This window comes from Ranitomeya imitator, chromosome 1 (assembly GCF_032444005.1).
Source record: "Ranitomeya imitator isolate aRanImi1 chromosome 1, aRanImi1.pri, whole genome shotgun sequence".
NCBI classification, from domain to species: Eukaryota; Metazoa; Chordata; class Amphibia; order Anura; family Dendrobatidae; genus Ranitomeya; species Ranitomeya imitator.
The window spans coordinates 32,964,528-33,108,706 of record NC_091282.1 but is presented as its reverse complement, the minus strand read 5'-3'; the positions used below and the strand labels follow the sequence as shown (position 1 = coordinate 33,108,706).

Here is a 144,179-nt window from a genome sequence, read left to right as displayed (position 1 = left end):
GCTAGCTAGCTCTTAGGCTGTGACGAGGCGCCTAGGGAGCGTCAGGAGCGCTCCAAGGCTATTTCTAGTGTGTGTGATAGGATTAGGGATTGCGGTCAGCAGACCTCCCACATCCCAGAGCTTGTCCTGTGTGAGTTTTAACTATCAGGTCATTCCGGGTGCTCCTAACCACCAGGTCATAGCAATGAGGGTGTGTACTGTCTATAGAGAGGCTATGTGAGGTTGTGTACTGTCTATAGAGAGGCTATGTGAGGGTGTGTACTGTAAATAGAGAAGCTATGTGAGGGTGTGTACTGACTAGAGAAGCTATGTGAGGGTGTGTATTGTCTATAGAGAGGCTATGTGAGGATATGTACTGTCTTTAGAGAGGCTATGTGAGGTTGTGTACTGTCTATAGAGAGGCTATGTGAGGGTGTGTACTGTCTATAGAGAGGCTATCTGAGGTTGTGTACTGTCTATAGAAGGGCTATGTGAGGTTGTGTACTGTCTATAGAGAGGCTATGTGAGGTGTACTGTCTATAGAGAGGCTATGTGAGGGTGTGTGCTGTCTATAGAGAGGCTATGTCAGGGTGTGTACTGTCTATAGAGAGGCTATGTGAGGGTATGTACTGTCTATAGTGAGGCTATGTGAGGGTGTGTACTGTCTATAGAGAGGCTATGTGAGGGTGTGTACTGTCTATAGAGAGGCTATGTGAGGGTGTGTACTGTCTATAGAGAGGCTATGTGAGGGTGTATACTGTCTATAGTGAGGCTATGTGAGAGTGTGTACTGTCTATAGTGAGGCTATGTGAGGGTGTGTACTGTCTATAGTGAGGCTATGTGAGGGTGTATACTGTCTATAGAGAGGCTATGTGAGGGTGTGTACTGTCTATAGAGAGGCTATGTGAGGGTGTATACTGTCTATAGAGAGGCTATGTGAGGGTGTGTACTGTCTATAGAATGGCTATGTGAGGGTGTGTACTGTCTATAGTGAGGCTATGTGAGGGTGTACACTGTCTATAGAGAGGCTATGTGAGGGTGTGTACTGTCTATAGAGAGGCTATGTGAGGGTGTATACTGTCTATAGAGAGGCTATGTGAGAGTGTGTACTGTCTATAGTGAGGCTATGTGAGGGTGTGTACTGTCTATAGTGAGGCTATGTGAGGGTGTATACTGTCTATAGAGAGGCTATGTGAGGGTGTGTACTGTCTATAGAGAGGCTATGTGAGGGTGTATACTGTCTATAGAGAGGCTATGTGAGGGTGTGTACTGTCTATAGAGTGGCTATGTGAGGGTGTGTACTGTCTATAGAGAGGCTATGTGAGGGTGTGTACTGTCTATAGAGAGGCTATGTGAGGGTGTGTACTGCCTATAGAGAGGCTATCTGAGGTTGTGTACTGTCTATAGAAGGGCTATGTGAGGGTGTGTACTGTCTATAGAGAGGCTATGTGAGGGTGTGTACTGTCTATAGAGAGGCTATGTGAGGGTGTATACTGTCTACAGAGAGGCTATGTGAGGGTGTGTACTGTCTATAGAGTGGCTATGTGAGGGTGGGTACTGTCTATAGAGAGGCTATGTGAGGGTGTGTACTGTCTATAGAGAGGCTATGTGAGGGTATGTACTGTCTATAGTGAGGCTATGTGAGGGTGTGTACTGTCTATAGAGAGGCTATGTGAGGGTGTGTACTGTCTATAGAGAGGCTATGTCAGGGTGTGTACTGTCTATAGAGAGGCTATGTGAGGGTATGTACTGTCTATAGTGAGGCTATGTGAGGGTGTGTACTGTCTATAGAGAGGCTATGTGAGGGTGTGTACTGTCTATAGAGAGGCTATGTGAGGGTGTATACTGTCTATAGAGAGGCTGTGTGAGGGTGTGTACTGCCTATAGAGAGGCTATCTGAGGTTGTGTACTGTCTATAGAAGGGCTATGTGAGGGTGTGTACTGTCTATATTGAGGCTACGTGAGGGTGTGTACTGTCTATAGAGAGGCTATGTGAGGGTATGTACTGTCTATAGTGAGGCTATGTGAGGGTGTGTACTGTCTATAGAGAGGCTATGTGAGGGTGTGTACTGTCTATAGAGAGGCTATGTCAGGGTGTGTACTGTCTATAGAGAGGCTATGTGAGGGTATGTACTCTCTATAGTGAGGCTATGTGAGGGTGTGTACTGTCTATAGAGAGGCTATGTGAGGGTGTGTACTGTCTATAGAGAGGCTATGTGAGGGTGTGTACTGTCTATAGAGAGGCTTTGTGAGGGTGTATACTGTCTATAGTGAGGCTATGTGAGAGTGTGTACTGTCTATAGTGAGGCTATGTGAGGGTATGTACTGTCTATAGTGAGGCTATGTGAGGGTGTATACTGTCTATAGAGAGGCTATGTGAGGGTGTGTACTGTCTATAGAGAGGCTATGTGAGGGTGTATACTGTCTATAGAGAGGCTATGTGAGGGTGTGTACTGTCTATAGAGTGGCTATGTGAGGGTGTGTACTGTCTATAGTGAGGCTATGTGAGGGTGTATACTGTCTATAGAGAGGCTATGTGAGGGTGTGTACTGTCTATAGAGAGGCCATGTGAGGTTGTATACTGTCTATAGAGAGGCTATGTGAGAGTGTGTACTGTCTATAGTGAGGCTATGTGAGGGTGTGTACTGTCTATAGTGAGGCTATGTGAGGGTGTATACTGTCTATAGAGAGGCTATGTGAGGGTGTGTACTGTCTATAGAGAGGCTATGTGAGGGTGTGTACTGTCTATAGAGAGGCTATGTAAGGTTGTGTACTGTCTATAGAGAGGCTATGTGAGGGTGTATACTGTCTATAGAGAGGCTATGTGAGGGTGTATACTGTCTATAGAGTGGCTATGTGAGGGTGTGTACTGTCTATAGAGAGGCTATGTGAGGGTGTGTACTGTCTATAGAGAGACTATGTGAGGTTGTGTACTGTCTATAGAAGGGCTATGTGAGGGTGTGTACTGTCTATAGTGAGGCTATGTGAGGGTGTGTACTGTCTATAGAGAGGCTATGTGAGGGTGTATACTGTCTATAGAGTGGCTATGTGAGGGTGTGTACTGTCTATAGAGAGGCTATGTGAGGGTGTGTACTGCCTATAGAGAGGCTATCTGAGGTTGTGTACTGTCTATAGAAGGGCTATGTGAGGGTGTGTACTGCCTCTAGTGAGGCTATGTGAGGGTGTGTACTGTCTATAGAGAGGCTATGTGAGGATGTGTACTGTCTATAGAGAGGCTATGTGAGGGTGTGTACTGTCTATAGAGAGGCTATGTGAGGGTGTGTACTGTCTATAGTGAGGCTATGTGAGGGTGTATACTGTCTATAGAGAGGCTATATGAGGGTGTGTACTGTCTATAGAGAGGCTATGTGAGGTTGTGTACTGTCTATAGAGAGGCTATGTGAGGGTGTGTACTGTCTATAGAGAGGCTATGTGAGGGTGTGTACTGCCTATTGAGAGGCTATGTGAGGTTGTGTACTGTCTATAGAGAGGCTATGTGAGGGTGTATACTGTAAATAGAGAAGCTATGTGAGGGTGTGTACTGTCTATAGAGAGGCTATGTGAGGGTGTGTACTGTAAATAGAGAAGCTATGTGAGGGTTTGTACTGTCTATAGAGATGCTATGTGAGGGTGTGTACTGTAAATAGAGAGGCTATGTGAGGGTGTGTACTGTCTATAGAGAGGGTATGTGAGAGTGTGTACTGTCTATAGAGAGGCTATGTGAGGGTGTGTACTGTCTATAGTGAGGCTATGTGAGGGTGTGTACTGTCTATAGAGAGGCTATGTGAGGGTGTGTACTGTCTATAGAGAGGCTATGTCAGGGTGTGTACTGTCTATAGAGAGGCTATGTGAGGGTGTGTACTGTCTATAGTGAGGCTATGTGAGGGTGTGTACTGTCTATAGAGAGGCTATGTGAGGGTGTGTACTGTCTATAGAGAGGCTATGTGAGGGTGTATACTGTCTATAGAGAGGCTGTGTGAGGGTGTGTACTGCCTATAGAGAGGCTATCTGAGGTTGTGTACTGTCTATAGAAGGGCTATGTGAGGGTGTGTACTGTCTATATTGAGGCTACGTGAGGGTGTGTACTGTCTATAGAGAGGCTATGTGAGGGTATGTACTGTCTATAGTGAGGCTATGTGAGGGTGTGTACTGTCTATTGAGAGGCTATGTGAGGGTGTGTACTGTCTATAGAGAGGCTATGTCAGGGTGTGTACTGTCTATAGAGAGGCTATGTGAGGGTATGTACTCTCTATAGTGAGGCTATGTGAGGGTGTGTACTGTCTATAGAGAGGCTATGTGAGGGTGTGTACTGTCTATAGAGAGGCTATGTGAGGGTGTGTACTGTCTATAGAGAGGCTTTGTGAGGGTGTATACTGTCTATAGTGAGGCTATGTGAGAGTGTGTACTGTCTATAGTGAGGCTATGTGAGGGTGTGTACTGTCTATAGTGAGGCTATGTGAGGGTGTATACTGTCTATAGAGAGGCTATGTGAGGGTGTGTACTGTCTATAGAGAGGCTATGTGAGGGTGTATACTGTCTATAGAGAGGCTATGTGAGGGTGTGTACTGTCTATAGAGTGGCTATGTGAGGGTGTGTACTGTCTATAGTGAGGCTATGTGAGGGTGTATACTGTCTATAGAGAGGCTATGTGAGGGTGTGTACTGTCTATAGAGAGGCTATGTGAGGGTGTATACTGTCTATAGAGAGGCTATGTGAGAGTGTGTACTGTCTATAGTGAGGCTATGTGAGGGTGTGTACTGTCTATAGTGAGGCTATGTGAGGGTGTATACTGTCTATAGAGAGGCTATGTGAGGGTGTGTACTGTCTATAGAGAGGCTATGTGAGGGTGTGTACTGTCTATAGAGAGGCTATGTAAGGTTGTGTACTGTCTATAGAGAGGCTATGTGAGGGTGTATACTGTCTATAGAGAGGCTATGTGAGGGTGTATACTGTCTATAGAGTGGCTATGTGAGGGTGTGTACTGTCTATAGAGAGGTTATGTGAGGGTGTGTACTGCATATAGAGAGGCTATGTGAGGGTGTGTACTGTAAATAGAGAAGCTATGTGAGGGTGTGTACTGTCTATAGAGAGGCTATGTGAGGGTGTGTACTGTAAATAGAGAAGCTATGTGAGGGTGTGTACTGTCTATAGAGATGCTATGTGAGGGCGTGTACTGTCTATAGAGAGGCTATGTGAGGGTGTGTACTGTCTATAGAGAGGCTATCTGAGGTTGTGTACTGTCTATAGAAGGGCTATGTAAGGTTGTGTACTGTCTTTAGAGAGGCTATGTGAGGGTGTGTACTGTCTATAGAGAGGCTATGTGAGGGTGTGTACTGTCTATAGAGAGGCTATATGAGGGTGTGTACTGTCTATAGAGAGGCTATGTGAGGGTGTGTACTGTTTATAGAGAGGATATGTGAGGGTGTGTACTGTCTATAGAGAGGCTATGTGAGGGTGTGTACTGTCTATAGAGAAGCTATGTGAGGGTGTGTACTGTATATAGAGAGGCTATGTGAAGGTGTGTACTGTATATAAAGAGGCTATGTGAGGGTGTGTACTGTCTATAGAGAGGCTATGTGAGGGTGTGTACTGTCTATTGAGGCTATGTGAGGTTGTGTACTGTCTATAGAGAGGCTATGTGAGGTTGTGTACTGTCTATAGAGAGGCTATGTGAGGTTGTGTACTGTCTATAGAGAGGCTATGTGAGGTTGTGTACTGTCTATAGAGAGGCTATGTGAGGGTGTGTACTGTCTATAGAGATGCTATGTGAGGGTGTGTACTGTCTCTAGAGAGGCTATGTGAGGATATGTACTGTATATGGAAAGGCTATGTGAGGGTGTGTACTGTATATAGAGAGGCTATGTGAGGGTGTGTACGGTCTATAGAGAGGCTATGTGAGGGTGTGTACAGTCGATAGAGAGGCTATGTGACAGTGTGTACTGTCTATAGAGAGGCTATGTGAGGATATGTACTGTCTATAGAGAGGCTATGTGAGGGTGTGTACTGTCTAGAGAAGCTGTGTGAGGATATGTACTGTCTATAGAGAAGATATGTGAGGTTGTGTACTGTCTATAGAGAGGCTATGTGAGGATATGTACTGTCTATAGAGAGGCTATGTGAGGGTGTGTACTGTCTATAGAGAGGCTATGTGAGGGTGTGTACTGTCTATAGAGAGGCTATGTGAGGTTGTGTACTGTCTATAGAGAGGCTATGTGAGGGTGTGTACTGTCTATAGAGAGGCTATGTGAGGGTGTATACTGTCTATAGAAAGGCTATGTGAGGGTGTGTACTGTATATAGAGAGGCTATGTGAGGGTGTATACTGTCTATAGAGAGGCTATGTGAGGGTGTGTACTGTCTATAGAGAGGCTATGTGAGGTTGTGTACTGTCCATAGAGAGGCTATGTGAGGCTGTGTACTGTAAATAAAGAAGCTATGTGAGGGTGTGTACTGTCTATAGAGAGGCTATGTGAGGGTGTGTACTGTCTATAGAGAGGCTATGTGAGGGTGTGTACTGTCTATAGAGAGGCTATCTGAGGTTGTGTACTGTATAGAGAGGCTATGTGAGGGTGTGTACTGTATATAGAGAGGCTATGTGAGGGTGTAAACTGTCTATAGAGAGGCTATGTGAGGGTGTGGACTGTAAATAGAGAAGCTATGTAAGGGTGTGTACTGTCTACAGAGAGGCTATGTGAGGGTGTGTACTGTCTATAGAGAGGCTATGTGAGGGTGTGTACTGTCTATAGAGAGGCTATGTGAGGTTGTGTACTGTCTATAGAGAGGCTACGTGAGGGTGTGTACTGTCTATAGAGAGGCTATGTGAGGGTGTGTACTGTCTATAGAGAGGCTATGTGAGGGTGTGTACTGTCTATAGAGAGGCAATGTGAAGGTGTGTACGGTCTATAGAGAGGCTATGTGAGAGTGTGTACTGTCTATAGAGAGGCTATGTGAGGGTGTGTACGGTCTATAGAGAGGCTATGTGAGAGTGTGTACTATCTATAGAGAGGCTATGTGAGGGTGTGTACTGTCTATAGAGAGGCTATGTGAGGGTGTGTACTGTCTATAGAGAGGCTATGTGAGAGTGTGTACTGTCTATAGAGAGGCTATGTGAGGGTGTGTACTGTCTATAGAGAGGCTATGTGAGGTTGTGTACTGTCTATAGAGAGGCTACGTGAGGGTGTGTACTGTCTATAGAGATGCTATGTGAGGGTGTGTACTGTCTCTAGAGAGGCTATGTGAGGATATGTACTGTATATGGAAAGGCTATGTGAGGGTGTGTACTGTATATAGAGAGGCTATGTGAGGGTGTGTACGGTCTATAGAGAGGCTATGTGAGGGTGTGTACGGTCGATAGAGAGGCTATGTGACAGTGTGTACTGTCTATAGAGAGGCTATGTGAGGATATGTACTGTCTATAGAGAGGCTATGTGAGGGTGTGTACTGTCTAGAGAAGCTATGTGAGGATATGTACTGTCTATAGAGAAGATATGTGAGGTTGTGTACTGTCTATAGAGAGGCTATGTGAGGATATGTACTGTCTATAGAGAGGCTATGTGAGGGTGTGTACTGTCTATAGAGAGGCTATGTGAGGGTGTGTACTGTCTATAGAGAGGCTATGTGAGGTTGTGTACTGTCTATAGAGAGGCTATGTAAGGGTGTGTACTGTCTACAGAGAGGCTATGTGAGGGTGTGGACTGTAAATAGAGAAGCTATGTAAGGGTGTGTACTGTCTACAGAGAGGCTATGTGAGGGTGTGTACTGTCTATAGAGAGGCTATGTGAGGGTGTGTACTGTCTATAGAGAGGCTATGTGAGGTTGTGTACTGTCTATAGAGAGGCTACGTGAGGGTGTGTACTGTCTATAGAGAGGCTATGTGAGGGTGTGTACTGTCTATAGAGATGCTATGTGAGGGTGTGTACTGTCTCTAGAGAGGCTATGTGAGGATATGTACTGTATATGGAAAGGCTATGTGAGGGTGTGTACTGTATATAGAGAGGCTATGTGAGGGTGTGTACGGTCTATAGAGAGGCTATGTGAGGGTGTGTACGGTCGATAGAGAGGCTATGTGACAGTGTGTACTGTCTATAGAGAGGCTATGTGAGGATATGTACTGTCTATAGAGAGGCTATGTGAGGGTGTGTACTGTCTAGAGAAGCTGTGTGAGGATATGTACTGTCTATAGAGAAGATATGTGAGGTTGTGTACTGTCTATAGAGAGGCTATGTGAGGATATGTACTGTCTATAGAGAGGCTATGTGAGGGTGTGTACTGTCTATAGAGAGGCTATGTGAGGGTGTGTACTGTCTATAGAGAGGCTATGTGAGGTTGTGTACTGTCTATAGAGAGGCTATGTGAGGGTGTGTACTGTCTATAGAGAGGCTATGTGAGGGTGTATACTGTCTATAGAAAGGCTATGTGAGGGTGTGTACTGTATAAAGAGAGGCTATGTGAGGGTGTATACTGTCTATAGAGAGGCTATGTGAGGGTGTGTACTGTCTATAGAGAGGCTATGTGAGGTTGTGTACTGTCCATAGAGAGGCTATGTGAGGCTGTGTACTGTAAATAAAGAAGCTATGTGAGGGTGTGTACTGTCTATAGAGAGGCTATGTGAGGGTGTGTACTGTCTATAGAGAGGCTATGTGAGGGTGTGTACTGTCTATAGAGAGGCTATCTGAGGTTGTGTACTGTATAGAGAGACTATGTGAGGGTGTGTACTGTATATAGAGAGGCTATGTGAGGGTGTAAACTGTCTATAGAGAGGCTATGTGAGGGTGTGGACTGTAAATAGAGAAGCTATGTAAGGGTGTGTACTGTCTACAGAGAGGCTATGTGAGGGTGTGTACTGTCTATAGAGAGGCTATGTGAGGGTGTGTACTGTCTATAGAGAGGCTATGTGAGGTTGTGTACTGTCTATAGAGAGGCTACGTGAGGGTGTGTACTGTCTATAGAGAGGCTATGTGAGGGTGTGTACTGTCTATAGAGAGGCTATGTGAGGGTGTGTACTGTCTATAGAGAGGCAATGTGAAGGTGTGTACGGTCTATAGAGAGGCTATGTGAGAGTGTGTACTGTCTATAGAGAGGCTATGTGAGGGTGTGTACGGTCTATAGAGAGGCTATGTGAGAGTGTGTACTATCTATAGAGAGGCTATGTGAGGGTGTGTACTGTCTATAGAGAGGCTATGTGAGGGTGTGTACTGTCTATAGAGAGGCTATGTGAGAGTGTGTACTGTCTATAGAGAGGCTATGTGAGGGTGTGTACTGTCTATAGAGAGGCTATGTGAGGGTGTGTACTGCCTATAGAGAGGCTACGTGAGGGTGTGTACTGTCTATATAGAGGCTACGTGAGGGTGTGTACTTTCTATAGAGAGGTTATGTGAAGGTGTGTACGGTCTATAGAGAGGCTATGTGAGAGTGTGTACTGTCTATAGAGAGGCTATGTGAGGGTGTCTACTGTAAATAGAGAAGCTATGTGAGGGTGTGTACTGTCTATAGAGAGGCTATGTGAGGGTGTGTACTGTAAATAGAGAAGCTATGTGAGGGTGTGTACTGTCTATAGAGATGCTATGTGAGGGTGTGTACTGTAAATAGAGAGGCTATGTGAGGGTGTGTACTGTCTATAGAGAGGGTATGTGAGAGTGTGTACTGTCTATAGAGAGGCTATGTGAGGGTGTGTACTGTCTATAGAGAGGCTATGTGAGGGTGTGTACTGTCTATAGAGAGGCTATGTGAGATTGTATACTGTCTATAGAGAGGCTATGTGAGGTGTGCTGTCTATAGAGAGGCTATGTGAGGGTGTGTACTGTCTATAGTGAGGCTATGTGAGGGTGTGTACTGTCTATAGAGAGGCTATGTGAGGGTGTGTACTGTCTATAGAGAGGCTATGTGAGGTTGTGTACTGTCTATAGAGAGGCTATGTGAGGGTGTGTACTGTCTATAGAGAGGCTATGTGAGGGTGTGTACTGTCTATAGAGAGGCTATGTGAGATTGTATACTGTCTATAGAGAGGCTATTTGAGGTGTGCTGTCTATAGAGAGGCTATGTGAGGGTGTGTACTGTCTATAGTGAGGCTATGTGAGGGTGTGTACTGTCTATAGAGAGGCTATGGGAGGGTGTGTACTGTCTATAGAGAGGCTATGTGAGGGTGTGTACTGTCTATAGAGAGGCTATGTGAGGGTGTGTACTGTAAATAGAGAAGCTATGTGAGGGTGTGTACTGTCTATAGAGATGCTATGTGAGGGTGTGTACTGTAAATAGAGAGGCTATGTGAGGGTGTGTACTGTCTATAGAGAGGGTATGTGAGAGTGTGTACTGTCTATAGAGAGGCTATGTGACGGTGTGTACTGTCTATAGAGATGCTATGTGAGGGCGTGTACTGTCTATAGAGAGGCTATGTGAGGGTGTGTACTGTCTATAGAGAGGCTATCTGAGGTTGTGTACTGTCTATAGAAGGGCTATGTGAGGTTGTGTACTGTCTTTAGAGAGGCTATGTGAGGGTGTGTACTGTCTATAGAGAGGCTATGTGAGGGTGTGTACTGTCTATAGAGAGGCTATATGAGGGTGTGTACTGTCTATAGAGAGGCTATGTGAGGGTGTGTACTGTTTATAGAGAGGATATGTGAGGGTGTGTACTGTCTATAGAGAGGCTATGTGAGGGTGTGTACTGTCTATAGAGAAGCTATGTGAGGGTGTGTACTGTATATAGAGAGGCTATGTGAAGGTGTGTACTGTATATAAAGAGGCTATGTGAGGGTGTGTACTGTCTATAGAGAGGCTATGTGAGGGTGTGTACTGTCTATTGAGGCTATGTGAGGTTCTGTACTGTCTATAGAGAGGCTATGTGAGGTTGTGTACTGTCTATAGAGAGGCTATGTGAGGTTGTGTACTGTCTATAGAGAGGCTATGTGAGGTTGTGTACTGTCTATAGAGAGGCTATGTGAGGGTGTGTACTGTCTATAGAGATGCTATGTGAGGGTGTGTACTGTCTCTAGAGAGGCTATGTGAGGATATGTACTGTATATAGAGAGGCTATGTGAGGGTGTGTACTGTATATAGAGAGGCTATGTGAGGGTGTGTACTGTCTATAGAGAGGCTATGTGAGGGTGTGTACGGTCGATAGAGAGGCTATGTGACAGTGTGTACTGTCTATAGAGAGGCTATGTGAGGACATGTACTGTCTATAGAGAGGCTATGTGAGGGTGTGTACTGTCTAGAGAAGCTATGTGAGGATATGTACTGTCTATAGAGAAGATATGTGAGGTTGTGTACTGTCTATAGAGAGGCTATGTGAGGATATGTACTGTCTATAGAGAGGCTATGTGAGGGTGTGTACTGTCTATAGAGAGGCTATGTGAGGGTGTGTACTGTCTATAGAGAGGCTATGTGAGGTTGTGTACTGTCTATAGAGAGGCTATGTGAGGGTGTGTACTGTCTATAGAGAGGCTATGTGAGGGTGTATACTGTCTATAGAAAGGCTATGTGAGGGTGTGTACTGTATATAGAGAGGCTATGTGAGGGTGTGTACTGTCTATAGAGAGGCTATGTGAGGGTGTGTACTGTCTATAGAGAGGCTATGTGAGGTTGTGTACTGTCCATAGAGAGGCTATGTGAGGCTGTGTACTGTAAATAAAGAAGCTATGTGAGGGTGTGTACTGTCTATAGAGAGGCTATGTGAGGGTGTGTACTGTCTATAGAGAGGCTATGTGAGGGTGTGTACTGTCTATAGAGAGGCTATCTGAGGTTGTGTACTGTATAGAGAGGCTATGTGAGGGTGTGTACTGTATATAGAGAGGCTATGTGAGGGTGTAAACTGTCTATAGAGAGGCTATGTGAGGGTGTGGACTGTAAATAGAGAAGCTATGTAAGGGTGTGTACTGTCTACAGAGAGGCTATGTGAGGGTGTGTACTGTCTATAGAGAGGCTATGTGAGGGTGTGTACTGTCTATAGAGAGGCTATGTGAGGTTGTGTACTGTCTATAGAGAGGCTACGTGAGGGTGTGTACTGTCTATAGAGAGGCTATGTGAGGGTGTGTACTGTCTATAGAGAGGCTATGTGAGGGTGTGTACTGTCTATAGAGAGGCAATGTGAAGGTGTGTACGGTCTATAGAGAGGCTATGTGAGAGTGTGTACTGTCTATAGAGAGGCTATGTGAGGGTGTGTACGGTCTATAGAGAGGCTATGTGAGAGTGTGTACTATCTATAGAGAGGCTATGTGAGGGTGTGTACTGTCTATAGAGAGGCTATGTGAGGGTGTGTACTGTCTATAGTGAGGCTATGTGAGAGTGTGTACTGTCTATAGAGAGGCTATGTGAGGGTGTGTACTGCCTATAGAGAGGCTACGTGAGGGTGTGTACTCTCTATATAGAGGCTACGTGAGGGTGTGTACTTTCTATAGAGAGGTTATGTGAAGGTGTGTACGGTCTATAGAGAGGCTATATGAGAGTGTGTACTGTCTATAGAGAGGCTATGTGAGGGTGTCTACTGTAAATAGAGAAGCTATGTGAGGGTGTGTACTGTCTATAGAGAGGCTATGTGAGGGTGTGTACTGTAAATAGAGAAGCTATGTGAGGGTGTGTACTGTCTATAGAGATGCTATGTGAGGGTGTGTACTGTAAATAGAGAGGCTATGTGAGGGTGTGTACTGTCTATAGAGAGGGTATGTGAGAGTGTGTACTGTCTATAGAGAGGCTATGTGAGGGTGTGTACTGTCTATAGAGATGCTATGTGAGGGTGTGTACTGTAAATAGAGAGGCTATGTGAGGGTGTGTACGGTCTATAGAGAGGCTATGTGAGGGTGTGTACTGTCTATAGAGAGGCTATGTGAGGGTGTGTACTGTCTATAGAGAGGCTATGTGAGATTGTATACTGTCTATAGAGAGGCTATGTGAGGTGTGCTGTCTATAGAGAGGCTATGTGAGGGTGTGTACTGTCTATAGTGAGGCTATGTGAGGGTGTGTACTGTCTATAGAGAGGCTATGTGAGGGTGTGTACTGTCTATAGAGAGGCTATGTGAGGTTGTGTACTGTCTATAGAGAGGCTATGTGAGGGTGTGTACTGTCTATAGAGAGGCTATGTGAGGGTGTGTACTGTCTATAGAGAGACTATGTGAGGGTGTGTACTGTCTATAGAGAGGCTATGTGAGGGTGTGTACTGTAAATAGAGAAGCTATGTGAGGGTGTGTACTGACTATAGTGAAGCTATGTGAGGGTTTGTACTGACTATAGAGAAGCTAAGTGAGGGTGTTTACTGACTATAGAGAAGCTATGTGAGGGTGTGTACTGTCTATAGAGAGGCTATGTGAGGTTGTGTACTGTCTATAGAGAGGCTATGTGAGGGTGTGTACTGACTATAGAGAAGCTATGTGAGGGTGTGTAATGTCTGAAGAGAGGTAATGTGATGATATGTACTGTCTATAGAGAGGCTATGTGAGAGTGTGTACTGTCTATAGAGAGGCTATGTGAGAGTGTGTACTGTCTATAGAGAGGCTCTGTGAGGGTGTGCACTGTCTATAGAGAGGCTATGTGAGGGTGTGTACTGTCTATAGAGAGGGTATGTGAGAGTGTGTACTGTCTATAGAGAGGCTATGTGAGGGTGTGTACTGTCTATAGAGAGGCTATGTGAGGGTGTGTATTGTCTATAGTGAGGCTATGTGAGGGTGTCTACTGTCTATAGAGAGGCTATGTGAGGGTGTGTACTGCCTATAGAAAGGCTATGTGAGGGTGTGTACTGTCTATAGAGAGGCTATGTAAGGGTGTGTACTGTCTATAGAGAGGCTATGTGAGGGTGTGTACTGTCTATAGAGAGGGTATGTGAGGGTGTGTACTGTCTATAGAGAGGCTATGTGAGGGTGTGTACTGTCTTTAGAGAGGCTATGTGAGGGTGTGTACTGTCTATAGAGAGGCTATGTGAGGGTGTAAACGGTCTATAGAGAGGCTATGTGAGGGTGTGGACTGTAAATAGAGAAGCTATGTGAGGGTGTGTACTGTCTACAGAGAGGCTATGTGAGGTTGTGTACTGTCTATAGAGAGGCTATGTGAGGTTGTGTACTGTCTATAGAGAGGCTATGTGAGGTTGTGTACTGTCTATAGCAGGGCTATGTGAGGTTGTGTACTGTCTTTAGAGAGGCTATGTGAGGGTGTGTACTGTCTATAGAGAGGCTATGTGAGGTTGTGTACTGTCTATAGAGAGGCTATGTGAGGTTGTGTACTGTCTATATAGAAGCTATGTGAGGTTGTGTACTGTCTATAGAGAGGCTATGTGAGGGTGTAAACTGTCTATAGAGAGGCTATGTGAGGGTGTGGACTGTAAATAGAGAAGCTATGTGAGGGTGTGTACTGTCTACAGAGAGGCTATGTGAGGGTGTGTACTGTCTATAGAGAGGCTATGTGAGGTTGTGTACTGTCTATAGAGAGGCTATGTGAGGGTGTGGACTGTAAATAGAGAAGCTATGTGAGGGTGTGTAATGTCTTTAGAGAGGCTATGTGAGGGTGTGTACTGTCTATAGAGAGGCTATGTGAGGTTGTGTACTGTCTATAGAGAGGCTATGTGAGGGTGTGTACTGTCTATAGAGAGGTTATCTGAGGTTGTGTACTGTCTATAGAAGGGCTATGTGAGGTTGTGTACTGTCTTTAGAGAGGCTATGTGAGGGTGTGTACTGTCTATAGATAGGCTATGTGAGGGTGTGTACTGTCTATAGAGAGGCTATGTGAGGGTGTGTAATGTCTATAGAGAGGCTATGTGAGGGTGTGTACTGTTTATAGAGAGGCTATGTGAGGGTGTGTACTTTCTATAGAGAGGCTATGTGAGGGTGTGTACTGTCTATAGAGAAGCTATGTGCGGGTGTGTACTGTATATAGAGAGGCTATGTGAGGGTGTGTACTGTATATAGAGAGGCTATGTGAGGGTGTGTACTGTATATAGAGAGGCTATGTGAGGGTGTGTACTGTCTATAGAGAGGCTATGTGAGGGTGTGTACTGTCTATAGAGGCTATGTGAGGTTGTGTACTGTCTATAGAGAGGCTATGTGAGGTTGTGTACTGTCTATAGAGAGGCTATGTGAGGTTGTGTACTGTCTATATAGAGGCTATGTGAGGTTGTGTACTGTCTATAGAGAGGCTATGTGAGGGTGTGTACTGTCTATAGAGAGGCTACGTGAGGGTGTGTACTGTCTATAGAGAGGCTATGTGAGGATATGTACTGTCTATAGAGAGGCTGTGTGAGGGTGTGTACTGTCTATAGAGAGGCTATGTAAGGGTGTGTACTGTCTATAGAGAGGCTATGTGAGGGTGTGTACTGTCTATAGAGAGGCTATGTGAGGGTGTGTACTGTCAATAGAAAGGCTATGTGAGGGTGTGTACTGTATATAGAGAGGCTATGTGAGGGTGTGTACTGTCTATAGAGAGGCTATGTGAGGGTGTGTACTGTCTATAGGTAGGCTATGTGAGGTTGTGTACTGTCTATAGAGAGGCTATGTGAGGCTGTGTACTGTAAATAGAGAAGCTATGTGAGGGTGTGTATTGTCTGTAGAGAGGCTATGTGAGGGTGTGTACTGTCTATAGAGAGGCTATGTGAGGGTGTGTACTGTCTATAGAGAGGCTATCTGAGGTTGTGTACTGTATGGAGAGGCTATGTGAGGGTGTGTACTGTATATAGAGAGGCTATGTGAGGGTGTGTACTGTCTATAGAGAGGCTATGTGAGGGTGTGTACTGTCTATAGAGAGGCTATGTGAGGGTGTATACTGTCTATAGAGAGGCTATGTGAAGGTGTGTACGGTCTATAGAGAGGCTATGTGAGAGTGTGTACTGTCTATAGACAGGCTATGTGAGGGTGTGTACGGTCTATAGAGAGGCTATGTGAGAGTGTGTACTGTCTATAGAGAGGCTATGTGATGGTGTGTACTGTCTATAGAGAGGCTACGTGAGGGTGTGTACTGTCTATAGAGAGGCTATGTGAGGGTGTGGACTGTAAATAGAGAAGCTATGTGAGGGTGTTTACTGTCTACAGAGAGGCTACGTGAGGGTGTGTACTGTCTATAGAGAGGCTATGTGAGGGTGTGTACTGTCTATAGAGAGGCTATGTGAGGGTGTGTACTGTCTATAGAGAGGCTATGTGAGGGTGTGTACTGTCTATAGAGAGGCTATGTGAGGTTGTGTACTGTCTATAGAAGGGCTATGTGAGGTTGTGTACTGTCTTTAGAGAGGCTATGTGAGGGTGTGTACTGTCTATAGAGAGGCCATGTGAGGGTGTGTACTGTCTATAGAGAGGCTATGTGAGGTTGTGCACTGTCTATAGAGAGGCTATGTGAGGGTGTGTACTGTCTATAGAGAGGCTATCTGAGGTTGTGTACTGTCTATAGAAGGGCTATGTGAGGTTGTGTACTGTCTTTAGAGAGGCTATGTGAGGGTGTGTATTGTCTATAGAGAGGCTATGTGAGGGTGTGTACTGTCTATAGAGAGGCTATGTGAGGGTGTGTACTGTTTATAGAGAGGCTATGTGAGTGTGTGTACTGTCTATAGAGAGGCTATGTGAGGGTGTGTACTGTCTATAGAGAAGCTATGTGAGGGTGTGTACTGTATATAGAGAGGCTTTGTGAGGGTGTGTACTGTATATAGAGAGGCTATGTGAGGGTGTGTACTGTCTATAGAGAGGCTATGTGAGGGTGTGTACTGTCTATAGAGGCTATGTGAGGTTGTGTACTGTCTATAGAGAGGCTATGTTAGGTTGTGTACTATCTATAGAGAGGCTATGTGAGGTTGTGTACTGTCTATAGAGAGGCTATGTGAGGTTGTGTACTGTCTATAGAGAGGCTATGTGAGGGTGTAAACTGTCTATAGAGAGGCTATGTGAGGGTGTGGACTGTAAATAGAGAAGCTATGTGAGGGTGTGTACTGTCTACAGAGAGGCTATGTGAGGGTGTGTACTGTCTTTAGAGAGGCTATGTGAGGGTGTGTACTGTCTATAGAGAGGCTATGTGAGGGTGTGTACTGTCTATAGAGAGGCTATATGAGGTTGGGTACTGTCTATAGAGAGGCTATGTGAGGTTGTGTACTGTCTATAGAAGGGCCATGTGAGGTTGTGTACTGTCTTTAGAGAGGCTATGTGAGGGTGTGTACTGTCTATAGAGAGGCTATGTGAGGGTGTGTACTGTCTATAGAGAGGCTATGTGAGGTTGGGTACTGTTTATAGAGAGGCTATGTGAGGGTGTGTACTGTCTATAGAGAGGCTGTCTGAGGTTGTGTACTGTCTATAGAAGGGCTATGTGAGGTTGTGTACTGTCTTTAGAGAGGCTATGTGAGGGTGTGTACTGTCTATAGAGAGGCTATGTGAGGGTGTGTACTGTCTATAGAGAGGCTATGTGAGGGTGTGTACTGTTTATAGAGAGGCTATGTGAGGGTGTGTACTGTCTATAGAGAGGCTATGTGATGGTGTGTACTGTCTATAGAGAAGCTGTGTGCGGGTGTGTACTGTATATAAAGAGGCTATGTGAGGGTGTGTATTGTATATAGAGAGGCTATGTGAGGGTGTGTACTGTCTATAGAGAGGCTATGTGAGGGTGTGTACTGTCTATAGAGGCTATGTGAGGTTGTGTACTGTCTATAGAGAGGCTATGTGAGGTTGTGTACTGTCTATAGAGAGGCTACGTGAGGTTGTGTACTGTCTATATAGAGGCTACGTGAGGGTGTGTACTGTCTATAGAGAGGCTACGTGAGGGTGTGTACTGTCTTTAGAGAGGCTATGTGAGGGTGTGTACTGTCTACAGAGAGGCTACGTGAGGGTGTGTTCTGTCTATAGAGAGGCTATGTGAGGGTGTGTACTGTCTATAGAGAGGCTATGTGAGGGTGTGTACTGTCTTTAGAGAGGCTATATGAGGGTGTGTACTGTCTATAGAGAGGCTACGTGAGGGTGTGTACTGTCTATAGAGAGGCTATGTGAGGGTGTGTACTGTCTATAGAGAGGCTATGTGAGGGTGTGTACTGTCTTTAGAGAGGCTATGTGAGGGTGTGTACTGTCTATAGAGAGGCTATGTGAGGGTGTGGACTGTAAATAGAGAAGCTATGTGAGGGTGTGTACTGTCTACAGAGAGGCTATGTGAGGGTGTGTACTGTCTATAGAGAGGCTATATGAGGTTGTGTACTGTCTATAGAGAGGCTATGTGAGGTTGTGTACTGTCTATAGAAGGGCTATGTGAGGTTGTGTACTGTCTTTAGAGAGGCTATGTGAGGGTGTGTACTGTCTATAGAGAGGCTATGTGAGGGTGTGTACTGTCTATAGAGAGGCTATGTGAGGTTGTGTACTGTCTATAGAGAGGCTATGTGAGGGTGTGTACTGTCTATAGAGAGGCTATCTAAGGTTGTGTACTGTCTATAGAAGGGCTATGTGAGGTTGTGTACTGTCTTTAGAGAGGCTATGTGAGGGTGTGTACTGTCTATAGAGAGGCTATGTGAGGGTGTGTACTGTCTATAGAGAGGCTATGTGAGGGTGTGTACTGTTTATAGAGAGGCTATGTGAGGGTGTGTACTGTTTATAGAGAGGCTATGTGAGGGTGTGTACTGTCTATAGAGAGGCTATGTGAGGGTGTGTACTGTCTATAGAGAAGCTATGTGAGGGTGTGTACTGTATATAGAGAGGCTATGTGAGGGTGTGTACTGTCTATAGAGAGGCTATGTGAGGGTGTGTACTGTCTATAGAGAGGCTATGTGAGGGTGTAAACTGTCTATACAGAGGCTATGTGAGGGTGTGGACTGTAAATAGAGAAGCTATGTGAGGGTGTGTACTGTCTACAGAGAGGCTATGTGAGGGTGTGTAATGTCTATAGAGAGGCTATGTGAGGTTGTGTACTGTCTATAGAGAGGCTATGTGAGGTTGTGTACTGTCTATAGAAGGGCTATGTGAGGTTGTGTACTGTCTATATAGAGGCTATGTGAGGGTGTGTACGGTCTATAGAGAGGCTATGTGAGGGTGTGTAATGTCTATAGAGAGGCTATGTGAGGTTGTGTACTGTCTATAGAGAGGCTATGTGAGGGTGTGGACTGTCTATAGAGAGGCTATGTGAGGTTGTGTACTGTCTATATAGAGGCTATGTGAGGTTGTGTACTGTCTATATAGAGGCTATGTGAGGTTGTGTACTGTCTATAGAGAGGCTATGTGAGGGTGTAAACTGTCTATAGAGAGGCTATGTGAGGGTGTGGACTGTAAATAGAGAAGCTATGTGAGGGTGTGTACTGTCTACAGAGAGGCTATGTGAGGGTGTGTAATGTCTATAGAGAGGCTATGTGAGGTTGTGTACTGTCTATAGAGAGGCTATGTGAGGTTGTGTACTGTCTATAGAAGGGCTATGTGAGGTTGTGTACTGTCTTTAGAGAGGCTATGTGAGGGTGTGTACTGTCTATAGAGAGGCTATGTGAGGGTGTGTACTGTCTATAGAGAGGCTATGTGAGGTTGTGTACTGTCTATAGAGAGGCTATGTGAGGGTGTGTACTGTCTATAGAGAGGCTATCTGAGGTTGCCTACTGTGTATAGAAGGGCTATGTGAGGTTGTGTACTGTCTTTAGAGAGGCTATGTGAGGGTGTGTACTGTCTATAGAGAGGCTATGTGAGGGTGTGTACTGTCTATAGAGAGGCTATGTGAGGGTGTGTACTGTTTATAGAGAGGCTATGTGAGGGTGTGTACTGTCTATAGAGAGGCTATGTGAGGGTGTGTACTGTCTATAGAGAAGCTATGTGCGGGTGTGTACTGTATATAGAGAGGCTATGTGAGGGTGTGTACTGTATATAGAGAGGCTATGTGAGGGTGTGTACTGTCTATAGAGGCTATGTGAGGTTGTGTACTGTCTATAGAGAGGCTATGTGAGGTTGTGTACTGTCTATAGAGAGGCTATGTGAGGTTGTGTACTGTCTATATAGAGGCTATGTGAGGTTGTGTACTGTCTATAGAGAGGCTATGTGAGGTTGTGTACTGTCTATAGAGAGGCTATGTGAGGTTGTGTACTGTCTATATAGAGGTTATGTGAGGTTGTGTACTGTCTATAGAGAGGCTATGTGAGGGTGTGTACTGTCTATAGAGAGGCTACGTGAGGGTGTGTACTCTCTATAGAGAGGCTATGTGAGGATATGTACTGTCTATAGAGAGGCTGTGTGAGGGTGTGTACTGTCTATAGAGAGGCTATGTGAGGGTGTGTACTGTCTATAGAGAGGCTATCTGAGGTTGTGTACTGTATAGAGAGGCTATGTGAGGGTGTGTACAGTATATAGAGAGGCTAGGCGAGGGTGTGTACTGTCTATAGAGAGGCTATGTGAGGGCGTGTACTGTCTATAGAGAGTCTATGTGAGGGTGTGTACTGTCTATAGAGAGGCTATGTGAGGGTGTGTATGGTCTATAGAGAGGCTATGTGAGAGTGTGTACTGTCTATAGAGAGGCTATGTGAGGGTGTGTACGGTCTATACAGAGGCTTTGTGAGAGTGTGTACTGTCTATAGAGAGGCTATGTGAGGGTGTGTACTGTCTATAGAGAGGCTATGTGAGAGTGTGTACTGTCTATAGAGAGGCTATGTGAGGGTGTTTACTGTCTATAGAGAGGCAATGTGAAGGTGTGTACTGTCTATAGAGAGGCTACGTGAGGGTGTGTACTGTCTATAGAGAGGCTACGTGAGGGTGTGTACTGTCTATAGAGAGGCTATGTGAGTGTGTGTACTGTCTATAGAGAGGCTATGTGAGGGTGTATACTGTCTATAGAGAGGCTATGTGAAGGTGTGTACGGTCTATAGAGAGGCTATGTGAGAGTGTGTACTGTCTATAGACAGGCTATGTGAGGGTGTGTACGGTCTATAGAGAGGCTATGTGAGAGTGTGTACTGTCTATAGAGAGGCTATGTGATGGTGTGTACTGTCTATAGAGAGGCTACGTGAGGGTGTGTACTGTCTATAGAGAGGCTATGTGAGGGTGTGGACTGTAAATAGAGAAGCTATGTGAGGGTGTGTACTGTCTACAGAGAGGCTACGTGAGGGTGTGTACTGTATATAGAGAGGCTATGCGAGGGTGTGTACTGTCTATAGAGAGGCTATGTGAGGGTGTGTACTGTCTATAGAGAGGCTATGTGAGGGTGTGTACTGTCTATAGAGAGGCTATGTGAGGGTGTGTACAGTCTATAGAGAGGCTATGTGAGAGTGTGTACTGTCTATAGAGAGGCTATGTGAAGGTGTGTACGGTCTATAGAGAGGCTATGTGAGAGTGTGTACTGTCTATAGAGAGGCTATGTGAGGGTGTGTACTGTCTATAGAGAGGCTATGTGAGGGTGTGTACTGTCGATAGAGAGGCTATGTGAAGGTGTGTACTGTCTATAGAGAGGCTACGTGAGGGTGTGTACTGTCTATAGAGAGGCTACGTGAGGGTGTGTACTGTCTATAGAGAGGCTATCTGAGGTTGCCTACTGTGTATAGAAGGGCTATGTGAGGTTGTGTACTGTCTTTAGAGAGGCTATGTGAGGGTGTGTACTGTCTATAGAGAGGCTATGTGAGGGTGTGTACTGTCTATAGAGAGGCTATGTGAGGGTGTGTACTGTCTATAGAGAGGCTATGTGAGGGTGTGTACTGTTTATAGAGAGGCTATGTGAGGGTGTGTACTGTCTATAGAGAGGCTATGTGAGGGTGTGTACTGTCTATAGAGAAGCTATGTGCGGGTGTGTACTGTATGTAGAGAGGCTATGTGAGGGTGTGTACTGTATATAGAGAGGCTATGTGAGGGTGTGTACTGTCTATAGAGGCTATGTGAGGTTGTGTACTGTCTATAGAGAGGCTATGTGAGGTTGTGTACTGTCTATAGAGAGGCTATGTGAGGTTGTGTACTGTCTATAGAGAGGCTATGTGAGGTTGTGTACTGTCTATAGAGAGGCTATGTGAGGTTGTGTACTGTCTATAGAGAGGCTATGTGAGGTTGTGTACTGTCTATATAGAGGCTATGTGAGGTTGTGTACTGTCTATAGAGAGGCTATGTGAGGGTGTGTACTGTCTATAGAGAGGCTACGTGAGGGTGTGTACTCTCTATAGAGAGGCTATGTGAGGATATGTACTGTCTATAGAGAGGCTGTGTGAGGGTGTGTACTGTCTATAGAGAGGCTATGTGAGGGTGTGTACTGTCTATAGAGAGGCTATCTGAGGTTGTGTACTGTATAGAGAGGCTATGTGAGGGTGTGTACAGTATATAGAGAGGCTAGGCGAGGGTGTGTACTGTCTATAGAGAGGCTATGTGAGGGCGTGTACTGTCTATAGAGAGTCTATGTGAGGGTGTGTACTGTCTATAGAGAGGCTATGTGAGGGTGTGTACGGTCTATAGAGAGGCTATGTGAGAGTGTGTACTGTCTATAGAGAGGCTATGTGAGGGTGTGTACGGTCTATACAGAGGCTATGTGAGAGTGTGTACTGTCTATAGAGAGGCTATGTGAGGGTGTGTACTGTCTATAGAGAGGCTATGTGAGAGTGTGTACTGTCTATAGAGAGGCTATGTGAGGGTGTTTACTGTCTATAGAGAGGCAATGTGAAGGTGTGTACTGTCTATAGAGAGGCTACGTGAGGGTGTGTACTGTCTATAGAGAGGCTACGTGAGGGTGTGTACTGTCTATAGAGAGGCTATGTGAGTGTGTGTACTGTCTATAGAGAGGCTATGTGAGGGTGTATACTGTCTATAGAGAGGCTATGTGAAGGTGTGTACGGTCTATAGAGAGGCTATGTGAGAGTGTGTACTGTCTATAGAGAGGCTATGTGAGGGTGTGTACGGTCTATAGAGAGACTATGTGAGAGTGTGTACTGTCTATAGAGAGGCTATGTGATGGTGTGTACTGTCTATAGAGAGGCTACGTGAGGGTGTGTACTGTCTATAGAGAGGCTATGTGAGGGTGTGGACTGTAAATAGAGAAGCTATGTGAGGGTGTGTACTGTCTACAGAGAGGCTACGTGAGGGTGTGTACTGTCTATAGAGAGGCTATGTGAGGGTGTGTACTGTCTATAGAGAGGCTATGTGAGGGTGTGTACTGTCTATAGAGAGGCTATGTGAGGGTGTGTACTGTCTATAGAAGCTATGTGAGGGTGTGTACTGTCTATAGAGAGGCTATGTGAGGGTGTGTACTGTCTATAGAGAGGCTATGTGAGGGTGTGTACTGTCTATAGAGAGGCTATGTGAGGGTGTGTACTGTCTATAGAGAGGATATGTGAGGGTGTGTACTATCTATACAGAGGCTATGTGAGGGTGTGTACTGTCTATAGAGAGGCTATGTAAGGGTGTGTACTGTCTATAGAGAGGCTATGTGAGGGTGTGTACTGTCTATAGAGAGGGTATGTGAGGGTGTGTACTGTCTATAGAGAGGCTATGTGAGGGTGTGTACTGTCTATAGAGAGGCTATGTGAGGGTGTAAACTGTCTATAGAGAGGCTATGTGAGGGTGTGGACTGTAAATAGAGAGGCTATATAAGGGTGTGTACTGTCTATAGAGAGGCTATGTGAGGGTGTGTACTGTCCATAGAGAGGCTATGTGAGGGTGTGTACTGTCTATAGAGAGGCTATGTGAGGGTGTGTACTGTCTATAGTGAGGCTATGTGAAGGTGTGTACGGTTTATAGAGAGGCTATGTGAGAGTGTGTACTGTCTATAGAGAGGCTATGTGAGGGTGTGTACGGTCTATAGAAAGGCTATGTGAGAGTGTGTACTGTCTATAGAGAGGCTATGTGAGGGTGTGTACTGTCTATAGAGAGGCTATGTGAGGGTGTGTACTGTCTTTAGAGAGGCTATGTGAGGGTGTGTACTGTCTATAGATAAGCTACGTGAGGGTGTGTAATGTCTATAGAGAGGCTATGTGAGGGTGTGGACTGTCTATAGAGAGGCTATGTGAGGGTGTGTACTGTATATAGAGAGGCTATGCGAGGGTGTGTACTGTCTATAGAGAGGCTATGTGAGGGTGTGTACTGTCTATAGAGAGGCTATGTGAGGGTGTGTACTGTCTATAGAGAGGCTATGTGAGGGTGTGTACGGTCTATAGAGAGGCTATGTGAGAGTGTGTACTGTCTATAGAGAGGCTATGTGAAGGTGTGTACGGTCTATAGAGAGGCTATGTGAGAGTGTGTACTGTCTATAGAGAGGCTATGTGAGGGTGTGTACTGTCTATAGAGAGGCTATGTGAGGGTGTGTACTGTCGATAGAGAGGCTATGTGAAGGTGTGTACTGTCTATAGAGAGGCTACGTGAGGGTGTGTACTGTCTATAGAGAGGCTACGTGAGGGTGTGTACTGTCTATAGAGAGGCTATGTGAGGGTGTGTACTGTCTATAGAGAGGCTATGTGAGGGTGTATACTGTTTATAGAGAGGCTATGTGAAGGTGTGTACGGTCTATAGAGAGGCTATGTGAGAGTGTGTACTGTCTATAGAGAGGCTATGTGAGGGTGTGTGTTGTGAGTTCTGTTTTTGGGCTCCCTCTGGTGGTTACTGATGGTACTGGGTGACTTGTCTTTCCTGGGTTTCTGGGTTCCACCTGTTCCATCAGCATATGGGAGTTTCCTATTTAACCTGGCTTTGCTGGCATTTCCTCGCCGGTTATCAATGTATCCAGTGTGTCTTGTTACCTCTGCTCCCTGCTCCTAGAACCTTCTGGTCAAGCTAAGTTTGGATTTTCCTGTTTTGGTGTTTTGCTTTATTTGGTTTTTAGTCCAGCCTGCAGATATGTGATTCTTGCTGCTGGTTGCTTTAGTGGGCTGAAATTGCTCCTCATGTACCATGAGTTGGCACATGAGTTCAAGTAATTTCAGGATGGTTTTTTGAAGGGTTTTTCGCTGACCGCGCACTTCACTTTTGTATCCTCTGCTATCTAGCTTTAGCGGGCCTCATTTTGCTGAAACTGTTTTCATACTGCGTATGTGCTTTCCTCTCATTTCACCGTCATTATATGTGGGGGGCTGCTATTTCTGTGGGGGATTTCTCTGGAGGCAAGAGAGGTCTGTGTTTCTTCTAATAGGGGAAGTTAGATCTTCGGCTGGAGCGAGACGTCTAGGATCATCGTAGGCACGTTCCCCGGCTACTTTTATTTGTGTGTTAGGTTCAGGGTCGCGGTCAGCTCAGGTTCCATCGCCCTAGAGCTTGTTTGTATCTGTGCTTGTCCTTTAGTGATCCCCTGCCATTGGGATCATGACAGTATAACCGGCCCACAAAGTGTTAATTGTATTGGCTGAAGTAGGAGGATAAGTAGTCTGAGGAAGTTTTTTTTTTTTTTTTTTTCTTTCTCTTTCCCTCAGAGTTTGCTGCCTAGCCTTATTGCAGCCTGGCTACTTCCTCCTCCTCTTAATCTTTGAATGGCTCTGATCCCAGCTGTTTATCATGGACGTCCAGAGTTTGGCTTCCAGCCTGAATAATCTTGCCACTAAGGTTCAAAATATACAGGATTTTGTTGTACATGCTCCTATGTCTGAACCTAGAATTCCTGTCCCAGAGTTTTTTTCTGGAGATAGATCTCGTTTTCTGAATTTTAGGAACAATTGCAAGTTGTTTCTTTCTTTGAAATCTCGCTCCTCTGGAGACCCTGCTCAGCAAGTCAAGATAATTATATCTTTCCTGCGGGGTGACCCTCAGGATTGGGCATTTGCATTGGCACCAGGGGACCCTGCGTTGCTTAATGCGGATGCGTTTTTTCTGGCATTGGGTTTGCTCTATGAGGAACCTAACCAAGAGATTCAGGCTGAAAAAGCTTTGTTGGCCCTCTCTCAGGGGCAAGATGAAGCAGAAATTTATTGTCAAAAATTTCGGAAGTGGTCGGTACTTACTCAGTGGAATGAGTGCGCTCTGGCTGCAAAGTTTAGAGATGGCCTTTCTGAGGCCATTAAAGATGTTATGGTGGGGTTCCCTGCGCCTGCTGGTCTGAATGAGTCTATGACTATGGCTGTTCAGATTGATCGGCGTTTACGGGAGCGCAAACCTGTGCATCATTTGGCGGTGTCGTCTGAACCGTCACCTGAGATAATGCAATGTGATAGAATTCAGTCCAGAAGTGAACGGCAAAAGTATAGGCGGAAAAAAGGGTTGTGCTTTTATTGTGGTGATTCAGCTCATGTTATATCAGCATGCTCTAAACGCACAAAAAAGGTTGATAAGTCTGTTGCCATTAGTACTTTACAGTCTAAGTTCATTCTGTCTGTGACTCTGATTTGTTCATTATCATCCATTTCCGTCGATGCCTATGTGGATTCAGGCGCTGCCCTGAGTCTTATGGATTGGTCATTTGCCAATCGCTGTGGGTTTAGTCTGGAGCCTCTGGAAGTCTCTATTCCTTTGAAGGGAATTGACTCTACACCTTTGGCTATGAATAAACCTCAGTACTGGACACAAGTGACCATGCGTATGACTCCCGTTCATCAGGAGGTGATTCGCTTCCTGGTACTGTATAATTTGCATGATGTTCTAGTACTTGGTCTGCCATGGTTACAAACTCATAATCCAGTCCTTGACTGGAAATCAATGTCTGTGTTAAGCTGGGGTTGTCAGGGGGTTCATGATGATGCACCTCCGATTTCTATCGCTTCATCTACTCCTTCTGAGATTCCTGTGTTTTTGTCTGACTATCGGGATGTTTTTGAGGAGCCTAAGCTCAGTTCGCTTCCTCCTCACAGGGATTGCGATTGTGCTATAAATTTAATTCCAGGCAGTAAATTTCCTAAAGGTCGTTTGTTCAATCTGTCAGTGCCAGAGCATACTGCTATGCGGGATTATGTTAAGGAGTCCTTGGAAAAGGGACATATCCGTCCATCTTTGTCCCCTTTGGGAGCAGGTTTTTTTTTCGTGGCCAAAAAAGATGGTTCCTTGAGGCCTTGTATAGATTATCGTCTTTTGAATAAGATTACCGTAAAATATCAGTATCCTTTGCCATTGTTGACTGATTTGTATGCTTCCGAGATTGGAGCAGGGGCGGTTTTGTCACAGAGAAGCTCCGATGGCTCAGTGATGAAGCCATGCGCGTTTTTTTCTAGAAAGTTTTCGCCGGCTGAGCGGAATTATGATGTTGGTAATCGGGAACTTTTGGCCATGAAGTGGGCATTTGAGGAGTGGCGTCATTGGCTAGAGGGTGCTAGACATCGTGTGGTGGTCTTGACTGATCACAAAAATTTGATTTACCTTGAGTCTGCCAGGCGTCTGAATCCTAGACAGGCTCGTTGGTCACTGTTTTTCTCTCGTTTCAATTTTGTGGTTTCATACCTGCCAGGTTCAAAGAATGTGAAGGCGGATGCTCTTTCTAGGAGTTTTGTGCCTGACTCCCTTGGAAATTCTGAGCCCTCTGGTATCCTTAGGGATGGGGTGATTTTGTCTGCTGTCTCCCCAGACTTGCGACGTGCTTTGCAGGAGTTTCAGGCGGCTAAACCTGATCGTTGTCCGCCTGAGAGACTGTTTGTTCCGGATAATTGGACCAGTAGAGTCATCTCCGAGGTCCATTCTTCTGCGTTGGCAGGTCATCCTGGAATATTTGGTACTAGAGACTTGGTGGCCAGGTCTTTTTGGTGGCCTTCCTTGTCGAGGGATGTGCGTTCTTTTGTGCAGTCTTGTGAGGTTTGTGCTCGGGCTAAGCCTTGCTGTTCTCGGGCCAGTGGATTGTTGTCACCTTTGCCTATCCCGAAGAGGCCTTGGACGCACATTTCCATGGACTTTATTTCGGATCTCCCTGTCTCTCAAAAAATGTCCGTCATCTGGGTTGTGTGTGATCGCTTTTCTAAAATGGTTCATCTGGTACCCTTGCCTAAGTTGCCTTCCTCCTCTGAGTTGGTCCCTCTGTTTTTTTCAGAATGTGGTTCGTTTGCATGGGATTCCTGAGAACATCGTTTCTGACAGGGGATCCCAGTTTGTGTCTAGATTTTGGCGGACGTTCTGTGCTAAGATGGGCATTGATTTGTCCTTTTCGTCTGCATTCCATCCTCAGACGAATGGCCAGACTGAACGAACTAATCAGACCTTGGAAACTTATTTAAGGTGTTTTGTTTCTGCTGATCAGGATGACTGGGTTACCTTTTTGCCGCTGGCCGAGTTTGCCCTTAATAATCGGGCTAGTTCTGCTACCTTGGTTTCTCCTTTCTTTTGTAATTCGTCGTTTCATCCTCGTTTTTCCTCTGGTCAGGTGGAACCTTCTGATTGTCCTGGAGTGGACATGGTGGTGGATAGGTTGCATCGGATTTGGAGTCATGTGGTGGACAATTTGAAGTTGTCCCAGGAGAAGGCTCAGCAGTTTGCTAATCGCCGTCGCCGCGTGGGTCCTCGACTTCTTGTTGGTGACTTGGTGTGGTTGTCTTCTCGTTTTGTTCCTATGAAGGTCTCTTCTCCTAAGTTCAAGCCTCGGTTCATCGGTCCCTATAGGATCTTGGAAATTCTTAACCCTGTGTCGTTTCGTTTGGATCTCCCGGCATCGTTTGCTATTCATAATGTGTTTCATCGGTCGTTGTTGCGGAAGTATGAGGTACCTGTTGTTCCTTCTCTTGAGCCTCCTGCTCCAGTGCTGGTGGAGGGAGAATTGGAGTATGTTGTGGAGAAGATCTTGGATTCTCGTGTTTCCAGACGGAAACTCCAGTATTTGGTCAAGTGGAAGGGTTATGGTCAGGAGGATAATTCTTGGGTGGTTGCCTCGGATGTTCATGCTGATGATTTGGTTCGCGCTTTTCATAGGGCTCATCCTGGTCGCCCTGGTGGTTCTCGTGAGGGTTCGGTGACCCCTCCTCAAGGGGGGGGTACTGTTGTGAGTTCTGTTTTTGGGCTCCCTCTGGTGGTTACTGATGGTACTGGGTGACTTGTCTTTCCTGGGTTTCTGGGTTCCACCTGTTCCATCAGCATATGGGAGTTTCCTATTTAACCTGGCTTTGCTGGCATTTCCTCGCCGGTTATCAATGTATCCAGTGTGTCTTGTTACCTCTGCTCCCTGCTCCTAGAACCTTCTGGTCAAGCTAAGTTTGGATTTTCCTGTTTTGGTGTTTTGCTTTATTTGGTTTTTAGTCCAGCCTGCAGATATGTGATTCTTGCTGCTGGTTGCTCTAGTGGGCTGAAATTGCTCCTCATGTACCATGAGTTGGCACATGAGTTCAAGTAATTTCAGGATGGTTTTTTGAAGGGTTTTTCGCTGACCGCGCACTTCACTTTTGTATCCTCTGCTATCTAGCTTTAGCGGGCCTCATTTTGCTGAAACTGTTTTCATACTGCGTATGTGCTTTCCTCTCATTTCACCGTCATTATATGTGGGGGGCTGCTATTTCTGTGGGGGATTTCTCTGGAGGCAAGAGAGGTCTGTGTTTCTTCTAATAGGGGAAGTTAGATCTTCGGCTGGAGCGAGACGTCTAGGATCATCGTAGGCACGTTCCCCGGCTACTTTTATTTGTGTGTTAGGTTCAGGGTCGCGGTCAGCTCAGGTTTCATCGCCCTAGAGCTTGTTTGTATCTGTGCTTGTCCTTTAGTGATCCCCTGCCATTGGGATCATGACAGGTGTGTACGGTCTATAGAGAGGCTATGTGAGAGTGTGTACTGTCTATAGAGAGGCTATGTGAGGGTGTGTACTGTCTGTAGAGAGGCTACGTGAGGGTGTGTACTGTCTATAGAGAGGCTATGTGAGGGTGTGTACTGTTGTGAATTCTGTGGCTGAGTTCACTTCTGTGGTCACAAGTGGTATTGCAGTCTCTGGGCTTCCTCCCTCAGGTGTTTTGGTGAGCTCGTTGGCTGCCTTGCTATTTAGCTCCACCTGAGTCTGTCTTCCTTGCTCCTTGTCAATGTTCCAGTGTTGGATCTGAGCTACTGCATCTTTCCTTGGGCCTGCTGCTCTGCTAGATAAGTGCTTCTAGTTTGTTTTCTGTTTTTTCTGTCCAGCTTGCTATTAACTTTTGCTGGAAGCTCTGAGAAGCAAAGGGGTGCACCGCCGTGCTGTTAGTTCGGCACGGTGGGTCTTTTTGCCCCTTTGCGTGGTTTTCGTTTTAGGGTTTTTTTGTAGACTGCATAGTTCTCTTTGCTATCCTCGCTCTGTCTAGAATATCGGGCCTCACTTTGCTGAATCTATTTCATTCCTACGTTTGTCTTTTCATCTTGCTAACAGTCATTATATGTGGGGGGCTGCCTATTCCTTTGGGGTATTTCTCTGAGGTAAGTCAGGCTTGTATTTCTATCTTCAGGCTAGTCAGCTCCTCAGGCAGTGCCGAGTTGCATAGGTAGTTGATAGGCGCAATCCACTGCTGCTTATAGTTGTGTGAGGATAGATCAGGTACTGCAGTCTACAGAGATTCCACGTCTCAGAGCTCGTCCTATTGTTTTTGGTTATTGCCAGATCTCTGTATGTGCGCTGATTACTGCACGCTGTGTTGCCTGATTGCCAGCCATAACAGTACAAGGAGCCACACCAATGATTCCCAATAGAGGGAAAAAAGAAATCCTGACATCATTTTTTTTTCTTAGCTCTGTCTTCAGTCTTTTTTTTCCCCTAGACATTAGAGTGCTTCAGGACACAGCTGTGGACATGGATATTCAGGCTCTGTGCTCCTCAATGGATAATCTCGTTGTAAATGTACAAAAGATTCAAGATACTATTGATCAGAAATCGATGCTAGAACCAAGAATTCCGATTCCTGATTTGTTTTTTGGTGACAGAACTAAGTTCCTGAGCTTCAGAAATAATTGTAAGCTATTTTTGGCCTTGAAACCTCATTCTTCTGGTAATCCTATTCAACAGGTTTTGATTATTATTTCTTTTTTGCGCGGCGACCCACAGGACTGGGCGTTTTCTCTTGCACCAGGAGATTCTGCATTGAGTAATGTTGATGCATTTTTCCAGGCGCTGGGATTGCTTTACGATGAGCCTAATTCAGTGGATCAAGCTGAGAAAAATCTGCTGGCTTTATGCCAGGGTCAGGATGATGTAGAAGTATATTGTCAGAAATTTAGGAAATGGTCAGTACTCACTCTGTGGAATGAATCTGCACTAGCGGCTTTGTTCAGAAAGGGTCTCTCTGAAGCTCTTAAGGATGTAATGGTGGGATTTCCTATGCCTGCTGGTTTGAATGAGTCTATGTCCTTGGCCATTCAGATCGGTCGTCGCTTGCGCGAGCGTAAATCTGTGCACCATCTGGCGGTATTGTCTGAGAGTAAGCCTGAGCCTATGCAGTGCGACAGGACTATGACTAAAGTAGAACGGCACGAACACAGACGTCTGAACAGACTGTGTTTCTATTGTGGTGATTCTACTCATGCTATTTCTAATTGTCCTAAACGCACTAGGCGGTTCGATAGCTCTGCCGTTATTGGTACTGTACAGTCCAAATTCCTTTTGTCCATTACCTTAATGTGCTCTTTGTCATCATATTCTGTCATGGCGTTTGTGGATTCAGGCGCTGCCCTGAATCTGATGGATTTGGATTATGCTAAACGTTGTGGATTTTTCTTGGAGCCTTTGCGGTGTCCTATTCCGTTGAGAGGAATTGATGCTACACCTTTGGCCAAGAATAAGCCTCAGTACTGGGCCCAGCTGACCATGTGCATGGCTCCTGCACATCAGGAAGTTATTCGCTTTTTGGTACTGCATAATTTGCATGATGTGGTCGTGTTGGGGTTGCCATGGCTACAAACCCATAATCCAGTATTGGATTGGAACTCTATGTCGGTAACCAGCTGGGGTTGTCAGGGAGTACATGGTGATGTTCCATTTTTGTCTATTTCGTCATCCATTCCTTCTGACATCCCAGAGTTCTTGTCGGACTTTCAGGATGTATTTGAAGAGTCCAAGTCTGATGCCCTACCTCCGCATAGGAATTGTGATTGTGCTATCGATTTGATTCCTGGTAGTAAATTCCCTAAGGGTCGTTTATTTAATTTGTCCGTACCTGAACACACCGCTATGCGCAGTTATGTGAAGGAGTCCCTGGAGAAGGGACATATTCGCCCATCGTCGTCACCATTGGGAGCAGGGTTCTTTTTTGTAGCCAAGAAGGATGGTTCGCTAAGACCGTGTATTGATTACCGCCTTCTTAATAAGATCACTGTTAAGTTTCAGTATCCCTTGCCATTGATTTCTGACTTGTTTGCTCGGATTAAGGGGGCTAGTTGGTTTACTAAGATTGATCTTCGTGGTGCGTATAATCTGGTGAGAATCAGGCAGGGAGATGAATGGAAAACGGCATTTAATACGCCCGAGGGTCATTTTGAGTATCTGGTGATGCCGTTCGGACTTGCCAATGCTCCATCTGTTTTTCAGTCTTTTATGCATGACATTTTCCGTGAGTATCTGGATAAATTCTTGATTGTTTACTTGGATGACATTTTGATCTTCTCAGATGATTGGGAGTCTCATGTGAAGCAAGTCAGAATGGTTTTCCAGGTACTGCGTGCTAATTCCTTGTTCGTGAAGGGATCAAAGTGTCTCTTCGGTGTGCAGAAAGTTTCATTTTTGGGGTTCATCTTTTCCCCTTCTACTATCGAGATGGATCCGGTTAAGGTTCAGGCCATCCAGGATTGGACTCAGCCGACATCTCTAAAAAGTCTGCAGAAATTCCTGGGCTTTGCTAATTTTTATCGTCGCTTCATCTGTAATTTTTCTAGCATTGCCAGACCATTGACCGATTTGACCAAGAAGGGTGCTGATTTGGTTAATTGGTCTTCTGCTGCCGTGGAAGCTTTTCAGGAGTTGAAGCGTCGTTTTTGCTGTGCCCCTGTGTTGTGTCAACCTGATGTTTCTCTTCCGTTCCAGGTCGAGGTTGATGCTTCTGAGATTGGTGCAGGGGCGGTTTTGTCACAGAGAGGTTCTGGTTGCTCAGTGTTCAAACCATGTGCTTTCTTTTCCAGGAAATTTTCTGCTGCTGAGCGTAATTATGATGTGGGCAACCGAGAGTTGCTGGCCATGAAGTGGGCATTCGAGGAGTGGCGTCATTGGCTTGAGGGTGCTAAGCATCGCGTGGTGGTTTTGACTGATCATAAGAACCTTACTTATCTTGAGTCTGCCAAGCGCTTGAATCCTAGACAGGCCCGTTGGTCGTTATTTTTTGCTCGTTTTGATTTTGTGATTTCATACCTTCCGGGCTCTAAAAATGTGAAGGCGGATGCTCTGTCTAGGAGTTTTGTGCCCGACTCTCCGGGGTTATCTGAGCCGGCGAGTATCCTCAAGGAAGGAGTCATTGTGTCTGCCATCTCCCCTGATTTGCGGAGAGTGTTGCAGAAATTTCAGGCTAATAAACCTGATCGTTGTCCGGCCGAGAAACTGTTCGTCCCTGATAGGTGGACTAGTAAAGTTATCTCTGAACTTCATTGTTCGGTGCTGGCCGGTCATCCAGGAATCTTTGGTACCAGGGAGTTGGTTGCTAGATCCTTCTGGTGGCCATCTCTGTCACGGGATGTGCGTGCTTTTGTGCAGTCCTGTGGAATTTGTGCTAGGGCTAAGCCCTGCTGTTCACGTGCCAGTGGGTTGCTTTTGCCCTTGCCGGTCCCGAAGAGGCCTTGGACACATATTTCGATGGATTTCATTTCTGACCTTCCCGTTTCTCAAAAAATGTCGGTCATTTGGGTGGTCTGTGATCGCTTTTCTAAAATGGTCCATCTGGTGCCCTTGGTTAAATTGCCTTCCTCCTCTGATTTGGTGCCTTTGTTCTTCCAGCATGTGGTTCGTTTACATGGCATTCCTGAGAATATTGTTTCTGACAGAGGTTCCCAGTTTGTCTCGAGGTTCTGGCGAGCCTTTTGTGGTAGGATGGGCATTGACCTATCTTTTTCCTCGGCCTTCCATCCTCAGACTAATGGCCAGACCGAACGAACCAATCAGACCTTGGAAACATATCTGAGATGTTTTGTTTCCGCTGACCAGGATGATTGGGTGTCATTTTTGCCGTTGGCTGAGTTCGCCCTTAATAATCGGGCCAGCTCGGCTACCTTGGTCTCTCCATTTTTCTGCAATTCTGGGTTCCATCCTCGTTTCTCTTCAGGACAGGTTGAGTCTTCGGACTGTCCTGGTGTGGATTATGTGGTGGACATTTTGCAGCAGATCTGGACTCAGGTAGTGGACAATTTGACCTTGTCCCAGGAGAAGGCTCAGCTTTTCGCTAATCGCAGACGCCGTGTGGGACCCCGACTTCGTGTTGGGGATCTGGTTTGGTTATCTTCTCGTCATATACCTATGAAGGTTTCCTCTCCTAAATTTAAACCTCGTTTTATTGGTCCGTATAGGATTTCTGAGATTCTCAATCCGGTGTCTTTTCGTCTGACCCTCCCAGACTCCTTTTCCATACATAATGTATTCCATAGGTCGTTGTTGAGGAGATACGTGGCACCTATGGTTCCATCTGTGGAGCCTCCTGCCCCTGTTTTGGTGGAGGGGGAATTGGAGTATATTGTGGAGAAGATTTTGGATTCTCGTGTCTCTAGACGGAAACTCCAGTATCTGGTCAAATGGAAGGGTTATGCTCAGGAAGATAATTCCTGGGTTTTTGCCTCTGATGTCCATGCCCCAGATCTTGTTCGTGCCTTTCATGTGGCTCATCCTGGTCGGCCTGGGGGTTCTGGTGAGGGTTCGGTGACCCCTCCTCAAGGGGGGGGTACTGTTGTGAATTCTGTGGCTGAGTTCACTTCTGTGGTCACAAGTGGTATTGCAGTCTCTGGGCTTCCTCCCTCAGGTGTTTTGGTGAGCTCGTTGGCTGCCTTGCTATTTAGCTCCACCTGAGTCTGTCTTCCTTGCTCCTTGTCAATGTTCCAGTGTTGGATCTGAGCTACTGCATCTTTCCTTGGGCCTGCTGCTCTGCTAGATAAGTGCTTCTAGTTTGTTTTCTGTTTTTTCTGTCCAGCTTGCTATTAACTTTTGCTGGAAGCTCTGAGAAGCAAAGGGGTGCACCGCCGTGCTGTTAGTTCGGCACGGTGGGTCTTTTTGCCCCTTTGCGTGGTTTTCGTTTTAGGGTTTTTTGTAGACTGCATAGTTCTCTTTGCTATCCTCGCTCTGTCTAGAATATCGGGCCTCACTTTGCTGAATCTATTTCATTCCTACGTTTGTCTTTTCATCTTGCTAACAGTCATTATATGTGGGGGGCTGCCTATTCCTTTGGGGTATTTCTCTGAGGTAAGTCAGGCTTGTATTTCTATCTTCAGGCTAGTCAGCTCCTCAGGCAGTGCCGAGTTGCATAGGTAGTTGATAGGCGCAATCCACTGCTGCTTATAGTTGTGTGAGGATAGATCAGGTACTGCAGTCTACAGAGATTCCACGTCTCAGAGCTCGTCCTATTGTTTTTGGTTATTGCCAGATCTCTGTATGTGCGCTGATTACTGCACGCTGTGTTGCCTGATTGCCAGCCATAACAGTGTACTGTCTATAGAGAGGCTATGTGAGGGTGTGTACTGTCTATAGAGAGGCTATGTGAGGGTGTGTACTGTCTATAGAGAGGGTATGTGAGTGTGTATACTATCTATAGAGAGGCTATGTGAGGGTGTGTACTGTCTATAGAGAGGCTATGTGAGGATATGTACTGTCTATAGAGAGGCTATGTGAGGGTGTGTACTGTCTATAGAGAGGCTATCTGAGGTTATGTACTGTCTATAGAGAGGCTATGTGAGGGTGTGTACTGTCTATAGAGAGGCTATGTGAGGATATGTACTGTCTATAGAGAGGCTATGTGAGGGTGTGTACTGTCTATAGAGAGGCTATGTGAGGGTGTGTGCTGTCTATAGAGAGGCTATGTGAGGTTGTGTAATGTCTATAGAGAGGCTATGTGAGGGTGTGTACTGTCTATAGAGAGGCTATGTGAGATTGTGTACTGTCTATAGAGAGGCTATGTAAGGGTGTGTACTGTCTATAGAGAGGCTATGTGAGGGTGTGTACTGTCTATAGAGAGGGTATGTGAGGGTATGTACTGTCTATAGAGAGGCTATGTGAGGGTGTGTACTGTCTATAGAGAGGCTATGTGAGGGTGTGTACTGTCTATAGAGAGGGTATGTGAGGGTGTGTACTGTCTATAGAGAGGGTATGTGAGGGTGTGTACTGTCTATAGAGAGGCTATGTGAGGGTGTGTACTGTCTTTAGAGAGGCTATGTGAGGGTGTGTACTGTCTATAGAGAGGCTATGTGAGGGTGTAAACTGTCTATAGAGAGGCTATGTGAGGGTGTGGACTGTAAATAGAGAGGCTATGTGAGAGTGTGTACTGTCTATAGAGAGGCTATGTGAGGGTGTGTACTGTCTATAGAGAGGCTATGTGAGGGTGTGTACGGTCTATAGAGAGGCTATGTGAGAGTGTGTACTGTCTATAGAGAGGCTATGTGAGGGTGTGTACTGTCTATAGAGAGGCTACGTGAGGGTGTGTACTGTCTATAGAGAGGCTATGTGAGGGTGTGGACTGTAAATAGAGAAGCTATGTGAGGGTGTGTACTGTCTACAAAGAGGCTACGTGAGGGTGTGTACTGTCTATAGAGAGGCTATGTGAGGGTGTGTACTGTCTATAGAGAGGCTATGTGAGGGTGTGTACTGTCTATAGAGAGGCTATGTGAGGGTGTGTACTGTCTATAGAGAAGCTATGTGAGGGTGTGTACTGTCTATAGAGAGGGTATGTGAGGGTGTGTACTGTCTATCGAGAGGCTACGTGAGGGTGTGTACTGTCTATAAAGAGGCTATGTGAGGGTGTGTACTGTCTATAGAGAGGCTATGTGAGGGTGTGTACTGTCTATAGTGAGGCTATGTGAGGGTGTCTACTCTCTATAGAGAGGCTATGTGAGGGTGTGTACTGTCTATAGAAAGGCTATGTGAGGGTGTGTACTGTCTATAGTGAGGCTATCTAAGGGTGTGTACTGTCTATAGAGAGGCTATGTGAGGGTGTGTACTGTCTATAGAGAGGCTATATGAGGTTGTGTACTGTCTATAGAGAGGCAATGTGAGGGTGTGTACTGTCTATAGAGAGGCTATGTGAGATTGTGTACTGTCTATAGAGAGGCTATGTGAGGATATGTACTGTCTATAGAGAGGGTATGTGAGTGTGTGTACTATCTATAGAGAGGCTATGTGAGGATATGTACTGTCTATAGAGAGGCTATGTGAGGGTGTGTACTGTCTATAGAGAGGCTATGTGAGGATATGTACTGTCTATAGAGAGGCTATGTGAGGGTGTGTACTGTCTATAGAGAGGGTATGTGAGTGTGTGTACTATCTATAGAGAGGCTATGTGAGGGTGTGTACTGTCTATAGAGAGGCTATGTGAGGGTGTGTACTGTCTATAGAGAGGCTATCTGAGGTTGTGTACTGTCTATAGAAGGGCTATGTGAGGGTGTGTACTGTCTATAGATAGGCTATGTGAGGGTGTGTACTGTCTATAGAGAGGCTATGTGAGGTTGTGTACTGTCTATAGAGAGGCTATGTGAGGGTGTGTACTGTCTATAGAGAGGCTATGTGAGATTGTGTACTGTCTATAGAGAGGCTATGTGAGGGTGTGTACTGTCTATAGAGAGGCTATGTGAGGGTGTGTACTGTCTATAGAGAGGCTATGTGAGGATATGTACTGTCTATGGAGAGGCTATGTGAGGGTGTGTACTGTCTATAGAGAGGCTATGTGAGGGTGTGTACTGTCTATAGAGAGGCTATGTAAGGGTGTGTACTGTCTATAGAGAGGCTATGTGAGGGTGTGTACTGTCTATAGAGAGGCTATGTGAGGGTGTGTACTGTCTATAGAGAGGCTATGTGAGGGTGTGTTCTGTCTATAGAGAGGCTATGTGAGGGTGTGTACTATCTATAGAGAGGCTATGTGAGGGTGTGTACTGTCTATAGAGAGGCTATGTGAGGGTGTGTACTGTCTATAGAGAGGCTATGTGAGGATGTGTACTGTCTATGGAGAGGCTATGTGAGGGTGTGTACTGTCTATAGAGAGGCTATGTGAGGGTGTGTACTGTCTATAGAGAGGCTATGTGAGGGTGTGTACTGTCTATAGAGAGGCTATGTGAGGGTGTGTACTGTCTATAGAGAGGGTATGTGAGGGTATGTACTGTCTATAGAGAGGCTATGTGAGGGTGTGTACTGTCTATAGAGAGGCTATGTGAGGGTGTGTACTGTCTATAGAGAGGGTATGTGAGGGTGTGTACTGTCTATAGAGAGGGTATGTGAGGGTGTGTACTGTCTATAGAGAGGCTATGTGAGGGTGTGTACTGTCTTTAGAGAGGCTATGTGAGGGTGTGTACTGTCTATAGAGAGGCTATGTGAGGGTATAAACTGTCTATAGAGAGGCTATGTGAGGGTGTGGACTGTAAATAGAGAGGCTATGTGAGGGTGTGTACTGTCTATAGAGAGGCTATGTGAGGGTGTGTACTGTCTATAGAGAGGCTATGTGAGGGTGTGTACGGTCTATAGAGAGGCTATGTGAGAGTGTGTACTGTCTATAGAGAGGCTATGTGAGGGTGTGTACTGTCTATAGAGAGGCTACGTGAGGGTGTGTACTGTCTATAGAGAGGCTATGTGAGGGTGTGGACTGTAAATAGAGAAGCTATGTGAGGGTGTGTACTGTCTACAAAGAGGCTACGTGAGGGTGTGTACTGTCTATAGAGAGGCTATGTGAGGGTGTGTACTGTCTATAGAGAGGCTATGTGAGGGTGTGTACTGTCTATAGAGAGGCTATGTGAGGGTGTGTACTGTCTATAGAGAAGCTATGTGAGGGTGTGTACTGTCTATAGAGAGGGTATGTGAGGGTGTGTACTGTCTATCGAGAGGCTACGTGAGGGTGTGTACTGTCTATAAAGAGGCTATGTGAGGGTGTGTACTGTCTATAGAGAGGCTATGTGAGGGTGTGTACTGTCTATAGTGAGGCTATGTGAGGGTGTCTACTCTCTATAGAGAGGCTATGTGAGGGTGTGTACTGTCTATAGAAAGGCTATGTGAGGGTGTGTACTGTCTATAGTGAGGCTATCTAAGGGTGTGTACTGTCTATAGAGAGGCTATGTGAGGGTGTGTACTGTCTATAGAGAGGCTATATGAGGTTGTGTACTGTCTATAGAGAGGCAATGTGAGGGTGTGTACTGTCTATAGAGAGGCTATGTGAGATTGTGTACTGTCTATAGAGACGCTATGTGAGGGTGTGTACTGTCTATAGAGAGGCTATCTGAGGTTGTGTACTGTCTATAGAAGGGCTATGTGAGGGTGTGTACTGTCTATAGATAGGCTATGTGAGGGTGTGTACTGTCTATAGAGAGGCTATGTGAGGGTGTGTACTGTCTATAGAGAGGCTATGTGAGGGTGTGTACTGTCTATAGAGAGGCTATGTGAGGGTGTGTACTGTCTATAGAGAGGCTATGTGAGGATATGTACTGTCTATAGAGAGGGTATGTGAGTGTGTGTACTATCTATAGAGAGGCTATGTGAGGGTGTGTACTGTCTATAGAGAGGCTATGTGAGGATGTGTACTGTCTATAGAGAGGGTATGTGAGTGTGTGTACTATCTATAGAGAGGCTATGTGAGGGTGTGTACTGTCTATAGAGAGGCTATGTGAGGGTGTGTACTGTCTATAGAGAGGCTATGTGAGGATATGTACTGTCTATAGAGAGGCTATGTGAGGGTGTGTACTGTCTATAGAGAGGGTATGTGAGTGTGTGTACTATCTATAGAGAGGCTATGTGAGGGTGTGTACTGTCTATAGAGAGGCTATGTGAGGATATGTACTGTCTATAGAGAGGCTATGTGAGGGTGTGTACTGTCTATAGAGAGGCTATGTGAGGGTGTGTACTGTTGTGAATTCTGTGGCTGAATTCACTCCTGTGGTCACAAGTGGTATTGCAGCCTCTGGGCTTCCTCCCTCAGGTGTTTTGGTGAGCTCGTTGGCTGCCTTGCTATTTAACTCCACCTGAGTCTGTCTTCCTTGCTCCTTGTCAGGCTGCCGTCACACTAGCAGTATTTGGTCAGTATTTTACATCAGTATTTGTAAGCCAAAACCAGGAGTGGAACAAATAGAGGAAAAGTATAATAGAAACATATTCACCACTTCTGTATTTATCAACCACTCCTGGTTTTGGCTTACAAATACTGATGTAAAATACTGACCAAATACTGCTAGTGTGACGGCAGCCTCAATGTTCCAGTGTTGGATCTGAGCTACTGCATCTTTCCTGTGGCCTGCTGCTCTGCTAGATAAGTGTTACTTTGTTTTTGTTTCCGTTTTTTCTGTCCAGCTGTGCTATTCTCTTTTGCTGGAAGCTCTGAGACGCAAAGGGTGCACCGCCGTGCCGTTAGTTCGGCACGTTGGGTCTTTTTGCCCCCCTTTGCGTGGTTCTGCTTTAGGGTTTTTTGTAGACTGCATAGTTCTCTTTGCTATCCTCGCTCTGTCTAGAATATCGGGCCTCACTTTGCTGAATCTATTTCATTCCTACGTTTTGTCTTTTCATCTTGCTAACAGTCATTATATGTGGGGGGCTGCCTATTCCTTTGGGGTATTTCTCTGAGGCAAGTCAGGCTTGTATTTCTATCTTCAGGCTAGTCAGCTCCTCAGGCAGTGCCGAGTTGCATAGGTAGTGATAGGCGCAATCCACTGCTGCTTTTAGTTGTGTGAGGATAGGTTCAGGTATTGCAGTCTGCAGAGATTCCACGTCTCAGAGCTTGTTCTATTGTTTTTGGGTTATTGCCATATCACTGTATGTGCGCTGATTACTGCACACTGTGTTGCCTGATAGCACAGCATAACAGTACAAGGAGCCCAACCAATGATTCTCAATAGAGGGAAAAAGAAGTCCTGACATCATTTTTTTTTTCCTCAGCTCTGTTGTTGTGAATTCTGTGGCTGAGTTCACTTCTGTGGTCACAAGTGGTATTGCAGTCTCTGGGCTTCCTCCCTCAGGTGTTTTGGTGAGCTCGTTGGCTGCCTTGCTATTTAGCTCCACCTGAGTCTGTCTTCCTTGCTCCTTGTCAATGTTCCAGTGTTGGATCTGAGCTACTGCATCTTTCCTTGGGCCTGCTGCTCTGCTAGATAAGTGCTTCTAGTTTGTTTTCTGTTTTTTCTGTCCAGCTTGTTATTATCTTTTGCTGGAAGCTCTGAGAAGCAAAGGGGTGCACCGCCGTGCTGTTAGTTCGGCACGGTGGGTCTTTTTGCCCCTTTGCGTGGTTTTCGTTTTAGGGTTTTTTGTAGACTGCATAGTTCTCTTTGCTATCCTCGCTCTGTCTAGAATATCGGGCCTCACTTTGCTGAATCTATTTCATTCCTACGTTTGTCTTTTCATCTTGCTAACAGTCATTATATGTGGGGGCTGCCTATTCCTTTGGGGTATTTCTCTGAGGTAAGTCAGGCTTGTATTTCTATCTTCAGGCTAGTCAGCTCCTCAGGCAGTGCCGAGTTGCATAGGTAGTTGATAGGCGCAATCCACTGCTGCTTCCAGTTGTGTGAGGATAGATCAGGTACTGCAGTCTACAGAGATTCCACGTCTCAGAGCTCGTCCTATTGTTTTGGGTTATTGCCAGATCTCTGTATGTGCGCTGATTACTGCACGCTGTGTTGCCTGATTGCCAGCCATAACAGTACAAGGAGCCACTCAAGCCAATCAATGATTTCCAATAGAGGGAAAAAAGAAATCCTGACATCATTTTTTTTTCTTAGCTCTGTCTTCAGTCTTTTTTTTCCCCTAGACATTAGAGTGCTTCAGGACACAGCTGTGGACATGGATATTCAGGCTCTGTGCTCCTCAATGGATAATCTCGTTGTAAATGTACAAAAGATTCAAGATACTATTGATCAGAAATCGATGCTAGAACCAAGAATTCCGATTCCTGATTTGTTTTTTGGTGACAGAACTAAGTTCCTGAGCTTCAGAAATAATTGTAAGCTATTTTTGGCCTTGAAACCTCATTCTTCTGGTAATCCTATTCAACAGGTTTTGATTATTATTTCTTTTTTGCGCGGCGACCCACAGGACTAGGCGTTTTCTCTTGCACCAGGAGATTCTGCATTGAGTAATGTTGATGCATTTTTCCAGGCGCTGGGATTGCTTTACGATGAGCCTAATTCAGTGGATCAAGCTGAGAAAAATCTGCTGGCTTTATGCCAGGGTCAGGATGATGTAGAAGTATATTGTCAGAAATTTAGAAAATGGTCAGTACTCACTCTGTGGAATGAATCTGCACTAGCGGCTTTGTTCAGAAAGGGTCTCTCTGAAGCTCTTAAGGATGTAATGGTGGGATTTCCTATGCCTGCTGGTTTGAATGAGTCTATGTCCTTGGCCATTCAGATCGGTCGTCGCTTGCGCGAGCGTAAATCTGTGCACCATCTGGCGGTATTGTCTGAGAGTAAGCCTGAGCCTATGCAGTGCGACAGGACTATGACTAAAGTAGAACGGCACGAACACAGACGTCTGAACAGACTGTGTTTCTATTGTGGTGATTCTACTCATGCTATTTCTAATTGTCCTAAACGCACTAGGCGGTTCGATAGCTCTGCCGTTATTGGTACTGTACAGTCCAAATTCCTTTTGTCCATTACCTTAATGTGCTCTTTGTCATCATATTCTGTCATGGCGTTTGTGGATTCAGGCGCTGCCCTGAATCTGATGGATTTGGATTATGCTAAACGTTGTGGTTTTTTCTTGGAGCCTTTGCGGTGTCCTATTCCGTTGAGAGGAATTGATGCTACACCTCTGGCCAAGAATAAGCCTCAGTACTGGGCCCAGCTGACCATGTGCATGGCTCCTGCACATCAGGAAGTTATTCGCTTTTTGGTACTGCATAATTTGCATGATGTGGTCGTGTTGGGGTTGCCATGGCTACAAACCCATAATCCAGTATTGGATTGGAACTCTATGTCGGTAACCAGCTGGGGTTGTCAGGGAGTACATGGTGATGTTCCATTTTTGTCTATTTCGTCATCCATTCCTTCTGACATCCCAGAGTTCTTGTCGGACTTTCAGGATGTATTTGAAGAGTCCAAGTCTGATGCCCTTCCTCCGCATAGGAATTGTGATTGTGTTATCGATTTGATTCCTGGTAGTAAATTCCCTAAGGGTCGTTTATTTAATTTGTCCGTACCTGAACACACCGCTATGCGCAGTTATGTGAAGGAGTCCCTGGAGAAGGGACATATTCGCCCATCGTCGTCACCATTGGGAGCAGGGTTCTTTTTTGTAGCCAAGAAGGATGGTTCGCTAAGACCGTGTATTGATTACCGCCTTCTTAATAAGATCACTGTTAAGTTTCAGTATCCCTTGCCATTGATTTCTGACTTGTTTGCTCGGATTAAGGGGGCTAGTTGGTTTACTAAGATTGATCTTCGTGGTGCGTATAATCTGGTGAGAATCAGGCAGGGAGATGAATGGAAAACGGCATTTAATACGCCCGAGGGTCATTTTGAGTATCTGGTGATGCCGTTCGGACTTGCCAATGCTCCATCTGTTTTTCAGTCTTTTATGCATGACATTTTCCGTGAGTATCTGGATAAATTCTTGATTGTTTACTTGGATGACATTTTGATCTTCTCAGATGATTGGGAGTCTCATGTGAAGCAAGTCAGAATGGTTTTCCAGGTACTGCGTGCTAATTCCTTGTTCGTGAAGGGATCAAAGTGTCTCTTCGGTGTGCAGAAAGTTTCATTTTTGGGGTTCATCTTTTCCCCTTCTACTATCGAGATGGATCCGGTTAAGGTTCAGGCCATCCAGGATTGGACTCAGCCGACATCTCTAAAAAGTTTGCAGAAATTCCTGGGCTTTGCTAATTTTTATCGTCGCTTCATCTGTAATTTTTCTAGCATTGCCAGACCATTGACCGATTTGACCAAGAAGGGTGCTGATTTGGTTAATTGGTCTTCTGCTGCCGTGGAAGCTTTTCAGGAGTTGAAGCGTCGTTTTTGCTGTGCCCCTGTGTTGTGTCAACCTGATGTTTCTCTTCCGTTCCAGGTCGAGGTTGATGCTTCTGAGATTGGTGCAGGGGCGGTTTTGTCACAGAGAGGTTCTGGTTGCTCAGTGTTCAAACCATGTGCTTTCTTTTCCAGGAAATTTTCTGCTGCTGAGCGTAATTATGATGTGGGCAACCGAGAGTTGCTGGCCATGAAGTGGGCATTCGAGGAGTGGCGTCATTGGCTTGAGGGTGCTAAGCATCGCGTGGTGGTTTTGACTGATCATAAGAACCTTACTTATCTTGAGTCTGCCAAGCGCTTGAATCCTAGACAGGCCCGTTGGTCGTTATTTTTTGCTCGTTTTGATTTTGTGATTTCATACCTTCCGGGCTCTAAAAATGTGAAGGCGGATGCTCTGTCTAGGAGTTTTGTGCCCGACTCTCCGGGGTTATCTGAGCCGGCGAGTATCCTCAAGGAAGGAGTCATTGTGTCTGCCATCTCCCCTGATTTGCGGAGAGTGTTGCAGAAATTTCAGGCTAATAAACCTGATCGTTGTCCGGCCGAGAAACTGTTCGTCCCTGATAGGTGGACTAGTAAAGTTATCTCTGAACTTCATTGTTCGGTGCTGGCTGGTCATCCTGGAATCTTTGGTACCAGAGAGTTAGTGGCTAGATCCTTCTGGTGGCCATCTCTGTCACGGGATGTGCGTGCTTTTGTGCAGTCCTGTGGAATTTGTGCTAGGGCTAAGCCCTGCTGTTCACGTGCCAGTGGGTTGCTTTTGCCCTTGCCGGTCCCGAAGAGGCCTTGGACACATATTTCGATGGATTTCATTTCTGACCTTCCCGTTTCTCAAAAGATGTCTGTCATTTGGGTGGTCTGTGATCGCTTTTCTAAAATGGTCCATCTGGTGCCCTTGGTTAAATTGCCTTCCTCCTCTGATTTGGTGCCTTTGTTCTTCCAGCATGTGGTTCGTTTACATGGCATTCCTGAGAATATTGTTTCTGACAGAGGTTCCCAGTTTGTCTCGAGGTTCTGGCGAGCCTTTTGTGGTAGGATGGGCATTGACCTATCTTTTTCCTCGGCCTTCCATCCTCAGACTAATGGCCAGACCGAACGAACCAATCAGACCTTGGAAACATATCTGAGATGTTTTGTTTCCGCTGACCAGGATGATTGGGTGTCATTTTTGCCGTTGGCTGAGTTCGCCCTTAATAATCGGGCCAGCTCGGCTACCTTGGTCTCTCCATTTTTCTGCAATTCTGGGTTCCATCCTCGTTTCTCTTCAGGACAGGTTGAGTCTTCGGACTGTCCTGGTGTGGATTATGTGGTGGACAGGTTGCAGCAGATCTGGACTCAGGTAGTGGACAATTTGACCTTGTCCCAGGAGAAGGCTCAGCTTTTCGCTAATCGCAGACGCCGTGTGGGACCCCGACTTCGTGTTGGGGATCTGGTTTGGTTATCTTCTCGTCATATACCTATGAAGGTTTCCTCTCCTAAATTTAAACCTCGTTTTATTGGTCCGTATAGGATTTCTGAGATTCTCAATCCGGTGTCTTTTCGTCTGACCCTCCCAGACTCCTTTTCCATACATAATGTATTCCATAGGTCGTTGTTGAGGAGATACGTGGCACCTATGGTTCCATCTGTGGAGCCTCCTGCCCCTGTTTTGGTGGAGGGGGAATTGGAGTATATTGTGGAGAAGATTTTGGATTCTCGTGTCTCTAGACGGAAACTCCAGTATCTGGTCAAATGGAAGGGTTATGCTCAGGAAGATAATTCCTGGGTTTTTGCCTCTGATGTCCATGCCCCAGATCTTGTTCGTGCCTTTCATGTGGCGCATCCTGGTCGGCCTGGGGGTTCTGGTGAGGGTTCGGTGACCCCTCCTCAAGGGGGGGGTACTGTTGTGAATTCTGTGGCTGAGTTCACTTCTGTGGTCACAAGTGGTATTGCAGTCTCTGGGCTTCCTCCCTCAGGTGTTTTGGTGAGCTCGTTGGCTGCCTTGCTATTTAGCTCCACCTGAGTCTGTCTTCCTTGCTCCTTGTCAATGTTCCAGTGTTGGATCTGAGCTACTGCATCTTTCCTTGGGCCTGCTGCTCTGCTAGATAAGTGCTTCTAGTTTGTTTTCTGTTTTTTCTGTCCAGCTTGTTATTATCTTTTGCTGGAAGCTCTGAGAAGCAAAGGGGTGCACCGCCGTGCTGTTAGTTCGGCACGGTGGGTCTTTTTGCCCCTTTGCGTGGTTTTCGTTTTAGGGTTTTTTGTAGACTGCATAGTTCTCTTTGCTATCCTCGCTCTGTCTAGAATATCGGGCCTCACTTTGCTGAATCTATTTCATTCCTACGTTTGTCTTTTCATCTTGCTAACAGTCATTATATGTGGGGGCTGCCTATTCCTTTGGGGTATTTCTCTGAGGTAAGTCAGGCTTGTATTTCTATCTTCAGGCTAGTCAGCTCCTCAGGCAGTGCCGAGTTGCATAGGTAGTTGATAGGCGCAATCCACTGCTGCTTCCAGTTGTGTGAGGATAGATCAGGTACTGCAGTCTACAGAGATTCCACGTCTCAGAGCTCGTCCTATTGTTTTGGGTTATTGCCAGATCTCTGTATGTGCGCTGATTACTGCACGCTGTGTTGCCTGATTGCCAGCCATAACACTCTGTCTTCAGTTTTTTTTTCCCCTAGACATTAGAGTGCTTCAGGACACAGCTGTGGACATGGATATTCAGGCTCTGTGCTCCTCAATGGATAATCTCGTTATAAATGTACAAAAGATTCAAGATACAATTGATCAGAAATCTATGCTAGAACCAAGAATTCCTATTCCTGATTTGTTTTTTGGTGACAGAACTAAGTTCCTGAGCTTCAAAAATAATTGTAAGCTATTTCTGGCCTTGAAACCTCATTCTTCTGGTAATCCTATTCAACAGGTTTTGATTATTATTTCTTTTTTGCGCGGCGACCCACAGGACTGGGCGTTTTCTCTTGCGCCAGGAGACCCTGCATTGAGTAATGTTGATGCGTTTTTCCAGGCGCTTGGATTGCTTTACGATGAGCCTAATTCAGTGGATCAGGCTGAGAAAAATTTGCTGGCTTTATGCCAGGGTCAGGATGATGTAGAAGTATATTGTCAGAAATTTAGGAAGTGGTCAATACTCACTCTGTGGAATGAATCTGCACTGGCGGCTTGGTTCAGAAAGGGTCTCTCTGAAGCTCTTAAGGATGTCATGGTGGGATTTCCTATGCCTGCTGGTTTGAATGAGTCTATGTCCTTGGCCATTCAGATCGGTCGTCGCTTGCGCGAGCGTAAATCTGTGCACCATCTGGCGGTATTGTCTGAGAGTAAACCTGAGCCTATGCAGTGCGACAGGACTATGACTAAAGTTGAACGGCAAGAACACAGACGTCTGAACAGGCTGTGTTTCTACTGTGGTGATTCCACTCATGCTATTTCTAATTGTCCTAAGCGCACTAGGCGGTTCGATAGCTCTGCCGTCATTGGTACTGTACAGTCCAAATTCCTTCTGTCCATTACCTTGATATGCTCTTTGTCATCGTATTCTGTCATGGCGTTTGTGGATTCAGGCGCTGCCCTGAATCTGATGGATTTGGATTATGCTAAACGTTGTGGGTTTTTCTTGGAGCCTTTGCGGTGTCCTATTCCATTGAGAGGAATTGATGCTACACCTTTGGCCAAGAATAAGCCTCAGTACTGGGCCCAGCTGACCATGTGCATGGCTCCTGCACATCAGGAAGTTATTCGCTTTCTGGTACTGCATAATCTGCATGATGTGGTCGTGTTGGGGTTGCCATGGCTACAAACCCATAATCCAGTATTAGATTGGAACTCTATGTCGGTAACCAGCTGGGGTTGTCAGGGAGTACATGGTGATGTTCCATTTTTGTCTATTTCGTCATCCATTCCTTCTGACATCCCAGAGTTCTTGTCTGACTTTCAGGATGTATTTGAAGAGCCCAAGTCTGATGCCCTACCTCCGCATAGGAATTGTGATTGTGCTATCAATTTGATTCCTGGTAGTAAATTCCCTAAAGGTCGTATATTTAATTTGTCCGTGCCTGAACACACCGCTATGCGCAGTTATGTGAAAGAATCCCTGGAGAAGGGACATATTCGCCCATCGTCATCACCATTGGGAGCAGGGTTCTTTTTTGTAGCCAAAAAGGATGGTTCGCTAAGACCGTGTATTGATTACCGCCTTCTTAATAAGATCACTGTTAAATTTCAGTATCCCTTGCCATTGATATCTGACTTGTTTGCTCGGATTAAGGGGGCTAGTTGGTTCACTAAGATTGATCTTCGTGGTGCGTATAATCTGGTGAGAATCAGGCAGGGAGATGAATGGAAAACGGCATTTAATACGCCCGAGGGTCATTTTGAGTATCTAGTGATGCCGTTCGGACTTGCCAATGCTCCATCTGTTTTTCAGTCTTTTATGCATGACATCTTCCGTGAGTATCTGGATAAATTCCTGATTGTTTACTTGGATGACATTTTGATCTTCTCGGATGATTGGGAGTCTCATGTGAAGCAAGTCAGAATGGTTTTCCAGGTACTGCGTGCTAATTCCTTGTTCGTGAAGGGATCAAAGTGTCTCTTCGGTGTGCAGAAAGTTTCATTTTTGGGGTTCATCTTTTCCCCTTCTACTATCGAGATGGATCCGGTTAAGGTCCAGGCCATCCAGGATTGGACTCAGCCGACATCTCTGAAAAGTCTGCAGAAATTCCTGGGCTTTGCTAATTTTTATCATCGCTTCATCTGTAATTTTTCTAGCATTGCCAGACCATTGACCAATTTGACCAAGAAGGGTGCTGATTTGGTTAATTGGTCTTCTGCTGCCGTGGAAGCTTTTCAGGAGTTGAAGCGTCGTTTTTGCTGTGCCCCTGTGTTGTGTCAACCAGATGTTTCTCTTCCGTTCCAGGTCGAGGTTGATGCTTCTGAGATTGGAGCAGGGGCGGTTTTGTCACAGAGAGGTTCTGGTTGCTCAGTGTTGAAACCATGTGCTTTCTTTTCCAGGAAATTTTCTGCTGCTGAGCGTAATTATGATGTGGGCAACCGAGAGTTGCTGGCCATGAAGTGGGCATTCGAGGAGTGGCGTCATTGGCTTGAGGGAGCTAAGCATCGCGTGGTGGTATTGACTGATCATAAGAATCTTACTTATCTAGAGTCTGCCAAGCGCTTGAATCCTAGACAGGCCCGTTGGTCGTTATTTTTTGCTCGTTTTGATTTTGTGATTTCGTACCTTCCGGGCTCTAAAAATGTGAAGGCGGATGCTCTGTCTAGGAGTTTTGTGCCCGACTCTCCGGGGTTATCTGAGCCGGCGAGTATCCTCAAGGAAGGAGTCATTGTGTCTGCCATCTCTCCTGATTTGCGGAGAGTGTTGCAGAAATTTCAGGCTAATAAACCTGATCGTTGTCCGGCCGAGAAACTGTTCGTCCCTGATAGGTGGACTAGTAAAGTTATCTCTGAACTTCATTGTTCGGTGCTGGCTGGTCATCCAGGAATCTTTGGTACCAGAGAGTTAGTGGCTAGATCCTTCTGGTGGCCATCTCTGTCACGGAATGTGCGTGCTTTTGTGCAGTCCTGTGGGATTTGTGCTAGGGCTAAGCCCTGCTGTTCACGTGCCAGTGGGTTGCTTTTGCCCTTGCCGGTCCCGAAGAGGCCTTGGACACATATTTCGATGGATTTCATTTCTGACCTTCCCGTTTCTCAAAGGATGTCGGTCATTTGGGTGGTCTGTGATCGCTTTTCTAAAATGGTCCATCTGGTGCCCTTGGTTAAATTGCCTTCCTCCTCTGATTTGGTGCCTTTGTTCTTCCAGCATGTGGTTCGTTTGCATGGCATTCCTGAGAATATTGTTTCTGACAGAGGTTCCCAGTTTGTCTCGAGGTTCTGGCGAGCCTTTTGTGGTAGGATGGGCATTGACCTATCTTTTTCCTCGGCCTTCCATCCTCAGACTAATGGCCAGACCGAACGAACCAATCAGACCTTGGAAACATATCTGAGATGTTTTGTTTCTGCTGACCAGGATGATTGGGTGTCCTTTTTGCCGTTGGCTGAGTTCGCCCTTAATAATCGGGCCAGCTCGGCTACCTTGGTCTCTCCATTTTTCTGCAATTCTGGGTTCCATCCTCGTTTCTCTTCAGGACAGGTTGAGTCTTCGGACTGTCCTGGTGTGGATTCTGTGGTGGACAGGTTGCAGCAGATCTGGACTCAGGTAGTGGACAATTTGACCTTGTCCCAGGAGAAGGCTCAGCTTTTCGCTAATCGTAGACGCCGTGTGGGTCCCCGACTTCGTGTTGGGGATCTGGTTTGGTTATCTTCTCGTCATATTCCTATGAAGGTTTCCTCTCCTAAATTTAAACTTCGTTTTATTGGTCCGTATAGGATTTCTGAGATTCTCAATCCGGTGTCTTTTCGTCTGACCCTCCCAGACTCCTTTTCCATACATAATGTATTCCATAGGTCGTTGTTGAGAAGATACGTGGCACCTATGGTTCCATCTGTGGAGCCTCCTGCCCCTGTTTTGGTGGAGGGGGAATTGGAGTATATTGTGGAGAAAATTTTGGATTCTCGTGTCTCTAGACGGAAACTCCAGTATCTGGTCAAATGGAAGGGTTATACTCAGGAGGATAATTCCTGGGTTTTTGCCTCTGATGTCCATGCCCCAGATCTTGTTCGTGCCTTTCATGTGGCTCATCCTGGTCGGCCTGGGGGTTCTGGTGAGGGTTCAGTGACCTCTCCTCAAGGGGGGGGTACTGTTGTGAATTCTGTGGCTGAATTCACTCCTGTGGTCACAAATGGTATTGCAGCCTCTGGGCTTCCTCCCTCAGGTGTTTTGGTGAGCTCGTTGGCTGCCTTGCTATTTAACTCCACCTGAGTCTGTCTTCCTTGCTCCTTGTCAATGTTCCAGTGTTGGATCTGAGCTACTGCATCTTTCCTGTGGCCTGCTGCTCTGCTAGATAAGTGTTACTTTGTTTTTGTTTCCGTTTTTTCTGTCCAGCTGTGCTATTCTCTTTTGCTGGAAGCTCTGAGACGCAAAGGGTGCACCGCCGTGCCGTTAGTTCGGCACGGTGGGTCTTTTTGCCCCCCTTTGCGTGGTTCTGCTTTAGGGTTTTTTGTAGACTGCATAGTTCTCTTTGCTATCCTCGCTCTGTCTAGAATATCGGGCCTCACTTTGCTGAATCTATTTCATTCCTACGTTTTGTCTTTTCATCTTGCTAACAGTCATTATATGTGGGGGGCTGCCTATTCCTTTGGGGTATTTCTCTGAGGCAAGTCAGGCTTGTATTTCTATCTTCAGGCTAGTCAGCTCCTCAGGCAGTGCCGAGTTGCATAGGTAGTGTTAGGCGCAATCCACTGCTGCTTTTAGTTGTGTGAGGATAGGTTCAGGTATTGCAGTCTGCAGAGATTCCACGTCTCAGAGCTTGTTCTATTGTTTTTGGGTTATTGCCATATCACTGTATGTGCGCTGATTACTGCACACTGTGTTGCCTGATAGCACAGCATAACAGTGTACTGTCTATAGAGAAGCTACGTGAGGGTGTGTTCTGTCTATAGAGAGGCTATGTGAGGGTGTGGACTGTCTATAGAGAGGCTATGTGAGGGTGTGTACTGTCTATAGAGAGGCTACGTGAGGGTGTGTACTGTCTATAGAGAGGCTATGTGAGGGTGTGTACTGTCTATAGTGAGGCTATGTGAGGGTGTCTACTCTCTATAGAGAGGCTATGTGAGGGTGTGTACTGTCTATAGAAAGGCTATGTGAGGGTGTGTACTGTCTATAGAGAGGCTATGTGAGGGTGTGTACTGTCTATAGAGAGGCTATGTGAGGGTGTGTACTGTCTATAGAGAGGCTATGTGAGGTTGTGTACTGTCTATAGAAGGGCTATGTGAGGTTGTGTACTGTCTTTAGAGAGGCTATGTGACGGTGTGTACTGTCTATAGAGAGGCTATGTGAGGGTGTGTACTGTCTATAGAGAGGCTATGTGAGGTTGTGTACTGTCTATAGAGAGGCTATGTGAGGGTGTGTACTGTCTATAGAGAGGCAATCTGAGGTTGTGTACAGTCTATAGAAGGGCTATGTGAGGTTGTGTACTGTCTTTAGAGAGGCTATGTGAGGGTGTGTACTGTCTATAGAGAGGCTATGTGAGGGTGTGTACTGTTTATAGAGAGGCTATGTGAGGGTGTGTACTGTCTATAGAGAGGCTATGTGAGGGTGTGTACTGTTTATAGAGAGGCTATGTGAGGGTGTGTACTGTCTATAGAGAGGCTATGTGAGGGTGTGTACTGTCTATAGAGAGGCTATGTGAGGGTGTGTACTGTAAATAGAGAAGCTATGTGAGGTGTACTGTCTATAGAGAGGCTATGAGAGGATATGTACTGTCTATAGAGAGGCTATGTGAGGGTGTGTACTGTCTATAGAGATGCTATGTGAGGGTGTGTACTGTCTATAGAGAGGCTATGTGAGGGTGTGTACTGTCTATAGAGAGGCTATGTGAAGGTGTGTACGGTCTATAGAGAGGCTATGTGAGGGTGTGTACTGTCTTTAGAGAGGCTACGTGAGGGTGTGTACTGTCTATAGAGAGGCTATGTGAGGGTGTGGACTGTAAATAGAGAAGCTATGTGAGGGTGTGTACTGTCTACAGAGAGGCTACGTGAGGGTGTGTACTGTCTATAGAGAGGCTATGTGAGGGTGTGGATTGTAAATAGAGAAGCTATGTGAGGGTGTGTACTGTCTACAGAGAGGCTACGTGAGGGTGTGTACTGTCTATAGAGAGGCTATGTGAGGGTGTGTACTGTCTATAGAGAGGCTATGTGAGGGTGTGTACTGTCTATAGAGAGGCTATGTGAGAGTGTGTACTCTCTATAGAGAGGCTATGTGAGGGTGTGTACTGTCTATTGTGAGGCTATGTGAGGGTGTCTACTCTCTATAGAGAGGCTATGTGAGGGTGTGTACTGTCTATAGAAAGGCTATGTGAGGGTGTGTACTGTCTATAGTGAGGCTATGTGAGGGTGTGTACTGTCTATAGAGAGGCTATGTGAGGGTGTAAACTGTCTATAGAGAGGCTATGTGAGGGTGTGGACTGTAAATAGAGAGGCTATGTGAGGGTGTGTACTGTCTATAGAGAGGCTATGTGAGGGTGTGTACTGTCTACAGAGAGGCTATGTGAGGGTGTGTACTGTCTTTAGAGAGGCTATGTGAGGGTGTGTACTGTCTATAGAGAGGCTATGTGAGGGTGTGTACTGTCTATAGAGAGGCTATGTGAGGGTGTGTACTGTCTATAGAAAGGCTATGTGAGGGTGTGTACTGTCTATAGAGAGGCTATGTGAGGGTGTGTACTGTCTATAGAGAGGCTATGTGAGGTTGTCTACTGTCTATAGAAGGGCTATGTGAGGTTGTGTACTGTCTTTAGAGAGGCTATGTGAGGGTGTGTACTGTCTATAGAAAGGCTATGTGAGGTTGTGTACTGTCTATAGAGAGGCTATGTGAGGGTGTGTACTGTCTATAGAGAGGCTATGTGAGGTTGTGTACTGTCTATAGTGAGGCTATGTGAGGGTGTGTACTGTCTATAGAGAGGCTATGTGAGGGTGTAAACTGTCTATAGAGAGGCTATGTGAGGGTGTGGACTGTAAATAGAGAGGCTATGTGAGGGTGTGTACTGTCTATAGAGAGGCTATGTGAGGGTGTGTACTGTCTATAGAGAGGCTATGTGAGGGTGTGTACTGTCTATAGAGAGGCTATGTAAGGGTGTGTACTGTCTATAGTGAGGCTATGTGAGGGTGTCTACTGTCAATAGAGAGGCTATGTGAGGGTATGTACTGTCTATAGAAAGGCTATGTGAGGGTGTGTACTGTCTATAGAGAGGCTATGTGAGGGTGTGTACTGTTTATAGAGAGGCTATGTGAGGGTGTGTACTGTTTATAGAGAGGCTATGTGAGGGTGTGTACTGTCTATAGAGAGGCTATGTGAGGGTGTGTACTGTAAATAGAGAAGCTATGTGAGGGTGTGTACTGACTATAGAGAAGCTATGTGAGGGTGTGTACTGTCTATAGAGAGGCTATGTGAGGATATGTACTGTCTATAGAGAGGCTATGTGAGGTTGTGTACTGTCTATAGAGATGCTATGTGAGGGTGTGTACTGTCTATAGAGAGGCTATGTGAGAGTGTGTACTGTCTATAGAGAGGCTATGTGAGGGTGTGTACGGTCTATAGAGAGGCTATGTGAGAGTGTGTACTGTCTATAGAGAGGCTATGTGAGGGTGTGTACTGTCTATAGAGAGGCTATGTGAGGGTGTGTACTGTCTTTAGAGAGGCTATGTGAGGGTCTGTACTGTCTATAGAGAGGCTATGTGAGGGTGTGTACTGTCTACAGAGAGGCTACGTGAGGGTGTGTACTGTCTATAGAGAGGCTATGTGAGGGTGTGTACTGTCTATAGAGATGCTATGTGAGGGTGTGTACTGTCTATAGAGAGGCTATGTGAGGGTGTGTACTGTCTATAGAGAGGCTATGTGAGAGTGTGTACTGTCTATAGAGAGGCTATGTGAGGGTGTGTACTGTCTATAGAGAGGCTATGTGAGGGTGTGTACTGTCTATAGTGAGGCTATGTGTGGGTGTGTACGGTCTATAGAGAGGCTACGTGAGGGTGTGTACTGTCTATAGAGAGGCTATGTGAGGGTGTGCCGAGTTGCATAGGTAGTGTTAGGCGCAATCCACTGCTGCTTTTAGTTGTGTGAGGATAGGTTCAGGTATTGCAGTCTGCAGAGTTTCCACGTCTCAGAGCTTGTTCTATTGTTTTTGGGTTATTGCCATATCACTGTATGTGCGCTGATTACTGCACACTGTGTTGCCTGATAGCACAGCATAACAGTGTACTGTCTATAGAGAGGCTATGTGAGGGTGTGTACGGTCTATAGAGAGGCTATGTGAGAGTGTGTACTGTCTATAGAGAGGCTATGTGAGGGTGTGTACTGTCTTTAGAGAGGCTATGTGAGGGTGTGTACTGTCTATAGAGAAGCTACGTGAGGGTGTGTACGGTCTATAGAGAGGCTACGTGAGGGTGTGTACTGTCTATAGAGAGGCTATGTGAGGGTGTGTACTGTCTATAGAGAGGCTATGTGAGGGTGTGTACTGTCTATAGAGAGGCTATGTGAGAGTGTGTACTGTCTATAGAGAGGCTATGTGAGGGTGTATACTGTCTATAGAGAGGCTATGTGAGGGTGTGTACTGTCTATAGTGAGGCTATGTGAGGGTGTCTACTCTCTATAGAGAGGCTATGTGAGGGTGTGTACTGTCTATAGAAGGGCTATGTGAGGTTGTGTACTGTCTTTAGAGAGGCTATGTGAGGGTGTGTACTGTCTATAGAGAGGCTATGTGAGGGTGTGTACTGTTTATAGAGAGGCTATGTGAGGGTGTGTACTGTCTATAGAGAGGCTATGTGAGGGTGTGTACTGTCTATAGAGAGGCTATGTGAGGGTGTGTACTGTAAATAGAGAAGCTATGTGAGGGTGTGTACTGACTATAGAGAAGCTATGTGAGGGTGTGTACTGTCTATAGAGAGGCTATGTGAGGATATGTACTGTCTATAGAGAGGCTATGTGAGGGTGTGTACTGTCTATAGAGAGGCTATGTGAGGTTGTGTACTGTCTATAGAGAGGCTATGTGAGGGTGTGTACTGTCTATAGAGAGGCTATCTGAGGTTGTGTACAGTCTATAGAAGGGCTATGTGAGGTTGTGTACTGTCTTAAGAGAGGCTATGTGAGGGTGTGTACTGTCTATAGAGAGGCTATGTGAGGGTGTGTACTGTCTATAGAGAGGCTATGTGAGGGTGTGTACTGTCTATAGAGAGGCTATGTGAGGGTGTGTACTGTTTATAGAGAGGCTATGTGAGGGTGTGTACTGTTTATAGAGAGGCTATGTGAGGGTGTGTACTGTCTATAGAGAGGCTATGTGAGGGTGTGTACTGTCTATAGAGAGGCTATGTGAGGGTGTGTACTGTCTATAGAGAGGCTATGTGAGGGTGTGTACTGTTTATAGAGAGGCTATGTGAGGGTGTGTACTGTCTATAGAGAGGCTATGTGAGGGTGTGTACTGTCTATAGAGAGGCTATGTGAGGGTGTGTACTGTCTATAGAGAGGCTATGTAAGGGTGTGTACTGTCTATAGTGAGGCTATGTGAGGGTGTCTACTGTCAATAGAGAGGCTATGTGAGGGTATGTACTGTCTATAGAAAGGCTATGTGAGGGTGTGTACTGTCTATAGAGAGGCTATGTGAGGGTGTGTACTGTTTATAGAGAGGCTATGTGAGGGTGTGTACTGTCTATAGAGAGGCTATGTGAGGGTGTGTACTGTCTATAGAGAGGCTATGTGAGGGTGTGTACTGTCTATAGAGAGGCTATGTGAGGTTGTGTACTGTCTATAGAGAGGCTATGTGAGGGTGTGTACGGTCTATAGAGAGGCTATGTGAGAGTGTGTACTGTCTATAGAGAGGCGATGTGAGGGTGTGTACGGTCTATAGAGAGGCTATGTGAGAGTGTGTACGGTCTATAGAGAGGCTATATGAGAGTGTGTACTGTCTATAGAGAGGCGATGTGAGGGTGTGTACGGTCTATAGAGAGGCTATGTGAGAGTGTGTACTGTCTATAGAGAGGCTATGTGAGGGTGTGTACTGTCTATAGAGAGGCTATGTGAGGGTGTGTACTGTCTATAGAGAGGCTATGTGAGGGTGTGTACTGTCTATAGAGAGGCTATGTGAGGGTGTGTACTGTCTATAGAGAGGCTATGTGAGGGTGTGTACTGTCTATAGAGAGGCTATGTGAGAGTGTGTACTGTCTATAGAGAGGCTATGTGAGGGTGTGTACTGTTTATAGAGAGGCTATGTGAGGGTGTGTACTGTCTATAGAGAGGCTATGTGAGGGTGTGTACTGTCTATAGAGAGGCTATGTGAGGGTGTGTACTGTTTATAGAGAAGCTATGTGAGGGTGTGTACTGTTTATAGAGAGGCTATGTGAGGGTGTGTACTGTCTATAGAGAGGCTATGTGAGGGTGTGTACTGTAAATAGAGAAGCTATGTGAGGGTGTGTACTGACTATAGAGAAGCTATGTGAGGGTGTGTACTGTCTATAGAGAGGCTATGTGAGGATATGTACTGCCTATAGAGAGGCTATGTGAGGTTGTGTACTGTCTATAGAGATGCTATGTGAGGGTGTGTACTGTCTATAGAGAGGCTATGTGAGAGTGTGTACTGTCTATAGAGAGGCTATGTGAGGGTGTGTACGGTCTATAGAGAGGCTATGTGAGAGTGTGTACTGTCTATAGAGAGGCTACGTGAGGGTGTGTACTGTCTACAGAGAGGCTACGTGAGGGTGTGTACTGTCTATAGAGAGGCTACGTGAGGGTGTGTACTGTCTACAGAGAGGCTATGTGAGGGTGTGGACTGTAAATAGAGAAGCTATGTGAGGGTGTGTACTGTCTACAGAGAGGCTACGTGAGGGTGTGTACTGTCTATAGAGATGCTATGTGAGGGTGTGTACTGTCTATAGAGAGGCTATGTGAGGGTGTGTACTGTCTATAGAGAGGCTATGTGAGAGTGTGTACTGTCTATAGAGAGGCTATGTGAGGGTGTGTACTGTCTATAGAGAGGCTATGTGAGGGTGTGTACTGTCTATAGTGAGGCTATGTGAGGGTGTGTACGGTCTATAGAGAGGCTACGTGAGGGTGTGTACTGTCTATAGAGGGGCTATGTGAGGGTGTGCCGAGTTGCATAGGTAGTGTTAGGCGCAATCCACTGCTGCTTTTAGTTGTGTGAGGATAGGTTCAGGTATTGCAGTCTGCAGAGTTTCCACGTCTCAGAGCTTGTTCTATTGTTTTTGGGTTATTGCCATATCACTGTATGTGCGCTGATTACTGCACACTGTGTTGCCTGATAGCACAGCATAACAGTGTACTGTCTATAGAGAGGCTATGTGAGGGTGTGTACGGTCTATAGAGAGGCTATGTGAGAGTGTGTACTGTCTATAGAGCGGCTATGTGAGGGTGTGTACTGTCTTTAGAGAGGCTATGTGAGGGTGTGTACTGTCTATAGAGAAGCTACGTGAGGGTGTGTACGGTCTATAGAGAGGCTACGTGAGGGTGTGTACTGTCTATAGAGAGGCTATGTGAGGGTGTGTACTGTCTATAGAGAGGCTATGTGAGGGTGTGTACTGTCTATAGAGAGGCTATGTGAGAGTGTGTACTGTCTATAGAGAGGCTATGTGAGGGTGTGTACTGTCTATAGAAGGGCTATGTGAGGTTGTGTACTGTCTTTAGAGAGGCTATGTGAGGGTGTGTACTGTCTATAGAGAGGCTATGTGAGGGTGTGTACTGTTTATAGAGAGGCTATGTGAGGGTGTGTACTGTCTATAGAGAGGCTATGTGAGGGTGTGTACTGTCTATAGAGAGGCTATGTGAGGGTGTGTACTGTAAATAGAGAAGCTATGTGAGGGTGTGTACTGACTATAGAGAAGCTATGTGAGGGTGTGTACTGTCTATAGAGAGGCTATGTGAGGATATGTACTGTCTATAGAGAGGCTATGTGAGGGTGTGTACTGTCTATAGAGAGGCTATGTGAGGTTGTGTACTGTCTATAGAGAGGCTATGTGAGGGTGTGTACTGTCTATAGAGAGGCTATCTGAGGTTGTGTACAGTCTATAGAAGGGCTATGTGAGGGTGTGTACTGTCTATAGAGAGGCTATGTGAGGGTGTGTACTGTCTATAGAGAGGCTATGTGAGGGTGTGTACTGTCTATAGAGAGGCTATGTGAGGGTGTGTACTGTTTATAGAGAGGTTATGTGAGGGTGTGTACTGTCTATAGAGAGGCTATGTGAGGGTGTGTACTGTCTATAGAGAGGCTATGTGAGGGTGTGTACTGTTTATAGAGAGGCTATGTGAGGGTGTGTACTGTCTATAGAGAGGCTATGTGAGGGTGTGTACTGTCTATAGAGAGGCTATGTGAGGGTGTGTACTGTAAATAGAGAAGCTATGTGAGGGTGTGTACTGACTATAGAGAAGCTATGTGAGGGTGTGTACTGTCTATAGAGAGGCTATGTGAGGATATGTACTGTCTATAGAGAGGCTATGTGAGGGTGTGTACTGTCTATAGAGAGGCTATGTGAGGTTGTGTACTGTCTATTGTGAGGCTATGTGAGGGTGTCTACTCTCTATAGAGAGGCTATGTGAGGGTGTGTACTGTCTATAGTGAGGCTATGTGAGGGTGTGTACTGTCTATAGAGAGGCTATGTGAGGGTGTGTACTGTCTATAAAGAGGCTATGTGAGAGTGTGTACTGTCTATAGAGAGGCTATGTGAGGGTGTGCACTGTCTATAGAGAGGCTATGTGAGGGTGTGTACTGTCTATAGAGAGGGTATGTGAGAGTGTGTACTGTCTATAGAGAGGCTATGTGAGGGTGTGTACTGTCTATAGTGAGGCTATGTGAGGGTGTGTACTGTCTATAGAGAGGCTATGTGAGGGTGTGTACTGTCTATAGAGAGGCTATGTGAGGGTGTGTACTGTCTATAGAGAGGCTATGTGAGGGTGTGTACTGTTTATAGAGAGGCTATGTGAGGGTGTGGACTGTAAATAGAGAAGCTATGTGAGGGTGTGTACTGTCTACAGAGAGGCTATGTGAGGGTGTGTACTGTCTATAGAGAGGCTATGTGATGTTGTGTACTGTCTATAGAGAGGCTATGTGAGGTTGTGTACTGTCTATAGAAGGGCTATGTGAGGTTGTGTACTGTCTATAGAGAGGCTATGTGAGGGTGTGTACTGTCTATAGAGAGGCTATCTGAGGTTGTGTACTGTCTATAGAAGGGCTATGTGAGGTTGTGTACTGTCTTTAGAGAGGCTATGTGAGGGTGTGTACTGTCTATAGAGAGGCTATGTGAGGGTGTGTACTGTCTATAGAGAGGCTATGTGAGGGTGTGTACTGTTTATAGAGAGGCTATGTGAGGGTGTGTACTTTCTATAGAGAGGCTATGTGAGGTTGTGTACTGTCTATAGAGAGGCTATGTGAGGTTGTGTACTTTCTATAGAAAGGCTATGTGAGGTTGTGTACTGTCTATAGAGAGGCTACGTGAGGGTGAGTACTGTCTATAGAGAGGCTATGTGAGGTTGTGTACTTTCTATAGAAAGGCTATGTGAGGGTGTGTACTGTCTATAGAGAGGCTACGTGAGGGTGTGTACTGTCTATGGAGAGGCTATGTGAGGGTGTGTACTGTAAATAGAGAAGCTATGTGAGGGTGTGTCCTGACTATAGAGATGCTATGTGACGGTGTGTACTGTAAATAGAGAAGCTATGTGAGGGTGTGTACTGTCTATAGAGATGCTATGTGAGGGTGTGTACTGTCTATAGAGAGGCTACGTGAGGGTGTGTACTGTCTATAGAGAGGCTACGTGAGGGTGTGTACTGCCTATAGAGAGGCTATGTGAGGGTGTGTACTGTCTATAGAGAGGCTATGTGAGGGTGTGTACTGTCTATAGAGAGGCTATGTGAGAGTGTGTACTGTCTTTAGAGAGGCTATGTGAGGGTGTGTACTGTCTATAGAGAGGCTATGTGAGGGTGTGTACTGTCTATAGAGAGGCTATGTGAGGGTGTGTACTGTCTATAGAGAGGCTACGTGAGGGTGTGTACTGTCTATAGAGAGGCTATGACGGTCTGATGCTATGTCGGTCTACTGCACATGGTTCCTTCTCGTCTCGGTCTTGCCATATCTGACTATATTCTGACCATCTTGAAGTTTGTAAAACCTAATAAAGAGGGTTTATCCACCCCAAAAGTATTCTAGTTGCCTACTATAGATCTACAGTTTACAGCTGGTTGCTATTGCTATTGGTGGCGGATGGTTTTTCTAGGTGGTCGAGCATGCCCGCAAGCTGTTCTATGAAGCTGGCATGATCTCTTCGGGGCTCCCGCACTCCTCCGATACCGCAGAAGCAAAGTGTCCTCTGCTAGCAGAATCGGAGAAGTCACAGTTTGGGACAGCCGGCCCAAACGGACAGTCTTCAGGAGCAAGAAGGAAGCAGGGGAGAGGTGTGCTCCTGAAGAAAGATGAGTAGACGCCTTTGAAAGTTTATCCTAGGACAAGATTGCACAATGACTCAACATCGGTTGGATGAAACAAGCCCTGCTGTATGGAAATTAGGAAATATTGTTAATTGGCTGCTTGACCTTGAAAAAAGGGTGTACTGGAAAGATGGAGTTGGAGACCTGTTTGTTGGACCCTTCTGGTATGGCTTCCAGAGAATTATGGTTTAGATTAGATCTTGTCTGGAGGTCTACTCTAAGTGAATATTTTACCCTTGGCTCCTACTCTAACATCAGTGGTCGGTATTTCTATCTGTTGATGCTCCTGGTGCAGTGACATAACCTGAAGCTCTGGGCTTCCATGCAAAATCTTCAACAACAGCAGAGAGGAGGAGCACTGAGGAGCTGTCAGGCTCTGTGGGTGGGGGTTCAGCATCAGAGAGGAGGAGCACTGAGGAGCTGTCAGTCAGGCTCTGTGGGTGGGGGTTTAGTAGCAGAGAGGAGGAACACTGAGGAGCTGTCAGCCAGGCTCTGTGGATGGAATTTCAGCAGCAGAGAGGAGGGACACTGAGGAGCTGTCAGTCAGGCTCTGTGGGTGGAGGTTCAGCAGCAGAGAGGAGGAGCTGTCAGTCAGGCTCTGTGGGTGGGGGTTCAGCAGCAGAGAGGAGGAGCACTGAGGATCTGTCAGTCAGGTTCTGTGGGTGGGGGTTCAGCAGCAGAGAGGAGGAGCACTGAGGAGCTGTCAGTCAGGTTCTGTGGGTGGAATTTCAGCAGCAGAGAGAATGAGCACTGAGGAGCTGTCAGGTTCTGTGGGTGGGGATTCAGCAGCAGAGGAGGAGCACTGAGGAGCTCTCAGGTTCTGTGGGTGGAGGTTCAGCAGCAGAGAGGAGGAGCACTGAGGAGCTGTCAGTCAGACTCTGTGCGTGGAATTTCAGCAGCAGAGAAGAGGAGGACTGAGGAGCTGTCAGGTTCTGTGGGTGGGGGTTCGGCAGCAGAGAGGAGGAGGACTGAGGAGCTGTCAGGTTCTGTGGGTGAGGGTTCGGCAGCAGAGAGGAGGGGCACAGAGGAGCTGTCAGGTTCTGTGGGTGGGGGTTCAGCAGCAGAGAGGAGGGGGACTGAGGAGCTGTCAGGTTCTGTGGGTGGGGGTTCAGCAGCAGAGAGGAGGGGCATTGAGGAGCTGTCAGTCAGGTTCTGTGGGTGGGGGTTCAGCATCATAGCTCCTCAGTGCTCTTCCTCTGTCAGTCAGGTTCTTTGGGTGGTATTTCAGCAGCAGAGAGGAGGGGCACTGAGGAGCTGTCAGTCAGGCTCTGTGGGTGTAATTTCGGCAGCAGAGAGAATGAGCACTGAGGAGCTGTCAGGTTCTTTGGGTAAAGGTTCAGCATCAGAGAGGAGGAACACAGGAGCTGTCAGTCAGGCTCTGTGGGTGGAATTTCAGCAGCAGAGAGAATGAGCACTGAGGAGCTGTCAGGTTCTGTGGGTGGAGGTTCAGCAGCAGAGAGGAGGAGCACTGATGAGCTGTCAGTCAGGCTCTGTGGGTGGGGGTTCAGCAGCAGAGAGGATGAGCACTGAGGAGCTGTCAGTCAGGCTCTGTGGGTGGAATTTCAGCAGCAGAGAGGACGAGGACTGAGGAGCTGTCAGGTTCTGTGGGTGGGGGTTCGGCAGCAGAGAGGAGGGGGACTGAGGAGCTGTCAGGTTCTGTGGGTGGAGGTTCAGCAGCAGAGAGGAGGAGCACTGAGGAGCTGTCAGTCAGGCTCTGTGGGTGGAATTTTAGCAGCAGAAAGAATGAGCACTTAGGAGCTGTCAGGTTCTGTGGGTGGGGGTTCAGCATCAGAGAGGAGGAGCACTGAGGAGCTGTCAGTCAGGCTCTGTGGGTGGAATTTCAGCAGCAGAGAGAATGAGCACTGAGGAGCTGTCAGGTTCTGTGGGTGGAGGTTCAGTAGCAGAGAGGAGGATCACTGAGGAGCTGTCAGTCAGGCTCTGTGGGTGGAATTTCAGCAGCAGAGAGGAGGAGGACTGAGGAGCTGTCAGGCTCTGTGGGTGGAATTTCAGCAGCAGAGAGGATGAGCACTGAGGAGCTGTCAGTCAGGCTCTGGGTGGAATTTCAGCAGCAGAGAAGAGGAGAACTGAGGAGCGGTCAGGTTCTGTGGGTGGCGGTTCGGCAGCAGAGAGGAGGGGCACAGAGGAGCTGTCAGGTTCTGTGGGGGTTCAGCAGCAGAGAGGAGGGGGACTGAGGAGCTGTCAGGTTCTGTGGGTGGGGGTTTAGCAGCAGAGAGGAGGACTGAGGAGCTGTCAGGTTCTGTGGGTGAGGGTTCAGCAGCAGAGAGGAGGGGCACTGAGGAGCTGTCAGTCAGGATCTTTGGGCGGAGGTTCAGCAGCAGAGAGGAGGGGCACTGAGGAGCTGTCAGTCAGGTTCTGTGGGCGGAGGTTCAGCAGCAGAGAGGAGGGGCACTGAGGAGCTGTCAGTCAGGCTCTGGGTGGAGGTTCAGCAGCACAGAGGAGGGGCACTGAGGAGCTGTCAGTCAGGTTCTGTGGGCGGAGGTTCAGCAGCAGAGAGGAGGGGCACTGAGGAGCTGTCAGTCAGGCTCTGTGGGTGGGGGTTCAGCATCAGAGAGCAAGAGCACTGAGGAGCTGTCAGTCAGGTTCTTTGGGTGGAATTTCAGCAGCAGAGAGGAGGGGCACTGAGGAGCTGTCAGTCAGGTTCTGTGGGCGAAGGTTCAGCAGCAGAGAGGAGGGGCACTGAGGAGCTGTCAGTTAGGTTCTGTGGGTGGGGGTTCAGCATCAGAGAGGAAGAGCACTGAGGAGCTGTCAGTCAGGTTCTTTGGGTGGAATTTCAGCAGCAGAGAGGAGGGGCACTGAGGAGCTGTCAGTCAGGCTCTGTGGGTGGAGGTTCAGCAGCAGAGAGGAGGGGCACTGAGGAGCTGTCAGTCAGGCTCTGTGGGTGGGGGTTCAGCAGCAGAGAGGAGGGGCACTGAGGAGCTGTCAGTCAGGCTCTGTGGGTGGAGGTTCAGCAGCAGAGAGGAGGGGCACTGAGGAGCTGTCAGTCAGGCTCTGTGGGTGAAGGTTCAGCAGCAGAGAGGATGAGCACTGAGGAGCTGTCAGGCTAGGTGGGTGGTGGTGGTGGTGCTGTCAATCAGCATTGATTTTCATAATGAGTACACCAGCCTCATCAGGTCTAGAGATCCATTTGGAAATGTACGATATTTGTATTCTGAATTATGATCTGCTTTAATTCTTAGAGAACCAATTTAGCTCATCACTTGTTCATTTACAGAAGGAAATAAGGAGACAACGTAAATGTAACCGGACTTTATTGGACTCGGAATAAAGTAAACCTTCCCCCATTCCAGCTCCTTCCTGTAATGACAATGTAACTAAAACTGTTATATAAAAGACAAGAAGTACAATTTATCCCTACGAAACCGAGCGCTGCCTCCTGATACATCTCCATAAAGAATGGATGACGCGGGGGCATCAGTCTTCATCCGCGAGGTCATAAAGCGTCACATGTAAACAGAATATCTGTTATAATATCATGTCAAGCGCAAACCTGTTAAATTATCAATCTTATATTACACTAACCTTCCATAAAATAGAAATATATATATATACTTATAAGTATCCAACAATTTTAAATACACATAAGATTAGATATACATATATATAGTTTACAATTAGCCATAAAATTAGCCCTCAAAAACCTTTAAAGTGAAACTCCAACCGTGGTGTTAAGGAACGGTATTTCTAGCAATTCTCCAATACTATTCCCGGACAATCATCGTAGGGATCTCCCACTGTAACGAGGTATTTATGAAGTATCCACTTTTTGATTTAAGGGTTCACCAATGGTCCCTCTGCTTGAATCCCTAATGATCGCATCTGATCTGTGAGGACAAGTGTTCAAATCCCCTGCAGTGCCCCCATAGGAGAAAAGAAGTATTACACATTTCTTACGTAAATTATTGGCAAGGATTTTCTGCCAGAAATAATGGAAATAACAAGGGAACGTTTAAAAAAAACTCTGTTAGAGGAGTTTTCTTAATTCTCAAATTAATAACCATTTTGCCAAGGACTGGTTGAAATATGGCTGCAAGTAGAAATTAAAGAGTTGAGCAAAAAGATTTGCAGGACGCTGGTCTAACGGTTTCGTCAGCAGTCCGTCGCCGTCGGACCAGAACCTCCAATACCTGCTGGAATCCCCAGTAGCTCTTCTGGTTGGTTACCCCCCCATGACTTTAATGTTCTGATGTCGGAATGCCGGAAGTTGAGGAGGAGGTTTGCAGTCTTCTGCTCCGGTGGCGTGGGACTAGCGAGGAGTCCTCTGGACCAGGGTCCAATTCGTCTCTTTTCTCAACTCTCGTAGGAACGCATGTCCTTTTGATCTTCTATCATTGCGCCAGTGCTGGATTATCAGACTGTCTAGAATATTGGAAACTGGATTTAAGGAAATTATAGGTTCACTTAGTTTTTTTAAGATTTTGAACGATTTTGAACAATTTTTAAGTTGGACACCCTCTTAAAAGGAAAACTACGGATTTGCATTGGAGAAGTGCTAGTAATCCGCTCCGGAGTAATGCTCCCAGCCGCGGTGTTGGCCGAGCAGTACATGGCGCCAAATGTAATATTATTATATAACCAAATAAATCCCAACACTTATAAAAAGTAAACTCGATCCATCAATATGATGCACAATCCTCGCTTCATCTATGTGTAAATTCGCGCTCGGACATCGGATGGATTCTTGAAGCAGATGAATGATCACAGTAGCGCGCTTTGAAAATTTGGAAAATTAAAAAATTTGGGAGGGATTTTGGGTAGAAACCCACTGACAGAAGGAATGCTTCTCTTAAGATCTGCGTTACAAATAGTAAGGCGCATTCAGAGTCGTCCTTGAGGTATCCGTGTTGCCTGCGAGTCCTGCCTCCGGCGGTGTGTGGACTGTGGCGGACGGCTCCCGGACTGTGTCTGCATCTAGGCATCGCAGTCTGTTCATACAGTTCCTGGTCGCAGTCCACGACTTCCGTCCACACAATTTATTTTATTTTTTTTTCTGTTTTGTAGATTTGTGGATTTTTCCAGATGTGCATTTGCTGGATTGTGTCCTTAGAGTGTGAAGATGTGAGGCCGAGAAAGGCTTGGAATGATGGCTGATTGTCAGGAGTAGAGGACGGGCTGACGCCGGATCCACTGGTGATGGGCTGCAAGGAACCAAGAGGTCATTTTGTTATAGGGTCATACAGAAAGGAGTAGAAAATACAGGAACGATCCATGGAAAAAGTGTATCCAGTAGAGTAAATCGGATAGAATGTTTCAGACTGAGCGTGCATGATGTAAAAGAGTGTGTCATGGAGAATGTATCTTGTAGAGAGTCTCATCCTGAGCGTGCATGATGTAAAGGAGTGTGTCCTGGAGAATGTATCTTGTAGAGAGTCTCAGACTGAGCGTGCGTGATGTAAAAGAGTGTGTCCTGGAGAATGTATCTTGTAGAGAGTCTCATGCTGAGCGTGCATGATGTAAAGGAGTGTGTCCTGGAGAATGTATCTTGTAGAGAGTCTCATGCTGAACGTGCATGATGTAAAGGAGTGTGTCCTGGAGAATGTATCTTGTAGAGAGTCTCATGCTGAACGTGCATGATGTAAAGGAGTGTGTCCTGGAGAATGTATCTTGTAGAGAGTCTCATCCTGAGCGTGCATGATGTAAAGGAGTGTGTCCTGGAGAATGTATCTTGTAGAGAGTCTCATCCTGAGCGCGCGTGATGTAAAGGAATGTGTCCTGGAGAATGTATCTTGTAGAGAGTCTCATGCTGAGCGTGCATGATGTAAAGGAGTGTGTCCTGGAGAATGTATCTTGTAGAGAGTCTCAGACTGAGCGTGCATGATGTAAAGGAGTGTGTCCTGGAGAATGTATCTTGTAGAGAGTCTCATGCTGAGCGTGCATGATGTAAAGGAGTGTGTCCTGGAGAATGTATCTTGTAGAGAGTCTCAGACTGAGCGCGCATGATGTAAAGGAGTGTGTCCTGGAGAATGTATCTTGTAGAGAGTCTCACCCTGAGCGTGCATGATGTAAAGGAGTGTGTCCTGGAGAATGTATCTTGTAGAGAGTCTCATGCTGAACGTGCATGATGTAAAGGAGTGTGTCCTGGAGAATGTATCTTGTAGAGAGTCTCATCCTGAGCGTGCATGATGTAAAGGAGTGTGTCCTGGAGAATGTATCTTGTAGAGAGTCTCATGCTGAGCGTGCATGATGTAAAGGAGTGTGTCCTGGAGAATGTATCTTGTAGAGAGTCTCATCCTGAGCGTGCATGATGTAAAGGAGTGTCATGGAGAACGTATCTTGTAGAGAGTCTCATCCTGAGCGTGCATGATGTAAAGGAGTGTGTCCTGGAGAATGTATGTTGTAGAGAGTCTCATCCTGAGCGTGCATGATGTAAAGGAGTGTGTCCTGGAGAATGTATCTTGTAGAGAGTCTCATCCTGAGCGTGCATGATGTAAAGGAGTGTGTCCTGGAGAATGTATCTTGTAGAGAGTCTCATCCTGAGTGTGTATGATGTAAAGGAGTGTGTCCTGGAGAATGTATCTTGTAGAGAGTCTCATCCTGAGCGTGCGTGATGTAAAGGAGTGTGTCCTGGAGAATGTATCTTGTAGAGAGTCTCATCCTGAGCATGCGTGATGTAAAGGAGTGTGTCCTGGAGAATGTATCTTGTAGAGAGTCTCATCCTGAGCGTGCATGATGTAAAGGAGTGTGTCCTGGAGAATGTATCTTGTAGAGAGTCTCATCCTGAGCGTGCATGATGTAAAGGAGTGTGTCCTGGAGAATGTATCTTGTAGAGAGTCTCATCCTGAGTGTGTATGATGTAAAGGAGTGTGTCCTGGAGAATGTATCTTGTAGAGAGTCTCATGCTGAACGTGCATGATGTAAAGGAGTGTGTCCTGGAGAATGTATCTTGTAGAGAGTCTCATCCTGAGCGTGCATGATGTAAAAGAGTGTGTCATGTGGAGAATGTATCTTGTAGAGAGTCTCATCCTGAGTGTGTATGATGTAAAGGAGTGTGTCCTGGAGAATGTGTCTTGTAGAGAGTCTCATGCTGAGCGTGCATGATGTAAAGGAGTGTGTCCTGGAGAATGTATCTTGTAGAGAGTCTCATCTTGAGCGTGCATGATGTAAAGGAGTGTGTCCTGGAGAATGTATCTTGTAGAGAGTCTCATCCTGAACGTGCATGATGTAAAGGAGTGTGTCCTGGAGAATGTATCTTGTAGAGAGTCTCATGCTGAGCGTGCATGATGTAAAGGAGTGTGTCCTGGAGAATGTATCTTGTAGAGAGTCTCATGCTGAGCGTGCATGATGTAAAGGAGTGTGTCCTGGAGAATGTATCTTGTAGAGAGTCTCATCTTGAGCGTGCATGATGTAAAGGAGTGTGTCCTGGAGAATGTATCTTGTAGAGAGTCTCATCCTGAGCATGCATGATGTAAAGGAGTGTGTCCTGGAGAATGTATCTTGTAGAGAGTCTCATCCTGAGTGTGTATGATGTAAAGGAGTGTGTCCTGGAGAATGTATCTTGTAGAGAGTCTCATCCTGAGCGTGCATGATGTAAAGGAGTGTGTCATGTAGAATGTATCTTGTAGAGAGTCTCATCCTGAGCGTGCATGATGTAAAGGAGTGTGTCATGGAGAATGTATCTTGTAGAGAGTCTCATCCTGAGCGTGCATGATGTAAAGGAGTGTGTCATGTGGAGAATGTATCTTGTAGAGAGTCTCATCCTGAGCGTGCATGATGTAAAGGAGTGTGTCCTGGAGAATGTGTCTTGTAGAGAGTCTCATGCTGAGCGTGCATGATGTAAAGGAGTGTGTCCTGGAGAATGTATCTTGTAGAGAGTCTCATGCTGAGCGTGCATGATGTAAAGGAGTGTGTCCTGGAGAATGTATCTTGTAGAGAGTCTCATGCTGAGCGTGCATGATGTAAAGGAGTGTGTCCTGGAGAATGTATCTTGTAGAGAGTCTCATCTTGAGCGTGCATTATGTAAAGGAGTGTGTCCTGGAGAATGTATCTTGTAGAGAGTCTCATCCTGAGCGTGCATGATGTAAAGGAGTGTGTCCTGGAGAATGTATCTTGTAGAGAGTCTCATCCTGAGCGTGCATGATGTAATGGAGTGTGTCCTGGAGAATGTATCTTGTAGAGAGTCTCATCCTGAGCGTGCATGATGTAAAGGAGTGTGTCCTGGAGAATGTATCTTGTAGAGAGTCTCATGCTGAGCGTGCATGATGTAAAGGAGTGTGTCCTGGAGAATGTATCTTGTAGAGAGTCTCATCCTGAGCGTGCATGATGTAATGGAGTGTGTCCTGGAGAATGTATCTTGTAGAGAGTCTCATCCTGAGCGTGCATGATGTAAAGGAGTGTGTCCTGGAGAATGTATCTTGTAGAGAGTCTCATGCTGAGCGTGCATGATGTAAAGGAGTGTGTCCTGGAGAATGTATCTTGTAGAGAGTCTCATCTTGAGCGTGCATGATGTAAAGGAGTGTGTCCTGGAGAATGTATCTTGTAGAGAGTCTCATCCTGAGCGTGCATGATGTAAAGGAGTGTGTCCTGGAGAATGTATCTTGTAGAGAGTCTCATCCTGAGCGTGCATGATGTAATGGAGTGTGTCCTGGAGAATGTATCTTGTAGAGAGTCTCATCCTGAGCGTGCATGATGTAAAGGAGTGTGTCATGGAGAATGTATCTTGTAGAGAGTCTCATCCTGAGCGTGCATGATGTAATGGAGTGTGTCCTGGAGAATGTATCTTGTAGAGAGTCTCATCCTGAGCGTGCATGATGTAAAGGAGTGTGTCATGGAGAATGTATCTTGTAGAGAGTCTCATCCTGAGCGTGCATGATGTAAAGGAGTGTGTCCTGGAGAATGTATCTTGTAGAGAGTCTCATCCTGAGCGTGCATGATGTAAAGGAGTGTGTCCTGGAGAATGTATCTTGTAGAGAGTCTCATCCTGAGCGTGCATGATATACACACGTGGTCAAAATTGTTGGTACCCCTCGTTTAATGACAGAAAAACCCACAATGGTCACAGAGATGACTTGAATCTGACAAGAGTAATAATAAATAAAAGATCTATGAAAATGAACAAATGAAGGTCAGACATTGCTTTTCAACCATGCTTCCACAGAATTAAAAATAAATAAATAAAACTCATGAAATCGTCCTGGGCAGAAATGATGGCACCCCTGAAAATAATGTGACAAAAGGGACATGTTGAATTGTGGTGTGTCCACTAACTAGCATCACAGGAGTCTACAATCTTGGGATCAGTGAGTGGCCGGTATATAGGGCTACAGATACTCACTGTGCTGTGTGGTGACATGGTGAGTATCACACTCAACATGGACCAGAGGAAGCGAAGGAAAGATCTGTCTCAGGAGATTAGAAAGACAATTATAGACAAACATGTTAAAGGTAAAGGTATAAGACATCTCCAAGCAGCTTGATGTTCCTGTGACTACAGCTGCACATATTATTCAGAAATGTAAGCTCCATGGGACTGTAGCCGACCTCCCTGGATGTGGCCGCAGGAGGAACATTGATGAACATCAAAGAGACGGATAATACGAGTAGTAACGAAAGCGCCCAGAAAAACTTCTAAACAGATTAAAGGTGAACTTCAAGCTCAAGGAACATCAGTGTCAGATCGCAGCATCCATCGTTGTATGAGCGAAGTGGACTTCATGGGAGACGACCAAGGAGGACACCATTGTTGAAAATAAATCATAAAAAAAGCCAGACTGGAATTGGCCAAACTACATTTTAACAAGCCACAAAGCTTCTGGGAGAATGTCCTATGGACAGATGTGACAAAAATGGAACTTTTTGGCAAGGCACATCAGCTCCATGTTCACAGACGGAAAAATGAAGCATATCAAGAAAAGAACACTGTCCCTACTGTGAAACATGGAGGAGGCACTGTTATGTTCTGGGGCTGCTTTGCTGCATCTGGCACAGGGTGTCTAGAATCTGTGCAGGGTACAATGAAATCTCAAGACTATCAAGGGATTCTAGAGAGAAATGTGCTGCCCAGTGTCAGAAAGCTTGGTCTGAGGTGCAGGTCATGGGTCTTACAACAGGATAATGACCCAAAACACACAGCTAGAAACACCCAAGAATGGCTAAGAGGGAAACATTGGACTATTCTGAAGTGGCCTTCTATGAGCCCTGACCTAAATCCTATTGATCATCTTTGGAAAGAGCTGAAACCTGCCGTCTGGAGAAGGCAACCTTCAGACACGAGACAACTGGAGCAGTTTGATCTTGAGGAGCGGCCAAAATACCTGTCGAGAGGAGCAGAAGTCTCCGTGACAGTTACAGGAATCGTTTGAGTGCAATGATTGCGTCAAAAGGTTGTGCAACAAAATATTAAGTTAAGGGAACCATCATTTCTGTCCAGGCCGATTTCATGAGCTTTATTTTTTATTTTTTTAATTCTGTAGAATCATGGCTGAAAAGCCATGTCTGACTTTCATTTGTTCATTTTCATAGATGTTTTATTTATTATTACTTTTGTAAGATTCAAGTTATTTCTGTGACCATTGTGTGTTTTTCTCTCATTAAACGAGGGGCACCAACAATTTTGACCACGTGTGCAGGTCGTCAGTATCAGATCTGTGAGGGTCCGACACCTCTCACCCCCACTGATCAGCTGTTACCAGGTGGGTCTGGTGGGTCCAATGCGCACAATGCATGGATCTATAACTGCACTGCAGCTCAGATCACATTCACTTTCATAGGAGCTGAGCTGCAGTACCGAGAATGGCCACTACATAGCATATGGCGCTGTTCTGTCCCGACCCTTTATACTGTATTAATCTTGCCACCACTAGATGGCACCCTCCCTCCCAATTATCTGATACTGACGAAGTAAGAGCGTATGAAGTGACGACTACGAGTGCAGTCAGGGTCGTGTGCGGCGCGGGCTGAGCCTTGGTGTCTGCCGATCCGTGGCGATCGCTCTCCCGTTTGATTTCCTGCTCTGGTGTCAGATTTTAGTCAACGTACCCGAGATCTTGCTGGGAAAAAGCAGCATTTCATCGTCTTCATCATCCTCACTGTCGCTGTTTAGCGGACGTATGCGTGACTCCATCTCCGGGTTGGGGTCGCTCTGCTCTTGGTCCCGGTCCCGCTGGCTCCTTAGCGCGATCAGGCGGTGATGAATGGCGGCGTACAGACGAGCGGCGTCCTTTACACTTGCCTGAGAGATACAATATTTCGGTTTGCGCGGTATAACGTGGACGGCGTTACATTAGTGAGTTCTATCCGAGCAAAAACTTAACAAGTATTGAGATTTGGAGAAGGATTTGGAGAATTTCCGCTCAGATTCTGCTCCCAAAACTCACATCCCAAATTGGTATTCATCCACTGGGGCCGGCAAACTACGGCAGTAGCCATAATCGTTTTTTGACAGTCACCTGAGTCCCTGCCTCCGTAATTGAGGATTCCGCACAGTGGCCCTTTACGAGTGGCCCTACATGAGTTGTGTAGGAGGATCAGTTCCCCTGACGTTCCTCCGAGCCCTTGTTCTGATAGCGGGGGGTTAGGGTCTTACCTGCACCAGGAATATCTTGAGGGTCCGCTCCGTCAGGTCGGTGGCGGTGATGCGCACACTTCTCCGGTTCGCCCTCTCTAGTATCATCTCGTCATAGACTTTACTGTTCAGGATCAGTTTCAGATTCCCGTGGTTTCTCATCACTAAACCCAAAAAATAATAAAAATAAAAAAAACAAACAAACAAACCAGAAAGGAAATGTTTAGATTTGATATAAAAAGCGAGAAAGTACAAATGTGTCGCGTGATAACGAGCTCGTAATTATACCAGGAGCCACATTCATGAGTCATTAGCCACACACATCAGATAGCCGCGAGCGTGGATGGACGGCCGGCTAGGTGGAGTAGCCCATCAGACCCCGTACAGACAAGATTGATATATGGACCCTCAGGAACCTGCTCCAGTGGTCACATCGGTAGTCCGTGGCCACCGGCCCAGAGCCCCGCGAGCCTCCGCCTGCCTATCGCCATTTACTGATTAATGGGGTCAGTTTGACACCCTCCTGATAAAGCGAGGACCCTACTAATCAGGTGTCTGGATCGATGGCCACGGATGACCAGCGCGACCGCAGGTCCTGAGAATATATCAATATGGCGAGTGTTACCTTATCTGTGCACATGCGTGCTCAGTGCGTGCGTGCTCAGTGCGTGCGTGCTCAGTGCGTGCAGGTTCGTGTCACTAGGGATAGAGAAAAATAGCTGCAAACCCTTATGTAAAGCCAGGAGCTGGTACTATGGGGGGCACTGGGAAATAAGAAACTGGGAGGAGTGGGAGGAAAGCAATGGCCGCAGATGAATGAATGTATCGGCGACCAGTCACCTCCCTTATAGGGGCCACCACAGACGCCCCCCCCCCCAAAGTTTGAGACCCCTACCAATCAGTGCAATACATATTAGAACCATTTCTGCAGAAGGGAGGACCGCCCCGGTCCGGATGTCGTATAGGACCGCACATTCAATAGCGAAAGCCATCACTCCCAATCCAGGATGGGGCAGAGAAACATCTACATGCCCCATCTTTGTCTTCCGGGCACAGGCTGAACTAACGCGGTTGAAAAGCTAGACACTCACTGCACTCTTACTAGTTTCCTTCATGTAATAGCTGTTCTTTGGTGGCATTATTTCAGCACTGTATGGTAGGATATAATTTCGGCTCTGTATGGCGATATTATTTCAGTGTAGTATTATGGCATTATTTCAGGACTGTATGGCGGTCTTATTTCTGCACTGTATGGTGGCATTATTTCAGCACTGTATCGTGGTCTTATTTCAGCACTGTATGGTGGCATTGTTTCAGCACTGTATGATGGCATTGTTTCAGCACTGTATGGTGGCATTTTTTCAGCACTGTATAGTGGTCTTATTTCAGCACTGTATGGTGGTCTTATTTCTGCACTGTATGGTGGCATTATTTCAGCACTGTATTGCGGTCTTATTTCAGCACTGTATGGTGGCATTATTTCAGCACTGTATGGTGGCATAATTTCAGCACTGTATAGTGGTCTTATTTCAGCACTGTATGGTGCCATTGTTTCAGCACTGTATTGCGGTCTTATTTCAGAACTGTATGGCGGTGTTTATTTTTACAATTCTTAGGCTCTGTTGTTTAGGCTGCTTTCACACATTTGAGTTTCATGCTCTGTGTATGGACAATGATTTCTGACCCAAATTTGACAGCCTCGTATATACCTACGAGATTGTTGCGTTTGGATCAGGAGACCCGCAGTCGGTCTGGAAATCACGGTCTGTACACCGCCTGCGAAACTCGGATGCTTGAAATCGTCCATGGACATTATATCATTCTTTATTAGGCAGCTGTATCTATACGATCTATGGCACTGATGTATCGGCACCATATAATACGGACATTCGTCCAGTAGAAGGTCCAAATGGTCAGTCCCTGCTTTTATTTTAGGGGGCTACATTTTGCTGCAGAAAGTGACCCGGGCTGATTGCTCAGGGTAGCATTATGGCGGGTGTAACCTGCAGGAGGCACATTGCAAACATCGGCCACGTGTAGCACAGGGAGCCATAAGCTAAAGCAATATGGACTGATGAGACGCACGATCTGTAAGATTAGCCTCAGAGGCGTCCTCCGTGCGCCCAGGACGTAAGTATTTCTAAGCCTGACCAATGTGCAATCCTGACCCCTCTGGAATCCTGAGTGGAGCGCTATAGAATAAAATGTCGGGTGTACACGGATGCCCAAGATAAAAAATGCCTTTTACCTCTCCCTTTGGGGGGCCGTCACCTTTTGCTGCTACCTAGCGGGAGTTTTCTGGCTTTCACAGTGCCCAAACTTCCCCACCATGCTGATTCGATAAGTCGGGTACAGCAAGTCACTGGGAGGAAAAAGCCGACACAGTATTTAAAGAAGCAGCGAGGCCATCGCGGAGGCTTCGGGTATGGCCATTTGTAGGATTATCATGATTAGAAAGAAGGAAAAAAGGCAATAAAAGATGGGATTGTGAAACCAGATGGAAAGAAGGTTCACCCGCTCGACCTTTCTGGGTCGGGATTCAATGGACCACCTGTGTTTGCAATGTTAGTTTTCGGGGGGTCTAACTGTTGATATGGTGGCCAAGTCCCAACACTAGAAGCCTCTTTATACCCCTTTCAATGTAACTTCATGTATGTCCACTTATGGGGCAGGTGGTGCCATCGCCTGCCCAAAGTTACCACCTATGTCAGCCACCTGCAGGACATGATGCCATGTGAACCCAACCATCTGCTGAATACCCCCATGCGCTTTCCATTTCAGAGAGAAATAAAAAGCCAGGGGGCAAGGGTGTGTCAGTACTGATATTGCACGTTTATGGCCCCCTGTCCTAGCTGAATGGGACCCCTTTATTGGGGAGCTCATGAGGCACAAAAGTGGCCGTTCATGGCTGCGGCTGTCTGGCTATCTTTATTGTAGGGTATGGGAGCAGTGATTCACCTACAGTGGAGAAAAGGGCAAAGTAGGCAGTGGCATAGGGCACAAATAAAAGGTGGGAGCGTCAATGTACCACTATGCTTCGCCTAGCCTTGTAATGCCTGACCGTCTACAGCGATAGTGATCGTACATGAACACCAGCTATCACATAGACGGCCGGTGCCCGCTCCTGTTCACCTCTCCCCTCACTACGATGAATGTGGCTCTGATGGCGACACCTCGAGGCTCCATCCTCTACCTATTCGAGATCTGAATAATCCGCTGCCATTGCTGGCCGTGTCATTAAGTCTTAGGTATCCACGTCCTCGTTCCGTCCACGACTGGTTCTCCTTGTCGAACACAAACAGCTTACAATTAACCTAAAAAAAAAAGAATAAGTAACTACAGCAGAATAGTGAGTGCAGCTCTGGAGTATAATACAGGATGTAACTCAGGATCAGTAATGTAATGTATGTACACAGTGACTGCACCAGCAGAATAGTGAGTGCAGCTCTGGAGTATAATACAGGATGTGACTCAGGATCAGTAATGTAATGTATGTACACAGTGACTGCACCAGCAGAATAGTGAGTGCAGCTCTGGGGTATAATACAGGATGTAACTCAGGATCAGTAATGTAATGTATGTACACAGTGACTGCACCAGCAGAATAGTGAGTGCAGCTCTGGGGTATAATACAGGAGGTAACTCAGGATCAGTAATGTAATGTATGTACACAGTGACTGCACCAGCAGAATAGTGAGTGCAGCTCTGGGGTATAATACAGGATGTAGCTCAGGATCAGTAATGTAATGTATGTACACAGTGACTGCACCAGCAGAATAGTGAGTGAAGCTCTGGGGTATAATACAGGATGTAACTCAGGATCAGTAATGTAATGTATGTACACAGTGACTGCACCAGCAGAATAGTGAGTGCAGCTCTGGGGTATAATACAGGATGTAACTCAGGATCAGTAATGTATGTACACAGTGACTGCACCAGCAGAATAGTGAGTGCAGCTCTGGGGTATAATACAGGATGTAACTCAGGATCAGTAATGTAATGTATGTACACAGTGACTGCACCAGCAGAATAGTGAGTGCAGCTCTGGGGTATAATACAGGATGTAGCTCAGGATCAGTAATGTAATGTATGTACACAGTGACTGCACCAGCAGAATAGTGAGTGCAGCTCTGGGGTATAATACAGGATGTAGCTCAGGATCAGTAATGTAATGTATGTACACAGTGACTGCACCAGCAGAATAGTGAGTGAAGCTCTGGGGTATAATACAGGATGTAACTCAGGATCAGTAATGTAATGTATGTACACAGTGACTGCACCAGCAGAATAGTGAGTGCAGCTCTGGAGTAAAATACAGTGATTGCTTAGAGCTATAGAATCTGATAGCTGTGTCTACAGAAGGAATATGTGACTCACCTGCAGCACATTGCGCTCAGACTCCTCTCCGGTGACCACATCCACTCGGTCCAGTTCGTACTTCAGTTTGGGTCTGGCGGTATACGCTGCGGCGGACTCTATAAGGCTTGTCTGCGTCCTGCGTCCTATAATACAGAGAAATCAGAGGAAATCATAAGGGCGATGATCATCTACCGAGCACCATGGAGGTGGCGATCCCAGAGGTGGAACCAGTATTAGAGAATTAACTCATTATATGGGGGATAGTGTTTTAGGATAAGATAAGTAAATCATTCACACTGTCGTAGCTACTATTAGTAGGCAACATACTACAGTGCTGCAGATAATGCTGTAGATAATGCTGCAGATAGTGCTGCAGATAATGCTGCAGATAGTGCTGTAGATAATGCTGCAGATAGTGCTATAGATAATGCTGCAGATAGTGCTGTATACAGTGCTGCAGATAATGCTGCAGATAGTGCTATAGATAATGCTGCAGCTAGTGCTGTAGATAATGCTGCAAATAATGCTGCAGATAGAGCTGTAGATAGTGCTGTAGATAATGCTGCAGATAGTGCTGCAAATAATGCTGCAGATAGTGCTGTATACAGTGCTGCAGATAGTGCTGTAGATAATGCTGCAGCTAGTGCTGTAGATAATGCTGCAAATAATGCTGCAGATATTGCTGTAGATAGTGCTGCAGATAGTGCTGTATACAGTGCTGCAGATAGTGCTGTAGATTGTGCTGCAGATATAGCTGTAGATAGTGCTGCAGATAGTGCTGTATACAGTGCTGTATACAGTGCTGCAGATAGTGCTGTATACAGTGCTGTAGATAGTGCTGCAGATAGTGCTGTATACAGTGCTGCAGATAGTGCTGTACACAGTGCTACAGATAGTGCTCTATACAGTGCTGTAGATAGTGCTGCAGATAGTGCTGTATACAGTGCTGTAGATAGTGCTGCAGATAGAGCTGTAGATAGCGCTGTACACAGTGCTGCAGATAGTGCTGTATACAGTGCTGCAGATAGTGCTGTATACAGTGCTGCAGATAGTGCTGTATACAGTGCTGTAGATAGAGCTGTAGATAGTGCTGTAGACAGTGCTGTACACAGTGCTGTAGATAGAGCTGTAGATAGTGCTGTAGACAGTGCTGCAGATAGTGCTGTATACAGTGCTGTAGATAGAGCTGCAGATAGAGCTGTAGATAGTGCTGCAGATAGCGCTGTATACAGTGCTGCAGATAGTGCTGTAGATAGTGCTGCAGATAGAGCTGTAGATAGTGCTGCAGATAGTGCTGTATACAGTGCTGCAGATAGTGCTGTAGATAGTGCTGCAGATAGAGCTGTAGATAGTGCTGCAGATAGTGCTGTATACAGTGCTGCAGATAGTGCTGTATACAGTGCTGTAGATAGAGCTGTAGATAGTGCTGTACACAGTGCTGCAGATAGTGCTGTACACAGTGCTGCAGATAGTGCTGTATACAGTGCTGCAGATAGTGCTGCAGATAGTGCTGTATACAGTGCTGTAGATAGAGCTGTAGATAGTGCTGTACACAGTGCTGCAGATAGTGCTGTACACAGTGCTGCAGATAGTGCTGTATACAGTGCTGCAGATAGTGCTGTATACAGTGCTGTAGATAGAGCTGTAGATAGTGCTGTACACAGTGCTGCAGATAGTGCTGTACACAGTGCTGCAGATAGTGCTGTATACAGTGCTGCAGATAGTGCTGTATACAGTGCTGCAGATAGTGCTGTATACAGTGCTGTAGATAGAGCTGTAGATAGTGCTGTACACAGTGCTGCAGATAGTGCTGTATACAGTGCTGTAGATAGAGCTGTAGATAGTGCTGTACACAGTGCTGCAGATAGTGCTGTACACAGTGCTGCAGATAGTGCTGTACACAGTGCTGCAGATAGTGCTGCAGATAATGCTGTAGACAGTGCTGCAGATAGTGCTGTACACAGTGCTGCAGATAGTGCTGCAGATAGCGCTCAGACAGTGCTGTATATTGAGGTCTCTCCCGCTCAGATCGTGGCTTACGTTGATAGGGCCAGTCCCTGTTACAGGACACTCTGGGTGCTGGGACCTCCCTCTTGGGTGCGTTGGTCTGAGTCGCCGTCGGCCTCTTGGGGCTCTGTAAATAGAGAGATCAGTTTATCTTACGCCCGGCTGTAGATAGGAGGACGGGGTTTGTACTAAGCACAATTTCCTTTTCGGGTCTCCTCCATGAAAACCAGATAAAATACCCCAGAGTCGTTCTACATTTCAGGGTCAGTGGTCACAGAGTATTTTGGGAAACGCAATGGGAACCCTATTAGCCGTCCCCCCATCCAGACACAAATCTGATGGAAGAGGATGGGTCAGCGGCTCCGGTCCCGTACATCTGATCGGAGGGCCACATCTCCATCCATTCTTTGCTTTTGTGGCGTCATTGGCCATCAGGGAGCCCCCGTTTTTCCTGTAGGGGGTCTCTGGTTAGTAGATCTCCCCATTTCAATTGAATAAAATAAACTTTGCATCAAGCAACAAAGAAAAAAAAAAAAAGAAGCTAAAAACAAGCGAAAAGCTGCTTTCCCCGTCCCTTATAATGACTTGTCACAACGTTTCACTTTCCCAGATGCCCCTCGTCAGCTCACCATGACTCTTCTATCCATGTTCTGTCCGAAAACAAAATCCACATTATATTTGTGAGGTATAAACATCTGCTGGAAAGGCTGCGCCCTGGATAAGAGAAGAAGGAGGTCATACAATAATCCGACAGTCTCGGGAATAAGAGTTTACTATATAAAATGCTTTAAAGGGACAATAAAACTTACAAAAACAAAGTATGACATGTAAAGTATAAGGGATAGGCAGAATGCAGACAGACAGAATACACCTGTGGCCGGGAGGAATCTTTCTGCAGCACAAACCTTCCCTCACTGTATTGTTCCCACCCTTACCAGTATTATAGCCCCTCAAAGCCCCTGTGGATCTGTGGGGGTCCTAGTTATGAGACCCCCATTGATCGCTTAAACCATAGCACAGAAGCTTTCAGATTATGGATCAGCATGCACACAGTGGTGTACAGGCTCAATGAAAAGTCTTTGGATCCGTCCTTCACTGCGGGCTGAGCTATTGCTGGGGGTCTCGGGATGTGGACCCCAACAATAAACACCACTTTTTAAAGATAGTTCTAACTTTAAAGGAACTTTCAAAATGTAGAAACTATATCCCTGCCCTTTCTCCCTTCATTTGGATCCTTTTTTTGTCTGATATTACAAATCATACAATTAAATCTAAAAAGAAATGGTCCCCGGTCAGCCTTTCCAACATTATGAATCTTTATAACGTAACATATAACCCTATTTTGCTTCCATTTCTCTTTCTCACTAACACCGTTGTTGAAAGTGCCGTTTTACCTGCTTATTTCATCCTCTTTTACATGCTGCTTTGAACTGCTGCCCTAACGGAAAAATCCGCTTTCAAACGCTATTTACAAACGCTCTCCTTTGTGGACTCCTCGGCTCCTCTTGCCCATGCTCAGACAGTGATAGTGTCTGTAAAAAGAGTCCGAGTACGGATTCTCCATAGAAGAGCAGTTCAAAGCAGCATGTAAAAGAGTATGAAGTAGGCAGTTAAAACAGCACTTGTTGTAATTACAAAAATTCACAACTTTGCAAATAGTGATTAATAATTAACTAGAAAAAAAAGTGTTCCACCGAAACTTGCCATTTTGGAACTACTTTTGGGCGAGGGGCATAGTGTCGGGTATATGTCTGCATGTAGCATAGCTCAGCTTTAATGGAGAGGAAGACAAGTAGTATACAAGACTATCTCAACAGATGTTGCTCTGCAGATGGTTTCCCACTGGTTTGATAGGTTCCAAAAAATTCCTACTGATCAATAAAGATCCTAGGCAGATTCTGGTCACTCAGTGGTAGCACTTATGCTTCCCCTCCCCCACCTTACACTTCTTGCTTATCTCACCTTATTCCAATGCCATTGTTGCACGCAGGTCCAGGAGATGATTTCGGCTGATCAGCGTTGCTTGCTGGTGCGCCGCTTTTATCTACGTGTATCTGCCAAAATCAATAGGAAACTGTAGTCTCGTCTGTACAGAGTTACAGAAAGTGCCCTAAATCTGGAGTTTCCTTTGTTGGAGAGGGTGAGGGGCTGCGGACAGTCCTTTTTTTGCTAGGATTACCCAAATATAGGCCGATCACAGATGCCCCAGCAATCAGTTGTAATATGGTGGTCTTCAATTTCCCTGCAGCTCCCCCACAAGGGAAATCGAGTATTACAGAGTCCGGTCCTCCAGAGCAACTCCGGCACTGAAGCTGCTCTCTATTCTGAAAATCTGTACAATGGAAAGTTCTACTATTTCTGTTCCCTGTTGATTTCTTGCTGTTCATGAACATTATTATTAGGAGCTAAATGAGTCTGCTACAATGTATCAGCGCAGGAAAAACGTATCAACCTGGAGTCCACTCTTGTGACTGGCTACTACTGTAGCAGACCCTCAGCTGTGAGAAGTGTCGTGTCAGGAGCTCGGAATCTGAAATACAACGTTACCTTGTTGTCTGGTCTGGTGGAGACGGCGGCGGCTTCTGTCTCCTCCACATCTCTGCGCACGGCGATCGGCGGAGGCTGCAGCGTCGCCGGTTTGATCACCGTCCAGGAGGGAACATTTCCTGCAGAACGTGGACATTTACTTATCATGGACGTTACTCCCGGTGTAAGAGGACGTCATATGGATAATGGGGGCCGAGAGGAGGATGATGGAACCGAGGGAGATACCTCTCCACTAATGTGCAGAAATAAAAAGCTCCGTACAGGGAGAAGCTGGAGCGGAGGATGAGAGGTGTAGTACCGGGTGCGCCATCATCCTCCGCTAATTAGGAAATCTGCTGAGTGCAGGGTAGTGAGACGATCCGGAGGGATCAATGGTCAGGACACAAGTCAGCTGAGTGCACAGCAACAACCCATCCATCTATTATCTATCATCTATCCATCCCCCCATTCATCCACCCACACAGGCAGATATTCATGCATCCCTCCCTGCATCCATCCATCCCTCCCTGCATCCATCCCTCCCTGCATCCATCCATCTATTCTCCCATCCATCCACCCATTCATCCGACAACCACCCATCCATCCATCAATCCACCCATCCATCCACGCATCCCCCATCCATGCACCCATCCATGCATCTATTATCTATCATCTATCCATCCCCCCATTCATCCACCCACACAGATATTCATGCATCCCTCCCTGCATCCATCCATCCCTCCCTGCATCCATCCATCCCTCCCTGCATCCATCCATCCCTCCCTGCATCCATCCATCTATTCATCCATCCATCCCCTGCATCCATCCATCCCTCCCTGCATCCATCCCCCCATTCATCCACCCACCCAGGCAGATATTCATGCATCCCTCCCTGCATCCATCCATCCCTCCCTGCATCCATCCATCTCTCCCTGCATCCATCCATCCCTCCCTGCATCCATCCATCCCTGCATCCATCCATCCCTCCCTGCATCCATCCATCTATTCTCCCATCCATCCACCCATTCATCCGACAACCACCCATCCATCCATCAATCCACCCATCCATCCACGCATCCCCCATCCATGCACCCATCCATGCATCCATCCATCCATGCACCCATCCATGCTCCCATCCATTCAACTACCCATCAATCCACCCATTTATACATCAATCCACGCATCCACCCACTCATCCACACATCCATCCATCCATCCACACACCCTTTCCCTCATCATCCATCCATGTATCTACCCACACATCCAACCACCCATCCATCCATCTATCCATCATCCCTCCCTGCATCCATCATCCCTCCCTGCATCCATCCATCCATCCCTCTCTGCATCCATCCATCCCTCCCTGCATCCATCCCTCCCTGCATCCATCCATCCCTCTTTGCATCCATCCATCCCTCCCTGCATCCATCCATCCATCCCTCCCTGCATCCATCCATCCCTCCCTGCATCCATCCATCCCTCCCTGCATCCATCCATCCCTCCCTGCATCCATCCATCCCTCCCTGCATCCATCCATCCCTCTTTGCATCCATCCATCCCTCCCTGCATCCACCCATCCCTCCCTGCATCCATCCATCCCTCCCTGCATCCATCCATCCCTCCCTGCATCCATCCATCCCTCTCCGCATCCATCCATCCCTCTCCGCATCCATCCATTCCTCCCTGCATCCATCCATCCCTCTTTGCATCCATCCATCCCTCCCTGCATCCATCCATCCCTCTCCGCATCCATCCATCCCTCCCTGCATCCATCCATCCCTCTCCGCATCCATCCATCCCTCCCTGCATCCATCCATCCCTCTTTGCATCCATCCATCCCTCTTTGCATCCATCCATCCCTCTTTGCATCCATCCATCCCTCTCCGCATCCATCCATCCCTCTCCGCATCCATCCATCCCTCCCTGTATCCATCCATCCCTCTCCGCATCCATCCATCCCTCTCCGCATCCATCCATCCCTCCCTGTATCCATCCATCCCTCCCTGCATCCATCCATCCCTCCCTGCATCCATCCATCCCTCCCTGCATCCATCCATCCCTCTTTGCATCCATCCATCCCTCTTTGCATCCATCCATCCCTCTCTGCATCCATCCATCCCTCTCTGCATCCATCCATCCCTGCATCCATCCATCCCTCCCTGCATCCATCCATCCCTCCCTGCATCCATCCATCCCTCTTTGCATCCATCCATCCCTCTTTGCATCCATCCATCCCTCTCTGCATCCATCCATCCCTCTCTGCATCCATCCATCCCTGCATCCATCCATCCCTCCCTGCATCCATCCATCCCTCCCTGCATCCATCCATCCCTCCCTGCATCCATCCATCCCTCCCTGCATCCATCCATCCCTCTCCGCATCCATCCATCCCTCCCTGTATCCATCCATCCCTCTCCGCATCCATCCATCCCTCTCCGCATCCATCCATCCCTCCCTGCATCCATCCATCCCTCCCTGCATCCATCCATCCCTCCCTGCATCCATCCATCCCTCTTTGCATCCATCCATCCCTCTTTGCATCCATCCATCCCTCTCTGCATCCATCCATCCCTCTCCGCATCCATCCATCCCTCTCCGCATCCATCCATCCCTCCCTGCATCCATCCATCCCTCCCTGCATCCATCCGTCCCTCTCCGCATCCATCCATCCATCATGAATTTGTCGGCATCAGTTTTTCATAAAATCATTTTTTTGGTTTAGAATATAAATGTGAATCTACTAGAAATGATAAACCCGGGTGTGAAACGAGCGAATGACCGGCTGTGCTATCCCCGGCTCAGCAGGGTGGTGGAGGATGCGGGCAATGCTGGATCCGCTGAATAATGGATGAACAGAAGTGATGATAATGGCACAAACCTGCATCTGCGCTGCTCCTCTGCCCCTGCAGGAGTGTGGCCGGCATGAACACATTGTTCTTCAGCACTGTAATCACAGGACATGACAGTGATGAGGACGGGTCTGCAGGTCCATGGCCCCCCACATACCCCACACATGTTATCACTACACCCACAGTCTGCAGGGCGTTTTTGGATGCCAGCAGTGACTGTGACGGAGGGGTGATAACGGGCAATTTATAGTTTTTATGTCCCCTTATCACCATGATGCTACCGGCGGCCGTGCCCCGCACACAGCGGCGCTGATCACTGAGGCCGATATATGTTATCGCACTTACCGGGCTGACTGGGAGGAAAACTCGACAGCAAAGTAAAGGAGGAGGAGCGGACACGTTTCTCCAACAATCTGTGATCTGGAGAGTGAGAACATGTATTACAAAGAGAAGAAAACAGCTTCCGACCTAATAAATTATCATTGGGGACCCTTATCTGTGACTACAAAGAGCGGCTATCCTCTGAGGACTCAGTAAGTCCCTGCTTTATATGGACAGCCCATTCATTTCCATTGGAACCGTGCAGTGCTTCTTTTCTCCTGTGGTGGCGCTGCAGAGTCCCCCACAAACATCCAAAATATCGACCATCGCCCTCATCCATGGTCCTTGTCGGATTGCAGGGGTTACGCCGCTACCAGACACTTGTTGAGCCCCTTATTTAAAAGATCACAAAATAGAGAAATAGAAGGTACCTGTATCATAAGAGGACTGGCTTGGCCTGAACGTGAAGGAGGACGAGCGGAGCCTCTTCTCAGGATGCACACAGAGACCTGCACAACGGGGAGAGAAGGACATCGTCTTATATCTGGAGAATATAACTCATTCTTAAGGGGCTGAGTATCTGCTGACCGCCCGTCGCCTCCATCATCAGATTTGGGTGACTGCCCGTCCCCTCCATCATCAGTATCTGGTGATCACCTGTCGCCTCCATCATCAGTATCTGGCGACCACCTGTCACCTACATCATCAGTATCTGGTGACCACCTGTCACCTCCATCATCAGTATCTGGTGACCACCTGTCACCTCCATCATCAGTATCTGGTGACCGCCTGTCACCTCCATCATCAGTATCTGGTGACCACCTGTCACCTCCATCATCATTATCTGGTGACCACCTGTCACCTCCATCATCAGTATCTGGTGACTGACCGTAACCTCCATCATCAGTATCTGGTGACCACCTGTCGTCTCCATCATCAGTATCTGGTGACCGCCTGTCCCCTCCATCATCAGTATCTGGTGACCACCTGTCACCTCCATCATCAGTATCTGGTGACCACCCGTCACCTCCATCATCAGTATCTGGTGACCACCTGTCGTCTCCATCATCAGTATCTGGTGACCACCTGTCGCCTCCATCATCAGTATCTGGTGACCACCTGTCGCCTTCATCCTGAGTATCTGGTGACCGCCCATCGCCTCCATCATCAGTATCTGGTGACCACCTGTCTCCTCCATCCTCAGTATCTGGTGACCACCTGTCACCTCCATCATCAGTATCAGGTGACCACCCATCACCTCCATCATCAGTATCAGGTGACCACCCATCGCCTCCATCATCAGTATCTGGTGACTGACCATCACCTCCATGATCAGTATCTGGTGACCACCTGTCACCTACATCATCAGTATCTGGTGACCACCTGTCACCTACATCATCAGTATCTGGTGACCACCCATCGCCTCCATCATCAGTATCTGGCGACCACCTGTCGCCTTCATCCTGAGTATCTGGTGACCGCCCATCGCCTCCATCATCAGTATCTGGTGACCACCTGTCTCCTCCATCCTCAGTATCTGGTGACCACCTGTCACCTCCATCCTCAGTATCTGGTGACCACCTGTCACCTCCATCATCAGTATCTGGTGACCACCTGTCACCTACATCATCAGTATCTGGTGACCACCTGTCACCTCCATCATCAGTATCAGGTGACCACCCATCGCCTCCATCATCAGTATCTGGCGACCACCTGTCGCCTTCATCCTGAGTATCTGGTGACCACCCGTTGCCTCCATCATCAGTATCTGGTGACCACCCGTTGCCTCCATCATCAGTATCTGGTGACCACCTGTCGCCTACATCATCAGTATTTGGTGACCACCTGTTGCCTCCATCCTCAGTATCTGGTGACCACATGTCGCCTCCATCATCAGTATCTGATGACACCATCGCATCCACCATCAGTATCTGGTGACTGACCGTCACCTCCATCATCAGTATCTGGTGACTGCCTGTCGCCTCCATCATCAGTATCTGGTGACCGCCTGTCGCCTCCATCATCAGTATCTGGTGACCAACCCCTGCATCTATGGTTCTCGTCGTTCTTCATGTTTTCTTGGAAGATCTGGAATGGCACATTTTGAACCCCCAGTGAAATCTTTGCATTGTGGAGCTTCCTGCTGATGCAGTATAACTACCTTGTGTCTTGTTGTTGCGCTCAGTCATGACATGGTGTTTGACCAGTGACATGAATCTGTCTTCTATAACCTCACCTTTGTCGTAGAGTGTGTCTGCTCCTCACCCACTTTTAACCCTCCAACTGTTCCTGTGCCAGCTGTGTTTCCGCTTAGATATGAAAACGATATCTGGTATAATTGGTGACTTGCGCACCTGAACATAGCCCTATAACATCTCTGACTTTGTGCCGAGAAGAAATGATGGAGGTGACGGGCCCTCACTGGATATTGATGCTTTTTAGAATTTCTCTTTTGTTCATTGCTAAACTCCTAACACTTCTATTATGAAAGTTTCTTACTTTGCAATTATTTTTTATAACCTCCTAATAATTTTGCACCGTGCTGTATCCCACTTTAAAGGGAACCAGGCTGTGCGGTCATGCTTCATCTACACCTACAGGAGGCATCGCCCCTAGAAGACAATACTGACCCTTTAAGGAGCCAATCTAGAATCTTCTGTGCAGACATTTGCAGACAGCTGTTTCGGGGGTTCTTGAATGCGTCAAGGTTCTATTAAAGGGTCAATTGCATCTCGTAGCGTTACTACCTGTCGTTCTCTTCCTCCGTCATGGCGTGGCTTTTTCCCCAGGGAACCTCGCATGAACTATGGGCTCTAGCACTTTGCAATCAGGAAACATAAATGTTGCTAAACTCTGAGTATAAAAGTCGATTGCAAAAAAAATTGTAACAATGTTGCATTTTTTGACAATCGCTATATCCCAAAATAAATGCAAAAGTAGAAAATTGCAGAACGCGTGGGATTTCGCGGCGGAGCCCAATAATAGGCGTCTCCTACCGTTCTCGCACCGCTCGTGATTTAGGTCTACTATAAAAACAAACGACTTACTATTTTCGGCCTCCGTGGCGAAGTCTCCGGCGTGTCTCTGTACGGGAAGACAGAAGGAACATTCTTACTACATTTACTGTTCACAAACGTTGCTCCAATCACACTGCAATCCCTTCATACAAAAAATTTACAAAAGCATAACACAAACGTGAGTAGATCCCGAACACCACCGATACAAAGACAAAGCAGTTTCTATCTTTACAGCCCATGTTTACTCTGATTACTCCTATGCATGAAAAATGAAGCAACTTGACAAAGTCTTAATTAAAAATCTGCCGTTTTGTGTACGCAGCTCCGTTCAGACCCATGCGTCTCCAAAGTTACAGACTACAAACAATGAGTAGTAGACACGTGCTGCATGTATACCAACTTAAACCAAGCTCAATTTTTGCGTTTTTTTCTGTCCAAGCCAGGGTGTGGCCTCCCTTTCCTGAGTTGGAAATTACATTTAAAGGCTTCCCCAGACTGGAGTTCACAAGACGGGACCCGGTCCTTTTGTCTGCCCTCACACACTGAGGTCAACTCTGACACATGGTAAGGTTTTTAATATTAGACAGTGTAGGACCGTCCCAATCAGAGTCACCTTGTCGTGGTGGGATGGCTTTTATGCTATTTTTGATCAAAAACAGTATTACTAAGAACCCTGAGTTATTTAAATGCACTTTTGCTTTTTTTTTTTTTACTTATTTAGTTACAGCAGGGTTTTTCTATTTTTTGTTCCTTGAATGTTTTGTATACAAACACTGAGTAGTCAGCTCCACTCCCTCCTGTCTGGCCGCTGCTTCTTGGCAAAATGCAAAAAGTGGAGTCGCAATTTTGCACATTTCGGATCCCGTGCCTGAACTTAAAAAAAAAAAAAGGACTTTTTTTAATGCACTCAACGAGAAAAAAAAATCAGACCGTGCTCCGTCAGACTCAAATTTTGATAGATTCATCGCTTCTAGAATATCTCCGCACTCACAGCCCACGACATGCCTGCGCGGCATTACACGGAGGTGGTGCGTCTCCGCACATGGCGTCCGCAAATAATACAACTACCAAGTTGGACGGGACCTAGGTGACTGTCGGCGTACCTTAAACGGCCGATCCTTCTCGTGGAGGAACGCCGGCTGGGCGGGCCAGGATTTATCTGCAAAAGAAGAGAGAGAGGCGCGTTACGTGTGCATGTCGCGTTTCGAGCGCGGGGTAATCACAGAAGGTAAACAGTCTCGAGCGACTAATGAATGTTTACAGCACGAAGATTTAGGTAATTACAGCGGCACGCACGTACGATAGAGAGGTGCAGCGTCTTCTCCAACCGGTAATTATCTGGATCAATTGTCCTTACATCAATAGACCATTACATCACAGTCCTAAAAACACATCTGCTGAAGACGAGCGCATTCCTACACGGCGAAGGATCCCTGCAGCCGCGCCGGACGGATCAGCACAACATGAAATTAATGCAAAAGTGGAGAATTGCTTATGACAAACATATTTCAAGGGTAAAATATACTGTAGAAATATTCAGAGCTCACAACTGTTTTGCATTCCCTGCTGGTTCAGTGTCTGCAGAGGGCATGCTCTGTGCATTTGCGTTTCGGAAGATTTCCTATCATGCATTACTAATTGTAATGCTGCCACAGCGTCGGATCGTGCCTCCAATACCAGGGGGCGCTGGAGAGGGAAGATAGGTTGCATACATGGCGTAACACTACAGTGCGGCAGTGCAGGTGCCACTAGGTGGCGAGAGAGTGGTCAGGCAAGCCGGGTCAGGAACGGACAGGAGATGCAGTACCAGGGGAAACAGCAATAAACGTGGTCATATACAAAAGAAGTCGGAGCCAGTTGGGAGCGGAGATGCCAGAGATGTGAGACAGAAAACAGGACAGAGGACGAGCCGGGTCAGATACCAAAGGTCACAGCACGGGGACTACACAGCAAGATGAGCAAGGAGCAGGAATGGGAAGGCAGGGGAACTGAGTAACCAGGGCAGAGGACAAATCAGGGTGTCGTCATTCGCTCAAACCGGGGGAAAGAATTATAGCTGACGCTGCCTGACTGAAATAGCAAAACAGATCCCAAAACGAGGCAAAGAAGGTTAACTCCTGCATAACCAGACCAGGGAGAGAATAGCAAGAAACAAACCCCGGACTGGATCATGACACTAATAACCAGTGGAAGTATGGATGAGAACTACCCGGCCAAGAAGTATACCAAAAACTGAGGCCGGTTGCAATATAGGGCATGTTTCCTTGCAGTTCTTATAAATGCACCATAGAAGCGGTGTACCGCCACATACAGTGTATAAATAGCGATACCACCATACAGCACGGTGTCGATATAGTGCCAGACATCGGCCATAAATGCTGTCACACAGTAGCCTAAATAGCAACACAATAAAATGCAAACACCGACATACACTGTAAGATGTCATACTATAAATACCGCCTACAGAGCTCAAATAATACCAACATACAGCGAGAATAAAAAACCAGAGAAGAGATAGAACAAAAGTAATAACATAAATAAAAGATAACATAACACAAAGATAGAAATCAATTAAAAAAATAATATACTGTAGTAAAAAAACTTTGTCAAAACCCAGTCAAATAAATGCAAAGCACCGTCCCCCATGTTTTGAGCCCCCTTACTAATGAACCAGTGGCACCGAGTCTCCTCCACCAGGCCAGTATTGACCCCAAGTCTCCCAAGTATTGTAATTAGAGGAAAATACTAATATCATTATAGTTCGTGCTTTGAACTACTTTTTTTTCCCCTCCTTGTTACTGAAATCAGACAGAATTTTAAAAATAATAATTTATTTTACTATTGAATTTTTTATCTACTAATGTTATTACCCTAACAGTAACTCTAAAGCTAAGGCTACCCCTATGTCTTATCCTAGGGGAATCTAACCCTAACCCTATGTCTAAGCCTAGCCCTAAGCCTAAACCTAGCCCTGTATCTAACCCTAGCCCTATGTCTAATCTTAGCCCTAAGCCTAAACTAAACTCTATATCTAACCCTGGCCCTAAGCCTACCCTATAATTAACCCTAGCCCTAAGCGGAGCCCTATGTCTAATCTTGGCCCTAAACCTAAACTAAGCCCTATAATTAACCCTAGCTCTAAGCTGAAGTGTAGCCCTATGTCTAATCCTAGCCATAGCCCTAACCTTAGCTCTTTGTCATACTATAATCCTTTGTATAAACCTAGCCCTATGCTTAACTCTAGCCCTAAGACTAACCCTAACTCAATGTCTAACCATAGAGCTACTGTATATCGAACCTTACCCATAAACTTTGGTCTCCGGGACAACAATCCCTGTGTCCTAATCCTAGCCCTATATCTAGCTCTAAGCCTAACCTTAGCCCTAAGCCAAACTAGCACTATGTCAAAACCATAGCCCTAAGTTAAATCCTAGCCCTAAGCCTAACCAATGTCTAACCAAAGACCTATGTCTAAGTCTGGCCCTATGTCTAAAACGAGCCCTAAGCCTAACTCGAGCCCTAAGTCTAACCATAGCACTGTATCTAGCGCTGTGTATAGAGAGCGGCGCCTGCAACCGTGCCCCCGACACTGACTGATCTAATTATGACCCTGCTGTCAGTCTGTACACAGAGCAGTGACTGAAATCATGCCAGCGCCATCCACGCCGTGATTACATGTAGATATGGCAAGGGGTCTTAAAGGTATCTAGGACTGGGGCCACAAGTATTCCTGGTCCCAAAGGTACTTCTAAAGGTGAGGAGGCTTGGGCCACCAGCCTTACTATTCTCCTATTATTCCATAAGTTGTCCCCTACTTCTCCACCAGGAGGCCTGGGACAGAAATGCTAGTGTTTTGACACGTAAGACAGAAAGGGATAACAGAACAACTAAAATATAAACACCAAAAGGTAGAGAGGTATATAGGGAAGGGTAGGAATGTACCAAACAAATAGGAATAGGACAAAAAGGAAAGCATACACCCTAAAACAGCAACAATCTCCAGCAACAACACGACCTCCAACTCAGCACTGCGATATCAAGGAGCTAGGAAGCAAAACTCTCACTGGCAAGAAAGAAAAGGTCTGACCAGATTTTATGGGGAGAGGAAATGACCAGGTCAGGAACAGCTGCAAGTTTCTAGCCAGCATAGAAAGGTCACTAACATCTTCAGCACCAAAGGAAACTAAGCGCACCGGTTAAATAGAAGATCTGCGATTCTCAATACATTGTGATCTTCTAACCCCAGATCTCCCTGGAGGACGTGAAACACTCGTGACACCTCGTGACTGTAACCGGAACACTGCCAGGGAGAATAAAGCTAATTTATTCCAGGCCTCGGGGGTGGGGGGGTATTCCAAGTGCGGTGGGAAGGTTCCGAGCTTTTTACCTGCAGATTAACCCTATATCGCAGGTTATTATTTTTTTTAAAGTGGCAGGTTCCCATTAAATGGATTGGAAAAACATGATTTCTTTTCTACAAAACCAGCGCTCCAACTTCCATGGGTTGTGCCTGGTATTGCATTTCTTCTTCGCTGAAGTGTATGGGGCCGAGCTGCAATTTCAAATGCAACCTGTGGCTAAGAGGGGCGCTGTTTTTGGAAGAAAGTGGTCATGTTTTTCTAATCCTGTTCTAAGGGGTTAAAAAAAGGGGTAAAAACAACCACAACATCTCATGACCTGTAATGACAGCGCACAAGCTACATAGTGGCGGTGTGTATAATGTGGATTACTACTATATAAACATCCTCCGTCACTCCGGCCACGAGGGAGGGCGGTGGTGGTAAACACCGGATCAGGCTGGGCCCGGCTGGTTCTCAGCTCTTGGCAGAAGCATTACTGGGACAAAGAACAGGATCAAGAGAGAGGCCATGACTGGCACTGTAACTGGCAGCCGGACAGCAATGCCCGCGCCTGCCAGGAGATGACACAATGTACATTAATAGTGCAGGATCCCGCCTGCACCGCTCAGGAAAATGCAGAGGAAAAGACGGACAAGAGGTGATCAGCACAAAGGGTCATCACATCCCACCGGTCACATCGTATTACATACTGCTGGAACGTATCAACGGAACACAGAATATACTGCAGGAAGAGCAGAACTCCGACTTCAGCAAATAAAGGATACAGTCCGGAGTATAATGTAACTCAGGATCAGAATAGTGAGTGCAGCTCTGGAGTATAATACAGGATGTAACTCAGGATCAGTAATGTAATGTATGTACACAGTGACTGCACCAGCAGAATAGTAAGTGCAGCTCTGGGGTATAATACAGGATGTAACTCAGGATCAGTAATGTAATGTATGTACACAGTGACTGCACCAGCAGAATAGTGAGTGCAGCTCTGGAGTATAATACAGGATGTAACTCAGGATCAGTAATGTAATGTATGTACACAGTGACTGCACCAGCAGAATAGTGAGTGCAGCTCTGGAGTATAATACAGGATGTAACTCAGGATCAGTAATGTAATGTATGTACACAGTGACTGCACCAGCAGAATAGTGAGTGCAGCTCTGGAGTATAATACAGGATGTAACTCAGGATCAGTAATGTAATGTATGTACACAGTGACTGCACCAGCAGAATAGTGAGTGCTGCTCTGGGGTATAATACAGGATGTAACTCAGGATCAGTAATGTAATGTATGTACACAGTGACTGCACCAGCAGAATAGTGAGTGCTGCTCTGGGGTATAATACAGGATGTAACTCAGGATCAGTAATGTAATGTATGTACACAGTGACTGTACCAGCAGAATAGTGAGTGCAGCTCTGGGGTATAATACAGGATGTAACTCAGGATCAGTAATGTAATGTATGTACACAGTGACTGCACCAGCAGAATAGTGAGTGCAGCTCTGGGGTATAATACAGGATGTAACTCAGGATCAGTAATGTAATGTATGTACACAGTGACCGCACCAGCAGAATAGTGAGTGCAGCTCTGGGGTGTAATACAGGATGTAACTCAGGATCAGTAATGTAATGTATGTACACAGTGACCGCACCAGCAGAATAGTGAGTGCAGCTCTGGAGTATAATACAGGATGTAACTCAGGATCAGTAATGTAATGTATGTACACAGTGACTGCACCAGCAGAATAGTGAGTGCAGCTCTGGAGTATAATACAGGATGTAACTCAGGATCAGTAATGTATGTACACAATGACTGCACCAGCAGAATAGTGAGTGCAGCTCTGGGGTATAATACAGGATGTAACTCAGGATCAGTAATGTAATGTATGTACACAGTGACTGCACCAGCAGAACAGTGAGTGCAGCTCTGGAGTATAATACAGGATGTAACTCAGGATCAGTAGTGTAATGTATGTACACAGTGACTGCACCAGCAGAATAGTGAGTGCAGCTCTGGAGTATAATACAGGATGTAACTCAGGATCAGTAATGTGTGTACACAGTGACTGCACCAGCAGAATAGTAAGTGCAGCTCTGGGGTATAATACAGGAGGTAACTCAGGATCAGTAATGTGTGTACACAGTGACTGCACCAGCAGAATAGTAAGTGCAGCTCTGGGGTATAATACAGGATGTAACTCAGGATCAGTAATGTAATGTATGTACACAGTGACTGCACCAGCAGAATAGTGAGTGCAGCTCTGGGGTATCATACAGGATGTAACTCAGGATTAGTACTGTAATGTATGTATGTACACAGTGACTGCACCAGCAGAATAGTAAGTGCAGCTCTGGGGTATCATGCAGGATGTAACTCAGGATCAGTAATGTAATGTATGTACACAGTGACTGCACCAGCAGAATAGTGAGTGCAGCTCTGGGGTATAATACAGGATGTAACTCAGGATCAGTAATGTAATGTATGTACACAGTGACTGCAGCAGCAGAATAGTGAGTGCAGCTCTGGGGTATATTACAGGATGTAACTCAGGATCAGTAATGTAATGTATGTACACAGTGACCGCACCAGCAGAATAGTGAGTGCAGCTCTGGGGTGTAATACAGGATGTAACTCAGGATCAGTAATGTAATGTATGTACACAGAGACTGCACCAGCAGAATAGTGAGCGCAGCTCTGGAGTATAATACAGGAGGTAGCTCAGGATCAGTAATGTAATGTATGTACACAGTGACTACACGAGCAGAATAGTGAGTGCAGATCTGGAGTATAATACAGGAGGTAACTCAGGATCAGTAATGTAATGTATGTACACAGTGACTGCACCAGCAGAATAGTGAGTGCAGCTCTGGAGTATAATACAGGAGGTAACTCAGGATCAGTAATGTAATGTATGTACACAGTGACTGCACCAGCAGAATAGTGAGTGCAGCTCTGGAGTATAATACAGGAGGTAACTCAGGATCAGTAATGTAATGTATGTACACAGTGACTGCACCAGCAGAATAGTGAGTGCAGCTCTGGAGTATAATACAGGATGTAACTCAGGATCAGTAATGTAATGTATGTACACAGTGACTGCACCAGCAGAATAGTGAGTGCAGCTCTGGGGTATAATACAGGATGTAACTCAGGATCAGTAATGTAATGTATGTACACAGTGACTGCACCGGCAGAATAGTGAGTGCAGCTCTGGGGTATAATACAGGATGTAACTCAGGATCAGTAATGTAATGTATGTACACAGTGACTGCACCAGCAGAATAGTGAGTGCAGCTCTGGGGTATAATACAGGATGTAACTCGGGATCAGTAATGTATGTACACAGTGACTGTACTAGCAGAATAGTGAGTGCAGCTGTGGAGTATAAGGGTATGTTCACACGTTCAGGATTTCCATCCTTTTTTTTTCAGGACAGTTTTTTTTAAAAAACTGCAGCTCTTGGCAGAAAACGCAGGTCCTTTTTTTGTCCTTTTTTGATGCGTTTTTGATGCGTTTTTTGATGCGTTTTTTGATGCGTTTTTTGATGCGTTTTTTTATCCTTTTTTTACTGTGTGTTTCCTAGGAAGCTTTTTAGGGCTAAAATGGCTGAAAATACCCTACCCCTACCCCTACCCCTACCCCTACCCCTAACCCTACCCCTAACCCTAACCCTAACCCTACCCCTAACCCTACCCCTACCCCTAACCCTAACCCTACCCCTACCCCTAACCCTACCCCTAACCCTACCCCTAACCCTAACCCTAACCCTACCCCTAACCCTACCCCTAACCCTACCCCTAACCCTACCCCTAACCCTACCCCTAACCCTAACCCTATTCTAACCTTAGTGAAAAAAAAAAAAAAATTCTTAATTTTTTTATTGTCCCTACCAATGGGGGTGACAAAGTGGGGGGGGTGTCATTTACTATTTTTTTATTTTGATCACTGAGATAGGTTATATCTCAGTGATCAAAATGCACTTTGGAGCGAATCTGCCCGCCATTTTGCAAGATGGCGGCGCCCAGGGAGAAGACGGCCGGACGGACACCGGGACGCCGGGTAAGTATAAGGGGGGGAGATTAGGGCACGGGGGGGGGCATCGGAGCACTGGGGGGGGGCATCGGAGCACGGGGGGGGGGCATCGGAGCACGGGGGGGCGGGATCGGAGCACGGGGGGGCAGCCACACTCCGCCCACGCACTTCCGCCCGCTCCCCCGCACTTCCTGCTGCAGCGGTTCTGCACATCAAATCGCAGTAAAACCCGCAGATATATTTTTGATCTGCGGGTTTTACTGCGGTTTTGACCTCACAATGGAGGTCTATGGGTGCAGAACCGCTGCGGTTCAGGAAGAAGAATTGACATGCTCCTTCTTTTTTCCGGGAGCTATTCAGCGCGGCTTTTTTTTTACAATTTCCGGACCATGTGCACAGTGTGTCCTGTTTTCCATAGGGTACAGTGTACTGTACCCTGCATGGAAAACAGCTGCGGAACCGCAGCGGCAAAACCGCCGCGGTTCCGCGGTAAAAAACGCACTGTGTGAACATGGCCTAATACAGGATGTAACTCAGGATCAGTAATGTAATGTATGTACACAGTGACTGCACCAGCAGAATAGTGAGTACAGCTCTGGAGTATAATACAGGAGGTAGCTCCTATACAGGATCAGTTCCTATAAGTAAAGCCTGTTAAATGCAGAAGTGCTGAACAATACTTGGTGATTATTGCAATTAACAACTGTAATGTGTAGTTGGAGTTTTCCTTTAGAACAACAGAGTAGATACAAGTTAGTTACATAAACACAACTGATTTCTTTCATAACAAAATTGTCCCAATATAGAGATACAGAATACACAGGATTATCCTGCAGAGCCCCAGGGAGGACACGGACTGCGAACGCCGGCTCTTCACCCGTACAGAGTAATCATTCATTCTAAAGTGCCGACCAGAAGAATCCCACCAGTAGGTTAATGAGAGAAGATACCTGCACGACCAGCAAGTTTCAGATGACTGGCGAGAGGCCTCTGCTGCAGGAAAAGCCAATCTACATACAGTTGTGCTCAAAAGTTTACATACCCCAGCAGAATTTTTGCTTTCTTGGCCTTTTTTTTTCAGAGAATTTGAATGATAACACCAAAACTTTTTCTCCACTCATGGTTAGTGGTTGGGTGAAGCCATTTATTGTCAAACTACTGTGTGTTCTTTTTTTAAATCACAATGACAACCTAAAACATCCAAATATCCCTGATTAAAAGTTCACATACCCTGGTGATTTTGGCCTGATAACATGCACAGAAGTTGACACAAATGGGGTTGACTGGCTACTAAAGGTAACATCCTCACCTGTGACCTGTTTGCTTTTATGCACACACTGATTACAAGCTGAGTGAGTTTCTGGAATCCAGACAGACTTTGTCAGAATTGTCAATGGATCTACGGGAAAAATTAGTTGAACTGTATAAAACAGGAAAGGGATACAAAAAGATATCCAAGGAATTGATAATGCCAGTCAGCAGCGTTCAACCTGTGATTAACAAATGGAAAATCAGGGTCGTTGTAAAAAAAAACACAGTCGGATAGACCAACAAAAATGTCGTCCACAACTGCCAGGAAAATTGCAAAGATGCAAAGAAAACCCCACAAATAACATAAACTTAAATACTGGACTCAAACGACCAAAGGAAACAATGAACCTCCGCACTGCTGTTATTAGGCTAGACTCTGTTATTTTTGTCACCCTTTTTTTTTTTTTTTTTTTTTGTCGACAGGAGGAGTAATAGGAGGGGCAGCACCTTTCAGCTTATGCTGATATAGACCCACCCTATTTCCTCTCAGTGTTTGGACCCGTTGAAGTGCTGAGGCACGAAACGATCGTTGTCCGCATTTTTTCTACACTCTCCCTGAAATTTACTGTAATGTTGTCCGAATAAAGTTGTGACTTTTTACATACACGGGTAAGTGCACTTTTTTTTCTTCGTTTCATGGACTGTTAAATACTGGACTCTCTAGCGGTGTGGCTGTTTCAAGATGCACATTAAGGAGGCACTTGAAGAAAGCCATTACTGCCCAAATACCACAAAGTATCTCACCTACAATACGCAAAACAGCCCAGAGACCAGCCTCAAAACTTCTGGAACAAGGTAATTTGGATTGATGAGACCAAAACTGAACTTTTTGGCCACAACCATAAACGTTACATTTGGAGAGAGGTCAACAAGGCCTATGATGAAAGGAACACCATTCCTACTGTAAAGCATGGAGGTGGATCGCTGATGTTTTGGGGATGTGCCAGCTACAAAGGCACAGGAAACTTGGTCAAAGTTGAAGGAAAGATGAATGCAGCACGTTATCAGCAAATACTGGAGGCAAGTTTGCACCCATCAGCCGCTCATGGTAAATACTTGGACGTTCCAACATGACAACGATCCAAAACACAAGGCCAAGTCGACCTGTCATTGGCTACAGCAGAACAAAGTGAAGGTTCTGGAGTGGCCATCTCAGTCTCCTGACCTCAATATCATTGAGCCACTCTGGGGAGATCTCAAGCACGCAGTTCATGCTAGACAGCCCAGGAATTTACAGGAACTGGAGGCTTATTGCCAAAAAGAGTGGGCAGCTTTACCATCTGAGAAAATAAAGAACCTCATCCACAACTACCACAAAAGACTTCAAGCTGTCATCGATGTTAGAGGGGGCAATACACGGTATTAACATATGGGGTATGTGAACTTTTGATCAGGGTCATTTGGATGTTTTGTGTTGTCATTATGGTTTAAAAAGAGAAAACACAGTAGTTTCACAATAAATGGCTTCACCCAACCACTAGCCATGAGTGGAGATAAATGTTGGTGTTATCATTTATATTCTCTGAAAAAAGGCCAAGAAAGCAAAAATTCTGCCGGGGTATGAAAACGTTTGAGCACAACTGTATGTGTATATTGACTTCTATGGGCTGCATAAGCTTAATACAGCTCAGTTCACATTGAGTTGTTACTGTCCTTACAAGAAACTTTCCATAAATCTACAGTAGAAGTAGACATTGGAAACTTTGCAATATACCTTATAAGAAAAATCTGCTTTTTTTTCTTCTGAACTCACGATTGTGAAATACTGCTAGAATCTGTCCTGCTTAATCTAAATAAGATAGGCTGCCAGGTCACTGAGGGATCAAGAGTTAAGTTGTTTGTGCAAATCTATGAAAAAAGAGAGCAGGAGAAGGAGGAAGGCGCAGAGTGAAAGAGAAGCACAGACACACAGGCGTAGTGCCTGATGGTATGTGTTTTATTGCAACCAAAGCTGGATTCACAGCTACACTGCTCAGTAATTCAGTATTATGTCATGAATGCTGCAACCTCCTATTAAAGAAGATTTGTCACCTGGTCAAAAGTGTTCAGTTTTTCCTCTCATCTTATGTCTGCTATTACCCTGAGTATTATCTTATTTTCTTTTTTTACTTTTTAAATCAGATATGGGCCCTTTTAATTTTGTGCCAGTTTTTTATAAATTTTCCAAGGGGATGTGACTCACAGTAAAAAAGCAAAGCAGCCTAAAGACACGCCCCAGAGGATCCTGTGAGCCACGTCTCCTTGTAAAGACCATAAAGATTAGAGATAGATAAACTGGCTCTCTGGAGCCATATGTCAGGTCTAAAAAAATGTAATATTCAGGGCAGTGGTGGGAATTAAATAAGAGTACCAACTGGTCAATTTTGAGCTGGTGTCAGGTCCTCTTTAAATGCTGATTTCCCCCTCATTGCTGGATTCACAGCTACACTGCTCAGTATTGCTGATAATATCCTCCTGATCATGCACTCTATGGAGAAACAGGACAGCAGGAATCTCTCATGTCTGTCTGCACTGTTAACGGGAGAAAGGTTCAGCACCCAAATTGATGCTCGGAATAATCCCATAAAAATCTTAGGGATCGGATGTCTGTTTTGTGCCAACGTTTCTACCGCACTGGAGGGAAAAAACGAGTGTTCGGTTTTATGGGAATGAGGACTTGGACTTCAGAAGAGAGTCTACACCTATACCAAATTGATGAACAACTATTTTGAGGACCCCCGTTATCCTCGGGGTCCAGATAGAAGAGATGCCAGCCTCCTCTTAGGACGGAACAGAATCATTCACATTATTTATTATTGGATATGATCGCATGGGCTTGTAGTAATCGTAGCACGGAGGTACTGGTGCCGGGCCAAGCACATATCGTCCCCTGATATCCCCGTATTCCTGCCCGGATCGGTGCCAGCTGTAACCGTACAGTTTAGTAAGATACACAATACCGTCGCTTATTAACCTTTTCATTCCCTCCTCGGCCCAGCGGTTACATCTCTGCACTGGAATCAGTTCGGACTTCATTTTTACCAATGCTGCATCTAATTAGCACTTGTTTTATCAAATGCAGTGAATTATAAATGTGGGCACGTAAGTTCTAATAAGTACAATAATCTGTCGTTCTAAGCTATTACCAGCGTCAAGAGGAAGGCGAGAAAGCGTTATCACAAGCAAATTATTTCTAGCTGTCATAATACGGGAACCAATAAGGAGCGAAACTATACCACTAAAAGAGAAGCACTTACTGCTTCTGCACATATGCACGATCAACCTTACCGCAGTATAATGCTACATTTTATTATACAAAGATGATAAAACTTAGTATTCCTACCGCCACCACTAGAGGGAGCTTCTGAGCTTAGTGCAGACTACGTTAAGGAGCAAGCCTAGGGCTCCTCCTAGTGGTGACTGCAAGAAATCACATTGGTAACATATACAAACAGCACTACATGGGGGTCCGTACAGAACATGGGTGACGCTCATCACCACTGATTTTATGGGGTCACCACAATCTAGCTACACACGTTCTAGACTCGGCAAAGTAAGGAAAGACTGATAGAGAAGGGGAGCACTGCGACCCTAGCCTGCAAAACTCTCAGACGTGTCAACCATGCTGTGCACAAGGAAGAGATCCCTGCATGTGTTGGGCTGTCTAACTTGCGAGACATGCAGCCACGGGGACTCTCGGGCACGCCGAAGACACTCGGACAACGCCTGAGCATGCTCAGATCACACTATATCCGAGCCGCTCGCTCATCACTGTTGGCGAATTTCACACGTCGGTCGTTCTTGTATGTTCCCCTCACAGTCAGCACAAACAATTTCCTGCATCTTTCCTTCTCCCACCGCTCCGGTCTCATGAACGGCTGATATAACGGGCGCGAGTTATTGTGCATTATCGCCAAACACTTCTGAATTCTGTCCTCCATCCTCAAAAGTGGCAAGATGGTGGCCAGCAGCGGAGCTTGCCTTCCTCAGGAACTTATTGACATCAGACACCCGCACATGACCTCCCCGCCATATGATGACGAAAAAGATGGCACTCGCCAATACGGACTGGTAGAACATTTCTAACATTTTGCTGCACACAATATATGACCTTAGCTTCCATTGTAGAAATTAAACCTTGCGCTCAACTTAATGACGTGATGATTTATTGTTGTACGCTTCACAAACGTTCTGGTCACGTTTGACCTTCATCAGTGACGTACTATATTAGGTAGTGAATTAGGATATCGGTGGGGATAGTTCCTAGTACGCCCGTATTTATCGAGGATTTGGAAGATAGTAACTGCGTGGTATTATGGTCTTAATCTTGTGAAGCTAGGGTGCAGGCACCTCAGCCGCGGTATACACCGCCTTCCTATATTCCTCCTCACCCCTCCGACACCACCTTCCTATATTCCTCCTCACCTCTCCAACACCACCCTCCTATATTCCTCCTCACTTCTCCGACACCACCCTCCTATATTCATCCTCACACCTCCGACACCACCCTCCTATATTCCTCCTCACCTCTCCGACACCACCCTCCTATATTCCTCCTCACTTCTCCGACACCACCCTCCTATATTCCTCCTCACTTCTCCGACACCACCCTCCTATATTCCTCCTCACCTCTCCGACACCACCCTCCTATATTCCTCCTCACCTCTCCGACACCACCCTCCTATATTCCTCCTCACCTCTCCGACACCACCCTCCTATATTCCTCCTCACCTCTCCTAAACCACCCTCCTATATTCCTCCTCACCTCTCCTACACCACCCTCCTATATTCCTCCTCACCTCTCCTAAACCACCCTCCTGTATTCCTCCTCACCCCTCCGACACCACCCTCCTATATTCCTCCTCACCCCTCCGACACCACCCTCCTATATTCCTCCTCACCCCTCCGACACCACCCTCCTGTATTCCTCCTCACCCCTCCGACACCACCCTCCTATATTCCTCCTCACCTCTCCGACACCACCCTCCTATATTCCTCCTCACCTCTCCTACACCACCCTCCTATATTCCTCCTCACCCCTCCGACATCACCCTCCTATATTCCTCCTCACCTCTCCGACACCACCTTCCTATATTCCTCCTCACCCCTCCGACACCACCCTCCTATATTCCTCCTCACCTCTCCGACACCACCCTCCTATATTCCTCCTCACCCCTCCGACACCACCCTCCTATATTCCTCCTCACCTCTCCTACACCACCCTCCTATATTCCTCCTCACCCCTCCGACATCACCCTCCTATATTCCTCCTCACTTCTCCGACACCACCCTCCTATATTTCTCCTCACCTCTCCGACACCACCCTCCTATAATCCTCCTCACCCCTCCGACACCACCCTCCTATATTCCTCCTCACCTCTCCTAAACCACCCTCCTATATTCCTCCTCACCTCACCAGACAACCACCCTCATATATTCCTCCTCACCTCTCCTACACCACCCTCCTATATTCCTCCTCACCTCTCCGACACCACCCTCCTATATTCCTCCTCACCTCTCCGACACCACCCTCCTATATTCCTCCTCACCTCTCCGACACCACCCTCCTATATTCCTCCTCACCTCTCCTAAACCACCCTCCTATATTCCTCCTCACCTCTCCTACACCACCCTCCTATATTCCTCCTCACCTCTCCTAAACCACCCTCCTGTATTCCTCCTCACCCCTCCGACACCACCCTCCTATATTCCTCCTCACCCCTCCGACACCACCCTCCTATATTCCTCCTCACCCCTCCGACACCACCCTCCTGTATTCCTCCTCACCCCTCCGACACCACCCTCCTATATTCCTCCTCACCTCTCCGACACCACCCTCCTATATTCCTCCTCACCTCTCCTACACCACCCTCCTATATTCCTCCTCACCCCTCCGACATCACCCTCCTATATGCCTCCTCACCTCTCCGACACCACCTTCCTATATTCCTCCTCACCCCTCCGACACCACCCTCCTATATTCCTCCTCACCTCTCCGACACCACCCTCCTATATTCCTCCTCACCCCTCCGACACCACCCTCCTATATTCCTCCTCACCTCTCCTACACCACCCTCCTATATTCCTCCTCACCCCTCCGACATCACCCTCCTATATTCCTCCTCACTTCTCCGACACCACCCTCCTATATTTCTCCTCACCTCTCCGACACCACCCTCCTATAATCCTCCTCACCCCTCCGACACCACCCTCCTATATTCCTCCTCACCTCTCCTAAACCACCCTCCTATATTCCTCCTCACCTCACCAGACAACCACCCTCATATATTCCTCCTCACCTCTCCTACACCACCCTCCTATATTCCTCTTCACACCTCCGACACCACCCTCCTATATTCCTCCTCACCTCTCCTACACCACCCTCCTATATTCCTCCTCACCTCTCCTACACCACCCTCCTATATTCCTCCTCACCCCTCCGACACCACCCTCCTATATTCCTCCTCACCCCTCCGACACCATCCTCCTATAATCCTCCTCACCCCTCCGACACCACACTCTTATATTCCTCCTCACCCCTCCTACACCACACTCCTATATTCCTCCTCACCCCTCCTACACCACCCTCCAATATTCCTCCTCACCTCTCCGACACCACCCTTCTATATTCCTCCTCACCCCTCCGACATCACCCTCCTATATTCCTCCTCACCCCTCCGACACCACCCTCCTATATTCCTCCTCACCCCTCCGACACCACCCTCCTATATTCCTCCTCACCCCTCCGACACCACCCTTCTATATTCCTCCTCACCCCTCCGACATCACCCTCCTATATTCCTCCTCACCCCTTTGACACCATCCTCCTATAATCCTCCTCACCCCTCCGACACCACCCTCCTATATTCCTCCTCACCCCTCCTACACCATCCTCCTATATTCCTCCTCACCCCTCTGACATCACCTTCCTATATTCCTCCTCACCCCTCCTACACCACCCTCCAATATTCCTCCTCACCTCTCCGACACCACCCTTCTATATTCCTCCTCACCCCTCCGACATCACCCTCCTATATTCCTCCTCACCCCTCCGACACCACCCTCCTATATTCCTCCTCACCCCTCCGACACCACCCTCCTATATTCCTCCTCACCCCTCCGACACCACCCTTCTATATTCCTCCTCACCCCTCCGACATCACCCTCCTATATTCCTCCTCACCCCTCTGACACCATCCTCCTATAATCCTCCTCACCCCTCCGACACCACCCTCCTATATTCCTCCTCACCCCTCCTACACCATCCTCCTATATTCCTCCTCACCCCTCCGACATCACCCTCCTATATTCCTCCTCACCCCTCCGACACCATCCTCCTATATTCCTCCTCACCCCTCCGACACCACCCTCCTATATTCCTCCTCACCCCTCCGACACCACCCTCCTATATTCCTCCTCACCCCTCCGACACCACCCTCCTATATTCCTCCTCACCTCTCCAACACCACCCTCCTATATTCCTCCTCACCCCTCCGACACCACCTTCCTATATTCCTCCTCACCTCTCCAACACCACCCTCCTATATTCCTCCTCACCCCTCCGACACCACCCTCCTATATTCTTCCTCTCCCCTTCGACACCACACTCTTATATTCCTCCTCACCCCTCCGACACCACCCTCCTATATTCCTCCTCACCCCTCCAACACCACACTCCTATATTCCTCCTCACCCCTCCGACACCACCCTCCTATATTCCTCCTCACCCCTCCGACACCACCCTCCTATATTTCTCCTCACCTCTCCAACACCACCTTCCTATATTCCTCCTCACCTCTCCGACACCACCCTTCTATATTCCTCCTCACCCCTCCGACATCACCCTCCTATATTCCTCCTCACCCCTCCGACACCACCCTCCTATATTCCTCCTCACCCCTCCGACACCACCCTCCTATATTCCTCCTCACCTCTCCGACACCACCCTCCTATATTCCTCCTCACCTCTCCGACACCACCTTCCTATATTCCTCCTCACCCCTCCGACACCACCCTCCTATATTCCTTCTCACCCCTCCGACACCACCCTCCTATATTCCTCCTCACCTCTCCGACACCACCTTCCTATATTCCTCCTCACCCCTCCGACACCACCCTCCTATATTCCTTCTCACCCCTCCGACACCACCCTCCTATATTCCTCCTCACCTCTCCGACACCACCTTCCTATATTCCTCCTCACCCCTCCGACACCACCCTCCTATATTCCTTCTCACCCCTCCGACACCACCCTCCTATATTCCTTCTCACCCCTCCGACACCACCCTCCTATATTCCTCCTCACCTCTCCGACACCACCCTCCTATATTCCTCCTCACCCCGGATACCACATTTAAATAGTTTTATGCAATAACCATTTTATGGAAAAAAATAATTATTTTTGCATCGCTTTATTCTGACAGCTATAACTTTTTTTTATTTTCCGCTGATTGAGCTGCATGGCGGCTTGTTTTTTTGCGGGACAAGATGTCGTTTTGCAGCTATTGCTTTTTTAAAAACATTTGTCTTTTTGATTGTATTTTATTCCTCTTTTTGTTCGGTGGTAGAATGAAAAAGCATTATTTTTTGGCTCAATTTTATTTTTTAAATGTTCACTGAAGAATAACTGGTTAGACAGTTTTATAGGTCGGGTCATTGCAGATGTGGCGATAACAAATATGTGTACTTTTTTTTTCTTTATAAAAATATTTATTTATTGGAGCAATAATTATTTTGTGATTTTTAAAAAAAATAGTTTGCCATTTTTTATTTTTTTTTTTACTAAGCCCTTCCATGGGAATTTCACTTTCCGTAGTCTGATGGTCTGATGCCAGTTGTGGGGCATTGCAACGCATTAGATCTGTCTGCGCTGCACTGACACGTTAGATCATACACTGAGGATGTTCTAAGTAACTTGCTAGTGACTGTTGACCTGTATGACATCGGGTCGCCACGAAAACGACTGGCCCCCCGTGATGATGCTGTGGGGCGCCGATCGGAGTGCAGAGGGAGCTTCATCTCTCTGTCTGCCTGCTAAATGTTGCAATTGCAGTATTTAGGGGGTTAAAGTGCCGGGAGTGGTGCGGGCACTGCTCCTGCACTGAGTGCCGGGTGTCAGCTGTCAGAATCAGCTGACGCCCGGCGGCGATCGCTCGCGCACAAAATCGCCATTATGTATCCGTATCCAAACACCTAATCTTCTTTTCAGCCACTGGCACAGCAGTAAAAAGTTAATACCACCATATAGTGCACAAGGAAAAGATCCACGCAGTGCCCGAGTAATGCAAAGGCATCCAAATATCACCATAACGCGCCCAAGTAATAGCACTAAAGTAGAAACACAGGAAAAAATATCATTCGCAGTTGATTTTTATTTATTTTTTTTACAGTAAGTTATGGAGTCGGAGCCCTCTGCCCCATAAGAGGAGACCAGTAATAGGAGCGGCACTGATATGACATTGTGGCAACATTTGCAGCTCAGCCTCAGTCTGTTACAGTCAATGGCCGTCCATGTCCCCATCCTAAAACAAACCAACACCCTGCGCTCTAGAGATCAGTGGGAGTCACACAAGTCGGGCCCTTGATGAACAGACAATGGCGGCCTGTGATCATTTCAGCAAATCTAACCCCAGAGTAAATGCAAAACAAAGGGGTAAAACAGTGAGAAAAAAACAAATATTCACTCAGCAAAAGAAATCAAAAAGTAAATGTTTACATAGAGGAGCAAATAACAATGAACCAACCTTCCTAAAGCTGAGACATTGTATCAGTCTGGAGTCACAGAGCATTGTCTGCACTGGATACATTGTATCAGTCTGGAGTTACGGAGCATTGTCTGCACTGGATACATTGTATCAGTCTGGAGTCACAGAGCATTGTCTGCACTGGATACATTGTATCAGTCTGGAGTCACAGAGCATTGTCTGTACTGGATACATTGTATCAGTCTGGAGTCACAGAGCATTGTCTGCACTGGATACATTGTATCAGTCTGGAGTCACAGAGCATTGTCCGCACTGGATACATTGTATCAGTCTGGAGTCACAGAGCATTGTCTGCACTGGATACATTGTATCAGTCTGGAGTCACAGAGCATTGTCTGTACTGGATACATTGTATCAGTCTGGAGTCACATAGCATTGTCTGCACTGGATACATTGTATCAGTCTGGAGTCACAGAGCATTGTCTGCACTGGATACATTGTATCAGTCTGGAGTCACAGAGCATTGTCCGCACTGGATACATTGTATCAGTCTGGAGTCACAGAGCATTGTCTGTACTGGATACATTGTATCAGTCTGGAGTCACAGAGCATTGTCCGTACTGGATACATTGTATCAGTCTGGAGTCACAGAGCATTGTCTGCACTGGATATATTGTATCAGTCTGGAGTCACAGAGCATTGTCTGTACTGGATACATTGTATCAGTCTGGAGTCACAGAGCATTGTCTGCACTGGATACATTGTATCAGTCTGGAGTCACAGAGCATTGTCTGCACTGGATATATTGTATCAGTCTGGAGTCACAGAGCATTGTCTGTACTGGATACATTGTATCAGTCTGGAGTCACAGAGCATTGTCTGCACTGGATACATTGTATCAGTCTGGAGTCACAGAGCATTGTCTGCACTGGATATATTGTATCAGTCTGGAGTCACAGAGCATTGTCTGCACTGGATACATTGTATCAGTCTGGAGTCACAGAGCATTGTCTGCACTAGATACATTGTATCAGTCTGGAGTCACAGAGCATTGTCTGCACTGGATATATTGTATCAGTCTGGAGTCACAGAGCATTGTCCGTACTGGATACATTGTATCAGTCTGGAGTCACAGAGCATTGTCTGCACTGGATACATTGTATCAGTCTGGAGTCACAGAGCATTGTCTGTACTGGATACATTGTATCAGTCTGGAGTCACATAGCATTGTCTGCACTGGATACATTGTATCAGTCTGGGGTCACAGAGCATTGTCTGCACTGGATACATTGTATCAGTCTGGAGTCACAGAGCATTGTCCGCACTGGATACATTGTATCAGTCTGGAGTCACAGAGCATTGTCTGTACTGGATACATTGTATCAGTCTGGAGTCACAGAGCATTGTCCGTACTGGATACATTGTATCAGTCTGGAGTCACAGAGCATTGTCCGTACTGGATACATTGTATCAGTCTGGAGTCACAGAGCATTGTCTGTACTGGATACATTGTATCAGTCTGGAGTCACAGAGCATTGTCCGTACTGGATACATTGTATCAGTCTGGAGTCACAGAGCATTGTCCGTACTGGATACATTGTATCAGTCTGGAGTCACAGAGCATTGTCCGTACTGGATACATTGTATCAGTCTGGGGTCACAGAGCATTGTCTGTACTGGATACATTGTATCAGTCTGGAGTCACAGAGCATTGTCTGCACTGGATACATTGTATCAGTCTGGAGTCACAGAGCATTGTCTGTACTGGATACATTGTATCAGTCTGGAGTCACAGAGCATTGTCTGCACTGGATACATTGTATCAGTCTGGAGTCACAGAGCATTGTCCGCACTGGATACATTGTATCAGTCTGGAGTCACAGAGCATTGTCTGCACTGGATACATTGTATCAGTCTGGAGTCACAGAGCATTGTCTGTACTGGATACATTGTATCAGTCTGGAGTCACATAGCATTGTCTGCACTGGATACATTGTATCAGTCTGGAGTCACAGAGCATTGTCTGCACTGGATACATTGTATCAGTCTGGGGTCACAGAGCATTGTCTGCACTGGATACATTGTATCAGTCTGGAGTCACAGAGCATTGTCCGCACTGGATACATTGTATCAGTCTGGAGTCACAGAGCATTGTCTGTACTGGATACATTGTATCAGTCTGGAGTCACAGAGCATTGTCCGTACTGGATACATTGTATCAGTCTGGAGTCACAGAGCATTGTCCGTACTGGATACATTGTATCAGTCTGGAGTCACAGAGCATTGTCTGCACTGGATACATTGTATCAGTCTGGAGTCACAGAGCATTGTCCGCACTGGATACATTGTATCAGTCTGGAGTCACAGAGCATTGTCTGTACTGGATACATTGTATCAGTCTGGAGTCACAGAGCATTGTCTGCACTGGATACATTGTATCAGTCTGGGGGTCACAGAGCATTGTCTGCACTGGATACATTGTATCAGTCTGGGGGTCACAGAGCATTGTCTGTACTGGATACATTGTATCAGTCTGGGGGTCACAGAGCATTGTCTGTACTGGATACATTGTATCAGTCTGGGGTCACAGAGCATTGTCTGTACTGGATACATTGTATCAGTCTGGAGTCACAGAGCATTGTCTGCACTTGATACATTGTATCAGTCTGGGGTCACAGAGCATTGTCTGTACTGGATACATTGTATCAGTCTGGGGTCACAGAGCATTGTCTGTACTGGATACATTGTATCAGTCTGGAGTCACAGAGCATTGTCTGCACTTGATACATTGTATCAGTCTGGAGTCACAGAGCATTGTCTGTACTGGATACATTGTATCAGTCTGGGGTCACAGAGCATTGTCTGTACTGGATACATTGTATCAGTCTGGAGTCACAGAGCATTGTCCGCACTGGATACATTGTATCAGTCTGGGGTCACAGAGCATTGTCTGCACTGGATACATTGTATCAGTCTGGAGTCACAGAGCATTGTCTGTACTGGATACATTGTATCAGTCTGGAGTCACAGAGCATTGTCTGCACTGGATACATTGTATCAGTCTGGAGTCACAGAACATTGTCCGCACTGGATACATTGTATCAGTCTGGAGTCACAGAGCATTGTCCGCACTGGATACATTGTATCAGTCTGGAGTCACAGAGCATTGTCCGCACTGGATACATTGTATCCGTCTGGAGTCACAGAGCATTGTCTGTACTGGATACATTGTATCAGTCTGGAGTCACAGAGCATTGTCTGCACTGGATACATTGTATCAGTCTGGAGTCACAGAGCATTGTCTGCACTGGATACATTGTATCAGTCTGGAGTCACAGAGCATTGTCTGCACTGGATACATTGTATCAGTCTGGAGTCACAGAGCATTGTCTGCACTGGATACATTGTATCAGTCTGGGGTCACAGAGCATTGTCCCCACTGGATACATTGTATCAGTCTGGAGTCACAGAGCATTGTCTGCACTGGATACATTGTATCAGTCTGGAGTCACAGAGCATTGTCTGCACTGGATACATTGTATCAGTCTGTAGTCACAGAGCATTGTCTGTACTGGATACATTGTATCAGTCTGGAGTCACAGAGCATTGTCCGCACTGGATACATTGTATCAGTCTGGAATCACAGAGCATTGTCTGTACTGGATACATTGTATCAGTCTGGAGTCACAGAGCATTGTCTGCACTGGATACATTGTATCAGTCTGGAGTCACAGAGCATTGTCCGCACTGGATACATTGTATCAGTCTGGGGTCACAGAGCATTGTCCGCACTGGATACATTGTATCAGTCTTGAGTCACAGAGCATTGTCTAAGTTGCAATTCCAGTCATAACCTATAGTCAATAGTGGCGCTGTTTCTGTATAAAATAGCAATAGAAAATTCCTTTTTTTTTTTCCTAACCCCAGACAATCTCAGGAGGAACTGTAAGTGAAAACAAACCTAAAGTAACCCGAGATATAGCAGGAAAGTGTATCAGAGGCCTCGCCGGTGACCTTGTAATTTAATTCCATGTAGGTTAATGAGATGTGCGCAGACGTCACCGGTCAGCTGTTGCTGTAACCAAACGCCTTCAGTCACAGCCTGGTGATAACACTGACAACTGGTTCTCAGTGGTTGCAGCAGGTTTTCTGAGGCGCCTCCAGCTCTACACCTGGGGAGGGCGATAAGATTGGACAGAGCCACATTGTCCTGATGATCCCAGATGACATCATTTAGTGCACACCTGCAAAGGTCATCTCATGGGTCTGGGCGCCTCCAGCATCTACTTTAATTTTACAACTAGCTACAGGGCAGCGTTGCATGAAATTTCTACTGCGTACACCCAATTCTATGGAGATGTGTCATTCTCCTTCGGATAGCTTATGTGTGATCGAATTGGAAAAGGGAACATTTCAGCACATGATGCACCCAACGGCGCCTATACAGCAGCACCCAGGCGCGAGTCTATACAGCAGCACCCAGGCGCGAGTCTATACAGCAGCACCCAGGCGCGAGTCTATACAGCAGCACCCAGGCGCGAGTCTATACAGCAGCACCCAGGCGCGAGTCTATACAGCAGCACCCAGGCGCGAGTCTATACAGCAGCACCCAGGCGCGAGTCTATACAGCAGCACCCAGGCGCGAGTCTATACAGCAGCACCCAGGCGCGAGTCTATACAGCAGCACCCAGGCGCGAGTCTATACAGCAGCACCCAGGCGCGAGTCTATACAGCAGCACCCAGGCGCGAGTCTATACAGAAGCACCCAGGGCCAAGTCTACACAGCAGCATCCAGGGCCAAGTCTATACAGCAGCACCCAGGCGCGAGTCTATACAGCAGCACCCAGGCGCGAGTCTATACAGCAGCACCCAGGCGCGAGTCTATACAGCAGCACCCAGGCGCGAGTCTATACAGCAGCACCCAGGCGCGAGTCTATACAGCAGCACCCAGGCGCGAGTCTATACAGCAGCACCCAGGCGCGAGTCTATACAGCAGCACCCAGGCGCGAGTCTATACAGCAGCACCCAGGCGCGAGTCTATACAGCAGCACCCAGGCGCGAGTCTATACAGCAGCACCCAGGCGCGAGTCTATACAGCAGCACCCAGGCGCGAGTCTATACAGCAGCACCCAGGCGCGAGTCTATACAGCAGCACCCAGGCGCGAGTCTATACAGCAGCACCCAGGCGCGAGTCTATACAGCAGCACCCAGGCGCGAGTCTATACAGCAGCACCCAGGCGCGAGTCTATACAGCAGCACCCAGGCGCGAGTCTATACAGCAGCACCCAGGCGCGAGTCTATACAGAAGCACCCAGGCGCGAGTCTATACAGCAGCACCCAGGCGCGAGTCTATACAGAAGCACCCAGGGCCAAGTCTATACAGCAGCATCCAGGGCCAAGTCTATACAGCAGCACCCAGGCGCGAGTCTATACAGCAGCACCCAGGCGCGAGTCTATACAGCAGCACCCAGGCGCGAGTCTATACAGCAGCACCCAGGCGCGAGTCTATACAGCAGCACCCAGGCGCGAGTCTATACAGCAGCACCCAGGCGCGAGTCTATACAGCAGCACCCAGGCGCGAGTCTATACAGCAGCACCCAGGCGCGAGTCTATACAGCAGCACCCAGGCGCGAGTCTATACAGCAGCACCCAGGCGCGAGTCTATACAGCAGCACCCAGGCGCGAGTCTATACAGCAGCACCCAGGCGCGAGTCTATACAGCAGCACCCAGGCGCGAGTCTATACAGCAGCACCCAGGCGCGAGTCTATACAGAAGCACCCAGGCGCGAGTCTATACAGCAGCACCCAGGCGCGAGTCTATACAGAAGCACCCAGGGCCAAGTCTATACAGCAGCATCCAGGGCCAAGTCTATACAGCAGCACCCAGGCGCAAGTCTATACAGCAGCACCCAGGCGCAAGTCTATAGAGCAGCACCTAGGCGCGAGTCTATACAACAGTACCCAGGCACGAGTCTATACAGAAGCACCCAGGCGTGAGTCTATACAGCAGTACCCAGGCGCGAGTCTATACAGCAGCACCCAGGGCCGATTCTATACAGCATAGCACCCAGGCACGAATCTATACAGCAGCACCCAGGGCCGAGTCTATACAGCATAGCACCCAGGAGCGAGTCTATACAGCAGCACCCAGGCGCGAGTCTATACAGCAGCACCCAGGCGCGAGTCTATACAGCAGCACCCAGGGCCAAGTCTATACAGCACAGCACCCAGGAGCGAGTCTATACAGCAGCACCCAGGGGCGAATCTATACAGCAGTACCCAGGTGCGAGTTTATACAGAAGCACCCAGGCGCGAGTCTATACAGCAGCACCCATTGCCGAGTCTATACAGCAGCACCCAGTCGCGAGCCTATACAGCAGCACCCAGTCTCGAGTCTATACAGCAGCACCCAGGGCCGAGTTTATACAGCAGCACCAGGCGTGAGTCTATACAGCAGCACCAGGCGTGAGTCTATACAGCAGCACCAGGCGTGAGTCTATACAGCAGCACCAGGCGTGAGTCTATACAGCAGCACCAGGCGTGAGTCTATACAGCAGCACCAGGCATGAGTCTATACAGCAGCACCCAGAGGCGAGTCTACACAGCAGCACCCGGGGGAGAGTCTATACAGCAGCACCCTTATAGGGAAGCTATCATCAGAAAATGACCTATTGTTTATATCAGGTTTTTCTGTTAAATAGATATTCTTTTTTTAATTTTTGGCATTTTTTTTTCAAAGCACAATCAATATTAAAAACTAGATGGTGGCCCGTTTCTAACGCATCGGGTATTCTAGAATATGTATGTATATAGCAGCCACATAGTATATAGCACAGGCCATGACATATTCTTGAATACCCGATGCGTTAATACAGGCCACGCAGTATATAACAGTGGCCAAGCAGTATATAACACAGGCCAAACAGTATATAACACAGCCCACGCAGTATATAACATTGCTCACATAGTATATAACACTGGCCATGTAGTATATAGCAGCCATGCAGTATATAACACAGCCCACGTAGTATATAACACAGCCCATACAGTATATAACACTGCCCACACAGTATATAACACTGCCCACATAGTATATAACACTGCCCACGTAGTATATAGTAGCCATGTAGTATATAACGCAGCCCACGCAGTATATAACATTGCCCACATAGTATATAACACTGGCCACGTAGTATATAGCAGCCATGTAGTATATAACACAGCCCACACAGTATATAACACTGCCCACACAGTATATAGCAGCCATGTAGTATATAACGCAGCCCACGCAGTATATAACATTGCCCACATAGTATATAACAATGCCCACGTAGTATATAGCAGCCATGTAGTATATAACGCAGCCCACGCAGTATGTAACACAGCCCATGTAGTATACAGTATAGCAATGTGGGCACTATATACGTGGTTAAAAAAGACTTAAAATAAAAAAATAAACATATACTCACCTTCCGAGGGAGCCCTTGTAGTCCTGGCACCTGTGTGCGGTGCACACGGCAGCTTCCGGTCCCAGGGTTGGTATGAGCGTAGGACCTGTGATGACGTTGTGGTCACATGACCGTGACGTCATGGAAGGTCCTTCTTTCATAGCATCTTTGGAACCGGAACCTGCCGCTTGCACTGCCGAGGACAGGGTGACGTCGGAGGGTGAGCATAACATTTTTTTTTATTATTATTATTATTATTTTTAAAATTAGATCGTTTTACTATTGATGCTGGTCTCGCCAGGACAGGCAGCTGGCGAGACCAATCAGCGACACGGGATTTCCGAGACAGACAGAGGGAAGTACCCCTTAGACAATTATATATATAGATAAAAAATGGAAATCCTGCAATTCTCACCATGGCCACTGGGGCCTTTTTACACTCTAACTTCCTGTTGTTTCAGGAAACACTACATGTACATTAGCCACAATGGTCAACCCTGAACCTAACTTTTTTATTGAAGCATTTAATGCGAGTGTGCAATAATAATTTTAAAGGGAGAAGGTGAACTGTGACAACTCTTATTGTGATCCTGTGTTATCAGTTGTCTATAGACATCTCTGTAATCCTGCCACTGATGATAATGAGCCTGCTGAAAACTGTTTCTGAATGGACAGGATGATAAATCTTAAAAGGTCTCAGTGGCCAGAATAAAAATTGCAAGATTAATAATTTTTTTAAATAATTAACAAGATATGTAAAAAAAAAACAATTTTTGTAAAAATGCAAGTAACGTAAAAACCTGATTTAAAGAATGAGTAATTTTCTGATGATATCTGCCATTTAAATTGGATAAATATAAAAAGAGTGGTCCCCCAACCTCCATACTGCAAAGCAAGGAGGCCGCCAGCTGCATACAGGGGGAGACTAAATGAAGAGATAGGGTCATGGTTTCCCATTTAAGTCTATGGGAGTCACAGAAACACCCAAGTACAGGCCTGGGGTGGACATATCATTGGTGCAACCTGTGTGGCCACACAGGGGCCCAGGAGGTAGGAGGGCCCATTTCACCACCAAAGTAGGTGGAATTGAGCATTGTTATGAGCTCGGCGGCTGCTCGTGATTCAGGCACTTTTCTTGTACTTCTATGGACAAGAGCAGAGAGTTGCAGCAGAGAGATACTGCAGAGAGTATCTTTGGTAAAGCTACATTGGAGTGCTATGTAGCTAATTGTAGTGATCTGAGACATAGATGTTGTGATGAAATATTACAGTTGTGGCAGCAGGCTACAGCAGAGAGCTGCTGCAGAGAGCTGAGACAGAGCAGCTGCAGAGAGCTGAGACAGAACTGCTGCAAAGAGCTGAGACAGAACTGCTGCAAAGAGCTGAGACAGAACTGCTGCAAAGAGCTGAGACAGAACTGCTGCAGTGAGTTGAGACAGAACTGCTGCAGAGAGCTGAGACAGAACTGCTGCAGAGAGCTGAGACAGAACTGCTGCAGAGCAGAAAGAGCTGCTGCACAGAGCAGAGAGAGGTTCTGCAGAGCAGAGATAGCTTACAGAGATGCTACAGAGAGCTGCTGCACAGAGCCGAGACAGAGAGCTGCTGCAGAGAGCTGAGACAAAGAGCTGCTGTAAAGAGCTGAAAGAGAGCTTCTGAAGAGAGCTGCTGCAGAGATCTGAGACAGAGAGCTACTGCAGAGATCTGAGACAGAGAGCTGTTGCAGAGATCTGAAAGCGAGCTGCTGCAGAGATCTGAGACAGAGAACTGCTACAGATATCTCAGACAGAGAGCTGCTGCAGATATCTGAGTCAGAGAGATGCTACAAAGATCTGAGAGAGCTGCTGCAGAGAGCTGCTGCAGAGAGCTGCTGTAGAGATCTGAGACAAAGAGCTGCTGCAGAGAGCTGAGACAGAGGGCTTCTGCAGAGAGCTGAGACTGAGAGCTTCTGCAAAGAGCCGACACAGAGACCTGAGACAGAGAGCAGAGACAGAAACAGAGAGCAGAGACAGAGAGCTGCTGCAGAGACAGAGAGCTGCTGCAGATGGCTGAGACAAAGAGCTGCTGCAGAGAGCTGAGACAGAGGGCTTCTGCAGAGAGCTGAGACTGAGAGCTTCTGCAGAGAGCCGAGACAGAGACCTGAGACAGAGAGCAGAGACAGAGAGCAGAGACAGAAACAGAGAGCAGAGACAGAGAGCTGCTACAGAGACAGAGAGCAGAGACAGAGAGCTGCTGCAGGGACAGAGAGCTGCTGCAGATGGCTGAGACAGAGCTGCTGCAGAGAGCTGTGGCAGAGTTGCTGCAGAGAGCTGAGATGGAGAGCTACTGCAGAGAGACAGAGAGCTGCTGTAGAGAGCTGAGACAGAGTGCTGCTGCAGAGAGCTGAGATAGAGAGCTTCTGCAGAGAGCTGAGACAGAGCTGCTGTAGAGAGCTGAGACAGAAAGCTGCTGCAGAGAGCTGAGACAGAAAGCTGCTGCAGAGAGCTGAGACAGAAAGCTGCTGCAGAGAGCTGAGATAGAGAGCTGAGACAGAGCTTCTGCAGTGAGCCGAGACAGAGCTGCTGCAGAGAGCTGAGACAGAGAGCTTCTGCAGAGAGCTGAGACAGCTGCTGCAGAGAGCTGAGACAAAGCTGCTGCAGAGAGCTGAGACAGAAAGCTGCTGCAGAGAGCTGAGACAGAGAGCTGAGACAGAGTTTCTGCAGAGAGCTGAGACAGAGCTTCTGCAGTGAGCTGAGACAGAGCTGCTGCAGAGAGCTGAGACAGAGAGCTTCTGCAGAGAGCTGAGACAGCTGCTGCAGAGAGCTGAGACAAAGCTGCTGCAGAGAGCTGAGACAGAAAGCTGCTGCAGAGAGCTGAGACAGAGAGCTGAGACAGAGTTTCTGCAGAGAGCTGAGACAGAGCTTGTGCAGAGAGCTGAGACAGCTGCTGCAGAGAGCTGAGACAGAGCTGCTGCAGAGAGCTGAGACAGAGCTGCTGCAGAGAGCTGAGATAGAGTGCTGCTGCAGAGAGCTGAGACAGAGAGCTGATGCAAAGGGCTGAGACAGAGCTGTTGCAGAGAGCTGAGACAGAAAGCTGCTGCAGAGAGCTGGGACAGAGAGCTTCTGCATAGCAGAGAGCGCTGCAGAGCTGAAAAAGCTGCTGCAGAGAGATGACAGATTCTGCAGAGAGCTGAGATGCTGCAGAGAGCTGAGAGTTGCTGCAGAGAGCTATAGAGAGCAGAGACAGAGCTGCTGCAGAGAGCAGTGTCAGAGAGCTGAGACAGAGAGCTTCTGCAGAGCTAAAAGAGCTGTTGCAGAGAGCTGCTACAGAGAGCTGAGACAGAAAGATGCTGCACAGAGCAGAGACTGAGCGCTGCTGCAGAGAGCTGAGACAGAAAGCTTCTGCAGAAAGCTGAGATGGAGAGCTTCTGCAGAGCAGAGAGCTTCTGCAGAGCTAAAAGAGCTGCTACAGAGAGAGGAGACAGCTGCAGCAGAGAGCTGAGACAGATGCAGCAGGGAGCTGCTAACGAGAGCTGCTGCAGAGAGCAGTGAGAGAGTTGCTGCAGAGAGCAGTGACAAAGCTGAGACAGAAAGCTGAGACAGAGCTGTTGCAGAGAGCTGAGAGAGCTGCTGCAGAGAGCTGAGACAGAAAGCTGCTGCAGAGAGCAGAGACAGAGCGCTGCTGCAGAGAGCTGAGACAGAACAGCTGCAGAGAGCAGAGACAGAGCAGCTGCAGAGAGCAGTGACAGAGAGCTGCTGCAGAGAGCAGTAATGGAGAGTTGCTGCAGGGAAATGAGACAGAGAGCTGATGCAGAGAGCTGTTGCAGATAGCTGCTGCGGAGAGCTCAGACAGAGAGCTGATGCAGAGAGCTCAGACAGAGAGCTGATGCAGAGAGCTCAGACAGAGCCGAGAGAGAGAGCTGAGACAGAGAGCTGATGCAGAGAGCTGAGACAGAGTTGCCTCAGAGAGTTGAGAAAGAGAGCTGGGCAGCACGGTGGCGCAGTGGTTAGCACAGCAGCCTTGCAGCGCTGGAGTCCTCGGTTCTAATCCCACCTTGAACAACATCTGCAAGGAGTTTGTATGTTCTCCCCGTGTTTGCGTGGGTTTCCCCCGGGAACTCTGGTTTCCTCCCACATTCCAAAGACATACTGATAGGGAATGTAGATTGTGAGCCCCATCGGGGACAGCGATGATAATGTGTGCAAACTGTAAAGTGCTGCGGAATATGTAACAACTATGTAAAAAAAAGAAAAAGAAAAAAGAGCTGAGACAGAGTTGTGCAGAGAGCTGCTGCAGGGAGCTGAGACAGAGAGCAAAGAGTCAATGTGATCATCTCACCTATTTATCTGAGTGAGCAGCAGCCTATATTACCCCTTTACAATACATGGGGGAGATCTGTCACATACCATGGGGCACAGGACAGTCCTCAGCAGTCCCAGGAGCCACCAGGCCGCGCACAGGAGGCACAGACAGTGCCGGTATTAGGGCAGGCGGCCTGCAGACAGTGAGCGCTATATAGGGGGCAATATATGCCGGATCGTACAGATTTCTACGTGTGCTCTGATTGCACACAGAGGTATCCGGCCCCGGGGGCCGCTCCGCCACATCAGGAGGCTCCAGTACAGCACATGATGCTATAGATTTTGCACTGGGCCCCGGGGCTTACAGTTACACCTCGGCCAACACAGAAGCTCTCTTGTATTAATGTGGACAATGCAACTTTTGAGAAGCCCTTGAAAGATTTTCTTATTTGCCAAGAATGCCCTTTAGGCGCAGATTGGGCCCCTGGTGCTAAAACAATGACCTCCGATCACCCCCACCTAATGGCTCCTGACGGCACTTCTGGTCCCTGCAATCATGGCCGATCCATCAGCTCGTTAACATCTATGTGTGATTAGTAGAGCACCGCCCGGCGATGAATCAACCGGAGAAAACGCGCCCGGCCTCTTTAAGGGATTTTGTGCTTTTCCGCTTCCTATTGTCTACGTTTATGGGAAATGTATCAGCATCGGACGTTGTTGCCACGTTCAGGATACATACTTCACATGCCACCAAAGTTCTCGCATTCCTTCTCCTATAGGTCAACGCTGCAGAAATGCTCTGAAGTTTCCCCCTTCTTTCCTGTTCTACAAGTTTCATTTCTTTATTCTTTTACCTCCTGGAGGAAGGGAGTCTAGGAGCACAACCTCGATGGGCAGTCCGTGCCGGGGCCCCGCGGCCTACTAGGGCCAAACACAGCCCACAAGGGCCAAACGCAGCCTGGAAACTTCATATATTGTTACTGCCTGGAAACTTCATACATTGTTACAATCAACCAGAAAAGTTTTTAGGCTGCTGGAGGGGGAGGCGCAATGATTTCATGTACGGGGGCCCAGAGAGGGGCGGACGTATCATTGCAGCGGCACATTGGCCCTAGAGGCCGGGGGGCCACTACCAGCTCCAGGGCAGGTGGAAGGGGGCATTATGATGAGTTATTGGACTGCAAAGGGCCTGCATATTATTCTTGCACAGGGACCCGTATACTATTCTTGCACAGGGGCCCGTATACTGCTCTTGCACAGGGGCCCGTATACTGTTCTTGCACAGGGGCCCGTATACTGTTCTTGCACAGGGGCCCGTATACTGTTCTTGCACAGGGGCCCGTATACTGCTCTTGCACAGGGGCCCGTATACTGTTCTTGCACAGGGGCCTGTATACTGCTCTTGCACAGGGACCCGTATACTGTTCTTGCACAGGGGCCCGTATACTGCTCTTGCACAGGGGCCCGTATACTGTTCTTGCACAGGGGCCTGTATACTGCTCTTGCACAGGGGCCCGTATACTGCTCTTGCACAGGGGCCCGTATACTGCTCTTGCACAGGGGCCTGTATACTGCTCTTGCACAGGGGCCTGTATACTGTTCTTGCACAGGGACCTATATACTGTTCTTGCACAGGGGCCCGTATACTGCTCTTGCACAGGGGCCCATACACTGTTCTTGCACAGGGGCCCGTATACTGTTCTTGCACAGGGGCCCGTATACTGTTCTTGCACAGGGGCCCGTATACTGTTCTTGCACAGGGGCCTATATACTGTTCTTGCACAGGGGCCCGTATACTGTTCTTGCACAGGGGCCCATATACTGTTCTTGCACAGGGGCCCGTATACTGTTCTTGCACAGGGGCCCGTATACTGCTCTTGCACAGGGGCCCGTATACTGCTCTTGCACAGGGGCCCATATACTGTTCTTGCACAGGGGCCCATATACTGTTCTTGCACAGGGGCCGTATACTGTTCTTGCACAGGGGCCCATATACTGTTCTTGCACAGGGGCCCGTATACTGCTCTTGCACAGGGGCCCATACACTGTTCTTGCACAGGGGCCCATATACTGTTCTTGCACAGGGGCCCGTATACTGTTCTTGCACAGGGGCCCGTATACTGTTCTTGCACAGGGGCCTATATACTGTTCTTGCACAGGGGCCCGTATACTGTTCTTGCACAGGGGCCCATATACTGTTCTTGCACAGGGGCCCATATACTGTTCTTGCACAGGGGCCCGTATACTGCTCTTGCACAGGGGCCCGTATACTGCTCTTGCACAGGGGCCCATATACTGTTCTTGCACAGGGGCCCATATACTGCTCTTGCACAGGGGCCCGTATACTGCTCTTGCACAGGGGCCCATATACTGTTCTTGCACAGGGGCCCATATACTGTTCTTGCACAGGGGCACGTATACTGTTCTTGCACAGGGGCCCGTATACTGTTCTTGCACAGGGGCCCGTATACTGTTCTTGCACAGGGGCCCGTATACTGCTCTTGCACAGGGGCCCATATACTGTTCTTGCACAGGGGCCCATATACTGTTCTTGCACAGGGGCCGTATACTGTTCTTGCACAGGGGCCCGTATACTGTTCTTGCACAGGGGCCCGTATACTGTTCTTGCACAGGGGCCGTATACTGCTCTTGCACAGGGGCCCGTATACTGTTCTTGCACAGGGGCCCATATACTGCTCTTGCACAGGGGCCCGTATACTGTTCTTGCACAGGGGCCCGTATACTGTTCTTGCACAGGGGCCCGTATACTGTTCTTGCACAGGGGCCGTATACTGCTCTTGCACAGGGGCCCATATACTGTTCTTGCACAGGGGCCGTATACTGTTCTTGCACAGGGGCCCGTATACTGTTCTTGCACAGGGGCCCGTATACTGTTCTTGCACAGGGGCCGTATACTGCTCTTGCACAGGGGCCCGTATACTGTTCTTGCACAGGGGCCTATATACTGTTCATGGCACAGGGGCCATATACTGTTCTTGCACAGGGGCCCGTATACTGCTCTTGCACAGGGGCCCGTATACTGCTCTTGCACAGGGGCCCTTTTCTGAGGTCCCAATATATAATATATCTAGGTGCATTTCCCCTTTAAATGACCACAAAATATGCCAAGATTTTTAGTTCCACCCCAGTTACTGCTTGTTTACGTTGACATGACATGCTGGAATCTGTAGTTCTACCATACAAAAATGGATTGACGCAGTAAATACAACTCGCCCCTTACTTTATGCAGTTATGGTTAGCTGGGACTTATAGTTCCACAATACCAGGCCTATGTAAACTGTATACATTATTTTATTCAAGTTCAGTCCTGTAAAATTCGACATTTAATGCAAATATTAACATAATCACCACATCATCGGGAGACCGCTGTGACGTTCTACCCTTCATTCCTATATTTTAGCGATACTCGAATCTTTGAAACGGTTTGAAATTTTGCATCAATATTTTCAAAATATTTTGATACAAAACCAAAAAGTTTAACTATTTAGATACAAAAAGTTTAAATAGTTGGATACATAAAAAAAAAATCAGAAAGACAAAATGCATCGATACAAAAAAAGTTGAAAAGTTTTGATACAAAAAAAACAAAGTCTAAATGCTTCGATACAAAAAAACAGAAACAGAAACATAAAAAAAAAGACAGAAAGACAAAATGTTTCTATACAAAAAAAACAAAAAGTAAAAGTAAACATAGATTAGTAAACATAAATTCTAAACAAAAGAACTTCGTACATTCTATACAAAAAGCAAAAAGTCAAAAGTTTTGATACAAAAAACAAAGTCTAAATGTTTAGATACAAAACAAACAAAAAGTAAAAATATTTTGATACAAAAAAGAAAAAGTAAAAATGTTCCGATAGAATTATCGAAAAGTGAAACAATGGGAAGTGTTTGGTTATGGATCCCGGGTCGGCGCACTCACCTCTTGGACCGTCGCCTTGGCTCTCCGGTTGGCACACCGCATTTTTCACGCTCCCAACTTGCGGCCGGTCGGATGCGGGCTGCCGTCGTCCGGCGGCGGCGCCGATGCACATGGCGACTTTTTCCCCGTCGTTCTTGTCTGACGGTCCGGAGTCGTGGCAATGAGGTTTTATCTCTGGGTAGAAAACATTCTCTCTGATTATAGAAGTTTGCTGGCTTCTCATACCGACCTATTCAGACCGATGGGGAAAGCGAAGTTTGGCGACGGCGGTTTTGGACGCTACGGCGCGGTGAACGCAGAATAGCAGATGGCTTGCAAGCTCGCCCCGGGACAAAGCACAGCAGCGACCTGACTCATTCCCTCGCTCGGGTCACTGGTTATTGTTCACCCCTGTAGGGTCAGAGCTCCAGCAGGCGACGTGCGGATCTAGTGACTGGAGTCAGCCTGGCGGGGAGCAGCTCAGCACCACTAGATCTGTGGGCAGGGATCTGCTGCTCCTCCCCGGAGATCGGGTTACTCCGTGGCGTCACACAACCAGATTGTCCTGGCATTGACTCATACTCATTCACATTTAGGCTATGTGCACACGTTCAGGTTTTTTTGCGCTAAAAACGCTATAAAAACTCATTAAAAACGCATACATTATGCATCCCATCATTTAGAATGCATTCTGCATGTTTTGTACACATGATGCGTTTTTTTTCCATGAAAAAAACGCATCGTGGTAAAAAAAAAAGCAGCATGTCATTTTGCGGATTTTCTGCGTTTTTCCCGCTATTCTATGCATTTGGGAAAAAACGCACCAAAAACGCGTCAAAAACGCATGAAAAAACGCATGCGGATTTCTGGCAGAAATGGCCAGTTTTTGTCAGGAAAATTTCTTTCAGAAATCCTGACGTGTGCACATAGCCTTATAAATGGACCATCACAAATCTGGAAAAAATAAATAAAATAAAAAAAGTCCCAGAAAAAATGCCAATAATAGTAATGATCTCTGGCACCGACCTCCTCCGCGGCGCGGTACAATGAGCTGCCGGATTAGGATTCCGCGACTTCGCGAAGTCAGTTTTAGGCAAAATTCGATTGAAATGTTTCTACTTTAGAATAAATCAAACTTTTGTCTGATCGATGTCTCTGCAAGTCCTGATACATCCTGGGGATGGTACCTGCGGAGGGGAGGTCTGGGGTCTGTATACAGAGGGGTCTGGTCTGGGGTCTGTATACAGAGGGGTCTGGGCTGGGGTCTCTATACAGGGCGAGTCTGGTCATGTCCCTGTTTATGGTCTAGAGTATGGATTTTGGGGAGGGGGCTGATGTGAGGTCTTTATACAGAGGGATCTAGTCTGGGGTCTGATAAGTCCTGGGGAGGGGAGGTCTGGTCTGAGGTCTGTATACAGGGGGTCTGCTCTGGGGTCTGTATTACAGGGGGGTGTGATCTCTTATCCCCCAGTAGTTGGGGGGTCCTCTGCGGGACCCTCATCTCTTGGTCAGACGGAGAACGGTTACAAAGAGGTCCCGTCCCATCCTGTGTAACACAGTGTACTACCTCATTTCCCCTGCGGGGGCAGTGCAGGGATAGTGAGCACTTCCTGCCGGGCTTCACCAGTGCATTTCACAAGATGGTCGCTTCCTCCATAGCAACAGTAATAATAGTAGAAACGTTGTCCATCTCCTCCCCACGTTCAGTGTCCTGCAGGACGGTGCCCGTGTGCCACGTACACCACGACGCTCGCCGCCACTGATCCTTGTTAAAGTTAAAGTAAGGTCACATATAAATGTGTAACCGAGCCGGGCCGCTATTTATACACCGCTATATGGGGCTGCGCGCAGCTGTCACTCATGGAGCCGCGCCGGCGGCAGCTCTCCTGCGTTTACATTACACGGGGGCCTACAGGGACTTTATCATTTCAGCAGCCATGTTGTCATTTCACAGATACATTCTTCCAGAAACAGCGCCACCCCGGTGTATGGGCCGTGTCCGGTACTGCAGTGCCGCTCTACTGAAGTCACTGAAGGGCAATGACACCAACGACCTGTACAGAGGGCGGCACCGATTATAGAGGAAATACCAACAAGTATCTATCATCTATCTATTATCTATCTATTATCTATCTATTATCTATCATCTATCTATTATCTATCTATCTATCTATTATCTATCTATTATCTATCTATCTATTATCTATCATCTATCTATTATCTATCTATCTATCTATCTATCATCTATCTATTATCTATCTATTATCTATCTATCTATCATCTATCTATTATCTATCTATCTATCTATCTATCTATCTATCTATCTATCTATCTATCTATCTATCTATCATCTATCTATTATCTATCATCTATCTATCATCTATCTATTATCTATCTATTATCTATCTATCATCTATCTATTATCTATCTATTATCTATCATCTATCTATCATCTATCTATCATCTATCTATTATCTATCTATTATCTATCATCTATCTATTATCTATCTATCTATCTATCTATCATCTATCTATTATCTATCTATTATCTATCTATTATCTATCTATCTATCATCTATCTATCATCTATCTATCTATCATCTATCTATTATCTATCTATTATCTATCTATCATCTATCTATTATATATCTATTATCTATCTATTATCTATCTATCTATCTATCTATTATCTATCATCTATCTATTATCTATCTATTATCTATCATCTATCTATCATCTATCTATTATCTATCTATTATCTATCTATCATCTATCTATTATCTATCTATTATCTATCATCTATCTATCATCTATCTATCATCTATCTATTATCTATCTATTATCTATCATCTATCTATTATCTATCTATTATCTATCATCTATCTATTATCTATCTATCTATCTACTATCTATCTATTATCTATCTATCATCTATTATCTATCTATCTACCTATATATTATCTATCTATTATCTATCTATTATCCATCTATTATCTATCTATTATCCATCTATCTATCTATCTATTATCTATCATCTATCTATCTATCTATTATCTATCTATTATCTATCTATTATCTATCTCTTATCTATCTATTATCTATCTCTTATCTATCTATAATCTATCTCTTATCTATCATCTATCTATTATCTATCTATCTATCTATCTATCTATCTATCTATCTATCTATCATCTATCTATTATCTATCTATCATCTATCTATCTATCAATCTATCTATCTATCTATCTATCTATCTATCATCTATCTATTATCTATCTATCATCTATCTATCTATCTATCTATCTATCTATCTATCTATCTATCTATCTATCATCTATCTATTATCTACCTATCTATCTATTATCTATCTATCTATCTACCTATATATTATCTATCTATTATCTATCTATTATCCATCTATCTATTATCTATCTATTATCTATCTATCTATTATCTATCTATCTATCCATATCTATCTATTATCCATCTATCTATTATCTATCTATTATCTATCTATCGATTATCCATCTATCTATTATCTATCTATTATCTATCTACCTATCTATTATCTATCTATCTATTATCTATCTATTATCTATCTATCTATTATCTATCTATTATCTATCATCTATCTATTATCTATCTATTATCTATCATCTATCTATTATCTATCATCTATTATCTATTATCTATCTATCTATCTATCATCTATTATCTATCATCTATCTATTATCTATCTATTATCTATCTATCATCTATTATCTATCTATCATCTATTATCTATCTATCTATCTATCTATCTATCTATTATCTATCTATCTATCATCTATCTATCTATCATCTATCTATTATCTATCTATCTATCTATCTATCTATCATCTATCTATTATCTATCTATCTATCATCTATCTATCTATCTATCTATCTATCTATCTATCTATCTATCTATCTATCATCTATCTATCATCTATCTATCTATCTATTATCTATCTATCTATCTATCTATTATCTATCTATTATCCATCTATCTATTATCTATTATCTATCTATCTATTATATATCTATCTATCTATTATATATCTATCTATCTATTATCTATCATCTATCTATTATCTATCTATCTATCTATTATCTATCTATCTATCTATCTATCTATCTATCTATTATCTATCTATTATCTATCTCTTATCTATCTATTATCTATCATCTATCTATTATCTATCATCTATCTATTATCTATCTATTATCTATCTATCTATTATCTATCTATTATCTATCTATCTATCTATCTATCTATCTAGCTATCTGTCTATCTATCATCTATCTATTATCTATCTATCTATTATCTATTATCTATCTATTATCTATCTATCTATTATCTATCTATCTATCTATCTATCTATTATCTATCTATTACCTATCTATTATATATCTATCTATTATCTATCTATTATCTATCTATCTATTATCTATCTATCTATCTATTATCTATCTATCATCTATCTATTATCTATCTATCTATCATCTATCTATCTATCTATCTATCTATTATCTATCTATTACCTATCTATCTATTATCTATCTATCTATCTATCATCTATCTATCTATTATCTATCTATCTATCTATCTATCTATCTATCTATCTATCTATCTATCATCTATCTATTACCTATCTATCTATTATCTATCTATCTACCTATCTATTATCTATCTATCTATTATCTATCTATTATCTATCTATTACCTATCTATTATCTATCTATCTATTTATTATCTATCTATTATCCATCTATCTATTATCTATCTATTATCTGTCTATCTATCTATCTATCTATCTATCATCTATTATCTATCATCTATCTATCTATCATCTATCTATTATCTATCTATCTATCTATCTATCTATCTATCATCTATCTATTATCTATCTATTATCTATCTATTATCTATCTATCTATCTATATCTATCTATTATCCATCTATCTATTATCTATCTATTATCTATCTATCTATCTATTATCTATCTACTGTATCTATTATCTATCTATCTATCTATTATCTATCTATCATTATCTATCTATTATCTATCTATTATCTATCTATCTATTATCTATCTACTGTATCTATTATCTATCTATCTATCTATTATCTATCATTATCTATCTATCATTATCTATCTATCTATCTATTATCTATCTATCTATTATCTATCTATTATCTATCTATCTATTATCCATCTATCTATTATCTATCTATTATCTATCTACCTATCTATTATCTATCTATCTATCTATTATCTATCTATCTATTATCTATCTATTACCTATCTATCTATCTATTATCTATCTATCTATCTATTATCTATCTATCTATCATCTATCTATTATCTATCTATCTATTATCTATCTATCTATCATCCATCTATCTATTATCTATCTATTATCTATCTATCTATTATCTATCTATCTATTATCTATCTATTATCTATCTATTATCTATCTATAACCTATCTATTATCTATCTATCTATTATCTATCTATCTATCTATTATCTATGTATCTATCTATTATCTATCTATTATCTATTATCTATCTATAACCTATCTATTATCTATCTATCTATTATCTATCTATCTATCTATCTATCTATCTATCTATCTATCTATCATCCATCTATCTATTATCTATCTATCTATCTATCTATCTATCTATCTATCTATCTATCTATCTATCTGACTCTCTCTCCTCACTGTGCGGCGCCCCCTAGTTGACGGATGTGGTATAATCAGTGACTTGTTCTGTCCTTATTATGATGTTATATTGGTTTCAGGAGACAAAGAAAATTAAATTGAAAGATAATTTTTTTATCCTTTTATTTTCCTGTCTTGTCCCTAGAGGTGATGAGCTGTGGATCTTGTCCCCGTCCGTCCTGCGAAGGTTGCGGAGCGCTTCTGCTCTTGTGCGGAGGTTGCGGAGCACGTCTGCTCTTGTGCGGAGGTTGCGGAGCGCTTCTGCTCTTGTGCGGAGGTTGCGGAGCACTTCTGCTCTTGTGCGGAAGTTGCGGAGGTTGCGGAGGTTGCGGAGCGCTTCTGCTATTGTGCGGAGGTTGCGGAGCGCTTCTGCTCTTGTGCGGAGGTTGCGGAGCGCTTCTGCTCTTGTGCGGAGGTTGCGGAGCACTTCTGCTCTTGTGCGGAGGTTGCGGAGGTTGCGGAGGTTGCGGAGCGCTTCTGCTATTGTGCGGAGGTTGCGGAGCGCTTCTGCTCTTGTGCGGAGGTTGCGGAGCGCTTCTGCTCTTGTGCGGAGGTTGCGGAGCTCTTCTGCTTTTGTGCGGAGGTTGCGGGGCGCTTTTGCTCTTGTGCGGAGGTTGCGGAGCGCTTCTGCTCTTGTGCGGAGGTTGCGGAGCGCTTCTGCTCTTGTGCGGAGGTTGCGGAGCACTTCTGCTATTGTGCGGAGGTTGCGGAGCGCTTCTGCTCTTGTGCGGAGGTTGCGGAGCGCTTCTGCTATTGTGCGGAGGTTGCGGAGCGCTTCTGCTCTTGTGCGGAGGTTGCGGAGCGCTTCTGCTCTTGTGCGGAGGTTGCGGAGCGCTTCTGCTCTTGTGCGGAGGTTGCGGAGCTCTTCTGCTTTTGTGCGGAGGGTGCGGGGCGCTTCTGCTCTTGTGCGGAGGTTGCGGAGCGCTTCTGCTCTTGTGCGGAGGTTGCTGCGGAGCGCTTCTGCTCTTGTGCGGAGGTTGCGGAGCGCTTCTGCTCTTGTGCGGAGGTTGCGGAGCGCTTCTGCTCTTGTGCGGACGTTGCTGCGGAGCAATTCTGCTCTTGTGCGGAGGTTGCTGCGGAGCGCTTCTGCTCTTGTGCGGAGGTTGCGGAGCGCTTCTGCTCTTGTGCGGAGGTTGCGGAGCGCTTCTGCTCTTGTGCGGAGGTTGCTGCGGAGCGCTTCTGCTCTTGTGCGGAGGTTGCGGAGCGCTTCTGCTCTTGTGCGGAGGTTGCTGCGGAGCGCTTCTGCTCTTGTGCGGAGGTTGCGGAGCACTTCTGCTCTTGTGCAGAGGTTGCTGCGGAGCGCTTCTGCTCTTGTGCGGAGGTTGCGGAGCACTTCTGCTCTTGTGTGGAGGTTGCTGCGGAGCGCTTCTGCTCTTGTGCGGAGGTTGCGGAGCGCTTCTGCTCTTGTGCGGAGGTTGCGGAGCACTTCTGCTCTTGTGCGGAGGTTGCTGCGGAGCGCTTCTGCTCTTGTGCGGAGGTTGTGGAGCGCTTCTGCTCTTGTGCGAAGGTTGCTGCGGAGCGCTTCTGCTCTTGTGCGGAGGTTGCGGAGCGCTTCTGCTCTTGTGCGGAGGTTGCGGAGCGCTTCTGCTCTTGTGCGGAGGTTGCGGAGCGCTTCTGCTCTTGTGCGGAGGTTGCAGAGCGCTTCTGCTCTTGTGCGGAGGTTGCGGAGCGCTTCTGCTCTTGTGCGGACGTTGCTGCGGAGCAATTCTGCTCTTGTGCGGAGGTTGCAGAGCGCTTCTGCTCTTGTGCGGAGGTTGCTGCGGAGCACTTCTGCTCTTGTGCGGAGGTTGCGGAGCGCTTCTGCTCTTGTGCGGACGTTGCTGCGGAGCGCTTCTGCTCTTGTGCGGAGGTTGCGGAGCGCTTCTGCTCTTGTGCGGAGGTTGCTGCGGAGCGCTTCTGCTCTTGTGCGGAGGTTGCGGAGCGCTTCTGCTCTTGTGCGGAGGTTGCTGCGGAGCGCTTCTGCTCTTGTGCGGAGGTTGCGGAGCACTTCTGCTCTTGTGCGGAGGTTGCTGCGGAGCGCTTCTGCTCTTGTGCGGAGGTTGCGGAGCACTTCTGCTCTTGTGCAGAGGTTGCTGCGGAGCGCTTTTGCTCTTGTGCGGAGGTTGCGGAGCACTTCTGCTCTTGTGCGGAGGTTGCGGAGCACTTCTGCTCTTGTGCGGAGGTTGCTGCGGAGCGCTTCTGCTCTTGTGCGGAGGTTGTGGAGCGCTTCTGCTCTTGTGCGGAGGTTGCTGCGGAGCGCTTCTGCTCTTGTGCGGAGGTTGCGGAGCGCTTCTGCTCTTGTGCGGAGGTTGCTGCGGAGCGCTTCTGCTCTTGTGCGGAGGTTGCGGAGCACTTCTGCTCTTGTGCGGAGGTTGCTGCGGAGCGCTTCTGCTCTTGTGCGGAGGTTGCGGAGCACTTCTGCTCTTGTGCGGAGGTTGCTGCGGAGCGCTTTTGCTCTTGTGCGGAGGTTGCGGAGCACTTCTGCTCTTGTGCGGAGGTTGCGGAGCACTTCTGCTCTTGTGCGGAGGTTGCTGCGGAGCGCTTCTGCTCTTGTGCGGAGGTTGTGGAGCGCTTCTGCTCTTGTGCGGAGGTTGCTGCGGAGCGCTTCTGCTCTTGTGCGGAGGTTGCGGAGCGCTTCTGCTCTTGTGCGGAGGTTGCGGAGCGCTTCTGCTCTTGTGCGGAGGTTGCGGAGCGCTTCTGCTCTTGTGCGGAGGTTGCAGAGCGCTTCTGCTCTTGTGCGGAGGTTGCGGAGCGCTTCTGCTCTTGTGCGGACGTTGCTGCGGAGCAATTCTGCTCTTGTGCGGAGGTTGCAGAGCGCTTCTGCTCTTGTGCGGAGGTTGCTGCGGAGCGCTTCTGCTCTTGTGCGGAGGTTGCGGAGCGCTTCTGCTCTTGTGCGGACGTTGCTGCGGAGCGCTTCTGCTCTTGTGCGGAGGTTGTGGAGCGCTTCTGCTCTTGTGCGGAGGTTGCTGCGGAGCGCTTCTGCTCTTGTGCGGAGGTTGCGGAGCGCTTCTGCTCTTGTGCGGAGGTTGCGGAGCGCTTCTGCTCTTGTGCGGAGGTTGCGGAGCGCTTCTGCTCTTGTGCGGAGGTTGCAGAGCGCTTCTGCTCTTGTGCGGACGTTGCTGCGGAGCAATTCTGCTCTTGTGCGGAGGTTGCAGAGCGCTTCTGCTCTTGTGCGGAGGTTGCGGAGCGCTTCTGCTCTTGTGCGGACGTTGCTGCGGAGCAATTCTGCTCTTGTGCGGAGGTTGCAGAGCGCTTCTGCTCTTGTGCGGAGGTTGCTGCGGAGCGCTTCTGCTCTTGTGCGGAGGTTGCGGAGCGCTTCTGCTCTTGTGCGGACGTTGCTGCGGAGCGCTTCTGCTCTTGTGCGGAGGTTGCGGAGCGCTTCTGCTCTTGTGCGGAGGTTGCTGCCGAGCGCTTCTGCTCTTGTGCGGAGGTTGCGGAGCGCTTCTGCTCTTGTGCGGAGGTTGCGGAGCGCTTCTGCTCTTGTGCGGAGGTTGCGGAGCGCTTCTGCTCTTGTGCGGAGGTTGCAGAGCGCTTCTGCTCTTGTGCGGAGGTTGCGGAGCGCTTCTGCTCTTGTGCGGACGTTGCTGCGGAGCAATTCTGCTCTTGTGCGGAGGTTGCAGAGCGCTTCTGCTCTTGTGCGGAGGTTGCTGCGGAGCGCTTCTGCTCTTGTGCGGAGGTTGCGGAGCGCTTCTGCTCTTGTGCGGACGTTGCTGCGGAGCGCTTCTGCTCTTGTGCGGAGGTTGTGGAGCGCTTCTGCTCTTGTGCGGAGGTTGCTGCGGAGCGCTTCTGCTCTTGTGCGGAGGTTGCGGAGCGCTTCTGCTCTTGTGCGGAGGTTGCGGAGCGCTTCTGCTCTTGTGCGGAGGTTGCGGAGCGCTTCTGCTCTTGTGCGGAGGTTGCAGAGCGCTTCTGCTCTTGTGCGGACGTTGCTGCGGAGCAATTCTGCTCTTGTGCGGAGGTTGCAGAGCGCTTCTGCTCTTGTGCGGAGGTTGCGGAGCGCTTCTGCTCTTGTGCGGACGTTGCTGCGGAGCAATTCTGCTCTTGTGCGGAGGTTGCAGAGCGCTTCTGCTCTTGTGCGGAGGTTGCTGCGGAGCGCTTCTGCTCTTGTGCGGAGGTTGCGGAGCGCTTCTGCTCTTGTGCGGACGTTGCTGCGGAGCGCTTCTGCTCTTGTGCGGAGGTTGCGGAGCGCTTCTGCTCTTGTGCGGAGGTTGCTGCCGAGCGCTTCTGCTCTTGTGCGGAGGTTGCGGAGCGCTTCTGCTCTTGTGCGGAGGTTGCTGCGGAGCGCTTCTGCTCTTGTGCGGAGGTTGCGGAGCACTTCTGCTCTTGTGCGGAGGTTGCTGCGGAGCGCTTCTGCTCTTGTGCGGAGGTTGCGGAGCACTTCTGCTCTTGTGCGGAGGTTGCTGCGGAGCGCTTTTGCTCTTGTGCGGAGGTTGCGGAGCACTTCTGCTCTTGTGCGGAGGTTGCGGAGCACTTCTGCTCTTGTGCGGAGGTTGCTGCGGAGCGCTTCTGCTCTTGTGTGGAGGTTGTGGAGCGCTTCTGCTCTTGTGCGGAGGTTGCTGCGGAGCGCTTCTGCTCTTGTGTGGAGGTTGCGGAGCGCTTCTGCTCTTGTGCGGAGGTTGCGGAGCGCTTCTGCTCTTGTGCGGAGGTTGCGGAGCGCTTCTGCTCTTGTGCGGAGGTTGCAGAGCGCTTCTGCTCTTGTGCGGAGGTTGCGGAGCGCTTCTGCTCTTGTGCGGAGGTTGCTGCGGAGCGCTTCTGCTCTTGTGCGGAGGTTGCGGAGCACTTCTGCTCTTGTGCGGAGGTTGCTGCGGAGCGCTTCTGCTCTTGTGCGGAGGTTGCGGAGCGCTTCTGCTCTTGTGCGGAGGTTGCGGAGCACTTCTGCTCTTGTGCGGAGGTTGCTGCGGAGCGCTTCTGCTCTTGTGCGGAGGTTGTGGAGCGCTTCTGCTCTTGTGCGGAGGTTGCTGCGGAGCGCTTCTGCTCTTGTGCGGAGGTTGCGGAGCGCTTCTGCTCTTGTGCAGAGGTTGCGGAGCGCTTCTGCTCTTGTGCGGAGGTTGCGGAGCGCTTCTGCTCTTGTGCGGAGGTTGCTGCGGAGCGCTTCTGCTCTTGTGCGGAGGTTGCGGAGCACTTCTGCTCTTGTGCGGAGGTTGCTGCGGAGCGCTTCTGCTCTTGTGCGGAGGTTGCGGAGCGCTTCTGCTCTTGTGCGGAGGTTGCGGAGCACTTCTGCTCTTGTGCGGAGGTTGCTGCGGAGCGCTTCTGCTCTTGTGCGGAGGTTGTGGAGCGCTTCTGCTCTTGTGCGGAGGTTGCTGCGGAGCGCTTCTGCTCTTGTGCGGAGGTTGCGGAGCGCTTCTGCTCTTGTGCGGAGGTTGCGGAGCGCTTCTGCTCTTGTGCGGAGGTTGCGGAGCGCTTCTGCTCTTGTGCTGAGGTTGCGGAGCGCTTCTGCTCTTGTGCGGAGGTTGCGGAGCGCTTCTGCTCTTGTGCGGAGGTTGCGGAGCGCTTCTGCTCTTGTGCTGAGGTTGCGGAGCGCTTCTGCTCTTGTGCGGAGGTTGCGGAGCGCTTCTGCTCCTGTGCGGAGGTTGCGGAGCGCTTCTGCCCTTGTGCGGAGGTCCCAGGTCATGATCTCCTCTCTTTGTCACCACGATATCTGGACCCCGAATAAAGCGTCCATGAGCGGTGCGCCATCTCCAAGAAGATGGCCTGAGCGACAGAGCAGGTAAAAGGTTTTCAGGATAAAACTTTTTTTTTTTTTTTATAAATCTCAAACATTTCAATCACTTCCACTTTACAAAAATGTAATTAGTAATCATTACCGTTCATTAGGCTTTTTAATGCTGTAAAAGTCCAATATATAAAAATACAAAATGATGAAATGCCGCAAAGAAAAAAAACATCGGCGCACAGGAATAAAGTCACAAAAATCCAAACCTCTTATCTCCCCCAAAATGGAACCATAAAAAAAACAATAAAAACCGCGGAATAAACAATATAAACGTGTTATCGCTGTATTTAACCTGATCTGCGAGGAACAAGGAAAAGACGGCATTAACCCCTTAAGGGCTGAGCGATATTGTGGGGGGTTTTTATCTTGTGATTTCCCCCTTTTTCTCTGCCTCCTTTAATTTTTCCATCGACCTAGACGGATGAGGGCTCATTTTTCTTTTTTTTTTTTTTTTAGGACAAATTTTAGATTATTGATTGACAACATTTATTTTACCGCTGATGTTCTTGAAAAACAACGTAAATAAAAATAGTGAAAAAAAAATAAAATAAATGCAATTTCGACATCGTTTTTCGGGTTTTATTTTTCCAGGATTGATTACATGGTGACATTATTCTGCAGCCGAAACCAAATTTGCGTCTTTTATATATATATATATATATATATATATATATATATATATATATATATATATTATTTTAGCAGGTAAAAAAAAAATCAGAACTTTGATAAAAAAAAGTGGTTTTGTCAACATTTTCTGTTTTCTGATTATTTTTATTTTTATGTTAACGGAGCTTATTTTTGGCACTTTGAACATTTTTTTTTTAATCACGAAGCTTTACCAAATATACGGTATTTTTTTATTTTTTACTGGGAAGCAGCATCTAAAGGGTAAAACCACGGGGCTCCTGTCGCTGCTGGCATCTGACGGACGTCTGGGCCTTGGGCTGAGCTGATCCCAAGGGTTTAACAGGACAGTGAACGTCCTAAAAACCTGCAATGGCGGAATAATGGAATTGCATTATTTTCCTCCATCCAACTCATCCTGCAAAAAAAAAAAAAAAAAAATGAAGCATAAGTTATGACTCCTGGAAGAAAGGAAGGAAAAAAAATAAAGGAAAAAAAAAATGGCAATGGCAGGAAGGGGTTAAAGCAGCGTGACTGTCTGCAGCCTTTTCCCTCCTGCCCGGGCAGCGGTGACATCTGCGCCTCGCCCCGTGTATTTTTTTGCTCTTTAGCAGTTCTCATCATCCTAATACCAGCAGATTCCTCCGATTATTACCCCTATGGGGCGCGCTCACCTCGTCAGCTGGGTGACATTTTTTTTTTTTTTTTGCAGACTTCCACCTGCAGCTATGAATTATAATTCATCCGTCGCTCCGGGAAAGTCTCAGTACATTTCCACTCACCTGTTGTTCGCCAGCACTTGGCTCGCCTGGTGTCACGAGACGTTGTAGTGTCAGGTTTCATTTATGATGGTAGCAATTACTGAAAATAAGTTACTGTCACTCATGTACACGCGAGGAGGATCGCTAATGAAGCCAGGAAGCGTCACGTGCAAACACGGTCGGAGATGAATTTTTCCATTTAAAATCCAACGCACAGACCTAGAGATAAAGAAATAAAATCTAGGCCGCCTGGAGTCACCACTAGGGGGAGCTCAGGAACTACAATGCACCAATCTATGGAGGGAGCTCCCTCTAGTGGTGATTGCAGGCAGCCCAGATTTAACCTCACACCCCTTGACCATTTTATGTCTTTTGCTCCCCTTCTTCCTTCCCAGAGCCATAACTTTTTTTTTATTTTGTCTGTCAATATGACCATGTGAGGGCTTGTTTTTTGCAGGACGGGCCGTACTTTTGAACGACGCTATTGATTTTAGCATATCATATACTGGAAAACGGTTAAAAAAAATTCCAAGTGCGGTGCAAAAACTGCAGTTCCACAGTTGTTGGTTTTTTTTATTACCATGTTCACTAAATGCTAAAACTGACCCGCCGTTATGATTCTCCAGGTCATTACGAGTTCACAGACACCAAACATGTCTAGGTTCTTTTCTATTTAAATGGTGAAAAAAAATCCAAAGTTTGGTAAATAAAAAAAAGGCGTCATTTTTCGAGATCTGTAGCGTCTCCATTTTTCGCGATTTCGGGTCAGGTGAGGGGTTTCTTTTTGCGCACTGAGCTGACTTTTTTGATACCATATTGCGCAGATATGATCTTTTGATCGCCCGTTATTGCATTTTATTGCAATATAGTGGCAACCAAACAAAGGAATTTTGGCGTTTTTAATATTTTTCTCGTTACACCGTTTACCAATCGGGTTAATTCTTTTTTTTTTATAATGATAGATCAGGCAATTCTGAACGCGGCAATATCAAATATGTGTCCGTTTGATTTTTTTTTAAATTGTTTTATTTTGAAAGGGGGGTGATTTTAACTTTTATATATTTTTTATTATTAAAATATTTTCAAAAACTTTTTTTATTACTTTTTTCATGCTTCAATAGCCTCCATGGGAGACTAGAAGCTGCAGTTGTCTGATCGGCTCTGCTACATACAGGCGATGATCAGATCGCCTGTATGTAGCAGAAATGCTCACTTGCTATGATGAGAGCCGACCACCGGGCGGCGCTCATAGCAATCCGGCTATGACAACCATAGAGGTCTGCTGGAGACCTCTGGTTGTCATGCCAACCCATCAGTGAGCCGCGATCACGTGACGGGGTTACAGATGGGCGGGTTTTCCCGCGGGCTTACGGGAAGTGCGAGTTAAATGCTGCTGTCAGAGATTGACAGCAGCATTTAACAGATTAACAGCCGAGGGTGGATCACGCTTCCATCCACGGCTGTTAGAGGCACATGTCAGCTGTTCAAAACAGCAGACATGTACTGGAAGGATGTGGGCTCAGCGCCGGAGCCCACATCTAATCGAGGGATTCCAATGTGGGCGCCATATTACGCCCAATGTCGGAAAGAAGCTAAATGCTATATATGTATTGGCATGCAGGGGATTTGTAATACTGTATCAGAAGAATGTCGGTCTTGACACAATAAACATAAACTATAAAATAAACTGGTGCAGAAGTTTGAACTTTAAAAAAAGAAAAGCAAAATGGTGCCTAAAAGTGATGAGTTCTAGAATGTTAGAGTTAGAAGGGACCTCCAGGGTCATTGTGTCCAACCCCCTGCTCAATGCAGGATTCACTAAACCATTCCAGACAGATGTCTATCCAGCCTCTGTGTGAAGACTTCCATTGAAGGAGAACTCACCACCTCTCGTGGCCGCCTGTTCCACTCATTGATCACCCTCAGTGCCAAAAAGTTTTTTCTAATATCTAATCTGTATCTTCTCCCTTTCAGTTTCATTCCATTGCTTCTCCTGTTTCCATGTGCAAATGAGAACAAGGATGATCCCTCTACACTGTGACGACCCTTCAGATATTTGTAGACAGCTATTAAGTCTCCTCTTAGTCTTCTATTTTTGCAAGCTAAACATTCCCAGACCCTTTAACTGTTCCTCATGGGACATACTTTGCAGTCCGCTCACCATCCTGGTCGCTCTTCTCTGAACTTGTTCCAGTTTTTCAATGTCTTTTTTTAAAATGCGGTACTCAGAACTGGACACAGAATTCCAGATGTGGCCTGACCAAGGAGGAGTAGAGGGCAGTGCCGTATTAGCCACTAGGCACGCGAGGGCACGTGTCTAGGGCGGCGACATTGCGGGGGGCGCCACCTGAGCAAGGTGTTTTTTTTGTTATTTTTTTTTTTAAAGTACCGGGTCAAAAACGCGACCGACGAAGCCCCGCCCCCCGCCTCCGAGTCCCACCCACCCTCCTTGAAGACGATACTCACCTGCTCCAGCCTCCAGCGATGCCTGGTCTCAGCGTCTGTAGCACGTCCTGAGTGAGCGGTCACGTGGTACCGCTAATTAAGGTCATGAATATGCGCATATTCATGACCTTAATGAGCGGTACCACATGACCGCTCACTCAGGAAGAAGGCGCTGCAGCGGGACAGAGCCGGAGGGATGTCGGCGCGGCGTGTGGGGCAGCTGACAGGTGAGTATGAGGGACGGGGGATGGGGGGAGGATAGTAAGCCGCCCGCGCCATGCAAGATGGCCCGGGAGAAGGAGCGGGTGAGGGGGTGGAGAGATGAGCCATGCATAGGGAGGCAGGGAGGGGGGTTTATGAGCCATCAGCCATGCATACAGGGGGGGGAATTATGAGCCATCAGCCATGCATACAGGGGGGGAATTATGAGCCATCAGCCATACATACAGGGGGGGGAATTATGAGCCATCAGCCACGCATACGGGGGGAGGGGAATTATGAGCCATCAGCCATGCATACGGGGGGGTAATTATGAGCCATCAGCCATGCATACAAGGGGGCGGGGGGGGGAATTATGAGCCATCAGCCATACATGTCAAGTGTTGTGAATTCTGTGGCTGAATTCACTCCTGTGGTCACAAGTGGTACTGCAGCTTCTGGGCTTCCTCCCTCAGGTGTTCTGGTGAGCTCGTTGGCTGCCTTGTTATTTAACTCCACCTGATTCTGTCTTCCTTGCTCCTTGTCAATGTTCCAGTGTTGGATCTGAGCTTCTGGATCTTTCCTGTGGCCTGCTGCTCTGCTTAGATTAGTGCTTCTTTGCTTTTGTTGCTGTTTTTTCTGTCCAGCTTATCTATTTGTTTTTGCTGGAAGCTCTGAGACGCAAAGGGTGTACCGCCGTGCCGTTAGTTCGGCACGGTGGGTCTTTTTGCCCCCTTTGCGTGGTTTTTTGCTTTAGGGTTTTTTGTAGACTGCAAAGTTCTCTTTGCTATCCTCGCTCTATCTAGAATATCGGGCCTCACTTTGCTGAATCTATTTCATCCCTACGTTTTGTCTTTTCATCTTGCTAACAGTCATTATATGTGGGGGGCTGCCTTTTCCTTTGGGGTATTTTTCTGAGGCAAGTCAGGCTTGTATTTCTATCTTCAGGCTAGTCAGTTCCTCAGGCTGTGCCGAGTTGCATAGGTAGTGTCAGGCGCAATCCACAGCTGCCTTTAGTTGTGTTTAGGATAGGTTCAGGTATTGCGGTCTACAGAGATTCCACGTCTCAGAGCTCGTTCTATTGTTTTTGAGTTATTGTCAGATCACTGTATGTGCTCTGATTACTGGCACACTGTGTTACTGGATTGCCTTCATAACAGTACAAGGAGCCACAACTAATGATTCTCAATAGAGGGAAAAAAGAAGTTCTGACATCATTTTTTTTTCTCAGCTCTGTGTTCAGTCTTTTTTTTCCCCTAGACATTAGGGTGCTTCAGGACACAGCTGTGGACATGGATATTCAGGCTCTGTGCTCTTCAATGGATAATCTCGTTATAAATGTACAAAAGATTCAAGATACAATTGATCAGAAATCTATGCTAGAACCAAGAATTCCTATTCCTGATTTGTTTTTTGGTGATAGAACTAAGTTTCTGAGCTTCAAAAATAATTGTAAGCTATTTCTGGCCTTGAAACCTCATTCTTCTGGTAATTCAGTTCAACAGGTTTTGATTATTATTTCTTTTTTGTGCGGCGACCCCCAGGACTGGGTATTTTCTCTTGCGCCAGGAGACCCTGCATTGAGTGGTGTCGATGCGTTTTTCCTGGCGCTCGGATTGCTGTACGATGAGCCTAATTCAGTGGATCAGGCTGAGAAAAATTTGCTGGCTTTGTGCCAGGGTCAGGATGATATAGAAGTATATTGTCAGAAATTTAGGAAGTGGTCAGTACTCACTCTGTGGAATGAATCTGCGCTGGCAGCTATGTTCAGAAAGGGTCTCTCTGAGGCTCTTAAGGATATCATGGTGGGTTTTCCTATGACTGCTGGTTTGAATGAGTCTATGTCTTTGGCCATTCAGATCGGTCGTCGCTTGCGCGAGCGTAAATCTGTGCACCATCTGGCGGTATTGTCTGAGATTAAACCTGAGCCTAGGCAGTGTGATAGGACTATGGACCAGAGTTGAACGGCAAGAACACAGACGTCTGAATGGGCTGTGTTTCTACTGTGGTGATTCCACTCATGCTATTTCTGATTGTCCTAAGCGCACTAAGCGGTTCGATAGGTCTGCCGTCATTGGTACTGTACAGTCCAAATTCCTTCTGTCCATTACCTTGATATGCTCTTTGTCATTGTATTCTGTCATGGCGTTTGTGGATTCAGGCGCTGCCCTGAATCTGATGGATTTGGATTATACTAAACGTTGTGGGTTTTTCTTGGAGCCTTTGCGGTGTCCTATTCCGTTGAGAGGAATTGATGCTACACCTTTGGCCAAGAATAAACCTCAGTACTGGACCCAGCTGACCATGTGCATGGCTCCTGCACATCAGGAAGTTATTCGCTTTCTGGTGCTACATAATCTGCATGATGTGGTCGTGTTGGGGTTGCCATGGCTTCAAACCCATAATCCAGTATTGGATTGGAACTCTATGTCGGTATCCAGCTGGGGTTGTCAGGGGGTACATGGTGATGTTCCATTTTTGTCTATTTCGTCATCCACTCCTTCTGAGGTCCCAGAGTTCTTGTCTGATTATCAGAATGTATTTGAAGAGCCCAAGTCCGATGCCCTACCTCCGCATAGGAATTGTGATTGTGCTATCAATTTGATTCCTGGTAGTAAATTCCCTAAAGGTCGTTTATTTAATTTATCCGTGCCTGAACACACCGCTATGCGCAGTTATGTGAAGGAATCCCTGGAGAAGGGACATATTCGCCCATCGTCATCACCTCTGGGAGCAGGGTTCTTTTTTGTAGCCAAGAAGGATGGTTCGCTGAGACCGTGTATTGATTACCGCCTTCTTAATAAGATCACTGTTAAGTTTCAGTATCGCTTGCCATTGTTATCTGACTTGTTTGCTCGGATTAAGGGGGCTAGTTGGTTCACTAAGATAGATCTTCATGGTGCGTATAATCTGGTGAGAATCAGGCAGGGAGATGAATGGAAAACGGCATTTAATACGCCCGAGGGTCATTTTGAGTATCTAGTGATGCCGTTCGGACTTGCCAATGCTCCATCTGTTTTTCAGTCTTTTATGCATGACATCTTCCGTGAGTATCTGGATAAATTCCTGATTGTTTACTTGGATGACATTTTGATCTTCTCAGATGATTGGGAGTCTCATGTGAAGCAGGTCAGAATGGTTTTCCAGGTCCTGCGTGCTAATTCTTTGTTTGTGAAGGGATCAAAGTGTCTCTTCGGTGTGCAGAAAGTTTCATTTTTGGGGTTCATCTTTTCCCCTTCTACTATCGAGATGGATCCAGTTAAGGTCCAAGCCATCCAGGATTGGACTCAGCTGACATCTCTGAAAAGTCTGCAAAAGTTCCTGGGCTTTGCTAATTTTTATCGTCGCTTCATCTGTAATTTTTCTAGCATTGCCAAACCATTGACCGATTTGACCAAGAAGGGTGCTGATTTGGTTAATTGGTCTTCTGCTGCCGTGGAAGCTTTTCAGGAGTTGAAGCGTCGTTTTTGTTCTGCCCCTGTGTTGTGTCAACCAGATGTTTCTCTTCCGTTCCAGGTCGAGGTTGATGCTTCTGAGATTGGAGCAGGGGCGGTTTTGTCACAGAGAGGTTCTGGTTGCTCAGTGTTGAAACCATGTGCTTTCTTTTCCAGGAAGTTTTCTGCTGCTGAGCGTAATTATGATGTGGGCAACCGAGAGTTGCTGGCCATGAAGTGGGCATTCGAGGAATGGCGTCATTGGCTTGAAGGAGCTAAGCATCGCATGGTGGTATTGACTGATCATAAGAACTTGACTTATCTCGAGTCTGCCAAGTGCTTGAATCCTAGACAGGCCCGTTGGTCGTTATTTTTTGCTCGCTTCGATTTTGTGATTTCGTACCTTCCGGGCTCTAAAAATGTGAAGGCGGATGCTCTGTCTAGGAGTTTTGTGCCCGACTCTCCGGGTTTATCTGAGCCGGCGAGTATCCTCAAGGAAGGAGTCATTGTGTCTGCCATCTCCCCTGATTTGCGGCGAGTGTTGCAAAAATTTCAGGCTAATAAACCTGATCGTTGTCCGGCAGAGAAACTGTTCGTCCCTGATAGGTGGACTAGTAAAGTTATCTCTGAACTTCATTGTTCGGTGTTGGCTGGTCATCCAGGAATCTTTGGTACCAGAGAGTTAGTGGCTAGATCCTTCTGGTGGCCATCTCTGTCACGGGATGTACGTACTTTTGTGCAGTCCTGTGGGATTTGTGCTAGGGCTAAGCCCTGCTGTTCACGTGCCAGTGGGTTGCTTTTGCCCTTGCCGGTCCCGAAGAGGCCTTGGACACATATTTCGATGGATTTCATTTCTGACCTTCCCGTTTCTCAAAAGATGTCAGTCATTTGGGTGGTCTGTGATCGCTTTTCTAAAATGGTCCATCTGGTGCCCTTGGTTAAATTGCCTTCCTCCTCTGATTTGGTGCCTTTGTTCTTCCAGCATGTGGTTCGTTTGCATGGCATTCCTGAGAATATTGTTTCTGACAGAGGTTCCCAGTTTGTTTCAAGGTTCTGGCGAGCCTTTTGTGGTAGGATGGGCATTGACCTATCTTTTTCCTCGGCTTTCCATCCTCAGACTAATGGCCAGACCGAACGAACCAATCAGACCTTGGAAACATATCTGAGATGCTTTGTTTCTGCTGATCAGGATGACTGGGTGTCCTTTTTGCCGTTGGCTGAGTTCGCCCTTAATAATCGGGCCAGCTCGGCTACCTTGGTCTCTCCATTTTTCTGCAATTCTGGGTTCCATCCTCGTTTCTCTTCAGGACAGGTTGAGTCTTCGGACTGTCCTGGTGTGGATTCTGTGGTGGACAGGTTGCAGCAGATCTGGACTCAGGTAGTGGACAATTTGACCTTGTCCCAGGAGAATGCTCAACTTTTCGCTAATCGCAGACGCCGTGTGGGTCCCCGACTTCGTGTTGGGGATCTGGTTTGGTTATCTTCTCGTCATATTCCTATGAAGGTTTCCTCTCCTAAATTTAAACCTCGTTTTATTGGTCCGTATAGGATTTCTGAGATTCTCAATCCTGTGTCCTTTCGTCTGACCCTCCCGGACTCCTTTTCCATACATAATGTATTCCATAGGTCGTTGTTGCGGAGATACGTGGCACCTATGGTTCCATCTGTTGAGCCTCCTGCCCCTGTTTTGGTGGAGGGGGAATTGGAGTATATTGTGGAGAAAATTTTGGATTCTCGTGTCTCTAGACGGAAACTCCAGTATCTGGTTAAATGGAAGGGTTATGCTCAGGAAGATAATTCCTGGGTTTTTGCCTCTGATGTCCATACTCCAGATGTTGTTCGTGCCTTTCATGTGGCTCATCCTGGTCGGCCTGGGGGCTCTGGTGAGGGTTCGGTGACCCCTCCTCAAGGGGATGGTACTGTTGTGAATTCTGTGGCTGAATTCACTCCTGTGGTCACAAGTGGTACTGCAGCTTCTGGGCTTCCTCCCTCAGGTGTTTTGGTGAGCTCGTTGGCTGCCTTGTTATTTAACTCCACCTGATTCTGTCTTCCTTGCTCCTTGTCAATGTTCCAGTGTTGGATCTGAGCTTCTGGATCTTTCCTGTGGCCTGCTGCTCTGCTTAGATTAGTGCTTCTTTGCTTTTGTTGCTGTTTTTTCTGTCCAGCTTATCTATTCGTTTTTGCTGGAAGCTCTGAGACGCAAAGGGTGTACCGCCGTGCCGTTAGTTCGGCACGGTGGGTCTTTTTGCCCCCTTAGCGTGTTTTTTTGTTTTAGGGTTTTTTGTAGACTGCAAAGTTCTCTTTGCTATCCTCGCTCTATCTAGAATATCGGGCCTCACTTTGCTGAATCTATTTCATCCCTACGTTTTGTCTTTTCATCTTGCTAACAGTCATTATGTGTGGGGGGCTGCCTTTTCCTTTGGGGTATTTCTCTGAGGCAAGTCAGGCTTGTATTTCTATCTTCAGGCTAGTCAGTTCCTCAGGCTGTGCCGAGTTGCATAGGTAGTGCCAGGCGCAATCCACAGCTGCCTTTAGTTGTGTTTAGGATAGGTTCAGGTATTGCGGTCTACAGAGATTCCACGTCTCAGAGCTCGTTCTATTGTTTTTGGGTTATTGTCAGATCACTGTATGTGCTCTGATTACTGGCACACTGTGTTACTGGATTGCCTTCATAACAGTCAAGTAAATAAGGCAGCACACTGCAGCGCTAAAACATGCAAACATGAAACACGAAAATTGAACTGCATTACTGCACTAGAAATATGAAAAATGAGAGCGTTTAGCGCATAAAA

At 46.7% G+C, this 144,179-nt stretch overlaps 1 protein-coding gene across 2 annotated transcripts; it reads right to left on the bottom strand.

Moving 5' to 3' along the window:
• Nucleotides 1–64,107: 64,107 nt before the first annotated feature.
• Nucleotides 64,108–122,950, bottom strand: RANBP3L (RAN binding protein 3 like). 2 transcript variants are annotated; one of them, XR_011317540.1, is made up of 16 exons: nt 122,505–122,939; nt 88,556–88,611; nt 87,483–87,519; nt 84,867–84,944; nt 84,460–84,534; nt 84,144–84,209; nt 81,287–81,405; nt 80,702–80,793; nt 79,369–79,453; nt 78,773–78,866; nt 76,751–76,875; nt 75,567–75,687; nt 74,622–74,735; nt 72,395–72,537; nt 71,848–72,040; nt 65,871–66,011 (listed from the first exon to the last, which is right to left on the bottom strand). XR_011317540.1 is itself a non-coding variant. In XM_069745949.1 (15 exons), exons 1-15 carry the CDS (start codon nt 122,725–122,727, stop codon nt 65,968–65,970), a joined length of 1,551 nt encoding a protein of 516 aa, XP_069602050.1. In that variant the 5' UTR covers nt 122,728–122,950; the 3' UTR covers nt 64,108–65,967. The 2 variants fall into 2 exon arrangements, 1 of the variants encoding a protein (XP_069602050.1); XM_069745949.1 differs by lacking the exon at nt 74,622–74,735 and having other exon boundaries at nt 64,108–66,011; nt 122,505–122,950.
• Nucleotides 122,951–144,179: the final 21,229 nt, after the last annotated feature.

Excerpts from the sequence above, each read along its gene's own strand:
- RANBP3L (XM_069745949.1), bottom strand. The coding sequence starts at position 122,727 with ATGAGAAGCCAGCAAACTTCTATAATCAGAGAGAATGTTTTCTACCCA. Across the intron at positions 84,210-84,459 it reads TTTTCCTCCCAGTCAGCCCG|TGCTGAAGAACAATGTGTTC; the intron begins GTAAGTGCGATA and ends CTGTGATTACAG. Across the intron at positions 72,041-72,394 it reads TCAAGATATTCCTGGTGCAG|GCAAGTGTAAAGGACGCCGC; the intron begins GTAAGACCCTAA and ends TGTATCTCTCAG.